The sequence below is a fragment of the Peromyscus leucopus genome, chromosome 6, assembly GCF_004664715.2.
Source record: "Peromyscus leucopus breed LL Stock chromosome 6, UCI_PerLeu_2.1, whole genome shotgun sequence".
NCBI classification, from domain to species: Eukaryota; Metazoa; Chordata; class Mammalia; order Rodentia; family Cricetidae; genus Peromyscus; species Peromyscus leucopus.
The window spans coordinates 34,223,898-34,345,793 of record NC_051068.1 but is presented as its reverse complement, the minus strand read 5'-3'; the positions used below and the strand labels follow the sequence as shown (position 1 = coordinate 34,345,793).

Here is a 121,896-nt window from a genome sequence, read left to right as displayed (position 1 = left end):
GAATCTATTGCTTTAAACTACAGGATGGCTAGGACAAAAATGGCAGCCTTGGCTAATGACTCTGCCCACTTCAGGTTTCCAACATGGTAGAGGTAATTCATTGCCAGCGCTGGAAGCCATGCTCTCTGCTGACTCATGGAGGCAGTGGGTCTATGCCTCTATCAAGGAATGTGTAGCCCAGAAAAAAAATTTTTTTTTTGGTCTGTACTAGCAAAGCTAAATTCACCATGAAGTATGTTGTATGGCTTGGAGACACCTCTGTGTACTGCAGCGGGAATCTGCCATGCTATAGGTCAAGCTCACATGCTGCGAACCCGCCATACCATAGCTTATGGCTTGCCTGAAAGACACAACTAGAAAGCTGCTCTTGACTCCATTTTAGAACCCTTTTTAAATTCTCTCAGGATTTAGGTGGAAACTCTTTGCTTCTCATTGAGCAGCCAAATGTAGACAGAAGGTTTCTCCAGTCCTGCCTGGCCCCCTGTGGTCCAGACAAATCTCTCTCACCTGTGGTCCAGACAAATCTCTCTCACCTGCAGCTGCTTGTACCCAAATAAACACACAGAGGCTTATATTATGTACAAACTGTATGGCCTAAATGCCATATTCTGTAGGTCTTTGAAGTATTTGAAGACCATATATCTAAAATATAAATCTATATGATCCTGAAAGCAAACCTAACATATCTACATATTTGATTGTTAAGGATGACTATTAACCTGTGTTTCTTGATTATCCTAAATAGTTCACAATAATATCTTTCAAAAGTAGAACTTTACCTTATATTTTAAAAGAACTCCATAGGTACAATACCTTAAACAAGAGTAGAAACATATATACAACATGTTGTATGAAAAATAACCTTAAATTTGTATCAATATAAAAAAATCCTTTAAACAAGAGTAGGAACATATAAACCATATAACAAAAAATGGGCTTAAATTTGTATAAATATACAAAAGTTCTTAAATAAGAATAGAAACATATATACAGTGTTTTATAACAAAAATTGCCTTAAATTTGTATCAATGTACAAAAGTCCTTTAAACAAGAATAGAAACATATATACTCTGTGTTGTAACAAAAATTACCTTAAATTTGTATCAATATACAAAAGTCCTTGCCAATACAAAATATTTGAAATTAATAGTTGTTTTTTAGTTTATGGTAGATTCAATAATCTACCTTATTATTTAAATTAGATTCAATAATATATACTTCTATCTTATTCCTTTATCCCCCTAAATGATAGCAAACATCCATAACCCACCAAAAGACCAAAATCCTCCCACAACCCAGCTTTTGGGAATGTGGATGTCGTTTTCTCCAAACTGCTTCCTGCTGTCTGTGGATGAAGACATCCCCAGAGATCCCTGAGAAAACTTTGAGAGAATGACCAAGTCCTGGGAAGACCAGCAGTAACCTTTGCTGATAAATACCACCTGTCAAGGTTCAGGAGGTCTCTCTCTTGAACAAACCTGATCCACATTAGCCTGGGATGAATCCACAGCCTCTCATCTTCTGTGGAAACAAAAGCAAAACTGCTTCTCCAAAGCATAGAAGTAACCATCTTATTTAACAAGAAACACAGAACCAATGCAAAGATGAAAGCCCAAGAGATAAGAGATAAGAGCCTTACCCTTTACTCTGCAGCTATCCTCTTCCGCCCAGAGAGCTACTTCCTGTGTGTTTGTCTTTATAAAGACTTTCTGTTCTGCCTTCTCATTGGTTGTAAACCCAACCACATGACTGCCTCATCACTGCCTATCTGTACAGACCTCCAGGTCTTCTATGGTTGGTATTGAGATTAAAGGTGTGTGTCTCCATGCTGGCTGTATCCTTGAACACACAGAGATCTGCCTAGCTCTGCCTCCCAAGAGCTGGAATTTAAGGCGTGCACCACCACCACCACCACCACCACCCAGCTTCTGCAATGGCTTGCTATTAGCTCTGACCCCCGGGCAACTTTATTTATTAACATACAAATAAAATATCACCATACCAAAGCAATGCATCTTTTAAGTTCCATTATACGCACATGTTTTTTGACTTCTGTTTTACAATTAAGGCTTCTTATAATATCAAGGCTGGTGTGTGCCATCAGTCCCTCTTTCTATCCCATGTCTCTCAGCAGCTGTTGTTGGCTTGTCAACATTCAAAACATTTACAATCAACACAATACTACACAGGGTCCAGACTCCCAGGGTTTTCCCCATCTTACATGGTGGCTTTTTTTTTTTTAGTCTTTAAAGACTTTCTTTTATAAACTATTCATTTTTTCTATGACAATACCCTCTTTCTTTTTTTCTTTCTCTCTCTCTCTCTCTCTCTCTCTCTCTTTCTCTCTCTCTCTTCCTTCCTTTCTTTCTTAAGCCTACAAATATTGTCAAACACACTGGAACCTGTTTAGCGGTTTTTCCATCTGGACCTCTTTTACTGAGTATCTCTCATCTTTTTTGACCTTGTGAGCAAACTTTAGAATTGCTAAGCTGCCCCTGAATCCTCTGCAGGGCTCCTTGGTTGACTCTGCCTGATTCTTGGGTCATGAAAGCCAAGCCTAGAAAGCCAAAGACCTGTTTGGAAGTAGATGACCAAGAACTGCATTCAACCTCCCTGGGTCTCTAGAATGCTGAGATGCTTGCACTGTGGCAGGCATTTTATACTTAGCGTTTTGTTCCTATTTAACATAGTAGCTGCCCAAGGGCTCACCAGCTGGGATAAACTCTTAAAGAAGCTGTATCCTGTTTTGTTTTGTTTTGTTTTTCAATCATTTTCAGGCCCTATGGAAATATCAAGCCTCATACTGGTACGTCAAAATGTTATTTTTTTGTTTTTTTCTCTTTTGGGGATTCTGCCACCCAGCTCCCAAATAAATCATACACGAAGACTTATTCTTAATTATAAATGCCCAGCTAGCTCATTCTGTAGAGCATGACACTGTTAATCTCAGGGTCATGGATTTGAGCCCCACTTTTGTGCACCAAAATGTTGTTGGTTTTGTTCTTTTGAGGGGCCCAGCTCTCAAATCACACACAGAGGCTTATTCTTAATTATAAATGCCCAGCCTTAGCTTGGCTTCTTTCTTGCCAGATTTTCTTATCTTTTTATTATTCTGCCTACCTTTTGCCTCTGGGCTTTTTCCTTTTCTTACTTCTGTATATCTTATTTTCACTCTTACTTTGTAGCTTGTTGTGTAGCTGGGTGACTGGCTCCTGGAGTCTTCCTCCTCCTCTGGCTCCTTGATTCCCCCTTCCCAGATTTCTCCTTCTATTTATTCTCTCTGCCTGATGGCCCCAACTATTTTTTTTCTCCTGCCTTGCCACTGGCAGTTCAGCTCTTTATTAGACCATCAGGTGTTTTAGACAGGCACAGTAACACAGCTACACAAAGTTAAACAAATTCAACATAAACAAAAGTAACACACCTTAATATATTACTCCACAACAATGTTACTACAAGCATTTTTTTTCAGAACATAGAACATGAGAGAAAGTCCAGGCTCACCCAGCCTTTGCTTATGAGCACATGGGTCCATGCAGTTACATCACTTGTTTTAGAGCCATTAGGGTGAGAAGCAAAAAGTCCTTGATCATGAAGAAATTACCATAATGTGTATGTTTGTCATTTGAATGTAAGAGTTGAGATGAGGTATTGATCTCTTAAGTGTGTGCTAGATTGTTCTACCCAAAATCTGCTCTTAGGTTTCTAGTTTTGATGGACAAAATTTAGTGAATCTACATGTAAGACACAGTTCTAATTAGGGGACAGGTTGGGAACTATGAATAAAGTTGGAACTAAACTGAATTTTAGAGTTGGAAGTATTTTTAGCAATTCCTGTAATTATATTTTCTTAAAAAAAAATGATTTCTATGGATGGAAGGAGTTTCTTCAAAATATACCAGGAAGTGTGCTGACGTCTAGACTATATGATGAATGGCTTGGTGTCCTCGACCAAGTGTGTGAAGAGAAGAAAGTAGCTGCAGTGCAGAGGTAATGATTCACTAATTTCTTGAGCAACACAACAAAAAATAGGAATAATGTTTGCTTAGACACATTAGATCATATACCACAGAGTCATTTACTAAACATATTGACTGACAACAAAAGGTTTCAATTGTTCACAAATACAGAAGACATTGTGAAAGGAGAAGTATGACTTGGGGAGTCACAGTGGGCCCACGCTTTTAATCTTAGCATTTATGTAACGTGTGTGTGTGTGTGTGTGTGTGTGTGTGTGTGTGTGTGTGTGTGTATCAATTAAATTTGACCCTTTTTTCTGACTATGGGGAGATATTTCAAGCAATATTTATAGGACACAGTCCTTTCATTTTATTCTTAGGGGACCATGAATAAGATACAATTACTCGGTTCCCTTTCTTCATATTTACAATTTCATGAGTAAAATTTTTGTTTTAAAATAACTTGTCTTTGTATTCAGTCTTTTAGAGCAACTACCCCAACAGAATGTCATTCTTTTGACACTTCTTGGAATATTATACAAAATTGAGAGAAACTTTGAAGTCAACCACATGACATCTAATTTAGCAACTCAAGATTGGCGGATATCACCAAAAAGGTAATGAGGCATATATTTTATGTCTTCACAATGAGACAGGAATACAGGATTATCCTGGAGGGGAAGAATCGTTTGTGGATTTTGAGTTAGTAGAGTTTAAATGGGTATTTGAGCTCAGTGACTCAGTCCTTTGTCGATTGCAATTTAGAATATTGCTAGACTAACCCACAGAGAGCTAGTATTGTGAAATGATAAGAAAACATGGGTGCTGGGTTAGAAAATCAAGATTGAACCCTTGATGTCATCACTGAGGGATGTGTGAATTTCTACTTGTTTTCAAGGTAGTTTCCCAACTAAACAAAGACAATATGGATTGTTTATCAGATATGTTGTTCTGAGGCCTGGTTAGTGTGATTAAACGTATCCTTGGCCTCTTGTTGCTGATTATGGGTAGATTAGAGACACTTTCCTATGGCAGGCACATTTCAAGTACTATAATGAAGCACCAGAATTTATTCAGCATAAAGACCAAATGGTTATTTAGACTCTCAGTATTTGAGTTTCTGATTAACTCTTGATTGAGCAATTGCTCTTGGGCCTGTAAGAAGTACATCACAGGAAGGTCTGACTCAGGACATCTTTTCCTCATATCATGTAGAATCAATGAATGGAAGAGAAAGCTAGGGTTCTAAACAACCTGTCATTGCAGATCCACAATTATCCAGTTCCCTCCAAATAGGCCTCACTTCAAATATCTCCCAATACAATGAACCCGGGGGCCAAGCTGTTAACATGGGGTCTGCACTGAGCAATCAGAGACACATGAATGCTGCTGCTCAGTTGCCTTTGCCCGTCTCTTCATTTTTAGTCACCCAATGGGAACTTTCAATAGGATGGAGCCCATATTCAGGGAAGTCTTCCCTCCTTAACTGTACCTTTCTGTAAGCATCTTTACAAACATGCTCAGCCATGTCTGCCACAAATGGAACAAAAGTTATCCAAGTTAACAGTATATATTAGCCACCCCATGGGGAGCACTAGAAATCATCCTCTTAGGGAGTATTGCACTGTGGCGATCACATTTTATTATCTGATCCCAAAAATCTTTCAAATTTCTAGCAGAAGATTCCCCTATATTTTATAGAAGCTGACTTTTTCTCTGATTTTGAACTACACACTTTTAGCCTCAAGGCTCATATATCATATGTGATTTACAACCATGCAAAATGACAGAGACCTTTTGTGTTTGTTTTATCACAGATTTCTCTTGTCAAATTCCTTATTGAGAACTATACAAAAATATTTGGAGAAGAGTTCATTTATGAGAGCTCATTATATAGCTCATTGCTTTGCTCTGATGGGGAGAAGGCTTACAATTCCCTGAACACTCCAACCGACAGTGTTGAGACAGAGGAAAAGGCACAAGAAGAAGGCCCTGTCCCAGTGGGAGGACATGCCCCACAGGCAATGATGCAGTGCCCAGAAGTCCAACTGCTTCTCTCTCACAGTGAGGGAATTATGGGTAAGTATAGATGCTCTATTAGCTTAACTTACAAGTTACATAGTTCAAGGGGGGAAGCTAAAGGCTGTCAGAGAAATGCATCAGGCAAGATATGTGATGAAGTGCAGATACTGTGGTTAAATTATAGTACCCAATGTACCCGAAAACATCATTTACAACAAACAGCCATTGGGAGTGTACTAAAACCATTTGGAAGTGAAACTTCACCTGAACATGATAGGTGTTTTCCTGTTGTCAGAAACTGCCTGTGCATTGTCATTCCTTCTTCACAGTGGTCCTGAATTTATGTAAGAAGTAAATCCTAGCAGTGCCAAGTATCCAATTCATTGAGAATATGTGGAGAAATGTCACTTACCGCGATATCTTGACTCCTGACTGATTTTTATAATACTCAGAATAGTCACTCAATTTTGCCAGTCAGGGTTTCTCTCTTTAACAGTCCTGACTGTCTTGAAACTAGCTTTGTAGAGCAGGCTGGTCATAAACTCACAGAGATCCTCTTGGCTCTACTTTCTGAGAACTGGGATTAAAGGTGTGCACCACCACGCCTGTCTCTTTTGGAAGTCTTCATATAGCATAATATATCCATAGGGGAGAACTGTGCTGTGATCTCAGATTTGAGCTCATAGTTCAAGGGCGGGGAGAGCTAAAGGCTGTCAGAGAAATTCAGTCAGGCAAGATATGTGATGAAGTGCAGATACTGTGTTTAAATTATAGTGCCCAATGCTGTTCAGTCAAGAATTCACACAGGAAGCCTCAGATTGTATACTACATCACTGCTTGACCTAATACCAATATGCATAGTGTCCAAGACACACATCAGAATTTACTGATTATACCTACAAGTATGGATCATATGCCAATAGATATCATGTCCCTCATAATGCAGACTCATTATTATAAATGCCATAAAATTTGTTATTTTCTGTGTATTATGTTTATTCAGGTGGTGTGTAAGGTGTAAAATGAAGAGGGCATGTGAGGGCTAAGTGAGTTGAATTACAACATACAGTGATCTCCTTTCTTTTTTACATTCTGAGAAACAAATCGAAACATCATTTTAAATCTGATGATTACATGAGGCTCTGATACCAGCCAAGACAACATGTGCTTAACTCCACCAGTGCCAAAGAAAAACAACCCACTGGCAATTTTCACACCCCACCAGCACCAAACAAGGGAAATCTGGTTGGAAACTCTAACACTCTACAAGGACCAAAAGAGGAAAACCTTGTTGGAAATTCTGATACTCCAACAACACCAAAAGAAAACCTGGTGCGAAATTCTGATAGCCCACCAGCACCAAACAAGGAACACCTCGCTGGAAATTCTCACACCCCACCAACACCAAAGAAGGAAATACTGGTTAGAAATTCTGACACCCCACCAGCACAAAACAAGGAACACCACCTTGGAAATTATCACATCCCACCAGCACCAAAGGGGTAACATCTGGCTGGAAATTCTTGTACCCCACCAGCACCAAAAGATGAAAACCTGATGGGAATATCTGATACCCCACCAGCACCAAATGAGGAACATTTGGTTGGAAGTTTTCACACTCTACCAGCACCGATCAAGGAGAATCTGGTGGGATATTATGACACCCCACCAGCACCAAATGAGGAACATCTGGTTGGAAATTCTCACAGCAACTAAAAGAATAAAACCTTGTTGGAAATTCTGAAAACCCACCTGCACCAAACAAGGAACACCTCCTTGGATATTGTGACACCCCACCAGCACCAAAGGAAGAAATACTAGTTGAGAATTCTTACACCCCATCAGCACCAAATAAGGAACACTTTTATGGAAATTATCACACCCCACCAGCAAAAACCGAGGAACATCTGGTTGGAAACTCTGACACCCCACCAATACCAAAGAGGGAAATCTAGTAAGAAATTTTGATACCCCACCAGCACCAAATGAGGAACACCTGGTTGGAAATTCTGACACCACCCCCCCCACCACCACCACCAATCAAGAGACAACTCTTCGGGATCTCTCCTGAGTGTTTGTGAGGATGGCAATCTGTTTACTCCAATACTGATAAGTTTCACTCTGGGTGTCTACAGCTCTCCTTTTCAACATATTATATAAGGAATATTCTACACAGACATAGAAAGAGATGAGGTATAAAGCTCACTCCATCTTTAACTGTCCCAAGACAACTCCAAAGAGAGATATGAATTACTGTGCTTCTGAATATAAAAAGTGCAAGCATTAAAAAATAGACATCTTTTAGGGTTGGATATACAGCCCCTGTAGCATGCCTGCCTAGGATGTTTGAGTGCCTGCATGCATGTTTAGATGCAAATAAGCCCAATATTGGGATTGTTTCTGAGGGAAGGTTGTACTGCAATGTTTTATTTTTGAGTGATTAGTTTATAATTAAAAAATTTTAAGACTGTAACTTTTTATCACTTAACCAATGTGAATTCATTTGAGAAACAAAGTTCTACAGACTATGTTATAAAGACTCCAATGGATCTCTGTACATGAATATATACACACACATACACCTCTTTTTAAAGACATCACAGAAGTGAGCCCGCACACATTCACTGGCACACATTCTATAATATATCACCAGGCAAGAGAGAATTAGGAGGTGTGGGAGGGTACATCAGAGAAATACCAGCTTCCTGGTTTGTCTGCCTCTGGAGGGAGCATGCTGCATGCTGGGCCTGCCTCCCACAGTGCTCCTAGCTCAGGGTCTACAATTGGTGACCTGCTTTAGTTTTAACTGGAGGTGTGACATTGAAAGAGAAGTGTGATACCTGTCTCTTTTCTAGGTAGTTCAGGGCTTCATCCATCATCACAGGCACTAAAGGGAAAAATATTTTAGAGATTGCTTTTGAAAATGAGTTAGCTAGCCCAGCATACTCCATTCACATAGGGAAGGTGTGCCTGTCACCTACCAAGACCCTCTGGGACGTCACTCCGGCCATTCCTCACCCAGAACGTCTCTTGTTCTCATCCTAGGACTTCTCTAGAAAACCTCAATCCTGCCATCTCACTTTCCCTCTTCCCAACCCCAGCTGCCAACCACACACTCCTCTCAGTGAGTGTGAACACTGCATGGTTCTTTTTCTTCCCTAAGGACCCATTAGGAAGCAGAAGTTATACAGTTCAAGTCATGACAGCAGACAGCTGTTTGGTGGGTGAGTCCCAGATGCTGGGTAAAGTTTCCATCTGGCCTTTGGCAATGAGGAAGAATTTCTCTTCTTCATGCTGGTGGCATTTTTGCAGCAGTTATAAATGCAGCGACAGGAACCTAAAGGCAGACGTGGAAAGCAGGTTACATTGACCTCTTTTACTACTTGCTGTACTGATATTATTTAATATTAATATTATTGTGCTGATACCTTAATGTTGGCGGGGCATGGTGGCAGACAGTGCCATGCCTAGCACCACCAGCTGCATCCCGGCGAACCTGAAATCGCCCAGCCCTACACAAGAGGCCTTCTTGGCCCAAGGCCTCCACCCGCAGCGCCACCCCGCGGCCGTGCCCCGCCACGGCAGGTACCCGACGCCACCGCAGCACCTGTGGCTCCACAAAGGATTGGAAGGCAGGTCCCGGAGTGCAAGGCACTGGGCATCTGAGAACTGACAGCGCTCCCAGCCTCACACTCATGCCATCTAACGATGCTGGGAGCCTTGGACTGTTACAGTCTCGCCGTTTATTGCACTCGCGCGCGTGTGTGTGTGCGTGTGTGCACGTGCGCGTGTGTGCACGTGCGCACAGGCCCGTGGGGGTTCTGAGCCGCACCGACCCGGCCGTCCCCAACAGGCCAGGTCCTTATTCAGCTGCTCGTGGGTCTCTCGAGCTCGCCGGAGCTGGAGTTCACGCCCCGTGCCCGGGAACACGGCAGCCTCCACGGAAGGAGGAGCTTCTCTCACCCAGGACTGCTCCAAGTCCCCGGGCTGGAGACACGCCTGCAGAGGGAAGGGCGCAGGCGCGGCGGGCTGCGCAGGCGCGGCGCGGGCGGGAAGATGGCGGCCGGGTTCAAGTGAGTGGCGGCGCGCACGGAGGCGCGGGTGTGGCGCGCGGCGGCGGGCGGGGGACCCCGAGGCCTCGTGGGGCCGCGGGAGGGCTCTGCCCACGGGAGGCGCTGAGGGACAGCGCGGCCAGGGCGGCGCCGATCTCTGAACCGAGCGCCACGCCGGGAAGCAGAGTGCCGCCGTCGGAGGGACCCTGAAACCTTTGGGGGCGCCCTGAGGACGCCCCGGGCTGCCCGCGCGTGTAAACCGCAGACTCGTGTGTCTGCGAGTGCGTGCACCCGTACCTGCTGTGACTTTTGGCCGCGTGTAGTTGATGAGGCCAAAGGCAGCCGTAACTGAGAACACACTGCTCCGTGGTCCTAAGTTCCAGGGCTGCCAGCGCCTCCCACTGCAGGACTTCAGATGCTATGTTCCCTGCTTCAGAACTAGAGTCACGTGACTGACACCCAAGCTCATCCTCTTCTGAGTGTGTCGAGGGCCTTGGACTCCAGTCCTCTTGACTAGGGCGCAGTTAAGGTGCCCGATGAAGACTGGTTGCTGCTGTAAGGCCTTTTTATAAATATGGTTAAAACCTTAGAGTGTGGAGATTGGTGTCTCGGCACCACACTCTTAGCTTCATGCTCTAGGATGCACTGACTTACTTTAACATACTTTTCACATGTTTCAGAACTGTGGAACCACTGGAGTATTACAGGAGATTTCTGGTGAGTAAAGGTGATTTTGTACGTTAGGGCTTTTGATGAAAATGTCATTCATTAAGGCATAGTTATTGAATTCATTTAAATTAATAGAGCTTAATGTGTTTTCCCTTTCATACATGAAATACATGTGTAATCTATTTCCTTATAAACATTTAGAAAGAAAACTGCCGTCCTGATGGAAGAGAACTTGGTGAATTCAGAACCACAACTGTCAACATAGGTGAAGATAACTTTATTTCAGCTGATGGGACAACCTCCCCCCATCCTGTGTGCCACTTTTTGTTATAGCCAGTTCTACTATGCCTAAGGCATTTGATGATGTTAAGGTTTTTATCATTACACCACCTATGTAGTTGATCTAAATATGATTAATCAGCTCAAACTGTGAGACAGAAGAAAAGAAAAATCAAGACATCAGTCATTTAATTTCAAATCACTGACTTGAGCCTGTCAAGTTACAGAGGCAACTTAAAAGTCTAGCCAGATAACCATACAAACTAAAGCATTTATACAATAACTTTGTGGTAATTTATTTTCCTTGCTTTTTTTTAAGGCTTTTGTATAAAATCCGTGTTTCCCTTTCCAGGTTCAATCAGTACGGCGGATGGTTCTGCTCTAGTGAAGCTGGGGAACACCACAGTCATTTGTGGAGTTAAAGCAGTAGGTTCACTGTATGTCTGTTGAATTCCGGCTGAATTCCAAATTAGATTCATGCTTACAAGGTTGTAATTAATTACGGGTCAGGATTTAGAGTTGTAATCCACCCCCCAAAATTTTTTTCAACCCGTGAGTGTAACCCTTTCTAGGGCGAATAACTGAATCTCAGCACTTCATACTTTAATTAAGATGTTGGCAATATCATTTTGGGGATTAAGATTGTTCCTGGGATATCTTTTAGCCATCCATAGTTTTTAATTGTTACTCACAAGGGAACAGTAGCTGTCTGCTGGCCGCCTGCTGTTGGAGCATCTAACTAGGCACTTTCAGAATTACAGTCTCCACCCCTGCTCAGCCCATGAAGCTCAGTAGCTTCCCAGGTGTGTAAGGCTCGTAACAGTCTGATGACAAAGCCTGTGCTCTGTGATGCTACACTGAACGACTTTCCCCTTCAGGTCTATGGGCAAGCTGAAGTGGTAACTATTGGAATGCGGACCCCTTGCCAGGTTTATACTGGAAACTTAATGCCACTGTCTTCTTTGGAACTTGGGAATAGCCCCTAGGAGTAGGCAGGTACTGTTCATCTGTCGCTGTGACAGAGAAACTTATAAGGTCAAATAACTTGCCCCTAGGAATTGTGGGTCTACAGCTGACCTTGGCCTGTTATTGTTAGTTACTATACTTCTGACCAGTACTAGTTACTAAGTCTAGCCATGTTAAGTGTCACGTGATTAAATTCAGATTCAGATTGTTGATGAACGGCAGTCTGATTACAGTGCCCTTGTAAATATCCTGTGAACCACTGGGACGTGCAGTGCCTGTATCCTTGGGACCCTGCCATAACTCCTCAAGCAGCATAGATGCTAAACATGGGATTACTGGCTGAAGTGGTCTTTGGTACTGCCTCTGTAACTAATTGCTAGAATGTCTTCTTAGTTTTTTTGTTTGTTTTTGTTTTTCGAGACAGAGTTTCTCTGTGTAGCTTTGTGCCTTTCCTGGAACTCACTTGGTAGTCCAGGCTGGCCTTGAACACACAGAGATCCGTCTGGCTCTCCCTCCTGAGTGCTGGGATTAAAGGCATGCGCCACCACTGCCCAGCTTTTTGTTTGTTTGTTTGTTTGGTCTTCTAGTTTTTGAGTGGCTTCAGTGGAATACATTTCGTTTGCTTTTGTAGGAATTTGCAGCGCCACCACTAGATGCCCCTGATAAAGGATATATTGGTGAGTTAAATTGTTGTTGGTTGTTTTTCTACTATTTTGGCTTTTTTGAAGGGCCAGTCACCCAGCTCCCAAATAAATCATACAGGGAGGCTTATAGTTAATTGTAAATGCTCGGCCTTAGCTTGTCTTGTTTCTTGCCAGCTTTTCTTAACTTTTAATTATCTCATCTACGTTTTGCCTCTAGGCTTTTCCAGTTCTCTTACTTCTGAAAATCTTACTCTGTGGCTTGCTGTGCAGCTGGGTGCCTGGCCCCTGGAGTCCTCTTCCTCCTCTGGCTGCTGCTTTTGACTCCCAAATTTCTCCTATTTATCCTCCCTGCCTGCCAGCCCTGCTTATCAATCTCTCCTGCCCCACTATTGGCCGTTCAGTTCTTTATTAGACCATCCGGTGTTTTAGACAAACTAACATAGCTTCATAGTTAAACAAATGCAACATAAACAAAAGTAACACACCTTAAAATAACATTCCCCAACATTAAATGCTCTTGTAATTTTAACAAACAAATACTTGAGGAAGTTTAAAGTTAACTGTTGTAGTGAAGTGCTGATAATTGAGGTAGTGATTCCCTATATTCAGAAATAGAACAATGCCCCCTTATCCTGGAACTTTCTGCCTATTAGAAGATAACCAAGACAAGGCACATCCCATGAACTTAACTTTGCCAACCCAATATGGGTAGGTAATCTTTGCTTACACATTCAGTTGTATACATTCCAAGGGTAGTTGTAGGTGAAGGCCATCACTGTAGACTGAAATTGGTCTGCACTCAATTTAGGGTGGGCACTATTTTTGGTCTTGAATTATCTTTTCTTTGAGGTAGGAACCAACATTTAAAACTTCAATAGTTGGGTGTGAGCAAAGGACTGTTCTGCTACAGACAGGTATTTGGGGGGGGGACGACGACGACGACGACAGAAAAACTGTAAAGAACTATGATTGAAATGTAATAAACTTTTTAAGCCAAGTATAAATTTCCCTTTCCCTGAGCCTGACAATCTGAGAAAAATGTAATTCTAGCACTGCCATCTTTCCACCCGAAGCGTCTGTCCCTGGCTAGTCCCTATGCTGTACAGCAGTCCCTGTACTAGTGACCTCAGCTGTCAGGGGTGAAGTTTAGTTCACACCTGCAGTGTTTCTTTCAGTCCCTAACGTGGATCTGCCACCACTGTGTTCATCGAGGTTTCGGACTGGACCTCCTGGAGAAGAGGCCCAAGTGACCAGCCAGTTCATTGCAGATGTCATTGAAAAGTAAGCCTATTATGATAAAAATTTGCCATCATGCATTCTTAAGTGTTTTGCCTTCACATTTATTGTGTTCTTTATCATTAAATCAAGCTCACAGATAATTAAGAAAGAGGACTTATGCATTTCTCCAGGCAAGGTAAGAACAGACTGAGCTTTTATGAACTCTGAAGTGGCTGTGTGGTCTAATGTGGTAGTGGGAATGAATCAACAACCTTAAACCCTGAGATTCTAGAGTTTAGAAGAATTCTGTAAAAGTTCATTTTATTCCGTAAAATTTTCTAAATAAACCATTGCTTCATAAATTCCTTCCATGTGGGTTTTTTATTTTATTTTATTTTTTTTATTTTGATGAGTTAGACTCACATTGTGTACCCAGGCTACTTTTTACCTGCTAGTCCTCCTGCCCAGTCTCTCAAAAGCTGGGATTACAGGCTTGTGCCATTGTGTCCAACTAACAAGTAATCCATTACCTGTCTGGGAGCTAACTTTTACACTAAGGTTACACACACACACACACACACACACACACACACACACACACACACCACCTTTCCTCTTAAAACAAAAACAAAAACCTGATCTTTGATCCCTGAGATCAGGTTTTACTCATGCTGATGTTTAATGGTGAACCCATGTGTATCGTCCTACAGCGGCTTCCTTTGCTAATCATAGCGCTAACTAGCATGTAAAACCTCCATTGCACGTTAGGAGAGCAGAGATTACACCTGGCCTTTCATTTGCCAACCTAGCAGCGAGAATAAAACTGCCTCTTTGCACCTGTAGCTCTCTTTAGGAAAAAGGGCAATTTTTCACTTGTTGGTTTGCTAGTCCAAGCCCAGCTTGTGTAACCTGACCACTCTGACAGTGAAAAAAGTTAGGCCTTCAAGTCTATCTTGTTTGTCTAATCAACGTTCTATAATTCTTAGGCTTAAGGACACAGAAATTCTGTTGTCAGGTCTGATTTCTTTTGTGTGAACTGTTTTAGCTGGCTTGGGTTCTGTACTGTGACCTTATCTGCCTAGACTACGATGGAAATATTTTGGATGCCTGCACATTTGCTTTGTTAGCTGCTTTAAAAAATGGTAAGCAACCTTAATAAAACCATTTTCCTGCTAATATGGTCAGAGTCCAGCTGGTCAAACCTCTTACAGGGTGTTTCTGAGACTGAGTTATCATTTACATGATTTTTGTTTTGTGAGACAAGAGTGTCTTTTAGCCCTGGCTGGCTTTGAACTCCTAATTCTTCTACCTCAGCCTCCCAGATGCTGGCAACATTTTAAGTATGAACTACCTAGCCCAGCTTGTGCTCCTAAGTTAGTTCACTTTACAGGGTTTTGTAAAAATGGACTTCCTAGTTTTTTATTCTGTAGCCTTTAGAATTGTTGTGTCTCCACTTGTAGTCATTAGGGCAGCAGTCCTTCCCAGAATCACAGGATTCTCACTACAGTCCACATGGTTCATGCAGACTGACCATTAAATATCACCTGATAGTGATCTCGATGTCTTTATTTCACTTGTGCATATTCCAGGTCATTCTACATTGCTGAATTGATAATAAAACTAAACCAGGCATGGTTGTCCATGCCTGTGATCTCAGAACACAGTGGGTGAGGATGGCAGTTTGAGGCCAGATCAGACTACAAAACAGGATCCTGTCTATAAAAAACATCCAACTTAGAGTGGAAGATAGTTAATAGTGGTGTTAGTGTAGTCCTAGTTAACCTGCATCCAGCCTGCTTCCTCTGTAATAAAATGGTACTGAAGAGCAGTACTTGCTTCTTTAGGAGGGTAGCTGACCAAATGAGTGTTATAAAATGGCTATTTCTAGTCCAGAGACGCTAGCGACAGTGGCAGAGGCACACGCCTTCAATCTCAGCACTTGAGAGGAAAGGCAGGGGCATTTCTGAGCTTGAGGCCAGCCTGGTCTACAGAGCGAGTCCTAAGACAGACAGGGCTATACAGAGAAACCCTGTCTTGGGGAAAATAAAAAACCAAAACAGCTTGGCTGGAACATAAGATGTTCTGAAAAGCGTTTTCCTCTACCATATTTACCTCAACTGTTATGAGATATTTAAACAAAACTATACTGATACCAGGTGAGTAGCACACAACTCTTAGTCCCAGAGTGAGTTCCAAGCTAGATGGGCTACATAGTGAGATCCTGTCAAATCAGGAACTGTTCTGGATAAGCTAAACAGGGAAAAGTTAAGAAAGCATTGAAACACTCACTTTATATGTTTACTTGCCTTTTTCTAGTACAGTTGCCCGAAGTTACTATAAACGAAGAAACTGCTTTGGCAGAAGTTAATTTAAAGAAGAAAAGTTATTTGAATGTTAGAACAAACCCAGTTGCAACTTCCTTTGCTGTGTTTGATGAGTAAGTTAATGGCTTGTTACTTAGCTGTCTTTATGAATATTGAACATCATTGTTCATCAACATCAATTGACATAAGGAATGTCCTCAGCTGACCACCAGCCCTACTTTGTCATGGACATCTTGGTCCTGCCCTGCATTTCCTTCAGTCAGAGCTGCCATCTGCAGGGCATCCTGATGTACAGGACCAATTCTGTGCTCCCTCACTTGCCCCTGCACTTCTTTACCCTTTTGGTGACAGGGGCTGTATGGGGCCTCTTCACACTAGGCAAGTGCTTCATTGCTGAGCTATGTTCCTAGCTACTCCTCTAGCATCCTCTGAAACTCTTCAGTATTTGCTGCAGAACCTAAAATGTTCCCAAGCTGAAGGGCAAGGAGTTCACAAATACTGGGCTGCAGGGTGCTGCCACTCTGGCTTCCTCCAGTTCTGGATTAGCTCTTCCATAGGCTGAAATCAAAGCAGGTCTTTCAGTACTGTTTGAAATCAGTCTCTTCCTAAAATTGGTACTACCTCCCACAATGCACATTTTTTTTAAACACTTTTTTTTTAATGTAGCACTTTGCTGATAGTTGATCCTACTGGAGAGGAGGAACACCTATCAACAGGAACCTTAACAATAGTAATGGATGAGGAAGGCAAGCTGTGTTGTCTTCACAAGCCAGGTATGTTGTTTCCACAGCAGCTTTAAACACTGTGGTGGGGAGCAGGTGGGGAGTAGTTGGGGTGTCAAGTGGAATGTGGGATGTTTGACTGTTTTGCTAATTTAAGTTTATTGGGCATCTTTGCTGTCTCAGTGTTGTATATCATTCTTAAACTTTGAACATATTTGTCTTGTGGAGTCTTCCTAAACTACCCTGCAATCTTGAGATCATACCACTTGATTTAGATGATGTCTGACTTAAAGGCAAACATTTGACATGATGTTCAATATTCATAAAAGAACAGGAACACTGAAAACTGGCATAATTTTCCAGGTGGGAGTGGACTTACCGGAGCTAAACTTCAGGACTGCATGAGTCGGGCAGTTACGAGACACAAAGAAGTGAACAAGCTACTAGATGAAGTAATTCAGAGTATGAAACACAAATGAACAGCCACCACGATTGCAAACCAGCTGTAAAAACTGTATTTGTTACACTGTGCAGGTTTTTTATACTAAATAAATACCAACTACATTCCTTTGAAAGATATTTCTATAGTTCTTAGGTTATTTCTGTAGATGGTATATACAGGAAAACATTTAACCCATGAAAGAATCACAAGGTTGTGCTTTTGTATAAAGTATGCATATCTATCAATGTAAAATACTGACATCTTAGGGGAAAAAAATGAAGTAGAAATACAATTCTTTTTGTTCAATGGCCTTGTGTTTGTAAAAAAAAAAAAAAAAAGAGAGAAAAGAAGAACTCTTGCTCAGAATTTTGGAGTGGTTGGCATGCCTCTCTTCACTTTACTCTTTGACTGACCACCTGGATGCCGGTGACGATGTAGCTGCGCTGTTTGTGCGGCTGCTGCTGCCATAGCCATCTGATGTTGCAAGAATCGCAACTGCTGCAAAAGGGAGGGAAAAAAAATCACGTTATGCTAAATGCACAAGTGTGCCAAGGTGCTTCCCCAAACAGGACAGTGATGAAAACAAGCCGGAGAGGAGAAAGCATGGGGTAACAAAGGTACTTCCCCAAACAGACAGTGCAGGAGCTTGCTGAGAGCTTTAAATACAATTGTTGAAAGCATCACATCTGTTACTTAGCCCTGGCAGTCATACTGCAGTAATGCAGCAACTTCAGTTACCATTTTGTTGTATAATGATAATTCATAGCAAAATAAACCAACTATCAAGAGTCGATCATATGTTGACACCCTTTCCTAAAATATGTAACAGTTTTCTAAACATGTATGACATTTACTAACAGGAACATCCCCACAGTACAGAATCATAAAGTTAATACTTGGCACTTAAAACTATTTCAAAATACAATGCACATTAACGAGGTGTCGGGGAGTGTATCACCAAGACCTTAAAAAGGATTTAAAACATGCATTTTTTATTTTTTTTGGTTTTTTGAGACAGAGTTTATCTGTGTAGCTTTGCGCCTTTCCTGGAACTCACTCTGTAGCCCAGGCTGGCCTCGAATTCACAGAGATCTTCCTACCTCTGCTTCTGGAGTGCTGGGATTAAAGGCGTGCACCACCGCTCGGCTAAAGCATGCATTGTTATAAAACACACTCAGTGCTCCAAGCTGCCTGGCATGTCAGACTTCTAAATAAACTAAGTTACTGACCAATTGCTTTAGCCTTAACAGACAGGAAAGTACCCCTCCTGCAAGGCAGCGTACAGTACTTTTGGAACTCAGGTCTTAATTAATCAAGTGAAGCTGCTGGATTACTTGAATCTGCTGCTGCTGCTGTTGCTGCTGCTGCTGCTGCTGCTGTTGCTGCTGCTGCAAGGCAGAAGAGAGCTGGAGTCTCTGCTGAGGGAGGCTTTGCTCAGGTCTGTTCTCAGCAGAGCTGAGCTGAGACAACACTACAGGAGAGGGGAAAGCAGGCCAGTCAAAAAGTTTGAAGGCGACCAGGGTTAGAGAATGAGAACCTTAAGTATCAAATCATACATATTTCAGAATAAATGTAGTCTCCTGCTAATTGAGGGTATCACTGATTCCAGAACATTCTGGCCATAGGGAAAGGAGTACACAGACTAAGGTACTGCATTCCCTCCTCCTCCTCTTTCTTTTTTTGAGACAAGAGTCTTATCCCAGACTGGCTTCAGAACTCACTATGTAGACAGAAGAGGTTAACCCGGAACTCCTGATTCTCTTTTCTCCACCTGCAGAACGCTTTGGTTATAGGTTTGTGCCACTGTAACCAGTGTTCTGCAGTTCTACTGAAGCACTCTAGTACCTCAGCTATATCCTGCCTCCATGGCATCCTCTCTGCATCCCCATGGAACTTGATACTGGACCTTGATCTGGAAGCCACCATGATGTGAAATAGTAAGATCTTTTAAAATACAACATCCAGTGAGCACACAGAGGTGAACTAAGATTTGCAGCTGATGGGGCCGTGCCAATCATTCAACATTCTCAAGTATTGGTGAAAAGGCTGATCTGGCCTAAGTGACTGCAGTTTGTTTGAAACTAGACAAATTCTCATGATCTGTCTACAATTCTTTTCACAAATTTACTATGGCTATTTTAGAAAAATTGTAACTTGTGTAGTAAAGGTACATTAGTTACAAATCTGCATTTGGAATTTCACTAATTCTGAATTATAGCTCTATGGAAGAATTATTTTCCTCCTCCTAAGGGACATCTAAATTTGACAACTGGCAGTTACAGAAACCTAAAGGCACAGTCAGTGCACAGGGACAATTGACAGAATCCTCAAATTCCATTGTAATTTTGTTAATTTATTTTTAAGAAAAATCTAGCATGTGGCTTATTCAAATGTGAAGTCATAATTCAACAAATATTACCTTTTGTTTACTATTTCCTACTGAAAGTTGGAGCATTCAAGTTAGTTTCATTTTTATAAACAAGCAGCTCACAGAAGTTTTGCTAATTATGCAGATTTAATTCATACAACTACAAACTGAGACAAATTATACTATCTAGGAAAATGTGGTCCCAGATAATTAAGAAAACATCCACTTGCAGTGCAGACACTGAAAACTGCTTTGGTAGAATGTGTCAAAGTTTGCCAGTTAACCAATATAAAGAGAACACATTATGTGTATGAGTCAAAGCTTTCACAATCAACTGTCAAAGTAATTTTGAAAGGAAAAACTCTTGGCCAGCTGTTTGTTAATCTAATAGTTCACAGATAAAATGCTTCAGATTTTTCTCATTACTGCTTGCAAGGAAGAAAAGGGAAATAATTTACACAGTGAGGTCTCAATAGGAGTCAGGCTAATACCTACCAGCTGCCGGTGATTGTGTAAAGCCGCCTAATCCAGTAAGATTAACAACAGCAGCTTGTTGAGCAGTTAAGGCCTGTTCTTGAGCAGTTAAACTTTGTTCAGAACCCTGAATTTAAAAAAGAAAAAAAAATTAGCAAGTGACTTGTGCAAAAAGAACAAAATAATTTCAGCCAGTGAAAAGACAGCTTTTATTTGATGTCTGAGGAAGAATAAACAGTAGCTTAGGTTTCATATAAATATAAATTATGAACACATATAGAAGTAGCAAGAATGGAACCCAATCTTTGGAATGAACAACAACAACAAAAAAAACACCCTAAAATAAAAACCTCCAGAACAGTGCTATTGTAAAACAAAAGAAAAACTCAACAATGTAAAAAAATCAATTCACTGGATACAATTTGTTTCCTAAAATGACCCACAAAGACTAAATATCACAAATAGAATGAGATATTTACCAACAAGCTAGAATAGTGACTAAAAACCATAAATAAAAAAATAATATCAACTAATAAAGCAGCCAGGAAAAAATGAAATAGGAAAAGGTATACAATCTTAGTAGTAATCAAAGGAAGCAAAAAAAGATATAGAGGGTCATTTACTAATTATAGAGGTCAATTGGATCATAATGATCTTAAGTGTCTCAACCTAAAGATACAACTTCAAACCTAACCTTCAAAGCTGGCTGTGCTGGTCCAATCAGCCAGGCAGACTCTCAACTCATTCTCATTTTGGATAGCTGCTACTCAAAACAAAACTGGCTTAAACAGGAAGTGCAGTGATAGAGTGCATGCCCAGCCTGCAAGAGGCACTGAGTTTGATCCCTACCCCAAGAAATGGGAAAATAAACAGGAAACCCAAGAGTGGAAGTTAACAAGCCATCAGCAAGGATTTGGACAGACTGCCCCTTGTCCACAGTGCTGATCGGAATGTAAAACAATGCAGTACTGCAGTAGAAAACAGTGAGTGGTCTCAGGAAAGTAAGCATTCCTGTAAGACCCAGTAAGTTCTTGACACATCCAAGTGAATGATCTGTCTGATGTGACAGTAAGAGACAAAAAAGGACACATGGACCATGATTCCATCTCCCTGCATGAGGCACTGTGTTTTACCATCAAAAACACAGCACAATGGCAGCTGCCAGTATTTGGACTGAGGAAGTTATCAGCTGTTAATAAAGTTTCAATTTTGCAAGATGAAAAATGCTTTGTGCAATAGTGTGAATGTACTCAGTACTACTAAAATGTACACTTAAATGGCAAACAGCAGGCACAGTCAGTCGTGTCGTCCGTGTCTCCCCCCCCCCCCCCCCCCCCCCCCCCCCCCCCAGTCATCCCAGGGTGCTGGAGCAAAAGGAACGCTGAGTTCCCAAAAAGCTCCAACAGTAAACTTCCGGTGAAGGCACTTTTCCCCAAGGTTGATCACAGAACCCAACAGTGGAAGGACAGAACCTACACCTACTCTACCAGTCCTCTGGCCTCATGTGCACCATCGCCCACGCACAGACATAAGGAAAATAAAATTTGTTTTTAAAAAGTGAAAGAAACAGCCGGGCGGTGGTGGTGGTGGTGGTGGTGGTGGTGGTGGTGGTGGTGGTGGTGGTGGTGGTGCAGGTGGTGCATGCCTTTAATCCCAGCACTCGGGAGGCAGAGCCAGGCGGATCTCTGTGAGTTCGAGGAAGGCACAAAGCTACACAGAGAAACCCTGTCTCGAAAAACCAAAAAAAAAAAAAAAAAAAAAAAAGTGAAAGAAACAAAATACAAAATGAGAAATCTTATCAGTGAAGCAAAACCGTAATGTGCTAATATAGAAAAAGTTTTCAATGTGTCCTCTCTGAGAAACCTACTAGAAGATAAGGTTCATCCACTGAAGGCCTGAAGGAGTGATGTCCAGGAAGGCTGATGGGTAGTTTTAGCATCAGCTGAGACACTCAAAGTGGGAGGCAGGAATAAGTATGCTGAGTTTCCCAAATGATTCTACAGAACAGCCGAAGTCCAGAAACACTTGTCCCTTTCTCTAAGACTTCAGTTTATCTGATTATACCCTGACTGGCAGGGTGTAATATCTGCTTCTGTCTGTGTTCCCACTGCCCAACACTACCAGACAACACAGACAGATCCACTGCAACAGCAATCAGTTTCTACAAACAAGATGACAGGCTGGTCAGAAAAGACATAGTGAGGAGGGGTTACCTGCCACTGCCATTCACTGTCTGGCTATTTGATACTTGGCAAGATGGAGACCTCCATTCAAAGCAGTTATGATTAGAATAACTGGCAGCTACTGGTGTTGATAAAGAGTAACAACATAGGAACTATTTCTTCCAACAAATTAAAAGTGGAAACGTATGATAAACATGTCCTAAGTTCTACAGTGAAAATGCACATACACAAAAAGGCTAAAAATCCAATACCTGCTCCTCTGGCTGTTGGGGACTGGAAGCTGTAGGCTGCTGAGGTTGTACAAACTGAGGGGGCTGTGACTGCTGTTGTTGCTGCTGAGTGTTAAACATGAGTGAATCACCAGGAAGCTATTCAGAATTTAAACAACAATTAGCTACCTTCCCATCGTTTTCATGTGAAATATTTACACTTCCTTACAAATATTCATGGGGAATTAGCTAGGAGTCAAGCACTCTTCTAGGCTCTGAGGAAACAGATGAAGACAGAGCAAGAGAAGGCCTGTAGATGGAACTCAGTGGCTGCTGGGCCAGCTTCTAGCACCTCCACACACAACCACACAGAAGCAAAACAAAACAAGCTGCCTGCCCTTAATCAGGCTATACCCAGAAATTATTTTTAAGTCCTACTGCTTTTTGGTCCCCCCAATATTATTTTCAAATATAAATTTCCCACTTCAAGTTAATAGCTAGCTATCCAAATTTACAGTTTTTAAACATTTGTCATTCTTATGCCATCAGTACAAAAGATCATTACATATGGTAAGAAACTGAGCAAACTAACCGGGCATCATGACACACTGTAGTGCCTATATACCTAACTCGTGGCAGGCAGAGACAAGAGAAGAGAGAGTTCAAAGCCAACCTGAGCTTCACAAGCTGTCCTCTTCAAAAATCAAAAGGGTATGATTCAGAAACGTGTGTAAGACAACCCATCCCCCAAATGTGTTCTAGTCTTTTGGCAATAATCCTAAAAGTTACCACTTTAATATAACAGGATGAGGAATTCTAGGGTTGATAAAGTGCTTTACTGGGAAGACCATAAGTTGGTCTTATTCTGAATCCAAATTAAATTAAAAAGGCAATCCTTTGGTTGAGAAAACTAAACCCACTAAATCTGATATAGTCCAGGCTCAGTATTTCTTCTTCCCTAGTAGACAAGGTGGCTTTGTCCTCATTCCTTTTTATCTGTCCTAAGACTTCTCAAGGCATATGTTAACATGAAGGAAAGTAATTCTAATTAAAGCAGTATGATCTCTAGCTGTGCCCACATTACCAGTGCACAGCTCTGCAACTGGTCTGCATATACTGACAGCATATTTATATCATATACAGAAACAGTTCTAGTTCGATGCAGACTTTAGTTATGACTACATATGAGGTTGGCTGATCTGTCAGGTATTGCTATTTCCCAATAATCCACAGCTCTGCATTATCATCAGATCTTTATCTTCAAGTCTACCTTTAAGTTCTCTGTAGACAACTATTTTCCAAATTACTAGCTTAACATATGACTGTTAAAGGACGCTGGGGAAAAGAGTAGGCCAATTTGAGGGTAATAGCAGAAAAGCACAAAAGAAGTATCAAACATCCAATAGTATATACAGTCTACATTTTAAAGTCCTGCTCCCACTGAAAGTAGAGGGGACACTGTGTGGAGGAAGAAAGGGACCAGTGTGGAAGGAGTAGGGAAGGAAGATGGGTGAATACAAGTAAGGAAAAGGACACGTTAGAATGAAGCCCATTCATTCTTTATGTGCTAACCAAAAGAACTGCACATCAAGAAGGGGGAGTGAAACAATAGGGAAATGGGATAAGTAAGTAGGAGCAGACAGAGGGACCAGGAAGTAAAGGACCTAGCACGGGACCCAGAGTGCTCTAGTTTTTAGTCCTCTTCTCCTCCCTCATGCATTGCTAGTCTTCAACCTAAGGCCTTCCTTGACCATATGAAGCAGGTGTTCTAACACTCAGGCTCCATTTTCTATCTCTTTAGAGTACAGTGACATTATAATGGAAAAAAGGGAAGGCCTCATCATTAGGTATATTTTAGACACACCTAACATTTACAGAATGTCTAGTAGTTATCTACTATTATATTAAGAAAGCATAATCTTCCTTGGGGGAAATAATGCATACCTAAGATCTGAAACCTCCAAGCATAAAAACTCATGGTGAGCTAACAGCACATGTATGTCTACAAGTGTTCCTACTGCCACTATTGCAGGCTGGTGCTTTTCCAGGACCTCCTCATTGGGGCAGCTAGCTCTTGATTAGACAGGGAGTAAAGCCACTGAAAGCTGCATCTATAGAATATTCATTTTTTTTTTTTTTTACACTTAACTACATACAGGTAGCAACACACATACTCTTAGAAGATTCCAGATAGACCTTAAGTTTTCATATGCTGACATGTATAAATATACATTGTTTTTTAAAAAACAAAATACAAAAATTTAAGTAAAAAGTACTGTTTCATGTTTACCTGGAGTAGATTTAAAGGCCTGAGATTTGAAGTATTTTTTAAACCAAATGGGATACCTGTTAAATAAAAGTAATGGTTATAAATGGAACTGAAAGTATTACAAATAAAAATTTATACTTCAACATGTGAAAATACATCATTGTCCTTTCTCCAAATGATTTACACATAATTTGAAAACCTTTTTAACAACAAAAGATCGGTTTCATTATTTACCAATATTGACACCTTATTCAAAGATGTGTAATACTAGATATAAACTATTTTCCACATTTCAAAGACTTCTTCGTTTCTCTTACTGTTGAAGAAAGTCATCTAGAATTACCTATACATCATGAAGGTAACAAAACTACTACCATTGTGCAAGCACATTTTAACTGCCACCTGTTTACATTCCTCAGGTACATATAATAAATACTAAATTTTGCATTCCAAATACCAATCACCAAAATGTTAAATGAACACTGACTTTTGTAAAGATAAAAACCAAAGTTAGGATATAATGGTCTATTAATTTCACATTTAAAGAAAAACAAAACAAAATGAACTACCAGCAAGATGGCTCAGTGGGTAATAACAGTGGCCGTGAAGCCCTGGTGACCTGAGTTCAACCCCAGGATCCACACGGTGAAGACCAGAACACGTGCCTGCAGGTTGTCCTCAGACTCAGAACCTGAGCCACAGTGTGCTCACACATGCAGACAGAAGAAAACACTCTTGGCAGACTGTATAGCTACAGTTTTTTGACCTTGGCCTCAAAGTATGTGCAAATTAGCCAGCATGGTAGTGCACACCTTTCAATTTAGCACTCAGGAGGAAGAGGTAGAGGATCTCTGAGTTCAAAGCTAGCCTGATCTACATAATGAGTTCTAAACAAGCCAGACCTAGTGAGACCCTGTCTCAAAAAACATCCCCCCCCCACAATAAAAGCATGTGCAAATTTTGTTCACATCAATCTGAATATAGATTAAAAATTATTTAGTCTAGGTACAGCGGTTTGCACCTCTAATCCCAACATTTGGGAGGAAGAAGTGGGAAGATCTTAAAAATGTCTACTGAGTGAGTTCCAGGACAGGCTCCAAAGCTACAGAGAAACCCTGTCTCAACACACACACACACACACACACACACCCCAAAAAAATTAACACAAGATATATGTTGTCCTCTATCAGATATTATTTGCAAAAAGAGATGTAGAAAATTGGTATGCGATGTCATTGAAGGCTTGTACAAGAAATTGAGAAAGTCTCAGATGTGTCCCATTCAGGAAATAGTCCCTGAGGAGAAATGGCTTGAACTATCAGTGCCTGGCATCCCACTTAGTGCCTCACTGTGGCAGAGCATACAAAGGAACATAACCCCTGTATGCAGCTCTCCAGCTTATCAAAGGCACTGGTAGACTTCCTCTTTCTCCTAAGTCAAGTCAAGTCAAGTCAGAATGCAGAGGACACTAAGACTGGTGAAAGAATGAAGCAGCTTCTCTCTAAGGACAGCAATGGAGCAATGTAAACCTAGTACCCTAGGAGTTCCATACACATGGTTACTTCTCATCAAAGTAAGCACAACTAGAATTAGAAAACAACAACATATATTCTACTTTCTATGCTTTTTCCATAACTGAGAAATCTTTTGGTCAGTTTATTTTTGAGCTGCTCACCCACTCCCACCACTGGTAAGAAAAGGAATTGGTCCCAGGCATTACAACACAGCCATTAAAGGGCATCACAACCAGCACACTTGTTCCCACTGCTTTGGGCCACATGGTAATACAGCTATCTAAGACCTGCTACTACTACAACAGATAGCAACATGAATATTCCTAATGGCACTGGTACAATGTAAATACTTTTTGACAGGTATTTATTCTCTTATGAGAAAAATTATTATTATTTCTATTACCACTTTATTTCTGGGTAAAAAAAGCAACTTCCAAGATTACACAAATAAGAATCTAGGCTTTCAGCTGTCATGCTAAAAATGGTAGAACACATATTTTTATTGTTTTCTCTGGACCATTACTACTGACAAGAATACGGTTACTAAAACCAATTTCATTATTTATTATGCAAACAGAAAGTATAATATGCACAGACTTATAGATTTAACAGGTTTCTTCCCAGAAGCTGTTTGCTAAGTGGAGATAATTCAGATATCAGAACTAAAAAAGGCTTTTCAACTATCTGAGAAATAAAACTATGAAAAAACAACATTTAATGCTTTTAGTAATATACTTAAAATAACAGTTTTTAAGGCTGGGTATGGGAGCACACACCAGTTATCCTAGCTCTGGGAGGTGGAAGCAGGAAAATCAGTTGAAGGCTACTCTTAGGACATACCAAAGGGGAGGCCAATTTTTTGAGACCTTGTGTTTAAGATGTGTTACATTTGTTTAGTCTGTGAAATATTTGTTTAATAATGCAAAGATGTGTTGCATTCTTTTATGTTGTATTTGTTTAACTCTGTGAAGATGTGCTATGCTACCTATCTAAAACACCTGATTAGTCTAATAAAGAGCTGAACAGCCAATAGCAAGCCAGGTGAAAAAATAGGTGGGGCTGGCAGGCAGAGAGAATAAATAGGAGGAGAAATCTGGGAGGAGGAGATCAGGGGCCAGCCACCCAGTTACACAGCAAACCACAGAGTAAGAAGTAAAGAAAGATACACAGAAATAGAGAAAGATAAAAGATGGGAGGCAAAAGGTAGACAGGATAATTTATGTTAAGAAAAGCTGGCTAGAAACAAGCCAAGCTAAGGCCAGGCATTTGTAAGTAAGAATAAGACTGTGTGTGTTTATTTGGGAGCTGGGTAGTGGGTCCCCCAAAGACCAAAGAGTAAAAAACCAACAAACACCCTGTCTTTAAAAAAAATATTAAAAAAACAAAACACAAAAAAACCCCAAGATAAATGAAAGACTTTCACATGTACTTTATTCTAACCTGACTGAGAAGTTGCCTGCATTACACTGGGCAGTGCATTTGTTAAGAGACTTCCTGATGGAAGAAGGCTGCCACACATGTTTTTTCCTGCAGGAGTTACAGCGTCACAGCTCAGCATGGAGTTTGAGCCACTCTTCAGAGCATGGGCTCCACTGCAGGGTAAGGGACAGAGCATTACACACTATGAAAGCAAAGACGGCATCACAATTCTTTAGATTAAAAACTATAAAATAAGTTCTGTCTTAAAAGCTAATTCCTAGGGCAAGTAAGATGGCTCAGCAGGCACTTGACACTGAGCCTGAAGGTGCAGATGGTGGAAAAACAACCCAAACCTGCAAGTCCTCTTCTGAGCTCTACATAGGCACTGTGTCACCTCCCCCCGCCCCCAAAAAAAAATGTAATACAAATTTTTAATTTTCATTTCTAGGCCCAGTTTCATTTTAGTGCTTAAGTGTGACAAGGCTGGCTTAGGTAATGAGCATATCCTTAGATATTTCAGAGTGAGGAGAAGCAAAGCTCTGCCCAAGTGATTCAAAGACAGCAGCAACAGGAAAGACAAAATCTGGGCAACTGTGAAATACATCTTTGTATAGGTAATAGGTTTGTTACTAAAATGATACCATTCAATTAAGCAGCTCCAAACTATATCAAAATACCATCTTTCAGCGTAATGTGCAACTTGTTCTTAATCTCACAAATAAAAACGTCTTTAACATTGTCAACTTACCCAGCAGAGCTCACTACACCGATGGAGTTAAGCCCAGCAGAGTCTGCCATGACCGGAGAGACCGTGCTTCCTGTTGTTATAGATGTTACCATGGTAGAAAGAGGAATGGTTGTCACAGGCATTGCCTGGCTCAGAGCCCTTTGCTGCTGAGCAAACTGAGTGAACAAAGTGGGCTGAGGGGTGAAGCCTGAATCTTGGGGAGATGGGGTGGCTGAAGGGGTACTAGGAGTTGAGTTCTGAGCATCAGGAGGGTGTGGGGCCGATGAAGGGGTTGGTGTAGGAGTAGATGGCTTAGGAGTTCCAGATCCTGCTCATTGAGAAAAATAAAAATTGCTAGTTTGTTATAAATGGCCGGTCCTTTTAAAATAAGGTTAATGGAATCTTACTTAGCACTGACAAATTTGTTCCAATTTTTTAAAAGCAGTGAACTGCAAGTGTTAACAATCTATAAGATCCACGAGTGTTGCTACACTCAATTACAATTAAGGATGCAGTATATCACCTAAAAACCCCACTCCAGATGCTATCACAGTAACAGTGGAAATACACTTACACGCTACCACAACACCACTGAAAAGTTAGTCTCCTACATGCTGTCTTTTGCCTACAAAGTTGAAACTGAATTTAAGTTAATTTTTGTTATTTATGATTTTAATAATTCAAGACTTCTTTTAAAAATACTGCTTATTTAGTTTAACTGTCTGAGATAAAATGAACATTTTTAGTAAGCTACACAAAGTTATCAATTATATTTAGCACCGAGATATACCTATTTAATTCCCAACATATCAAGTTTACCCTGACAAACAAATTTACAAGGAGTAAAGCAAGTACTTTATAGATAATACTGCATCTTTAACAGTAACTGTGTACTTCTGTTTAAATGTAGAATGTATAGAAAATCTGTTGTGAATGAAGTATGCACAGTTTATCAACTTTAAAAAAATAAAAAAAATGAAACCAAAAAAATAAAGCAAAAGCTCTTGAGGTGTTTCCTTTTTAGCTTTCATGTCCTGCAGAAAGAAAGGAGAGAGATGTGAATGTCCAGAAGCTGTCACTCCACCCTGACTTAACACAACTGTGTGCAGCAGCAGATCACCACAATCCATACCCACAACATGAGAAGTATGAATAAGACTTTCAGAAAATTTATTTATTTTTCTTTGTGCAAAACAAGAAGGCAGAAAAATTACACCTTTTGAGCTATCGGGATGCAGATGTTAATATCTAGGACCATCCTAGCACTGTGCAGTATACTGACAGCACACATTAGCAACCAAGAAAAAAAAAAGCTAAAAAACTGGAATCCCCCAAATTAGTACCTAATATATTCAGATAGTCATTTGAAGAAATTCTCCCCAAATTAAACCTAGCATTCCTATACTGCCTCTACTTGCTGTTAAAAAGAGTATCCCAAAGTGAGAATTCTATTTTCCTTTGTTCAGATGATCACGTTTCAGTGACAGTTTACGGAAGTGTAGAAGTGCATGCTTTCAAATACTACTTTTCACTTACTGCATGTAACCTTGGAACCAGCTGGTGTCTTACACATACAAAGGTAGTACCTCCAATAACTCACTCTCACATTTTCTTTTTAGTACCAGCCACAGTTTATATACTAAGAAAAAAGATCCTATGGTGCACTGAAAATAATACTCTGCAACTTACTGCCAAGTAATTTTTAAAGAAGATGTATAGGCAACAAGTCTAAAAGAAAGGTATACACCCAGTGTATACATAGATACAGAAAGGCAAATACAGTTACATTAAACACGTAATATATACAGCCAACAAGAACTCTACCTGGAGTTTCATGCAACTTATACATTGTGGGTACACAGTACATTCAGATTTCACCATTCACAGGTTGAATAAAAGCTGCCTTCAAGAAACACTAATGTGAAACTTTGTGCAAGAGTTTAATCATGACTCACTCTGTGAAGAGCTGGCAGGTGACAGGGCGGCAGGAGAAAGCATGCTAACTTGACTGAGCTCCACAGATGATTTCCGAGAGAGACTTGGCTTAGATGATGGAGGAGGAGTTGGAGATTTAAGGAAGCTGCTGGCCTGTTGTGCTGTAAAATAGTTACCTGGAAGAACACAAGGTATTTCCTAGGGCTGGAAAGATGGCTCAGAACACTTGCTGAGCAATCATAAAAACCAAAGTTCAGATCTCACCAGCCACCCAAGCCAGCTACCTCCAGGAGCAAAGGTATATACATGGGCACACACTCATATGAGCACACACACACAAATACATTTAAGTGTTATCCTATATTCATAATTCAAAATCCTGTGAATTATCACAGTAAAAATGAGTAACATTTTAAGAAAGAGTCAAGGATAATACCTGAGGCATTATTTCCTGAGCTTGAGGGAAGTTTGATGGGTGGGGGCCGATGTTTTACTCCCTTTCCCAAAACTGAAGACTGAATAGACACAGTCTCAGGCTGCTGAGGACAGACATTAAACACATCTGTTAAGATTAAAATTACTATCATTATAATTCCTACATGCAAACAAGTTATAACTGCAGCGCATTCAATGGGAGAGCTACTACAAAGTTCCACATGACACCCACAGACTATGACATGATGAGGTGATGTGAGACCCAGGGAAGAACAGAAAGTGAAAGAAGACCTGCCACCCTCGTCTACCTACTTTAACAGGAGTACCAGCTTGGACCTATCATTGAATACTTTTGAAACTTTCAAACATAAAGCTGAATAGTACAAAAGTTAAAAGTAAAAGCTAAACTATAACTCCCTTCCCTTCCCATTTCTCAGACTCCTTGAAAACAACAAGGTACAAGGCACCAACAGTGTGAACGTACTTCTGTCTCCTCCCCTGAATTGAGAGTGGCTGAACCACTAGAGCTATGTGACATCTTCACTGGGCATTTGGCTTCATTCTGGACCAACTCCTGGTATTGATTAACTACCCTGAAATATTAGAAAAAAACAGGTAAGGATTAGTCAAATTTGTCTTAAAAAACCAATCATACAGGAAATAAATAAGTAATGCTATTACTGCAAAATAAGTCCACCAGATTGTGGTGGTATTGTGTTCCCCAAAATATTGTGCACCCTAATATATCTGGGGTCAGAGACAGAACAGCCACTAGATACAAAGGCTAGAAAATGGTGGCACTCACACCTTTAATCCTAGCACTCCAGAGGTAGAAATCCCTCTGGATCTCTGTGAGTTCAAGGTCACAATGGAAACTGGCCAGGCATGGTGACACACACCTTTAATCCCAGAAAGCAAGCCTTTAATCCCAGGGAGTGGTGGTAGAAAGCAGAAGAGATATGTAAGGCGTGAGGACCAGAAACTAGAAGCATTTGGCTGGTTAAGCTTTTAGGCTTTCAAGCAGCAGCTTTCAGTCTGAGGAAACAAGACCAACTAAGAAGTTGGCCAGGTGAGGTTAGCTGTGGCTCAGGTTTGTTTTATTAATAAAGACTCTTTAAGATTCCTGCTTCACCAGATTTAATAGAGAAATCAAATTGAGGCACTCCACCACTGTGTTACAAGTGCTAGCTAACTGCCCAATCACAAGTGCGAGATAAAGCTGGGGTCTAGAAGTGAATTCTCATCAGTAAGTACCAGAGATCTACTGTTCCATAGGAGAAAGGCAAAGAGACTAGTCAAGAGTTCAAGGTCAGACTGAGCTATATGAGGAAATCCTGTCCTAAAGAGTGTATTCTGGGCTATGGAGCTGGGTAACGGTGCTTGCCACCAAGCCCGACAACCTGTGTTTCTTCCCCTGAAGCCACACAATGGAAGGAGAACCAACTCCTATACACACACTGCCCAACTTCAGAGTGAGAACACAGGTTCACACACTAAATAACTGTAATAAAGAGAAGTGTACCCTAATCTTTCCAGTGACAAAGGAGTATTTAAATCTTTTCTCCTAATCAGAACAAATGCCTATCAAGGCACATTTTAAGATCTTACTCCAAATATAGAAATTATAGAGGTAATTAGAAGTTTAAAGTCATCCTTGATTACAATATAACTAAACCAATGAACAGACAACAAAACTGTTCATTCCCTTTCCTTAGACTTGGATTATAAACATTCCCCTTAAAATTGTCTTTCTCAGATGGCTACACTTTCTTACCTAAAACAAACTGTACTTTAAACATGGTCTTTATTTTCTTAATTCTATGAAAAACCATCCTGAGTATTAAAATATCAAGAAAATGGACCTCAGAGATTTTAATATTAAGTTATTTAACACAAGATCTACGAGTAAATGATGTAATATTCAGTTAAATGTGTAACAAAATCAACATCTGTGACTCAAATACAGAACACTACTCTACAAAGATGCAGATTCATATCCAATATAACCAAAAATAAAACAGCAAATGCACTTTACCTCTCTGCATCAGTCTTTGACCCAATAATAAACCTAAAAGGTTACCAAGAAAGAGAAGTATTAGGTAAGAGTATCTTAAAACATCTTAGGTTAACCTTTAAAGTCTTTCATATATTAGTCACAGTAATATATATTATAAATTCATTTTAAATCTAGCAATGTATCATTACATTAAAAAATTAATTAAACTTGAGAAATAATGCTCAAGTTTTTACATTCATCATGAAATAATCAATTTGGCTGATTTACCTTAGGAGAAATTTATTTTAATGCTCATTTATTATTATACAATCTGGAATAAATTACCAAGTACCACTATACACGTTGACAAATGTTGTTCCTTTAGTAAAATCATTGAATTATGGAAAGGCCTGTGGCTTCCCATTCATTTAATTTGACTCTGTAAGTCATTCTTACAATTATTTTAGACAAGGATGAGAAAGTTGATTACCAACTTAAAAGTCTTCTTTAAGGTTTTTTTTTTGTTAAGTTTGACATTACAACAACATATTTAAAAAAGTGAGTTATTTTTTAATTACCAATTTGAATGATCCTCTGCAGAGAAGCTGAAATATAAAACATAAAAGAAAAGCACTCAGTTAAGGCAAGCCAAACTTAAGCTTCACAGCTCTTAGGTTCTGAACATGGAAAGATATGGAAGAGCACAGACCCTGCAGAATAATAGCAGAGACAGCAGGTGTCTCCTGGAAGCAGTTCCCATAGCAATGGGAACTGAATTTTCACAAAGGAGTAGCTACTGTGTCCTCACACTATTGAGATGCTGGCACATTTACAATGGTGAATGTGTCTTTGGGGGAAGAATTTCAGAATGAGAATATGCATAATCAAAACAGCTGATAGCTGTTAACTGAGGAATTGCTGCTATTTCTTCTTGATGACTTTTACATAGGTATATGTGAAGTTAAAACTTATTCTTCACAAAGTTCAAATCAATTTTGGTAAAGGTTTTAACAATAATCTGACATACAACTGACCTCGCCTGTTTTTCATTTTCCTGAGATTTCTTCCATCTTTCAAAACAGTATGTGATTTAAAAAACAAAAAAACAACTAACTAATAATAAAAGTAACTATAGAATCAAAATTACCCCAGCACGCAGGAAGCAGAGGCAAAGGCAGGCCGATCTTATTGAGTTTGAGGCCAGCCTAGTCTCCATAGTATGTTCCAGGCCAGCCAGGGATACATAGACCCTGCCCACACTCCCCAACCCCCAAATCAAAACTAAGTATTAACCCTGTACTAATGATATACCATCTAGAAAAATCAACTACATCAATCACCAACATCAAAATCCTAAGAATGTCCTTCAGAGCTACCACAAAAATAATTAGCTACCCTTAAAAAAATGAATATAAATAACATGGCAAGTGCACTTTAACTTTATTCACATCCACTGTCCAAATGTATTGGTATATATTAAATACCAAATCCCTGAAGGCAAACTGTATTTACTAGTTGGCAGCTCCTTGGTAGTTCTAAGTAAGTTCTGGATGTCTCTGTGTATTACATATACTCAACAGAACTCACTGGGATGGAGACATTTGACTGTCATTTTCTTCGTCTGCTTTCCACGGCTGGATTTTACCATAGTAAAGTGGATCACCAAGAGACTGCAGGATGGTCAGCTTTGTTTTCTGATACTGAGTACCACCTTCACATTCAAATACATAATCGTCTTTTACATCCTGAAAAGGACAGAGAATCTCAAACAATATCTTCTCAAGCAGCAAAAATAACAAAAAACAAAAATAAAAAATGACTTATGGTCTGGTATATACATGGCACTAAAGAAATCAAGTTTAGGATAATTATGCATGATATTGAGTCATTCATTAAGAAATAGCTAGCATTTCTCCAAGCATAATGAAAATTATAACCAACATTTACTGGTTATTGCCACAGTACTTAACAATAGTATCTTATCCAACTGTCAAACACAACCAACCCATATTGGTAAAGGAACTGGTCAGGTGTGGTGGCACTTATGGAGGCAGAGGCAGCCTGGTCTCTCTGAGTTCGAAATAAGCCTGTTCTACACCGTGTGTTCCAGGCCAGCTAGGACTATACAGTAAGATGCTGTCTCATAAATAATCAACAAACAATGACTGAATGAAAAGGAATTTCACAGCCCAAACCCTCACAGAGACTACTGCATAGGACCCTTTCTTCACACAGTTCTTTATGCTGTCCCAATGCTGCATATCATCAAGCCTGAGAGACATGCACAGCGCTTCATACACTACACAAACAACTGCAATATTTAACAATCTGAAAATAAGGTTTGAAGGTGGAAATGTTTTTGTCACTGGCTATTCATACAAAACATCCTATGACCATGAAATCTTATTATTTTGCCCCTAGAGTCCATCTAATATATTATTCCAATTTCTCCCTCTAAGAAATTACTAATGAAGCCAGGCAATGGGGGCGCACACCTTTAATCCTAGCACTCAGGGCAGAGGCAGCAGAATGGCAACAAGTGTAGGACCAGTTGGTAAATGCAGCAAAATTCCAGGCAAGCCTGGTCACACAGAGAACCATGCCTCAAACAAAGACATCTTTAAAAGAATATGCTTACCTCAAGACCCAGCCATACCACTCTTGAGCATATGCCAAAGGAATGCTCAATCATACCACAAAGATACATGCTCACCTATGTTCATAGCAGCATTATTCATAATAGCTAGAACCTGGAAACAACCTAGATGCCTGACAACTGAAGAATGGATTAAGAAAATGTGGTACATATACACCACGGAGTACTATTCAGCAGAGAAAAACAATGACATCATGAAATTTGCAGGCAAATGGATAGAACTACAAAGTATCATCCTGAGTGAGGTAACCCAGACTCAGAAGGACAAACATGGTATGTACTCACTCATAAGTGGATACTAGATATAAAGTAAAGGACAATCAGACTGCAACTCACAGATCCAGGGAGGCTACCTAGCAGGGGGGACCACCCTAGGATGACTGTGGCTTATAACAAGTTTTGGTTTTGCCCAATCACTGGGCAAGCTTTAGTGAAACATTTCACTATTAGGATAAGAATTTGTACTGTATCAAGCTGATGAAAGAAAATACTGGCTGTACTTTCAGGAGGGGAGGCTAAAATCTTTTTAGATTATAGATTAGCCTATAGAAAAATGTCTGTCGTAAATCAAATAGTAAAGGGGAAGATGAATAGGAATCTCACTTACACAACTTAAGTAAAACATAGTTCTCTGAACAGATGAAGATAGGGTTTTTCTGTATCCCAGAATCTAATCAATATTTATATGTATAATTCAGCTATTATTTGGCTTAAAAGGGCTTACTGGGAAATCCTATCATTTTTACTATTTTCTACAGAGAAATTATTTTCCAGTTTCAAATAACCCTGAACTCTTGAATTATAACCTGTTTTTATGTTCAAGCTATCTGTGTATTATTTCTCCTGCAGTTGTACATAAAATGTTTTTACATTAAAAAAGGACAAATACTATAGAATTGTATTGTATGAAAAATATAGAATATACAAATTCATAAAGACAGAAAGATTAGACATTATCTCAAGATGGAGAAGAAAGAAATACAGAGCACTGATTTCCTAAGTATAGAATCTCTGTTTTGTGTGATGGAAAAGCCCCACAAATGGACAGAAGTATCAGGATATAATATCATGAATGTAATAAATCAATACAATTAATGTAATTAATGAATATCATAAATATAATTATTGATTGAGTACTGAAAATATAATCAATGAATACCACAAATGTAATTAATATCATGAGTGTAATTAATGAATATCATGTGTAATTAAAAAAAGGGAAAATATCTAATTTGAAACATAAAAGTGAAAACCACTAATATGCAATCAAAACAAAAAAAAATGCAATTTTGCTTTCTCTAAGACAGTCTTTCTTACTATGTAGCCCAGGATGATCTCAGACACGTCCTTTTCCAATAGCAGCTTCTCTAGTTCTCGACTTACAGTTCTGTACCATTAGGCTTGATACTTATTTTGGTTTTTGAGTAGCTCCCTATATAGCCCAGGCTGGCCTCCAACTTGTAAGCTTCCTGCCTCTGCCTCCAAGAGCTGAGAATTTGCTGCCTCCAAGTTGCTACCATGTACCAACATAAAAATGTAGTGTCACATTAAAACTGCTCTGTAAAATGAAAATCACATTTAAAAAAAATATATATTTTTATTGAAGCCCCACAGGAGCTCCAAATACACTTAAAAAAAAAGTTATGAAAGTAATTTTCTGTTTAATAAATTCAGAACCCAGTTTATAAACAATATTGTTCGCCTAATATGGTGGGGACACACCTAACAATTGGGCAGTAAAGATCAGTATGTTTGAGGTCAGCCTTGGCTACATTGCAAATTTGAGGCCAGTCTGTGCTACAAGAGACACTGTCCCAAAACACACAAGCAAACTGCATTATTAATGAAAGAGCCGAGCACTGATTACTTACATGGGCCGGCCAGACTGTTGGTTGAGAGTCATCAGATTTGATGGATTTTTCTACTTTAGCATATTTCTCCACCTAAATGATAATACATGGAATAAAATGCAATCAGTATCAGAACAAAGAGAAGAACCTGCAAAATTCAACAAGAATGGTATGAACATTAGTGTTTTAACTACCAGTATTACCAAGCACTTATAATTAGTAAGTTTAAGACCCTTCTGATGTTTAATTAAAAGTCTAGTATGTGGGGACCGGGTGGTGGTGGTGGTGGCGGCGGCGGAGGCAAATGGATCTCTGCGAGTTCGAGGCCAGCCTGGGCTACAGAGTGAGTTCCAGGAAAGGTGCAAAGCTACATAGAGAAACCCTGTCTCAAAACAAACAAACAAACAAAAAAGTCTAGTATGTGAGCTGCAGATGACTAAGTAGTTAAGAGCAGTAGCTGCCTGAAGGCCACATATTAAACAAGATAATATATAATATGGCTTTCTTTGTTTGTATACATAGTCTATTAATGTCTTTGGTTTTGTGTTTTAATTGTTATAACAATAATACAAAAAGCATTGCTGAAATAATGAAATAATTTTGAAATAAGAATCATAGTAATTGAGTAAGAGCTGGTGAGATGGCTTAGCAGATAAAGGTGCTTGCCACTGAAAATGAAGACCCGAGTTTGATGCTTAGGAGCAATGTGATAGACAAAGAACCAACTGTGATCTTCCACATGTCATGACCTACAAACACACACACACACACACACACACACACAAAGTAAAAGATAACTGAGTAAATAATAAAAATAGACTCTAAAAGACACAGGAAATGAAATATAAAGCTGTCTTTTATTAACATCCCCTATGATCACTTGGAATTTGTGTCTTAGGGATTATTAGTAAAGAATAGTGCTGGGAGTTCCTATTTAGGCCATGGCTCTAATATTACTAATCTTTAAATTTTACCAGTTTGAGTATATAAGCATTATGAATTAATTATGAAGAAACACTAGAGAAAAACACAAGGCCATTTCCACTGCATTATGTAAAATATGCCACACTCTTTCCACATTTTAAAACCTCATCATTACTCCTGCTCCTAACATAGAACTCTATCAAATGTTATGCTCTTATGTAGTAACTGAGGCTGGACTGGTGGCCCCCTCTCAGAATCTCTTGACGGGAAACTGATAGAGAGAGGAGGATACATAGCTTCTTAAAATGAGAACTTAAAAAGTAAGCTTTTTGTTTTTTTCCCCCTTTGTTTTCTCACAGCATTAACTTCCTAAGGATGAACTCTGGCCCTGTGCTAGAGAGCAGCACTTCATGAACTTACATCTATTTCAGAAGGCACAGCCAGGTTACAGGGGCTCCGTTTCCACATGTCCACACACTGCAAAGTTAAAAGCAGTACAGTTACACCAAAACCTTCACACAAAGCCAGACTGTCAGAACAGTGAACTCCTGGAAAACTACTTACATTTCCTGCTTTAGAAATTTTGAGGTCATAGTGCTGACCTGCTTTCCTTTCCTTGCGTTTTTGTAAGAAATCAAGTAATCTCAGCTGAGGGGGAGGAGGACAGTGAGACAGGTCCTGCTGCCGGTTCAGGGAGGACCTGGAGTACCTCTTCAAACACCTGACAGATAGTGGAATACAACAAAGCAACAACTCATGATCTATATGGGAAAGAAGCAGCATGTACTAAATCACAAACACCTAGCCAACACGCAGACCAGTAAGCTTTAGGCACAGGGGAAACGAAAAGAACAAGACAAAATACTCCTGACCATGTAGTCAAGCTGATTCAAATCCTGAAATGAAGAGACAGTCATTATGAATTAATCTCTAAAACTGGGATTGTATTTTCTCAAAACTTGTAAGTTACATACTGTTTCCTTGCTAACTGTTTCCAATTAGTGTGAAGTAATGAAGCCACTATCCTTCTGTTACTATCTGGTCTTTTCTCAGCCTCACAAGCTTTGTGGTGAGCGGACCATAAACTTACAGAAGTCCCTTCTTTAAAAGACTGCAGAGAATACTACTTTACAATAATGCAGGGAATATTGAAAAAAAAAAAAAATCCGACCACACAAAATCACAATACAAGGCCATTAAACATCCCATTTCCAAATTTAAAAATCCAGCCCTGCCATGCTGACTGAGGGAAAGGGCACTGTGGCTAGCAACACTTCAGAGACTGTCACCAAGCGCTGACCATTACCGTTTCATTGGGCGAGTGTTCATCTTCTGCCGGTTATAGAGCAGCCTATTTGCAGTACAAGCTACAGCCACAGACGGGTCAAGACACAGTGGTTCTGCTGTAGCTAGAATCAGTTGGCTCTCAAGCAAAAGTTTGTCTTCCTGAAATGCACAGGAGTATATGTCAGCTTCAGACACATTTTTGAAAATGTAAACATACATCATTTAACCCAGAAATACTCTCGGGAAGTTTGCTAAAGACTAAAGTAACTCTAGTAATTCAAGTTTGAACATTAATGTGTAAACCTGACAAGATAAACTTCTAATGGAAATTCTGTTATTTGTACTATTTTATATATAGTTAAATTCAAAGAGTAAATATTTATTTGGCTACCTAAAATACAGTTTGTTCAGGAGTGATAGAATAATTATACTCTCTCCTTGGTTTACCAGTCCTCAGCTTAAGAAACTGATGCTGTACAGCTCTCCAGCACTGACTGCAATTTTGTCTCTCACATGAAGAACTTTCAACCTTCTTATAGATGGGAAAATAACAGCCCAGACTAAAGCTCATCACTTACTAATTACGTGTTAAACTGAATCTTAGTTCACAAATACATTTCATAGAGGGTTATTTCATTACTAACATTTTCTCTCCACAGTAACAGATAAACAAGAGTCATAACAACTAGAGGATCAATTAACTAGCTGTTGTCATTGCTAAGAAATCCTGTTACACCAGCTGTGGTGATACAGGTCTTTACTTTCAGATTTCAGGAGGATAAGGCCACAGGATCTCCAGTTCCAAGCCAGCCTGGGTTAGAGATCTTACCTCAAAAAGAAAAAGAAAGGAAGAAAGGAAGGGAAGGAAGAGAAAAGATAGGCTTCCTAAAAGATCTTCACCAATCCCACATCTGACAGAGGATTGATCTCCACAGTATATAAAGAACTCTAGAAACTAGACATCAAAATACTGAACAGTCCAATTAAAAAATGGGCTAAAGAGCTAAACAGAGAATTCACAAAACAGGAATCACAAATGCTGAAAGACATTTAAAGAAATGCTCAACATCCTTAATCATCAGAGAAATGCAAATCAAAACGACTCTGAGATACCACCTTACACCTGTCAGAATGGCTACGATCAAAAACACCAATGACAACCAATGTTGGAGAGGATGTGGAGCAAAGGGAACACTCCTCCACTGTTGGTGGAAATGTAAACTTGTACAACCACTGTGGAAATCAGTATGGCGGTTTCTCAGAAAATTAGGAATCGAACTACCTCAAGACCCAGCCATCCCACTCTTGGGCATATACCCAAGGAATGCTGATTCATACCATAAAGATACATGCTCAGCTATGTTCATAGCAGCACTATTTGTAATAGCCAGAACCTGGAAACAACCTAGATGCCCATCAACGGAAGAATGGATGAAAAAAATGTGGTACATATACACAATGGAGTACTACTCAGCAGAGAAAAACATTGAAAGCATGAAATTTGCAGGCAAATGGATGGAACTAGAAAAAAATCATCCTGAGTGAGGTAACCCAAACCCAGAAAGACAGTCATGGTATGTACTCACTCATAAGTGGATTCTAGATATAAAATAAAGAACAATCAGACCACAACCCATAGAACCATGGAGGCTATATATATAGCATGGAGGGCCCTAGGACGACTGTGGCTTATAATAAATTTCGGTTTTACTCAATTATTGAAAAAAATAGCCAAATGAATGGAAACACATGAACTATGAACCAAAGGCTGAGGGGCCCCAGCTGGATCAGGCAGTCTGAATAGGTGAGACAGTTGATTGGCTTGATCTGTTTGGGAGGCATCTAGGCAGTGGGACCAAGTCCTGTGCTCATTGCATGAGTTGGCTGTTTGAAACCTGGAGCTTATGCAGGGACACTTGGCTCAGTCTGGGAGGAGGGACCTGCCTGGACTGAGTCTACCAGGTTGATTGCAGTTCTCGGGGGAGGATTTGTCCTGGAGGAGGTGGGAATGGGGGTGGGCGGGGGTAAGGGGAGGGTGTGCGAGGGGGAGAATAGGGGAACCCATGGCTGATATGTAGAACTGAATGGTATTGTAAAATAAAATAAAATAAATTATATATAAAAAAAAGATAGGCTTCCTATAAAATTTTAGAATCCTAGATGAAAGAAAAATCACAATCTATCTTGTTTGATAGGAAGAGCGGGACGATGGTGGTACACACCTTTAATCCCAGTACTTGAGAGGCAGAGGCAGGAGGAGCTCTGTGAGTTCGAGGCCAGCCTGGACTACAGAGGGAGTTCTAGGACAGCTAGGACTGTTACATAGAGATCCTCAGTCTCAAAAAACAAAACAAGAACAAAAACAAAAAAAAAAAAACCAATTTTCACATTAGGCTTCATAACTTAACTCTAGTTTATCAACAAGGTTGGAAGCAATTTGGGAGTGGATTATAACTAGTTCCTTGAGGGATTTCTAAAGGTAGAGATTTTAAAATCCTAGGGCTCATAAAGGAATCTTGGTTTTGCCCAAATATCCAACCTAACAAACCAATCAAACATGAGTAAAAGGGAGCCTCTTACTGATGCTTCACAATGTGTGTGGCCTACCTGGGATTAGAGAGAAAACTAACCTGGGTCCATTTATGGTTGTCACTTGTTATAGAATGAACATCACAGACTAAAGTCTAGAAGAAAGAAAACAATTTAAAACATGTATGTTCGTACAAATATATGGACATTTAATAAAAATCCAACTAAATCAAAAAACAGTAGTTCCTAACTAAAATTCCATACCTGCATTGTTGGACGTAAGAGAATGTGCCTACTCTGGTAACCAGGAGATTTCATATTACTGGACTGGCGATAGTCACGTATTTCTGCTATCACACATCCACAATGAAAAATATTAACCTGTATTAGGTAAAAAAAATTCAGGTATATGTCATTTTTCAAAAGCCAAAATAAGTAAGCTTAAACTGGATGTTTCAATCTTTAAGCTCTATACTTTCAATAGATATCTTCAGTGGAGACACCACTACATAAACTACTAAAGAGGATTATTTACTGTTATGTTATCATTATAAAAAGCAATTTCAAACTGTTAACAGTAGACTTGACATTGCATCTCCTGGCATCCAGGATGACTTTGGCATTCACATATGAGGGAAGTTACAGCAGTTCCTTGAGACTGAGGTTCTTCTGAGGCTCACTGGTTATTTCACTTTGCTAGCATCATAATCGTTATACAGTTTGTCACTGCAATACACATCAATCAACTATGCCAGAATTTCAGCTTCTAGATATAACTTCCATATTTGCTTTCCTAAGATATCTAGTCGTTTTAGACTGTATTAATGAGAAGGAGCTAACCATGAATTCAATTCACAACTATGTATTGCAAGTTAAGAAACCTTAGCACTCAGTTTGCTACGACTTGCCTATTCCCTCACAGTATGTTCAGGTGCTTTATACCATTACAGTTATTTATGCTCAAATACAAATTGATAAATATAATCACTATATCTATAAACAAAAACCATAGCAGTCTTTATCTTAAGTCAACCAGGCTAATACTAATAGCTGGTCTGGGAATTATGAATTCTACTTAGCTTCCTTCCTTATGTGCATGCTTTTTTTTAAGTTTCAGGATCTATTAATCAGTCTTAACAATAAATATTTTAAGTATTACATTTGGCCAAAGCTGTACTTTTTATCACTTTGTCATTAACAATTGGGAGCTCAGTATACCAATACCTATACCTTCCTATTATACTAACTGCTACCACCCTTATATACATCACACAATTTGCTACCTAAGGACAACAACTAGCTGTTTCTAGTTGGGATTAATGAAAGCAACCCTCATTTAATCAATTCAGTAAAACATCTGGCTATTGGCAGTATCTCCATCCATCCAATAAATATCCCAACAATGAAACCTGTGTAACTGCTCTCTCTCTAATCCTTTCTGGGTTTACTTAGCTATCAAATCAACATGAAGCTGAAGATGGCCTTAAACTGACTCTCTCCAGTGCTGGAATGAAAGGCATGTACCACTATGCCTGGCTACACTGACCTCTTCATAGAATAGTTCAGATTCAGATAGAAAAGTGACGAATAATGCCATGCATGAGATCAGTGACTTGACAAGATCATCTAAGAAATGCCTGTTACAATGCTTGACAGGTGAGTGGAGAAAGAGTGTGATAAAGACGATTATAGACAAGTTTTCGAGTGGTTTTGTAGTGATAAGGAGAACTCGAAATCAACAGCTGAAAAAACAGTGCTGTCAGAAGAGGTTTTCAAGTTGAGAACACAGAATGTTTGTATTCTGCATCTAGTGGGGGCATATGGTTGTAAGCTCCGAGAGGGGCAACATCTAGAAGGGAAATGCGGATCAGGCCTTAGGAATGGGATTCATCCACTTAAAGAGGAAAGCAAAGCAAAGGTGTGGAGAAAGATGCAGGAATGCTGGTCAACTGGTTCAAGCAACACTACTCAAGGAATGGGAGTCAGGGCAAGGCAGTAAGAAGAGCAAGGCAAGGGAGTCACAGGTTACTCATTAAAGTACCTTGTCTCTGATCTGGAAGTAAGCTTAATAAACAGTGAAAATAGATTCTTTCATAATTCCCTAATTTTAACCTTGGGAAATTTCCAGGATAATTTATTACAGTAATTCTAGAAGCACTCAATCAGCACATGGCAGTGTAGCAACCAAGTAAGCCACAATAAACCATTTTTACCCAGCACTGCTGCAATGTCTCACTTTATGCTCTAAACACTCTGCTAACACCCGTTATGTAACAGCAGCTCATGTCTACAACTGTGGCACTCAAGAGCTGAGGCAAGGACAGCACCAGTTCTAACTAAGCCTGCCAGGCTATAAATAAGCTCATATCTCAAAGAAACAAAACAAAACCACAAAGGATATGTACACACTAAAATGTGTAACACACACACACACACACACACACACACACACACACACGACACACAACATGTTTTCTGGGGATTGGGTGTAGTTTAGTTGTAGGCTGGTAGCCTAACATATACGAGCCCTTGAGTTCACTACCAGGCACAAAGAAGCGGGGGGGGGGGGGGGGGGGGGACACGACACACATTTCATTTGTGTGTGTGTACATGTGAAATCACTCACACTCACACACACACACACACACACACACACACACACACACACACACACGTTTTAAAAATAGAGTTTTGCTATGTTCCCAGGCAGGTCTCAAACTTCCTTGAGATGTTTGTGTTTAAGCCTTCTAAGTACCTGGGATGGCACATTATTATATACATGTTATTTTTTTCAAACAGATATTTTGTCTTGTCTCTTTACCTGTGATTTTTCAAGGAGATCAACCAAAATAGGAGGTAATTCTTCTGCATCTAAGTATTCAAGCAATTCCCCTTCTTCATAAGGCAATCGGATGGTCTCAGAATCTTAATTTTAAAACAAAGTTTATGAAAACAGGCTCACAAAAAAAGTTAGGATTGTAATTTAAATGACTTTAAAAATAGAATACATAGGGCTTGAGAGATGGCTCAGTGGTTAAGAGCACTTGCCATTCTTGCAGAGGACTTGGGTTCTGTACCTAGAACCCACATGGCAGCTCACAGCTGACTGGAACTGTCAGCTGTGGGTACCTGCATTCATGTGTACATACCCCACCACATGCATTCATATGTACATACCCCACCACACACATATATACACATACACATAATTAAGAATAATAAAATAAATCTTAAAAATATAGCTCAATGGCTGAGTCTATAAGTCAATTCCACTGTAGCACTGAAACCCTTGTTTACTATATAAGATTTTAAACAAGAACAGGAAAATCCTCCTGCCTCGACATGCTGAGTGCCAAGATTACAGGCTTTTGACATCACATCAATGTGGTGCTATGGACTGAACTCTGAGATCTGTGCATGGCTAGGCAAGTATTCCACCAACTAAACTATATTCTTATCCCATAAATAAAATTCTTCACAAGCTAAGTTCATTGTAGCACTCATATTTTTAAATTCTGAGATGCCTCTTTAAATGAAATCTAAGAATATTTGTTTTAATGCTCTTCACATCCACAGTATTAAAAATCTGTTTAGAAATATTTTCAATGTTTACTCTTTTTTGACATCTCAATAAATTATTCAGAAGGCAATGAATGCTTAATTTTCAAGCTTTTTTTTTTTTTTTTTTTTTTTTTTTTTCCGAGACAGGGTTTCTCTGTGTAGCTTTACGCCTTTCCTGGAACTCACTTGGTAGCCCAGGCTAGCCTCGAACTCACAGGGATCCGCCTGGCTCTGCCTCCCGAGTGCTGGGATTAAAGGTGTGTGCCACCACCGCCCTGCTAATTTTCAAGCTTTTATACTCACTATATAAAATGCAGTCAAAGTTCCTTATGTTATCTTAAAATACAGATAGCAATGAAAAAAAAAAGCAATTGTTAAAAATCACCTGTTCTATTAACTACAAAGAAATAATCAGGCTGGCAAGATAGCTCAGTGGATAAAGGCACTTGGGGCCAAACCTGAAAGCCTGAGTTCTATCCTGAGACACACATGCTAGAAGAAGACAACTGACTTCCTTAAGTTGTCCTGGAACTACAAAAGTGCCATGATCCTCCCTCCATCTCCCCTGCCCCCTAAATAAAATAAAATATAAAAGAAGAGACAGGGACTGGAGAGATGGCTCAGCAGTTAAGAGCTCGGGCTGCTCTATTAGGGGACCTGAGTTCAATTCCTAGCACCCACATGGTGACTCAAAACCATCTTTAACTCATTCATGGGATCCAACCTCTCCTTTTGGCCTCTGAAGGTACCGGGCACACATGTGGTGCAGACATACATAAAAGCAAAACATCCATACACTAAAACAAAAATAAATTAATCTAAAAAATGTAAAGATATAATCAATTATAATACTTTTTAAATCCAAGTTCAGGAAGGCCAATTTACACCCTACAATGTCAACCATTCTAGCAAAAGTCAAAGGAGAAAAAACAGAATAAGAATTTGTCTTTCAATCAGGACAATCTCTGACTAAAAGTTAAACATCTAACTTTAAAAGCAGAGGTATTTTGTGTCAGGCATACTTGAGAAGGTCTTACCTGATCCATTTTTCCCCCTGAGCATCAGAGAATATCCTTCGTTTCCTGGATACAGATTGACCACCAAACATGACAAAGTCTCTTGCATAACAAGCTTCTCTAACAAGTTCACATTTCTTCTTAATTTCTGCTTTAAAAAGAGGCAAACTTTGTGAAAACAGTATACTATAGCCTTGATAAACATTTCACTCACTATTGGTGTTTCTTTCATACAACAATCCCAAATACTTGGGAACTGTCACAATCCACAGGTCAGTAAGGTTAACTAAATTTTTATTCACGAGTATGCTTTATGCAAATTAACTCACAACATAAACTGGCTATGCATGGATGTATACCTGTAATATAAGCATTTAGAAGAGGCCAAGGCAGAAAGATTTGAGTCCCAGGCCAGCCTGAACCATAGTTCATAGCAATACGGTCTTTTAAACTAGTGGTTCTCAACCTGTGAGTCGCAACCCTGGGGGAGAGGGGGTGCAGAGTGACCCTTTCACTGCGGTCACCTAAGAGCATCGGAAAACACGGATATTTACATTTCCTAAGAGTGGCAAAATTACAGTATGAAGTAGCAATGAAAATAATTTTACAGTTGGGGAATCACAACATAAGGGGGTATCAACCATCAAGAAGGTTGAGAAACACTTTTAAACAAACAACAAAATAGGCATGGTAGCTACTGTCTATAAGCCCAGCATGTGGCAAGCTGAGGCAAAAGAATCATCATCACACTTGAAGGCCAGCTGGGGCTACACAGCGACACTCTACTTCAAAGACAGAAACAAATAGAAGAAAGAAAGAAAAAAATAAGAGAAAAAAAATGAAACCTCTATAATAAAAACATTTAATACAGATATGAATGAAGAGTTGGGAACCTCTTTAACTGCACAGTGATAAGGCCAAAATTCTCCAACAACTTATCTACTTAGATGTAAAGAAGTTCAGCAAGTCTAATTAGCTGAACTGTTGAGCCTAAAAGAGAGCAAATGGTGAAAAGAAGTCACTTAGACAGTTTTCTATAAATTCAATGCAACAGTTCCTTAAGAACTATCTGAGTTGTTTTTTTAACATGTATCTGGAAACAAAATCCACAATTTTATAGATGTATGCCTTTACATGAAACCAACTTAAAGATTAAACACATTTCATTCTATCTTAGAAAAGATGAGTTAATATATTTTTTTTCAGTAATTAAAAAAACCAAATGTTTTAAGTACCTTATATTAAATGTCTAGCTTTATAATTACAATTGTGTATAAGGTGGGGCATACACATGTTGCAGGCTTCATGAAGAGGTCAGAGAACAATTTGTGGAAGTCAGTTCTCTCCTTCCACTATATAGATCTTGGGAATCCTCCCTCAGGCTTCATGACAAGTACCTTTACCTGCTGAACTATCTCACTGGCCCCAGAAACCATAAATTTTTGATCTATCATCAACATAGAATGAAAACACTGTGCAATCTGAAAATAAAGGGGGAGGAGGCTAATGTATTTAAAAACAAAACAAAAAACCCAGAAAATAATTAGCAGAAACAAACAAACAAACAAACAAAAAACACTGTCTAGGATTCTTAAATGCACAGATAGCATCTTAGGCTACAGGGCACAGCAACTACTCAGTTCTGCCTCTGTTATATTAAAAACAGGCAGACAATATATACGTCAAGCTGGGCTTGCTGATTCTCATTATTGTCTTTTTATGTGTCTCTCTTATCTTGAGTCTAGCTTTTAAGATGATGGATATAGAAATTATGCAAATTGTTATGAGTTCATAGGTATATACAAATTTTATACTTCATTTCTGGGTAAATTGTGAACTGTTCAATGCTTATTTTTAAATCCACATTAAAATGTTTTTGTAAAGCTGAGTGTGGTAGTACACACATTAATCCCATCACTCTAGAGGAAGGGGGACCTCAGTGAGTTCCATGCCAGCATAGTAAAACCTGTATCTCAAACAAACCACATACAACAAAACTTAAAAAATTCCAACTTTGCTTAAAAAATGTCAACTTCTATTGGTTATAATTATAGACACCTTTATGTTGAATTAAACCAGTCATGGGTTTAATCTTTAACCAAAATCATTTTTTACTAACACACTTGAATCCTTCCCATATGTGCAGTCAAAATCTCAAGAAGTGGGTTATTGAGGTACTAGCTCAAGTCTGCAAACCCAGTTCTCAGAGGAAGATAACAGAAGACACACTGTGGCTTTGTTAATGATGCCCCACTACCCAGACCACCACTAACTCAAGCAGATTAACCAGAGAATGGAATTGGGTCAGCCAAAGAACTGAAAGGAGTCTAGTTGACAAAGATGTTCAACCACGAAGATATAAATCACTAGCTGCTTCAAATATAATGTTCTAAACTTTCCCCTTCTACCACAACTCCAAAGCCCAGTAATATAAAGAATTTATATTTACCTTAACTTCAGGTTCTTTTTCACATTCTTCAACATACAAGTCATAAAGTTTTTGGAATATAGACTTTCTAGGGAAAAAAAATAATAAATATACAAGGTAAATAATCATCATGAAGTATTTTACTTACTTTTCATTAATGTAAATATTTCAGTTCTGTAACAAAACTTTGTAGATAAGACTTTAATTTAGTACATTATCCACCCCCCCATACATGACAAGACATTAATTTCAATGTTTCCACATCAATATGGCTGTTAATTCCTGTACAACACCAATTCAATATGGTAAAGGCATGTATGTTACATTGCTTGGCTCAATTTAAGAATTCTTAATGCAATCTGAGCATCTCAGCACTATCTAAAATGATCGAGATCTGCACTGTTTTGGACTTCTTCAGTTTCTTAAATATGAGGCTATAGTGTAGGCTCATACACATTTATAGAAAGACATGGAAGACAATTTTATATACTACTTTTTACTGTGACAACACACTAACTATAAACTGTCACCTAAGTTAGATGTGAAAACGTCCATTTGTGACATTCCATCATGATTCCTAAGTTCTAGATTTTGGAGTATCTCATTTCCAGGTCAGGGATGCCCAACCTGTCCAAAGAACTGAAAGCACTTGAAATGCCTAGTAAGAACACATAAGTGGTAGTTATCTCATTTCACTGACTCAAAGACGTTATCAATTAAACAGTCATACCTTCCACTAGATAGGTATTTCCTTTTAGGAGGTCTCTGCCGAGCACTTTCAACAATATACTGAAATAGAGAAATCAGTCAAACACTGTGTATTCAGCTTTTATATGAGCAACTATAAGTACTGTACATCTGCAACAGGTTAGGCTGAAAAACCCATTTAGTCTCTTAGGCTCTGTCATGCATGAACTTATACCTTGTATACAGGTCAGAAACAAAATTTAAATCCCAGTAGGACTCAACCTAGTATTTCAGTACAGGAAATTGCAATTCCACAGGATGAATATATTCTAAACGTTTTATAGCTAAATTTATTTTTAAATTGGACATCAGACTGCAATGACCCATATTTTAAGATAGTTTAGAGAAACTTATCAGGATAGAAAAACAACTTTAGAATTCTATGGTCAGTTATAATTAGTCATGTCTCACCTCTGCACGATCCAAAGCTTGTTCTAGAGCTTGCTGCTGTAAAAATCAAATAGTATATTTGGCAATATTAGTTATTTTCAGAAAAAATTAATAAATATTTAACACTCTTCACTAAGTGCTTGTTTCATTTTCTGAAACAAGGACAATGCTTTATTCCTCTTCTTTATTTCTCTCCTCTATCCTCCAATGCATTCCTGTTTTTTTGTTTTGTTTTGTTTTTTATGACTGTTTTGGGCACTTGATCATTAAGTATCTAAAATGCTAAAATGGCATCAGCAGATCCAGGAGCTTGACATGCTTATACCATGCAAATCCTAAGGTATATCATTAATATGTATGAATAACAAGTAAGAATCCCATGTGACAATTTCCACTTTTTTCTAACAGGGTAGATATAAACAGGAAAGCCCTCCAGAGCAGGAAGATGATGCACATCACCATCTTTATTCACTGAGGTGGGTTAGAGATGGGGCTACACCCTTAGCTCACTTTGTAGCCCAGGCTACAGGGATCCTTTGACCCAAGTATCCCAAGTACTGGGATTACAGGCGTGACAAACTAAACCTGCCTACATTTATTCATTTTAAAGCATGCAAGTGAAGGAGTTTGGGAAAATAGTTAAGTGCCTGTCAACACTCATGAAGAACAGAGTTCAATGTCCAGAATCTGCAGAAGCAAGCTAGACTGGCTGGCACCCAGCAGGGATCCCAGTGATGGGAAGTAGACCTCAAGGGCCAGCCTGGCCTACTCAGCCAGTTCTAGACCTAAGGGGCTGTCTGAAAATAAAAGGTGGACAGAGCTTGAGGAGAAACACTGACGTTATTCTCATCTCCTAACCAAACATACATACCCACATGTGCAAAACATGCACACACAAAAAAGATGTAAGAGGAAATATAAAACACAAGAAACCCAACCCTTCCCAAATAATTTGCATTTATATCAACCTCCTTACCAAAGATTCGGAAAAATGGAAAAGCAGAATTAACTTTTAACACGTTAATCTGTGTGATTCAGATGTGATAATCCTACCACTGAATTGACAAGACATCAGCCAGATATTTTATAGAGAAAATTTTAACATGACTGCCAAGTCATTTGAGTGTTTCTATACACTATTATTTTTATGGAGCTAAAGGAAGAGAATACTGTAAAATACAAATTTTAGTATGCTATGTTACAGCTTACCATTGTGTAAGCTGCATAAGATACAGATCCAAAAAGAAGATAAAACTCAGATGTGTTGCAGAAGTGGGGTGGAAATCATGTCTTTCTTACATACTGCAGAAAACAAAAATGTAAGACTGTTAGCATAAAAAGAAAGACTACCATTATCAGGAAAATTACTCAACGTACACACATTTCTAACATGCTTTGAAAACAAACAAGAAAATACCCTAAACCCACCCACACGCTGGTGCAAAGCAGCTCTCACTAAGGAGGGCAAACAGTCTCGAAGTTCAAATCACTAACTCCACCACCCAAATGTAGCACACTGAGAAAACTGTCTCGAAAAGTGTTTTCCAGCATCCCTCCAGCCCTCTTTTCCTGCAGATTCTATGACCTGCCCACTGGCTTTGACTGCTATATAGGTCACTTTACAAATCAGTTTTTAATCACACCTGATGGCAAAACCAAAACCCAAACACCTCTTATTCCCCCAAATGCCCAGGCTGCATTTCCCAGCTGCTCTGACCCTTTTCCTTAAGAAAAGGAGACACACTCCTGAAGAACCTTTCCTCTAGTGCAGGAGTTCTCATCCAGCTTTAAGATGGATGTCCATGCCCCAGTCTCTGGACTCTGGTCAAAGTTTGGAATGGGGTAAGGGCCCAGAAATGAGAAGAAGCCACAGGGGAAGCCTACTACTCTAACTCTGCATACCAGAAGTGATACATTGTGCTCTGAAAATAACAAAGGCTGTTTTACTACTGTTCTTCACCTGTCAGTTTGCACTTGCTGCCACAGATCTACATGACTCTGATAAAGTGCACATTCCAGTGATGAAAAACAAGATTTCCTATGCCAAACTCTTTTTTGGAGAGAAGGACCCCAAAGCTTAAGCTAGTACAGGCTAAAGAAATATTATCTGGCAATATTAATTTTCAAAAGCCTAAATGTACAGATTCCAGGAATAATCTTTTTAAGAATGGCATTAATCCTGTCTTTGAATTGCTAGAGGAAATATAAGCTGAATTTACACGAAATCTTTCTGATCACTAAATCTAAATATTCAGCTATAGTATGTACTTACAAGTACAATTTGGTAACTCTAATTAGTTTCTTTTTTACTAAATTACAAGGGAAGTGTATTTTAAAATTCTTATTGCACTGAAGAACGAACATATACTTCGGGTTATCTGTTACATTCTGCTTGTAAATATAATATACAAGAACCCGTGTGAAAACTATTGTAAACATTATCGATATCTCTATTTTAAAGAGAACTCACTGCAAGCGACTCCCCCAAGTATCACAGACCTAAGAAGAAGACATTCTGTCCCTTCTCAATGTGTAACCTTGGGTTCCACTGCTCCAACCTTCAGGCCACTCTCACCTGCACTCATGGGTTTTTTTTTTTTTTTTTTTTTTCTTTCTTCGAGACAGGGTTTCTCTGTGAAACAGTCCGGGCTAACCTGGAACTCACAGATCTCCGCTTGCTTCTGCCTCCCAAATGCTGGCATTAAGGGCGTGCACCACCACTGCCCAGAGCACCCATGGTTTTTTTATGCAAGGCGTACGAATTGAGTTGATGAGAACACTCAACGTATTTCTTTTCCTAATTTTACGTGAAGTTTATACCAACCACAGTCCCCGGACTCAATCTAACTTAAGTCTGTACTCATCACCGTTATTTTTTTTGCACTTGGCGTCCTCACTAGGGACTCTGATGGCGATAAAAGATGGCTTCCAGGGTAGCCATCAGCTACACTGATTTCCCGGGTGTCAACTTGGGTCTCAACTGCAGATTTTTTTTTTTTGAATCCAGGCTTTGCCCTCAGAACGCCGACTCCACAGAGAAGCCACCGGCCTTCGTTCAATAGCCACCCAGGACCCCGGCCCCCGAAGAAGCGCTCTGCCAACCCCGCAGCAGTCCCCAGAAATACCTGTGGCGGAGCCCAAGGGACCAGCTATTACTAAAGCGCAGGCGGAGCGGGCCGAGAAGTGCCGAGGGGCGTTCACGCAGGACGGCCGCCGCGGTGCCCGCCCAAGCCGGGGACTCTCCGAGTGCAGATCCACCTCCGCTCCGTCACCTCCGATCCCGGCCGCTCCCGGACACCTGACTTACACCCCCAGCCCGGGCGACCCGCCCACCGAAGCCGCCCGCCGCGGCCCCCAGCCTCAGACTCCGCCACAGGCCTGTTGCAACGCCCACCCAAACCTCCAACCGCCACTTCCGGCGGCCGCGCTTCCGATTGGCGAGTTGAGAGTGGAGGGGGCGGGGCTTGAGGCGGGGCAAGGCTCGACACAACACGCACCTGCACCTCCCACAGCGAGTTCCGGCGGCCGCTCTTCTGATTGGCGGACTGAGCGGGGTGGGCGGAGTTGGAGGCGGGGCGGTGGCCGGAAGTTTTGGAAGGGGCTGGGAGCGCCGCGGAGAGCCGCGGGCTTTCACTGACAAGAGCTTCTGGTGTGGGCGGGAACCTGGAGCGAGTTCTCGGGCGTATTTGAGAGGCACGGGAGGGCATGGGTTTACCTTTGGGGGTGCTGGCGAATTCCTTAGTCTTTTTTACACCTATTTGGTGTGTGTGTGTGTGTGTGTGTGTGTGTGTGTGTGTGTGTGTGTGTGTGTGTGTGTGTGTGTGTGTGTGTGTATATGCATGCAGCGCATGTGGAGGTCACCGAACAACTTGGGGAGTGTGTGTGTGTGTGTATGTGTCTGTATCTGTATGCATGCAGCGCATGTGGAGGTCACCGAACAACTTGGGGGAGCCAGTTTTCTCCTTCACTGGTTTACACCTATATGTGTGTGTGTTCGCATGTGTGCGTGTGCATGCAGCTACATGTGGAGGTCACCGAACAACTTGTAGGGGTCGCTTTTCTCCTTCACCACCGGTTGGCGGCAACCGCCTTTATCAGCTAATCATCTCCTAACACCAGTTTTATTTTAACCACCCCAGAACTGAGATCTGAAAATCTAGAAAGGGCACAGTTGGAACACATTGAAATACTCAGTGGTAATTCTACACCTTGAAGCACGTTGGTTCATTGAGGATTCTTTTTTTTTTTTTTTAAACTGAGGTAACATGCCCAGGGCAGTAAATGAATTGTTTTAAGTAAGATGTTCAGTTCACAGGCACTTTAAATATTTCACTATGCCACCACATCTAATTTCAAAACATTTTTGTTGACTTCACCTTCCAGTGTAACAAGGAATTAGAAGTTCTTTGGGGGGACTACCGAGATGGCTCAGTGGGTAATGGTGCTTGCTGTGTGGTTTGGTGATCTGATTTGATCCTGGAATGCATACAATGTTAATAGAGAACCCACCCTCGCAAGTTGTCCTCTGACCTACTCACACACAAACACAAATAAATGTAATTTCGAAAAAAAGCAGAAGCGGTGTTTACTAAAAGCAGTGATAGTGACTTGGACCTGCATATGTTAAGTGGGTCGTGATAAAGTTTGGCAGCTGCCTCAACATTATATTTGTTTGTGGGGATCCCCCTGCCCCCCGCCAGTATTGGGCCTCTGCCCTAAGACTCTACTACCAGTAACATATGCCCATACTTAATTTAGGTTTGTGGCTAAGATTCCATTGTATATACAGATAGCATGATTTTATCCGCTATTGGTGGGCATTTGGGTTGTCTTCTGCCTTCATGCTACTGTGTTAACGCTGCTAGAAACACTTATGTACAAATATTTGAGTCTCTGCACTACTGGAGTCAAACGTTTGGCTCAGCTAGAACTCCGGAGACAGACTTTGTAGAAGAGTTTTATTCAAAGCTAGCCCTTGGCTGGCATGGTGCTCATGCCTGTAACCCCAGCATTCTGGAGGCTGAGGCAAGAGAACAGCTACAAACCTGAGGCCTATGTGTTATGTAATGTCTTGAGGGCTGAATTACAGAGCAAGACACTGTGTCCAAAACAAACCACCAGCAAAAAGCCACACCCGAAGACAGGTATGTGTCTCCAGGGGATTTTGTCCCTGACTCTAGGGGCCTTGTGTCAGAGATCAAACAGCCTAGTTCTGAAGCAGAAGCAGAACAGCAGCCGGGCGGTGGTGGTGCACGCCTTTAGGGAGGTAGAGCCAGGCGGATCTCTGTGAGTTCGAGGACAGCCTGGGCTACCAAGTGAGTTCTAGGAAAGGCACAAAGGTACACAGAGAAACCCTGTCTCAAAAAAAAAAAAAAAAGACCACTACATCACAGACGGAGTAGCTGGAAATGGAGATGTTAGCAGACTATTTTACTGGTAATCACAACAAACATGCCTATTTTATTCTGTGAGTGAGGATTTCAGTCACGCTTTTTCTGGAAAGCGAGGGGACTGACCCTTAGTGTCCTTGTACCGCTTTGCTCACGTTTCAGTGTACCAGTGCTCCACCTGGACTGAGCTAGTGTTGCAGGAGAGATATACCAAGGCTCCAGCATGATCATTACTATTATACATGTAGCTTTGGCTGACCTGGAACTTGCTGTAGAGACCAGACTGGCCTCGAACCCACAGAAATCCATCTGCCTCTGCCTCCTGAGTGCTGGATTAAAGGTGAGGACTACACATTGAGTTTTTAAAGAAGAGCAGTATCTAACGGTATCAGAAAGTAGTTCTAACAGAGACCCACGTCTCTGGCCTGAGGGTGCTTGTGATGGAAGTTTCTCTTCAGAGGCCTTGCTGCCTTGAGTGTCCACATTAGTGGGTTCGTAGTTTTGGAGTTAAAGGCTTGGTTTCCCAGCTCTAGCCTGGGTAAATGCTGCTTTCTTGAGTTTCATTTTCTTCCTTGTTCCTTAAGTCTTATCTCTCTATTGCCCTCATTACTGAGTTCAAGCCATTCTTCTCAGTATACAAGGAGAGGTAGTTACAGTATCACGTTGATGTGTTTGGACCCAGACTGAATTGAAGATTGTCTGGATGCCTCGATGATGGGATGTGGACATTTTGCCCTTCACCTAGCCAGGTCATGCCAGGAAAAGCCTATGCAATGGCACCAGGGCTTGAGGGGCTGTAGTCCAGAAACTGGCACTTGGCACCCCCTCCCCCATATGTATGTGCTCAAATGTTCCAGACACTGAGATGTGAGGTGCTTTGTTTGCTGTCCCAGAACGTACCTTGCCAAGGGAGAACTTGAGATATTCTGAGCGCCCTGCAATTCTACCATCTGACGCTCTTTACTGGTTGATTTTCCGCTTCTCCATTTGAGAGGTGTAAAAAGAGCTGTGCAGTTAATAAACTTGGTGCCCTGGGTCATCACCCCTTGTAGCCCTCCTCACGCCAGCTTTTGATTCTTTCCATTTGTTATCTCTTCATTTCTCTTTCATACTTGATTTTTTCTTGGGACCCTGTCTGGATTCCTGATAAGGCTGGTCCAGGTCATGTGTGACTACCAGGTGGTAACAGAAAGGGTAGAGGGACAAGACCTTCTTTCCCGCCTGTTTCCCCCTTGTGAGATGCCCTCCACACTTCATGGACCTAGATCATCTTGGATCCTCTCGGTTAAGTACTTTTGCTGAGCCCCTGATGTCTGCAAAATAAGCTCTTCATTGTTGATATTGTCGTAGAGTATCCACCAGAGAAAACTTCTCAGACACAGGGTTAAGCTGATAGAAAGCCTTTATTAGCCGGCTAGTGACTACACTGGGTGTTCAGGATCCCAGGGTAACCCCAGCTTTTCTCAAGGTGAACTTTTAAGCCCAGAAACCATATCCTGGCTTGATATACTTCAGTTAACAGGAACAGTTGGCCAGAAGTGAAACCACAGAAGTCAAAAGCAAGGTTAGTACATTGAGAGACTTTCCCAGAGCCATGGACTTTGATGGATTAGGTCTCTGTCCTCGCTTTTGGCAGGCGGTGGTGTCTACATGCTGAGTTTTGTGGCCTGAGGGGTACTTCTACCATTGTGTCAGTTGTGCTAACGTGGTGGGTGCCTGCTGAGGTCTGGGTTCCTGTTGCAGTAGGACGTGGAGGCCCCGTCTACTCTGTTCCACCCGTGGTTCCTGACAGTCTTCCACAGCTGCTTTACCTTGTCAGGAACTTACTTTTCCATTGTGACTTTCTAGACAGGCTCTCCCAGGGTGTCCTCCAACTTGCTGTGTAGCTGAACACGCCCTCGAACTCCCGATCCCCTGCCTCCAGCTCCCAAGTTGCTGTCATTTCAGATATTTGCCATCACCCCTGGCCTCAGAGTTGATATATTTGTTTAAATCAACAAGTTCAAACGGTTTCACGGGTATTTCATAAATAAAACTGAAGTTTACTGATTGCTTTGCATTAGGAAAGTTACAATGTCATTTTCAATGTGGTGGTTTGAAAGAAAATGGCCCCCAAAGAAGGTGGCGCTATTAGGAGGTATGGCCTTGCTGGAGGAAGTGTGTCACTGTGGGGTGGGCTTTGAGGTCTCCTTTGCTCAAGCTATGCTCTCAGTGTGGTAAACAGTTTACTTCCTGTTGCCTGTAGATCAAGAACTCTCAGCTTCTTCTCAGCACTATATCAGCCTGCATGCCCACCACGCTTCTTGCCATGAAAACAATGGACTAAACCTCTGAAACTGTAAGCCAGCTGAATTAAATTTCCTTTATAAGAGTTGCCATGGTCATGGTGTCTCTTCACAGCAACAGAAACGCTAAGACAGTGACATTAAAATTATTTACTAGATTCGGGTATTAATTCTGTTTAGCCACTAGAGGTCAGAACTTCACTTAAAAATAAGTATTACACTAGTTTTCATAACAGATTTAACTTTTGGCTTATGAAGAATTGACACAAAAATTGTTTTTTGATTGTTCCATGTATTTATCAGAGTTCTCTAGAACATAACTTAATGAATCTCTCTCTCTCTCTCATATATATATATATATATCAGGCTGTAGTCCAGCTAATCCAACAATGGCTGCTTATGAATGGAAGGTCTAAGAATCCAGAAGTTGTTTACGAAGCTGTATGTCTCAGTTGGTCTTCAGTATTCGATGGAATCTTGAAGAAGTAGGCTCTAATGCCAGTTAAGGGATGGACTTGCTAGCAAGGCAAGTGCATTCAGGCAAAGCAAACGCCTCCAGCAGGTGTGGCCCAGGTTAGAGGTGGGCTTTCCCAGGTCAAAAGATCCGAATTAAAGGTGTCTTCCTACCTCAAGGATCCAGATTTGAAGTGGATCTTCCCACTTCAGATTAAGCAAAAATCTTTCACAAGCGTGTCCTCCATTTGGGGGTTTTAGTTAATTCCAGATGTTGTTGTGGACTATTAGTTTAAGATATGTTACATTCATTTATGCTTAAGAATATTTGTTTAATGATGCAAAGATGTGTTGCATTCTTTTATGCTGCACTTGTTTAACTCTGTGAAGCTGTGTTACTTTGTCTGCCCAGAACACCTGATTGGTCTCAGTAGTAAAGAGCTGAATGGCCAAAAGCTTGGCAGGAGAGAGAAATAGGTGGGGCTAGCAGGCAGGGGGAATAAATAGGAGAAGTCTAGGGAAGGGGGAGAAGTGAGAAAAGGAGGAGAACACCAGAACACCAGCCACACAGCCACACAGCCAGCCACAGAGTAAGAAGGAAAGATATACAGCATGAAGAAAGGTAAAAAGCCCAGAGGCAAAATATAGTTAGAGAGAAACAGGATAATTTAAGTTAGAAAAGCTGGCTAGAAACAAGCCAAACCAAGGCTGGGCATTCATAAGTAAGAATAAGTCTCTGTGTATTTATTTGGGAGTTGGGTGGCAGGCCCCCAAAGAGTAAAAAAATAAAATCCAACTACAGGATGTAGCTCAGTTGACAATCAAAAATAGATATTGTATTCTGAGGATTTTGAGACCTCACACATGCTGGGCAAGTGCCCTGCCATGAATTGTTTGCCCAGCCCTGTTTTAGATTGTTTTGAGGTGGGGTCTTGCCCAGTTAACCAGGATGACCCTGAACTTACTTTGTAATGCAGGCAATGCTTCAGCCTCCCAATGACTATGACTGCAGGTCTGTACCACACTGGCCTTGAACTTCTGGTTATGCTTCCTCAACCTCCAGAATATTTGGTGTAACACGAACTGCTAAATGGTCTTTTTATAAAAAACCCAGAACCTGATATTGGGGTGAATGCTGAAAGACCAGAGAGGCAAAGGAACAAGCCACCTCTTACCTCTAGGACTCCTTAGCCTGAGAAGCTCTCCTCAGCTGAAAGACTTCTAGCCGAATAAGCTTCCTCAGGTGAAAAGGCTTTAGTTCCTGTCTCCTCATACCTTATATACTGTTCTCTGCCCACCATATCACTTCCTTCTTAGTGCTGGGATTAAAGGCGTGTAACTTCCCAAGCAAAGGCATGAGATCTCAAGTGCTGGGATTAAAGATGTGTGCCACCACTGCCTGGCTCTGTTTTTTTCTCCTAGACTGAGTCAATCTCATGTAGTCCAGGGTGGCTTTGAACTCACAGAGATTCAGATGGATCTCTGCTTCCGAGTGCTAGGATTAAAGGTGTGTGCCACCACTGTCTGGCCTTTATGCCAGTGGCTTGTTCTGTTCTCTGATCTTCAGGTAAATGTTATTAGGGTACACACAATCTATCACCACATTTGGGGCTGCCAATGTGTGTGCCTGGCCCCAGGGACACTCTTATAGATTATCAGTTTTGGCCAGGGTATAGTGGCACACACTTTTAAACCCCAGCACTTCAGAGTTGAAGTTAGGAGGGTCAGGAGTTCAATGGAGTCTTGGCTATACAGCAAGTTCCAGGCTAGCCTGCACAGCACAAGAGATCCTCCCCAACTAAAAAAAAAACAAAACAAACAAACAAACAAAAAAACCTTATATCACATATTTTTTCTAGTATTGGAGATTGAACCTAAGGTCTACTATCTATAAGTAGATCTACCACTGAGCTATATTCATAGTCTTTTTTTAAGTAATTAATTTTTGTGACAGAATCTCTGTAGTCAGGCTAACCCAGAATTCATAAGCCTGCAGTCCTAGCCTCCTAAGTGCTAGAATTAGACATGCATGCCCACTTATCTACCTCCTTTGGTATATTTGATTATTGACAAATGATCCAACATCACAATTTGTTAAGCAAATCATTTTGTTTAAACATAAAAATAGCTACCGGAATAGTTAGTTGAATTAGCAAATATTTCCTCCCTCTTTTGCTAGGTTCTCTTGTCTTCCAAAATAAAAATCAATATTTTCTATTTTGATCACCTTTCAGAAAAAGCTCAAAATTCTACAATGAGGTGTTATATATACATATGAAATTTACAGAACATTAGGAGTTTTGTTTATTTTGCCTTTTGAGGCAGCCTTACTATGTATTCTAGGATGGTCTCAGACTCAGGATCTTCTCTCCTCAGTCTCTTAGAGCTGCTGTTACAAGCACACAGCACTACACTCGGTGCTTACACTGTGTGAAGCACTCTGACAGGAATCTATTAATTTTGCTTCTATAATTTATTCAGTAAGCATCCACATAGCACTGGAAATTGTCTTGCAGAGCTGAGGATGAAAGGCAGGTTTCACCACTCAGGAGGCAGAGGCAGCGAGATCTCTGTGAGTTTGAGGACAGTCTGGTCTGCATAGTGAATTCCAGACCAGTCAGGTCTACATGGTAAGACTCTGTCTCAAAATAAAAATAAAAATTAAAAAGAAAGAAGGAGATCAAGGGGGTTTATATTTTGCCAGCGGTAAGGGAATACCCAAAAGGAAATCTTTGCTCTCGTTTAGTAGGGTATTAGAGGGCGACTGCTAAGAGTAAACTACAGTGGGGAACAAAATAGCCTGTCAGGAGCACTTGGAGTGATGGATGAATAAACACTTTGGCATGTTTGTCTTTGGGCTGGGGAATATTTTAAGCACCTGGACTTTAGTTAATCCTGTTTCCCAAAGCAGTAATGTTCTCCACATTAGCATAGCTACCCAAGGAAGCCAAACAGAGATGGGCTGCCAATGATCGAGGCTGAGTCAGATGTTTTCTGTGTCAGAGCTTCAGATTAAACAACTGTGTTGGGATTTAAACAGCATATATTTCCTCTTTAAATTTCCCCGCACAGAAAGAATTAATATGAACATGGGAAATGGACTGAAAGTTACAAAATCTACCTTGGTGAGCTCTGTAAGAAAAAGGATCTTTATGAGGTGAATAAGGTCATATTGAATGCTAAAATTGGCTCTCAAAAGGCTCTTGTAAAACTTTGAAACTTGTAATACAGGCCTGTTTAAGATAGCCTCTGGATTTCTTTAAAAGTGGACGATCAGTATCAGATCAACCTTATGGCTCTTCAGTTCTAGTTAAATTGTTCCCTATATCATGCTAGGAAATTGCTATTAACATTCCCTTGTCTTGGGTTCACACATTCCTCTTAGGTTGGAAGTCACTCTCCTGTTCTCTGTATAACGTCACCATGGTTACAGGTCCAGTTTTCCTTCACAGAGTGCCCAAGTAGATTAAAGACTTGTGGGCCACTCTTTTCCTTGAACATATATTTACCGAGTTTGGGTACATTTTAAAAGCATGATTCTTCATGTGTACTGGACTAGTTGGTAAACATCTAAAGGTAGAGCCCAAGCCTGACCTTCCTTCTCTGCCTGTTTTACAGACATCTGAAACTCTGACACAGGAGTATCCTTCATCTAGAGTTCTTGGGGCTAGATAGAGACAGGCTCTCCCTGTGCAGCCCTGGCTAGCCTAGAACTCACTGTGTAGGCCAGGCTGGCCTCAACCTCACAGAGATCTGCTTGTCTTTGCTTCCAAAGTGCTAAGGTTAAAAGGCACTCACCACCATACTTGGCCCTCAGATAAGTTTGACTCACTTCTTAGTTACCATGATACCTAGGGTTAGCATTTTAATTTATTTATTATTTATTCATGGTTTTTCGAGACAGGGTTTCTCTGTGTAGCTTTGCGCCTTTCCTAGAACTTGCTTTGGAGACCAGGCTGGCCTCGAACTCACAGAGATCTGCCTGTCTCTACCTCCCGAGTGCTGGGATTAAAGGTGCCACCACCGCCTGGACTAGGGTTAGCATTTTATGCTATTATTACATAGCCACATAAAGACAAGAATTACTAAATGATTGGTGATGACTTATAAATTGCCATCAAAATTTCACCTTCTCCATAGTTCAGTTAGTTTTCATAGAGAGATGCTGTGTTGATAGAATTATCACAAGAAGACAGAATCCTAGTTCTTAGCATGTGGCTGAATCAAACATAGTAGGATGCATATTTTCAGGGATATTTTGAGCAAGAATCTGGAAAATGTTTTCTAGGTTCCCTGTCCAACATAAATCACCTATTCAGTGAACTTGAAGGATGCTGCACTTGCAATTGTAGAATGGATCTTTCAGTTGATCAGCTCATCACTTACTGCTGCTTTTCTGTTTTTTAAGTCTTTAAAGGGGATTTATAAATCCACTGCATTCTATCTGACCTTTCTGTTGGTGGCTTCTACTCTCCTTCCTACACTTCAATTACTTTTTTATCCAACGGTCACAGATTCAGCTGAGTAATCTCTCTTGGCATGTGTTTAAGTCACTTTATTTGTTCGCAGAAATGAAGTCACTGTCAGATGGAAGCATTTAGTGTATTAACTAATAAATTGGAACAATGAATCCTAGAAAGCATTTTTATAAAAAAATTATCGAGTCACATAGCTTTCTCTTCTCCTTTATCATAAAAATCTCTCACAGGAATTACACTCTAACGATGTGGTTTCTTCATTTAATTCATTTATTTGTGAGGCCTGGTCTCACTATGGCAGCCAAGCTGCTCTGGAACTCCAGATCCTCCTGAGAGCTGGGTTTACAGGAAAGGCACTACCATAACAGCTAAGTCTTGCTTCTTACTAGTGCCAAATTGAGGGCTAGGCTGAGGAGACTAATCAGGGCTCACCAACAGTCAGATGATAGCATGCGGTGAGCAAGTAGACAGTCCCAGATAGAGGACCGAGGACATTGGAGTCCAGCACATTTTAGCATGTTATGAGGAAGCACACAGTGAAGAGCAGCTGAGCACACGGTGTGACTCTGTGAACGGACCCAAATGGTGAAGAAAGAAGTAGCAAGACACATGACAAACACACCTGGCAGAGGACAAAAACCAGCCTTGCTGGAAATGGCAAAACGCAGATGGGATAAATTATAGGTGGCAATAGGTGGTATGTTACCATCCTGTAAGTTCAGGCCATTGACTACAATACACTTTCACAAAAGAACAAGAAGAATGATGCCAACTCGCTGCTGGTGCACACCTGTAATCACAAAAGTAAAAGCAGAGGAAGGTCAGGAGTTCATTGTCGTCATACTTAGCCACCAAGTAATTCAAGGCCAACCCTTGCAATAAAGACTTTATTTCAAGTAAACCATCAGGCAAAAACCAAGCAAACTGATGAGTGATGCACAAAGACACATGGTGGCCTTGGCTCTCTACCGGAGCCAGGCTTTCCATACTATATGGCCATACCTCTCCATTTAGTTGAAGACCCAGGGCACACATAGTTCTAATCCACCTTCCCCCAGAACTGCATGTCTTAACTTGTCAGCTGTAACTGGCACTAACCTTTGGGGAGGTTTGTAGCTTGAGTTTTCCTGCCTTGCCCACAGTCAGGACAAACCTCTGCCACCCGCCAGTCCCACAGCCGCTCAGACCCAACCAAGTAAACACAGACACTTATATTGTTTTCAAACTGTATGGCCGTGGCAGGCTTCTTGCTAACTGTTCCTTTATCTTAAATTAATCCATTTCTACAAATCTATACCTCGCCACATAGCTGGTGGCTTATCGGCGTCTTCACAGGCTGCTGGTCATGGCGGCGGCTGCAGCATCTCTGGTCATTGCGGCGGCTGCAGCAGTCCTTCTGCCTTCCTGTCCCTTTTTATTTCTCCTCTCTGCTAGACCCGCCTATCTTTCCTGCCTAGCCACGGCCGATCAGGTTTTATTTATTAACCAATCAGAACAACTTGACATACAGACCATCCCCCAGCACAGCCAAGTGCAGACCATCTCAAACACCTGCACTCAGGCCCATGGTCCTAATCATCCTCTATACGGACCTGCTGGGTAACGCCACAAAGAACCCAAGAACGGGCTCCCACAGGACATACAGAACATCCCACAGCAGAGGTTGAGTGTATAATTCAGCCTTTGATATTCGATATTCTCTCCCTGTCCCTCTTCTTTCTCCTCTCCTTAACCACTCTCTCTCCTTTCCTTTCTCCCCACTTCCTCCCACCCTCTTCCTGCCTCTTCTGTATTGATTAGCCACCCATTTTGTTTGACTTGAATAATAACTTCAACCTTGTTTAACATTAAATCAATACAAAGTTAGAATAAACATTGACTTTGGCTTTAAGAATTCCAAGTGTTAAGAATGGTATTTACCATCTCATTCCAGATGAGGAAAATTAAAGAAATGTAACTTTATCTATAATCCTCTAGTGTTATAACCTATAGCAAGACTTTGTAACCTCAAGGCTTATTCAAATGTTTGTTGTAAGAAATTGTCTTAGCTCACTAAAGTTATATATTTTATTTGCCATAGGAAATTGGATTTGCTCACCAGCTTTGTGATAATTAACCACTGACCATGTCCTCATTGATTTTTCTCTAAACTCAACCTTATCTACAGTTAAGCTTTGTAAATTCTCTAGATAGGAAATTATCTTGGATTCTTAGTCTAGAGTTTTCTCTTTGTTGGGAGTATAGCAAAGATAGATGGAGACACCATCTTGTGGTGATATTTTATTTGTGCACCCCAATAAAGCTTATCTGAGGATCAGAGGAAAAAGCCAGCCATGATATTAAACATAGAAGTCAGGCAATGGCAGCATATGTCTTTTATCCTAGCATTCGAGAGGCAGAGATTCATTCAGATCTCTGTGAGTTCAAGGCCACAATGGGAGCAGAACCAGGCATGGTGGCACATGCCTTTAATTCCCAGCAGTAGTTAACCATGGAGGTCTGGAGGTCTATACAGACAGACAGGAAGTGATAGAGCTGGGCAGAAAGAGGAAGTGATAATAGAACACGTGTCTCTATGTAATTACTGCAATGTGATTAAAACACGCAAAAAATGGTTCTGCTTTCATTTAGTAGATGATGAGTTCCTTGGTGTAAAAGAAATGGCCTGTGTGCCTCCCTGCATTTCCCCCTCCCTCCCTCTCTCCTTCCTTCCCTCCCTCCCTCCCTCCCTCCTCCTTCCTTCCTCCCTTCCTTTCTTTTGACAGGATTTTGCTAAATTTTCCAGGCGGACCTTGAACGGAGGATCTTCTTACATACTCCTCCTGAAGACCAGGGGTTAACAAATGGGGACTACATTTGGCTTCATTTTCAGTTGTCATTTTAGGGATTGGTATACTCTCAATGAATGTTAACTGAAAAAGTAAAGTGAGTAAGCAGGTAAGAACAGTGCTGAACTCTTACGGCTGTGGACCAGCCCCAATTTTTATCCTGTTTCTCTTCTTGGCTGGCATACATGGGCCTTCCTGCTGTGTTCTCATGTGATGTTTTCTCTGAAGGTGCATATCCCTGGTGCCACTTCTGCTTGCAAGGATCTCAGTGACACTGTGTTAGACCCTCCACCCTTATGACCTCACTTAACCCCATTAACTCCACCAAGTCCTTAAAAGCCCTGGCTCTAGCCAGCTTTATGGTGTCTACCTGCAATCTCAGCTTAGGAAGGACAATGGCAGGAGGATCAGGAGTTGGAGCCCAGGTTTATATAAATACAGAGTTTGAGACCAATTTGGGCTAAAAGTGAGTGAGACCTTGTCTCTAAATAGAAGCCCCACTGGTGTTTAGGGATTCCACATGAATTTAGGGAGGACATTCTTTAGTCCACAACATATCTATATGTAAATACACACTTTAATTTCTATGTCTATATACTTCAACATACACATATAATCATTTGAAAATAATATGATTATTAGCTTTCCATTTTTGGACAGCATAATATAAATGGGTAGTCAGATACATTTTAATCAATCTTTTACTTTCTGATTATTTTTTTAACCTTTGAAAGGACTTTCTTACTCTATAATAAACAAAATTTACTCACTCAAAATAATACCTAGAACTTCTAGACATTGCCTCAAGAGGTTCTTCTGGGGACCATGCTTTAGAGGTCTCCTCAAGCCCCCTTTTCCTATGAGTGAGGTCTCTTTAGAGACGAGAACACTTGGGAGTCACTGGGAGCCTGGGAATGTAGGGCCAAATATCTTTAAGCCTGACTGCAGGGCCTCTTTAGGTCTCCTGTGCATGTCTATTCTCCTCAGTGTCACCCCAGTCATCCAGACCCAAGGGGTACCAGAGAAGAGGACTGACTGTCTCTTAACTACCATGTTGTGACTCAGAACTGGGAGATCCTAGACCTCAATGACAATCTAATGGGCAATATAGAATAGATACAAACAGAACATGCTGTAATGACCCGGTTAATGACTTGGCTCTTTTCCCTTTCGAATATTAAGACTAATGGTGAACATTATCATCTGTACTTTTGCTCCAGGCTCTGCAAACGTTTATGTTCAGCATTTATAATTCACCAGTCAGAATGCCCAATATCTTTGGTCCACACACAGCAGCCCACTGATTGGTCCTATTTCTGCCCAATTTTACAGAATTGGATCATGGACTAAGTCTCTTCTGCTCCACAGAAGCATAGTTGGCCTGGAGTGGAATGGAATTGCGACCACAGATATACTGAGCCCTTAGCCACAACCTCATGCTCCAGGACTACTGAAGCAATAAGTGTGATTCTCACTCATTTGGAAGGGAATAAAGACCTTGATGCATTAACCACAAATGGAGAGGCTATCTAAAGATAACACTCCTCTAGGAATCTACAATAGACGGTTCAGACTCTAAAATTTCCTTTTCTAGACATGAGACTAATTCTAAGACCTGCTTGCACTGTTGTGTAAGCTGCGTCACTCCACAGTGGAAGAACGGGCAGCTCGCTCAGACGGGAGTTCCCGCAGGTAGAGTGACATCAGTGGAGGAAATCTCCCTGCAGCAGACTCCCTTCCTCTGCTTTTCTCATGTGGAGAATGACAGCCATGCCCAGATGGGTTTTGCTTATCAAAACGTGTCTCCATGTCACTATAAGCAGATGAAAACCATCTTGTATGGTTTGCTTAAAAAAAAAAAAAAGGGTGTTGTCTCACTCTTCTCTACTTGTAAGAAGTGTATACTTGCACTCCTGGCACTCAGGAGGCTGAGGCAGAAGGATCGTGAATTTGAGGACAGCCTGGGCTACATAGAGTGAGATTGTCACTTTAAAAAATGCAGTGGAGAGCTCAGGGTGTGTGTGCGCGCGCATGCATGTGTGTGCAGGTGTGCACGCACGCATATAATCCATATATGTGCACATATTGCTGGTACTGCTAGGTTGTGGAAATCGTATGTCTGAATGTCTGTTGTCATCCTGGCTAGGGAAAGCACCAAACTGGCTGCTCCATTCTCCATTACATCCCATTGCCTCTTTTCCCCTTTAGGGTTGAAAGGATACAGATACTATTCTGCAAATTCCTCTTTTTCCTCATTTAATTTCTGTATAGTTGATGACATGCCTGGATTTTTCCATTAATATTTTACATGTTTGGGGACAAGATGTTTTAAGTCCTATGATTCTCTTTGCCTAACAAGTTTCTAAATGATGTCACATGTTGGAAATGAGAGCTGAGATTTAAAACGTGGCAGTTAAAACTTGGATACAGTCTGGGTTTCTACTGTTCCTTGGAATCACTCAGCATGACTTCTTGATGGGTGGAGAACCCTTTCTCTTTTGGGTAGTTCCTAGGGACTTAAAAACTGGAAATCAGAGAAACACAGAAGATGATGTGACACATTTGAAAACTGTATCTTTTTTTGATTTTTATTTCTATATGTCTGCATGTGTGCCATGAGAAGCTGTAGGTATATATTAAGAAGGTTTTTTTTTTCCCACATATATGACATGCGTACTTTAAAAAAACTATTGGCAGCTTCATGGCTATTGTCACCCAAAGGCTTGAATTTGTGGATTTTTTTTGCTTTAGTCTTCCAAGCAGCTGGGACTACAGACTTGTGTTACCACACCCAACTGAGAAGGAGCTAGTTTGATTTCACTGTAGCTACAAAACAACGTAAAGCAATTTGAAGTTAGTATTAGTGGTGGTATTGGTAGTGCTAGAAATTGAACCAAGGGCCAGCCGGCATAGACATGATCTCCTTAGGTAGCTCAGGCTAGCCTTGAACTTGACACAGGCTCCCGAGGGATAGGATTCTAGATATGTATCACCACATCTAATGTGAAATGTTCTATTCAACCTATGTAACAAAAGCACCATGTGCTCAGGCTGGTACCACCTGCCTAGTGTGCCTATCATGATACCACTTGCCCGCATGGTGCCGTATTTAGTACTGAGGCAGGAACGGGTGCCTAAGCACCCAAGCCTCACAGTATCAATACACAATATCAATAACTGTAGGCCAGCCTTAGCTCTGCTTCTTGTGTCCTTTTGGTCCTGCAGTCGAGGCTTACAGAGCAGCCTCCCAAGGGGCATGTTGTCCTCATAACAGGAGAGAGGGTAAACGTCACATTTCAGTTAACAAAACACATCCACAGCAGTCAGGCCCAAAGACTTGGGGGGACAGTTCTTTGCACGGGCAGGTAGCAATGTGGTGTATTATCATGGAGGGTCCTCTCATTTCATAGAAGAGGAAACCAGAGCATGTGGAAGTTAGAGGTGCCACCCAGGTCACGTGACTGGTAAGTGGAGGAGGCCATTTGACCCACAGCAAGAGTGCATTTCCCCATCTGTCTTTGTTGGCATCTGCTTCAGGAACAGTCTTCTCATGACGTGACCATACAACCCTTTCCTTGTGACCCTTCCTTCGGTGGCTTTTGTCATATAGCTTTAACGAGTGGCCTTGAAACTCAAATGACCTTTGTATCAAAGAAGTCGGTATTCAACAAAGTCACAGATCATGTGTCCTCGGGGACAAACTTGAATCAAAAAGTGAATTTACTTCTCAGCTCTGACACCAAAGCTGCTTAGTAGTACTTCATTAAAAGTTTGTGTGGATCCTTGCACTTCTCCATGCCAATTAAAGGCGTTGCCTGCAGAGAGCCAAATGTGATTTATCATGGTGGCCATGCGAATGTTCACTCACAGGGACTTCTGTGAGCGTCTCCAGATCCAGATGGGGATCAGTGAGCAATGTGCTGACAGGAGCCTGATCTGCTTCCAGTTAGCCTTCCAGTGAGCTCTCTGTGCCACAAGTCAGGGCTACCAACTCTCCCAGGACAATAGCTCCTCACTTTGTCACTACTGGATCTGTCCCATGCTCCATGTTCTAACCCCAGGAACGCACTAGGGTTCTGTCATCAAGCATGTTCTGTTTCAGAGGGCACTTTTCCTAATCTCATCAATCAAACACCAACTGTTGGTTTAAACTCAAGAACAGCGTTCCCTCAAACCAGCACCCTCCGAACCTTTTGGCCTAATACCTTTCCTCTAGCAGATAGGCAGCCAGCGTTGTTTTTAATTGAAATCAATGAAACTATTATATTCATTAAAGTTTTCAAGACAGTGTTTGCACTCATTCATTCATTCATTCATTCATTCATTCAACAAGTAGTCATTGAACATTTCCTGATTGCAAGGCACAGTTGACGTGAAGAGATGTCATCAGGGTAGAGCAATGAATTCAGAATTAACACTTGCAGGAAGGCTGATTCCCCTCCTAAATCCCCGTTAAGTCTCATGAAGAAGAGGCTCTGAACTTTGGGTGGCTCCATTGTTGGACCTATACTGGTTCTCGTGTTCTTAAATGTTGCATGTGGGCTAAGGATGTAGTGCAGTGACAGTGCTTACTCAGCAGGTTGATCTACACACACACACACACACACACACACACACACACACACACACACACACACTTCATCAAATAGTTTACTAATACCTCCTTAAGCCTTGTTTGTTTGAGGCAGTATCTCTTCTGAATCCTAGACTGGTGGATAGGATTCACTATGAAGTCCAGACCGGCCTCAAACTCATGACAATCCTGTTTCCATCTCCCAGATGCTGGGATGCTGGCATGAGGCGTCAGGCCCACTTCCCACTCGGTCTTGGTTTCTTCCTTTCCAATTTCTCTCTCTTTTCAACCTGCAGGATCTAACTGAGGTTGGCAGGCTTGTTAGCAAACAGGCTGGATGATCTCACCAGTCACCATCTTTATTTCTAAATTGCCATCATAGGGTTTTATTTCCTCTTAGCACAAGATGACCCCAGTAAAAGTAAAATAGGATTTTCTGACTAAGTCTGTGACGGTACATGGGAAGGATGCAGATTTTGTGAATCCTGAGCTTATAAAAATTTTTTTTGTGGTCCCTTTCAAGAAAAATAACATTAACAGAAAAATGTGAAAAACCAAGCATCCTGTGTTTAATGTGGGGAAAGAAATGAAATGAGTTGCTTGAGAACTGAAGTCTGATTTCTTCCCCTAAGTTCTCTGGAGGCAACGAGTCAAAAATGCTTGCACAGAAATACTTTTTCTCTCCACCCTGACCACTCCAGCACTTGTGGGGAACCCTGAAAATTGTGCTTTGTTCTCTTCTGGTAAGCCTGCTTCTGCTCCTGGGACTTTAAAAACAATGGCTAACTGACATCGACTTCAGTGTTGTGAATTTTTAGTTAACTTTTTGGATGTCTTGGTACCTTATGATTTGGGGGATGCTTTGTGTTAGGAATGGTTTTTAAAGTGTAAGACTTTCCTTCAAAGTGAAAAGAGTTTGGCCATAGTTGGGTTGACTGTCGTCATTGGAGAAACCATTTGGCATGACTGTAATCTTCTTTTGGAAATATTTTTAAACAGTATTTCGTATAAATAGTGAAAATCTGACCTTAAATAAATAATGTTGTCACTAAGGGATTTACTGAAGTTTACGTGGCTCAAACACTGTGTTTAGAATAATATTACCCAGAATCTATCAGTTCACTGCTAAAACGTTTTAGAAATGATTAAACAGTATAGAATGATTTAAGTCATTTCTCCAACTCCAAACTTTGCTGAAAATTAGCCTTGCAACCCCATGGGGATTCTACTTGATGCATTACCCAAAAGGTGACAGCAGAGGGCATCCTTGTAATGCTGTAGATTTTTTTATTCCTTGGGAAAGGATGCTTTCTCTCCATTGCCTGGCATCTGTTCACCCATTCTGAGATTTGCATATGTTTGTTCGAAAAAAGAAAACATTTTTAGACACCAGTTTTACTATATTGAGAATGTACGGTATAATTGCAGCCTTAAAATGTTTTTTTTCTCAGTTTAAGTGAAAGAATTGAAATTTTAACAGTTTCTTCTACTTCCTTTCACAGCAGAAAGGAACTGTATGTCCTGTTCTGCTTTTCCTGGCAGACTGTCATGTTTCTCATTGAGACCATGCAATTATCTAGCAGATCATTACAGTACATTCCTGTCAGTCACGTTATTTTATTCAGAGATCAGAATGATTACACAGAGGTAGTTGGAAACACAAATATCACACCTACTTCCTCCTGCAGTTATTCTTCAGGCAACTGTGTCTACAGTATAAAGTAGTGATCTACTATACACAAAGAAAAAGCTTCAGGGTCCGTATCTCAAGACTGAATGGGTTAGAGTATAGCTGATTGGCTAATTGAAGCTGCCCTAATTATTCTATGGACCCATCTTGTGAAATTTAAGAAAAGCCACACCTCCAAGAAGGCTCTCAAGTGGCTAACGGGGCCTAAATTCGAAGTGTGGCCAGTTTTGACTGGGTAATCCACATGTCACTTTAGTTTCTTGAGGAACCACAAACGTAACTATGCCAGGCTTCAAGCCAGGCATGGCAAAGAGCCCCTGGGAATTCCTATTTTGTCTTCTCATTCGGACCAATGAACCCATAATCAGCCATTCAAAAAAGAGGGTACCTACTTGGTAGCACCTCATTTACATATCAGAACCTGGTGGGAGCCTTGCTGGGAATCCTCTCCCTATAAGGCCTTTGCTTGTTCTTAGAGCACATCTGTTCCATAGGAAACTATCTGCTGAATCTGCAAACAGTTTGTGTTCCTTGGAAATGGAGACAGGATCTCACTCTGTAACCCAGGCTAGCCTGGAATTCACCATGTAACCCAGGTATGTGGACTTGAACATGCGGCAATCTCCTTTCTTCAGGCTCTTCAGCTCTGGGATTCCAGGTATGAACTATCCCTTACAGACAAACTGTTTTTCTGAAATCAAGTTTCCACTTTGCATCTTAAATCTTCATTGCACTCCATGACAAGTTTGATTGTGATCAGGGCCCACAATGACATAGAAAAGGAAACAATTGCCAGAGCCATAGTTTGTACGTGCACTTGCTCCCCATCTGGTGGCGTGTGTGTGTGTGTGTGTGTGTGTGTGTGTGTGTGTGTGATCCTTTTAATACCGGTCTGAGTGACAGTGTCTTGACAGAACACTGATATTTGGGTTGCTCTGGATCCTGCAGAGTCTTGTGTTTTTGAGTGTCAACCTATTTGCTTTATGCCTATGCTCAAAGGGGCTTCTATATTGCATCCAGCCATTGAACCCAGCCTAACTCTTGAGAGTTGGTACTCACCTGCCACCATGTGGTCCTGGGGGTTAGACTCTGATCCTCAGACTTGGTGCCAGCCACCTTTACCAGCTGGGCCATCTTGCTGGCCCTCCTTAGATTATTTTATCAGGGTTAAAAGATGATACTACAGTTTTGAATTTTCCATGATTTTTGTAAATTCTTCATAAATTATACATTAGTCTTATAGCCACTGCAACAGTATATCTTATAAGAGGAAAGGTTTGGTTTTGTGTCACTGTTTGGGTGAGTTCAGGCCATCACAATGGGGTAGAAAACTTTATACCACGGCAGCGGCAGCGGGAGGGAAAAAGAAGGAGGGGGTAGGAAGGAACCAGGACAGGCCATAGCCCAGTGAGGCATCTCCCAGGACCTCCATCCTTCATCAAGGCTTCAGCTCTTACTCAGCCTCCAGCAAGGCTGTCCTATTATGATTCAATAAGGAATGGATCTGTTCATCAGGTCAGAGCCCTTACCACACAGCTGTCTCTGGAAATGCCCGTATACAAACATGGAGGGCTCTTCACGAGTCCCCTGGTGTTTCTTCATCCAAGTTCACAGTGGATATTAACTACCACAGACGGTTCATATTTAAACACAGTAGGATTGGGAGATGGTTTTGTCTCCACACTGTGACTCTTCAGAAATTTTCCTTGTCTGTAGATTAGACTTCGCTGCTGGTTTTCCTGCCTCTTTAATATTAGAGGAGTAGTGAAGAGCTTTTGGGTTTTTATCAATAGCTAGTATTTATTAAGCATTGATATCGAGCCAAACCCTGAGCTATGATTTTACACATTTCTGTTGTTAAATTCTCATAATGGCCTTTTTTGAGGTATTATTCCCACTTCCTGGTGGAAAGATTAATTTTTAACCAGGATAAAACAAGAACAAAAAAACTTTCACAAAATTAAAACAGCTGAAAACCGATAGAACCAAGCCAAGGCAACAGGAACTCTGCACTCATGTTCTTAAGTACTATCCTAAGTTTGTAGGTTTGGGCCACGGTGGTGGTTTGAGTGAGAACGGCCCCCATAGGCTCATAGATTTGAACGCTTGGTCACCAGGGAGTGGCACTCTTTGAAAGGGTTTGGGAGATGCCAACTTATTGGAGTAGGTTTGCCCTTGTTGGAGGAAGTTTGTCACTGGGGGTAGCTTTTGAGGTTTAAAAAGCCCATCCCAGGCCTAGGCTATATCCTAGTCTACCGATCAGGATGTAGCTCTCAGCTACTGCTCCAGAACCATGTCAGCCTGCCTGCCGCCATGCTCCCCGCCATGACGATAATGGACTGACCTCTGAAACTGTAAGCAAGCTCCCAATTACATGCTCTCTTTCATAAGAGTTGCCTTGGTCATGGTGTCTCTTCATAGCAATAGGGCAGTGATTAAGGCAGAATACAGACTATTTTTCTGACACACACACACACACACACACACACACACACACACACACACACGGCCTTCCATGTGTCTGGCAGATCCAGCAACAGCACAGCAAACTCCTTAAGTGACCTAGCAGATGCTGTTTACATTGCAGGAGTCATTGAGTCATGCCCAACTGTTGATACTGCAACAAACTTGTTCTTTGCAGACTTCACACTTGAGAACCATGTAATCAAGTTACAAAAGAAAAAAAAAAAACATAGTAAATAATCACCCCACCCCGCAAAAGAACCCTCAAAAACCCAAGGCTCATAATGCATTAAATAAGTTTATGGTTTGGGGTTGGGCCACCTTCATAGCTATCCCGGGGTGCACATGGCTTGCCACCCTTAGGGTAGACACACCTCAAAGTATTCAGGAGGATTTGTTCATGTCAGCCTGCCTGCTGCCATGCTCCCTGCCATGATGGTAATGGACTGACCTCTGAAACTGTAAGCAAGCCCCCAATTAAATGCTCTCTTTCATAAGAGTTGCCTTCATAGCAATTATAAGTATTATGGCAGTTTGTACACAGGACTTGAATATTCTAGGATTTGGATATACACAAGCAGGTATCTTGCAAGTGCCTGTGGGTGTCAAAGATCCATTCACTTTTTAGTTGAGACTTTTAAAAACCCTTATCAAGGAGGACTTCAAACAGATACAAAGGTGATAATAATAAAAGTCATTCACGTGTCTATCACACAGTTTTGAACTTCTGTCAAACAGCTTTGAACTTTGTCTGCAAGGGCCAAAAATAATGCCTGTTATGCTAATTATTAAAAGGGGAATAGTTATTAACTAATTTTTATAAAGTGCAAATAGCTATTAACTTTGTAATTTAAAAAAATTGAGTCTAGGTCTTCAGGGTCTTGCTATGTGGCTCAAACTGGGTCTAAATTCCTGTCTCAGCCTCTTGAGTGTTAGGATTACAGATGTGTACAGCTTAAGAACACATTAAATAATTAATGTGCCAATTCTACCTTGTAAATATTTCTCTAAAGACGTCAGCCGGGCCGGGCGGTGGTGGCGCACGCCTTTAATCCCAGCACTCGGGAGGCAGAGCCAGGTGGATCTCTGTGAGTTCGAGGCCAGCCTGGGCTACCAAGTGAGTCCCAGGAAAGGCGCAAAGCTACACAGAGAAACTCTGTCTCAAAAAACCAAAAAAAAAAAAAAAAAAAAAAAAAAAAAAAAGACGTCAGCCGGCCGGTGGTGGACCACACCTTTAATGATAGCTCTGGGGAGGCAGAGTCCGGCAGACTCAGAGTTGGAGGCCAGCCAAGTCTGCAGAGCAAGCTCCAGGACACCCAAGGCTACACAGAGAAACTCTGTCTTGAAAAACAAAACAAAAAAAGATATAAGCATTGTGTGTTTCTTAAAACAGAAAACTCAGTGCAAGTATCCAAGAGCCATGGATTTGAATACTTGTGGCCAGCAGGGCACCTGGGGAGCACGTGGCAGAGAGAGCTGTCGGGGGTGGCTTTTCTGTCTTTTAAGGTGCTATCTCAGGACCTCTAGATCAGTCAGCCTGGATCCAGTGATTCATGAGTTAGTCCTTCTCTTTAAAAAACACTTTATTTTTTAAGAAAAGGATTCAGTCCATATCAATATTGAGCAGAAAACAGAGTTCCCATATACTTTCCTCACCCCACCCCCACCCCAATTCTGAAATATATACAGCCTCCCCAGCTAGCAACATCCCTGGCCAAAGTGGTACTTTTGCTACAGTTGATGAGTTCATATAGACACATTGTTATCACTCAATGTGCTTGCGCACATTAGGGCCTGGGCTCGTGTTTTGTTTTGTTTTGTTTTGTTTTGTTTTGTTTTCAGAAGTGCTAGGTACCAAATCAAAAGCCAACTCGGACTGTGCTATTCTTGGGGTTTGGGAAATATTGTTCCATGCAAGCAGTCTTACTGCCCTAATCATCTGGGATTGTCTTCTATTTGCAGTTAGTCTCTGGTATAAGTGTCCATGTTTTCTTGCCTGTTTTTCTAACCACCAGGAGACTCATCAGGGTAACTGAGAGCCCTCGCTTTGAACCTTGTCAGCAATGACTGTACTTGTCAGAGAGGGCACCACAGATGTGCAGTGGCTTGTGAAATTGTCATATGATCCTTTTTGTCCTTTAGGGTCACCCACAGAAGCAGTCTGCACCACATAGTGCTTTTAACATCTTTATTTTGCATAGGTGCCTCAACAAGGATATGATGATTTCGCCACGTTTCTGTAATAGCCCTTACACTCTTTATGTTGACTATCCTTACAATGCTGCTGGCACCTGCAGAGCCATTCGGTCTTTATGCCTGCCCCATTCTTCTGTTCTGTGTTTCAGCCTTGAGTGTCACAGGCAAACTTCTGATTCACTTCTGGGAACCTCGTCCTGGCTTTGTCCACTCAGTGTCCTCAGGAGGACGTAAACTGTGCACATCCTGATTATGTTTACTTTGACCAAAAAATTGCTTGCATTAAGTTAATTTAGGATGTTCAGGTGGCTAATGGCTGACTGGCTTCTCTTCTATGCATCTGGAGTCTAGTTTGCATAGATCCTAGAAACTACGGCCTGCCTATTCCCATAACTCGTTTTCTAGGTTTTAGTAACTTGGTTTATTAAAATACCCATTCTCTGTTGCTTTTCCAGGAAACTGGAGACCGTATCAGCAAGATCTGACTCAGTGGCTGGTGAAGGCCTGTTCATTTTCTTTTCCTATGCTGCATCCTAGGTCGTCATGTGTGCCCTAGAGACACAGGGCTCCCAAACATTCTGTGCAGCTAGAATTCTTGCTGTCAGACATGATGGTGTTCCTCCATTTTTACACAATCCACATACCTTTGTAACATTTTCTGGAACTTTTAGATGTTTTCGAGTAGAATACTTTTCATTTTGAAGGGTTCGAGAAAGGCGTGTGGGACATCTCTCAAGAGTGCAGACACTTGGCCTAGAAGCTGAAACATACTCCTGTCCCTTAAGCTTAGGAGCCCCAGGAGCAGTTCCATCACTGCCTACAGTCATAAAGGAGGACCTGTGCTTCAAGTGTGTCCTCCACATGTTGTACATCAGAGACATAATTCCTAAGTTTGTGTGCTAATAGTATTTGGAGGTAATGAAGGTGAAGCGAGGTCTCAGGCATTTTAAGAGCAGGGGAAGACTTAGGCCAGGGAAGCAGGAAGTCCAACTTCAGATCTTCACCTCTCCCTCTGCTCCCTGCTCCAAGTCCAATCCCCCAGTCTCACACACAGCTCTACAGCAAACATGCTGTGGCCTCTACTCACTCTCTTCCCCGACTGCCAGGAACCAAGCAGATCCCTGGGGAACACCCTGCTGTCCTTCCTGTGGGGCCCTCATCCCCCAGTCCTAGCCCATCCCCATTTCTAAGTGTCAGCTCCCAATACCTAGGAACAAATTTTGCCTTCTCTTACCTTTTAGCTGAAGCATAAGACAGAGAGCTTAAAACATCCTTCATGAAGACGACAGAGGTCCTGAAAGAGGACATGAATACATCTCTTAAATTTATGAGAACAAAAACAGCAGTGGAAAGAAATGAATAAAACATTTCAAGACCTGAAAGTGGAAATAGAATCAATGAAGAAAACTCAAACTGAGGGAAATCCAGAAATGAAAGATTTAGGAACTCGAATAGGAACCTATGATGCAAGCCTCTCCAGCAGAGATGGAAGAAGAGAATCTCAAGCATTAAAGACACAATATACGAAATGGATTCCTTGGGCAGAGAAAATGGTGACTCTAAAAGAATTCCTGTCACAAAACATCCAGGAGATCTGGAACACCATAAAAAGACCAAATTGAGCCGGGCGGTGGTGGCGCACACCTTTAATCCCAGCACTCAGGAGGCAGAGGCAGGCGGATCTCTGTGAGTTCGAGGGCAGCCTGGGCTACCAAGTGAGTCCCAGGAAAGGCGCAAAGCTACGCAGAGAAACCCTGTCTCGAAAAACCAAAAAAAAAAAAAAAAAAAAAAAAAAAAAAAAAAAAAAAAAAAAAAAAGACCAAATCGATGAATAATAAGAATAGAGGAAGGAGAAGAAACCCAAGCCAAAAGCACAGAAAATATTTTCAATAAAACCATAGAAGAACATGAGTCTAACTTAAAGAAGGAAATGCCTAGTAAGGTATAAGAAGCACACAGAACACTAAGTAGCCTGAACCAAAAAGAAAGTCCTCTCAGCACATAGTAATCAAAACACTACATGTATAGAACAAAGAAAGAATATTAAATACTGCAAGTTTGACAAAGTAACATATAAAGGCAGACATACTAGAATTACACCTGACTTCTCAGTGGAGACTCTAAAAACCAGAAGGGCCTGGATAGATGTGCTGCAGACTCTAAAAGACAACACATGGTAGCCCAGACTATTATACTGAGCAAAGAGATGGAGAAAAAAAAATAAGGCATTCAATGATAAAACCAAATTTAAGTAATATATCTCCAAGTCAGTCCCACAGAATGAACTAGAAGGAAAACTCCAACCTAAAGAGGTTGGCACTGAAGAAAACACACTGGGAATAGATAATCCCAGATGAGCACATCAAAAAAAGGAGAAACACACACACACACACACACAACACACACACAACACCCCAAAAATAGTAGGAATGAACAGAAACTGCATATTGATATCTCTCAACATCAATGGTTTCAATACCACAATAAGAAGACAGACTAACAGAATGGATGCAAAAACAGGCTCCATCCTTCTGTTGCATTCAAGAAACATACTTTAACACCAAAGATAGACATCACCTCAGGATAAAAAGAAAAAAAAATCACATTCCAAGCAAATGGACCTAAGAAGCATCTGGGGTGTAGCCATTTTATTATCTGACAAAATAGACATCAAGCCAAAACTAATTTGAAGAGATATAGGTGAACACTATGTACTTGTCAAAAAAATACCCTTCCAGAGGACATTTCAATTCTTAACATCTTTGCACCAAACACAAAGGCATCCAAGTTCATAAAAGAAACTGTTTGGAAGGAGTCTGGTGGAAGATCCACCTCAACTTCTCTTTCCGCATCTCTTTCCCCAAACCTGCACCTTCAGAGCCTGCCAAACAGCTCCTTCCCCAGAGAGGCTCAAGACCACTCCCACAGGGATGTATAAATGGCATTCTAGAAAACAGACTGGTGGTTCTTCCAGTCTCGAGTCCCTGTCTCCTCTCTGAGGGCCAGGGAATTGCCCAGGAGTGCTTTACCCATTAAACCTGGGCTTTCCAATTTGGTTTGATTCGGTTTGTTGCTACAGTGGAGAGACCTTCAGGAGGCCTAAAACTTATCATCTGAAAGTTCCACCGAGGGGGAGTTGATTTTTCCCCACTGGCCCAGGGCCTCTTGGTGGGAAAACACCCCTCTCCCCAACACCTGCTCTCCACCAAACTGAGATCAACTCCCCGCTGGGTAAGTTTCCTTTTCAAGTCTTTGCCTAGGAGGCTCAGGCCTCTTCGTTTTTTCAGGGTGTCTTGCAGGAGATGCAGCCACGCCAGGCCCTGGACCTGTACTGGTGTGGAGGGCTGCCTCTGCTCCACCCCAACCCATTATGATGCCAAGAACTGCCTTCGTCCTGCCCGAACTGTTCCATTGCAAAGGACTGCCTTTGTTCCATGGGACCTCTTCTCCAGAAGACGTTCTGTCGAAGAGAATTTCCCACACACTCCTGTTCTTTTTTTTTGTTTTGTTTTTTGTTTTTTGTTTTTACCCAAGACTTACCACAGTGGACACATTGTGTTAGGTTTCGCCCCAGCATAGACTTGAGAAATGGCACTTGTCATTCAAAGTCTGATCCCCAAATGCCCTGCGGGGTCTTTTACAAAATATTCAAGTTGGGGCTGCAGAACTGTCCACAGTTTTTGGGTTCTGCATTCCGCCTTCCCTAGAGGGGCCAAGGTCTCACAGCACCAGTCCATTCACTGCTGGAGACACTGACCCCTCCCCCACTTCTCCCAAACTCTACCTATCCCACCCCTCCTCCAGGGCCACGAATCTAAGACCAAATTTCTCCTCCTTATCCTCCTTCCTGTCCTTACCTCCCCCCACTGCTTCACCCTGTCTCCCAATGCCTCAACCTACACGCTGGCCTAACGCCCCAAAATCTTCCCTGGTTTCTTCTCCGGACACTGAATCAGAACAATGATCTCTTCCCGTTCTCAAATTCTGTTGAACTCTTAGTCAGGGGAAGAAGCAATGCCACCAGTGGGGGCTGAGGCCACCCCTCCTGCTCCTTCCCCATCACTAGGCACAGTCTCCACCTTTTCCACATGGGCTAGGTTCCCTGAATCAAAGTGAGAACAGTAATCCCCCACAGCACAGCTCCATGGTGGGGCTGGGAAAGCATCCTCTTGCTCCATGCTGGCCCTCAGGGCTCTCTTCGAGCACGGCTTCTGCTCCCTCTCCCACTAGCGCTAGCGAGGTGGCACTTCGGGCCCTGACACGCCAAGCCCAAGCCTTAGCAGCTGCTCTGAGGCCACCAGCCCCCCCCCCCCCAAAGGGATACAAGCAAAGTTGACCATGAGGCTCCATCCCGCCAGAGCTCAGCCCAAGTCAACTCCTCCAAAACCTTGCTTCAAATGGGGCAAGCAGGGTCACTGGTCATGCTATTGCCCTGACCCCCAGCCGCCCAGGAGGCCATGCCCTGTCTGCTGACAGCCTGGGAACTGGAAATCAGAATACCTCTGTGCAGGCTCATCCTCTATGCGGTACCATGGAGGTTCAGCCTCACCAACTCTGGCAACTGAGAACTCCTAAGCCTGGCGGAGAACTGACATGGCCTAGACCTGCTGACTCCCACTGCTCTCTCCGAGCCTAGGGTGACGCTGCAGGTAACAGGTAAGTCCATTGACTTTCTTTTGGACACAGGAGCTACCTATTCTGTTTTGACATCTCACTCAGGTCCTACAATTCCCTCACCAATTTCTGTCACAGGGGTGGACGGGATCCCTTCCTTCCTACTCAAGATCCTGACACTTCCCTGCATTCCTGCAGGGCGATTCTTCTCACACTCTTTTTCTGGTCAAACCTGCTTGCCCTGCACCTCTGCTTGGTCACAATATTCTCAGCCTTTTTGGGGTCACATTCACCTTGGCCCCCACACTCTCCTGAGTATTTCACAGGGCCTCCAGATTTGTCAGCCTCTGCACCAGCTTCGAGGACACCAACCAGGCAAGGATTATCGGGGGACTTCACTCACATGCCCACACCTAAAAACCTCTGTTACCTCCTAACTATGGTTGACACCTTGATCCTCAAGAGGTTGAGAAGGCCAATGGACTCATTAAACGACAGCTCATCAAGCTCTTCATTGAACTCAGAAACAGATCCCTGAGGTCCCCAGAATGACAATTAACCAGATGCTCCTCAACTCACACCTCCTGCTGAATGTGATCTCATCAATTCCCGACTCCTCTTCCCCACACTGTCCCATGCCCACAAGTAGTCTGACTTGAACTGGTGTCCCTATACCCAAGGAGTCTGGAATGTTTGGGTGAGAGCTCCACCTCAACCCTAGGCACCCTGGCATCCCTCTACCCAAAGAGTCTGGAATGTTTGGAAGGAGTCTGGTGGAAGATCCACCTCAACTCCCCCATCTCTTTCCCTAAACCCACCCCTTCAAAGCCCACCAAACATAGCTCCCCCAGAGAGGCTCAAGACCACCGCACAGGGAATATATAAGCGGCATCTTAGAAAACAGACTGGTGGTTCTTCTGGTCTCACGTCCCTGTCTCCTCTCTGAGGGCCGGGGAATTGCCTGGGAGCACTTTACCCATTAAACCTGGGCTTCCAATTTGGTCTGATTTGGTTTGTTGCAACTGCGGAGAGGCCTTCAGTAGGCCTAAAACTTATCAGAAACACTGCTACAGTTTAAATAACATGCTGACCCTCACACACTGATAGTGGGTGACTTCAGTACCACACTCTTGCCAATAGACAAGTTATCCAGACAATAACTAAACAAAGAAATGCCAGAGATAACATATTATAAAACAAATGGACCTAACAGATATTTACAAAACATTTCACCCAAACACAAAAGAATATACCTTCTATAAAACACAACCTGGAACTTTCTCCAAAACTGACCACATACTTGAACACAAAGCAAGTCTTAACAAATCTACAAGAAAATGGAAATAATACCTTGTATCCATCTGGTCACCATGGATTGAAGCTGGATATCAATAACAACAGAAATAGTGGGAAGCTTATAAACTCAGGGAAACTGAACAACTGAATGAAAAATGGGTCAAGACAGAAATAAAGAAAGAAATGGAAGACTTTCCAGAATTGAATGAAAATGAATACGCAACATGTCCAGACTTATAGGGCACAGTGAAAGTAGTTTTCTGCTGCCTGGGGGACCAACCTTCAGCAGCACAGGGCTAGAAGAAAATTCAGAGTCGGCATACTGTGACTTTTTTTTTATCTGAGTGGGTAAAGGGAAAAGACACTCACACTCTCTCGATGGCTTCCTTCTTTGTTATCTCTTTTCTCCAGAAATATCCCTTCTCTCTTGATGTTTTCCTCTTAATTCCCTCATTTGTGATTTTTTTCTTCTCACTCCCTTAATGTTTTCTTCCAATTCTCTCATTCTTTTTTTTCTATTTTATTCTCAATGTTTTTTTAATTCTATCTTTATTCTTCCTTATTCTCTCATTCTTGATGTTTTCCTTCTTAAAGCTAATATACCCCAGCAAAATCTTACAGGTAGTATAAAAATTACAATGTGGCTACATTCTATTTTTCACGTGAGTGATTACAATGAATATAAGTAAGAAACAACATGTTCTCCATATCCCTTACATAATTAAACATTTTAGGTATTACAGGTGAAAAACAAATTATTACCAAGAATCCACATACATTCATGCCCAAGCAACTTGTTATAGATTAACAGAGTATAAGGAAGCAAGATGTTCTTTTATTGGTAGGCTGCATTTTGTGGTTATAAAGAAAGGATCAATTACTTTATTGTGTATCTAGAAAGGTAATCTTATAAGGAATCTTAAAGAAATCACAGACCTAAACTTTTATACAAGAAAAACAATCAGTCAGCTCTACTTTAAAACTTTAGGGTACATACCCACTCATCAATAGTTTTTATGTCAGGAGATTGAGGGCAGAAAAAAAAGGGTATAAGGAGTTAATCATCAACTGTGGTCACCAACCAATCCTAGCAAGAAAGGAGGTGTGTCAGCTAATGATAATTGGGCTGCTTTGTTCTTGTTCCCTGATCTTAAAGAGTTTCTCACTTAGCTATGTGCCTTTCTAAATCTTTAGATTGTCTTCTTGTTTTTTTCACCTAAAAGCTATTTAACAAAAACATCTTAGCCTAACTTTAAGTTATTTTCAAAGTATTGTTTCAGCTATGATGCACTCCCAAACCTGTGAACACACCTCCCAACACTAAGGTCAAAAGAATTTAAGCTAGCTTGGCTACTGCAACTCAACTGTTTTTCTTAATCATTATCCTAAGCCATAGTCCACATGGCTCCTCAAAAGAAACTCATGTGTTCTGGTTTTGTGACACTTTCTTATTTTATTATTATTAATTTTTTTATCCTCTGCAGCCTTTGCTTTATCAGAGGCAGGGGCAACATTTTATCCTATCTTTACCTTTGTTAATTTTTCCACTAAACTAACCTCCATCATAATCCCTTACTATATTTATTAAAGACCCTCAATCATCAAAATCCTATTTCAAACAACACTATTATTATATAAAAAATCATTGTTTCAGTTAAACAGTACAGCTTAGGAGGAAATAACCTTCATAATAATCCACAGGTAAAAATGCCCAGTAGGACGGGATGTTTCCATGAGATAAACACACTTCATTACAGCCAGTGGGGATCTCCCTACACCCATTCATACCATGCAAGCTACTAGAGAAAGAAGGCACAGCAGAAGCAAAAGACACTCTGAGGTCTGTGGTCTTGGGGCCTTGCCTATCTAAGATTTACCCATCAAGGTTTTGTTTCCTGGTGGGCCGATCCCCTGAAGTCAATTGCCATCTGCTGCTCCTCTGACATGGCCACCAGAAGTGGTTTTAAGAGGGAAGCTCATAGCATTAAGTGCCTGCATAAAAAAACCTGGAGAGATCTCATACTAGTAACTTAAAAGGACACCCAAAAGCGATAGAACAGAAAGAAGAAATCACATAGAAATAATTAAACTCAGGGTTGAAATAAATAAAATAGAAAGAAACAAAAATTACAAAAAAATCAATGAAACAAGTAGTTCTTTGAGAAAATTAATAATATTGACAAACCCTTCTACAAATTAACTAACATGAGACAATATTGAAATTATCAAAATTAGAAATAAAATGGGGGACATAATAACAGACACCGAGGTAATCCAAAGTATGATAAGGACAGAGTTTAAAAGCCTGTACTCCAGCAAATTGGAAGATCTAAAATAAAAGAATAATTTTCTAGACATATACCACCTTCCAAAGTTAGATCAAGATCAGATAAGCAATAAAAAAACCCTATAATCCCTAGTGAAATAGAAAAACAAAAACAAAAACAAAACCAACCAAACAAAAGCCCAAGGCTAGATGGTTTTAGCACAGAATTCTACCAGACTTTCAAAGAAGAGTTAATGCCAATACTCCTCAAATTATCTGACAAAATAGAAACATAAGGAACATGGCCCAATTTGTTTTATTAGGCTGCAGTTACACCGATACCCAAACCACATACAGACCAAACAAAGAGAATTATAGACCAATTTCCCTTGTGAACAATACAAAATTCTCAATAAATACTTGCAAACTGAGTCCCAGAACACATCAAAAAGATCATCTACCATGATCATGTAGGCTTCATCCCAGAGATTCAGGGATGGTTCAACTTACTTAAATTGATAAGTGTAATCCACCATATAAACAAACTGAAAGACAGAAATCACATGATCATCACATTAGATGCAGAAAAGGCTTTCAACAAAAATTCAACACCCCTTCATGACAAAAGTCCTGGAGAGAGCAGGCATATAAGGGACACACCTCAACATAATAAGGGCAGTTTACAACAAGCCCATAGGCAACATCAACTTAAACATCCACACCTATTCAGTACAGAACTTGGGGTCTCTAGCTAGAGCAATGAGACAACTGAAGAAGATCAAAAGGTACAAATTAGAAAGGAAATTGAAGTATCTTTTTTTAGCTTTCTTTTTATATGTTCTTTGTGTCTTTCACACCATGCATCTTGATCCCATTCATTTCCCTGTCCCCCTTCATATCGGCTCTTTGCCCTTACAATCCCCCCCCCCATCCTACCACCAAAATAAATTTTAAGAGAAAAAAGGAAAAATCTCATGGACACTGTAGTGTGACACATTGAGTCATGCACGCAGTAAACCCTTTGTCCGTGTATCTTTACTTGCAAGTGTTCATTGCTAAGGGTCATTGGTCTGGTTGGAGGCCTCTGGTTTCTACTCCACTATCGGTACTGGGTCCTCATTGGGACTCCTCTTGGATATCCTGTTTTTGCCCTGTGTTGTGGAGATTGTGCAGTTTTGGGTTTGCAGGACCGGCCCTTTCACGTGCTCCTGTAGATCATAGATGGTGTAGATGTTGGAGTGGGCCAACTCATAACCCTGAATCTGGGCCTGGATAGTTGCAGGGTTGGTCAGTCTGACCGCTCTCTCCCATCCTCACCACCAGGGTGAGCTCTCCTGCATTGCCCCCTTCTAGTTCACCCCTTGCAGCGATGAGCAGGGGGCGGGGCCAGTTCTCCTGCTTTCACACCCCCACGGTCAGCTCTCCCACACCTGGACCATCAGGGCCAGCTCTACTGTGTTGCCCAGGTGAGGTGCAGGGGCTACGCTCTTGAGCGCTGCAGCTGGCGAGGGCCAGAAGAACATCTCTCCTGTTCTTGTGACCTCAGGGCCAGCTCTTCCACCTGTCACAGGCAGCGAGGGGTGGTGGGGGGATCTCTCCCCAACCCACACCGCCATATGACAGATGAGGGGCGGGGCCAGATCTCCCATGCTCATGTTCTCCATCCGTACTCATCAACAGGGCCAGCTCTACTGTGCTGCCCAAGTGAGGTGCAGGGCCCACTTTCCTGAGTGCTGCAGCTGGTGAGGGGCAGGGTCAGCTCTCCTGCTCTCATGACCTCAGGGCCAGCTCTCCCACATGCCTCGGGCAGAGAGAGGAGGAAAGGGGAGGGCATCTCTTCCCATCCATGCTGCTATATGGCAGATGAGGGCAGAACCAGATCTTTCATGCTCATGCTTATGCTCTTGGGCTGTCTTTTGTCGCCAAATGAAGTTTCCACTACTTGGATTAATCTACTTAAATTTTTGGCCAAAGGAGTCCCATGGGAACCCCCAACAACCCAGGCTATTGCCAAGACTATATACAGGTTGTTCTTCACAAACTGGCAACCACGTTCCATTGCTGAAGAAAACACCTACACAAATCACTGAACATGGAGAAGTTGAGCTGGTGCCACGGGGGAACCCCGTGGAAGAAACAAAGATTGTAAGAGCAAGAGTGTAACAGGGCCCCAGATCTTGGTAGGCTTTGAGACCTTAACACAAGTGACTTTGTGATGGAAATGCCAAGCTGCGCAACTCAGCAAGTAGACAGTACCACCTGCCAAAACTAAAACAAAGACCTAATCCATCCAAGTCCATCTAGTTCTGGGAAAGTCTCAAAATGTACTAACCTTGCTTTTCAGCTTCTATAGATCTGTTTCTGGCTAACTGAAGTATGTGAACCCAGACAGAACATGGATTTTGTGTTTAAAAGCCCAGCCTGGGAAAGGTGTGGGGCTATACTGGGATCTTGAGCACCCAGTCTAGCTACAGGCTGGCTAAAATAAACTTTCTATTGGCTCAAACCCATGTCCGACAGAAGGGATGGAAGACCCCAAGAAAACAAGGCCCCCTAAATAAACATGATCAAAGCTCCTATGAACTCACAAAGATGGAGGCAGCATGCACAGGGCCTGCAGAGGTCTGCACCAGGTCCTGAGTGTGTATTATAGCTTTCAGTTTAGTATGTGTATGGGATTCCTGAGTGCAAACGAGTGGGTCTCTGACTCCTGTGCCTTCTCTTGAGCTCTTTTCCTTCTCTTTGCTCACTCATCTGGTCCAGTTCCTATGTGATGTAATTTTTTTCTTCTTTTATTTAATTATTTTAAAAAAGAGAGCAGGAGGAAGGCACCAAGCTGGCTGCCTGTTCGGTCTAACTGTGTGACACTTTCCATCAGGTGAGGACCCAGGAGGAAGTGGCAGCTGTTGACTCTGCTCTTGGCCTTTGCAGCTCCAGGCCCTTGAGCCTGATGAGCTTCGATTTTTTTTTTAAGCCCCCGCGTATTTTGTTATGAAATAGGAGACACATTCAGGGAGGAGACAGTAATATCTAACTCACACCGTAGCTAGAATCACATGTTTGTTGGTGGCAGCGGTGGTGTCTTCAAGCTTTCCTCTTTTAAATGTGCATGACTGTTTTTAAATGAAAGTTGTACAGAATACAGCATGGAGTTAAAATAGGGGGAATGCATTTTTACCACCCTCTTAGTCTTGTCCCTTTCCATCCTTCAGAGGTCCCCAAAGAGTTCCACAGACCTCAGTATGAAGCTACCCCTCTAAATTCAGAAATGAGAATTATGTTTTCTTCCTTTCTTCCTCCCTTCGTCCCTCCCTCTCTCCCTCCTTCCCTCCCTCTTCCTCCCTCCTCTCTCTCTTCCTCTCTCTCTTTCTTCTCTCTCTCTCTCTCTCTCTCTCTCTCTCTCTCTCTCTCTCTCTCTCTCTCTCTCTCTGTCTGTCTTCCTTCCTTTCTTTCTGAGACAAGGTCTTTCTATGTATCCCTGGCTGTCCTGGAACTCCCTAGGCAGACCTCAAACCTAGGCTGGCCTCAAACTCACAGAGATCTGCCTGCTCTGCCTCCTGAGTGCTGGGATCAAAGTCGAATGCTACCACACCTAGCTAGGGGTGAGAATTTTTATCTTAAAACAAATCAGACTGTTCGAGGGCTTAGACTTTGCAGATGGGAAGGCTAATATGGCCTGGGTAGATTCCAGGAAAACTTGATTCAATTTAGTTCCCGCACAGTTAATTTGGATTGTATGACTATGTCAAAGGGCACAATGGAGACGGGGGCACATACTTTTGTATGTGTGTGTCTTTCTCAGTCTTCAGGGTAGAGTCTAGCGCCCAGACCTGTCAGAGAACTGAATGTGACACTCATGAGGCACTTAGGTGGCATTCTCAGGTTTTGTCCTTATACAGAGTTTCAGCTTCGGACACCCTAATGGGCTGGTCTTTGTCTGCTAGAATCGAGTCTACCTGATCACTGTTTATTTCAGGAATCTCCGTGAAGCATTTCTCATCTGCTTTTGTCGTGTTCTTGTTACCATGCATTACTTCACTTGGGTCTCTGGCTTTCATCCTAGAAGTCTGGAGGCTATGAGCTGTGTAATGCCAGGTATATATATCATAGGACATTTTTGTACAAATGAACAGAAAGGCAGCCTCTCCAGTAGAATTAAATGAAATACTAAAGGAATCCTGTAAGTCTCAAAGATCCCATCAAAATTCTTGGATGGATTTCCTCAGACTTGGCAAGGAGAAATACAGCTGCGTTCTCACTGATCGAAAAAATATTAAAATATTGGCAGTAGCTAACTCATTTCAAACCTTAATACTATTTTTGCTTATGTAGAATTATTATGGAAACCATAATGGTTTCACATGGTTGATGCATCGAGAGGAAACGCAGTAGTGGGAATGTGAGAAGAAGCCCAAAGTTCATGCAGAAGCAGGAGGCCACAGCCCAAAGGTTCTGAACCTCAGTTTTCCTCCTGTATAATGGGGCTAATAGGAACAGTGGGATGGCTCATTGAATAAGAGACAGCTGCCATCAAGCCCAATGACCTCAGTTGGATCCCTGGGACCCACACAGTGAAGGGAGAGAGACACTCTTTCTCCTAATTCCAATTCAGGTCTTCATGACATCCTCTAATAATTCTTTACCATACTGTATCAATGCTAGCAGTATGATATTACACATGTGTACATATGTAGGTCACACATAAAATGTGTATTTTATTCCTGAACATCACAAATACAATGCTCAGGGTCTGTGTCCACAGCTATGACTGCACACCACAAACACAATGCTCAGGTGCTGTGTCCACAGCTCATAACTGCACACCACAAATACACTGCTCAGGTGCTGTGTCCACAGCTCATAACTGCACATCACAAACACAATGCTCAGGGTCTGTGTCCACAGCCTAGGACTGCACATCACAAACACAATTCTCAGGTGCTGTGTCCACAGCTCATGACTGCACACCACAAACACAATGCTCAGGTGCTGTGTCCACAGCCTGTGACTGCACACCACAAACACAATGCTCAGATGCTGTGTCCACAGCAGCAGGTACTTTCCAAGTCACTGTGACAAAATATCTGAGAAAACCACTGAAAAGAGGGAAGACTTTGTCCCTCCGCAGTTTCAGTCCATTAAGGAGGGATGCTGTGATACAGCAGCCCAGGTCATGGCAGACAGGAAATGAGGTGGCAGAGCCCCTGGAAGGGGCCAGGACTACTAGATGTCGCCTTCTCCCTAGTCCACTTCTTCCACTCATGCCCCAGTTTCCCAGTCTGCTCACATCCCCGGGAGTCTCTGGAAACACCATCAGAGACACCTCAGAGGCATGGTTTAGCAGTCTCCTGGGTATTCTCAGGGCAGTCAAGATTAACCACCACACACAGACACTCAACTGGATTTAATGTGTAGCTTTTAGTAACCACAATGATGCCATTCATTACTGAAAATGAAAGGAGGCTGCTCTTCTGAGAGAACGGGACAAGGAGACTGAATTCTGTTCTAGACCCACTGAGTGTGAAGCTCATTCAAGCCACGGAACTGAAGATGCTGAATATGTGTGTGTGTGTCAACACCTGGAGCGCCACAAAGAACTCTGTATAGAGGTGGACGATCGGAAGCTGGTGTTTAGAGGGTAATTGTGGCAAGGGTGTGATTATGGAAAGAGGACAAATGCTGAGATTCCATTCAGATGTGTGTATTCAAGTAGCTTGGGCCAGAAAATTGGCCATTACACTTACTTAAAAACTGATTTATGCGGGGGGATGTCTTTCTGTACGCTGTAAATATATGTTGCTCCCATTGGTTAATAAATAAGCCGCTTTGGCCTATGGCAAGGCATCTTAGAGGCGGGCAGGAAATCCAAGGAGAGAGACAGGAAAGAGAAAGGCAGAGTGGGAGAGATGCCAGATTGCTATCCTAAGAGCAACATGTAATGGGATGCAGGTAAAGCTACAGATCATGTGGAGATATATAGATTAATAGTTATGGGTTGAGTTAAACTCTAAGAGCTAGTTAGCAAGAGGCCTGCCATTAAACAATATTAAGTCTCTGAGTGATTATTTTATAATTGGCTGAGGACCACGGGGCCGGCCGGGACTGTGGAGCCAGGCAGGACTGGAGAAACCTTCTGGCTAAAGATTTAGTTTCCAGTTTTATAAATCACAAATTCTACATAATCTAGGCCTAAGCCACTCTTAAAGTGTGGCTGGCTAGGTCATAGGCACTATAGGAGAACCTAGTACTACCCTTCTGCTAAATAAAAATAAATTGCCCTCTAAACTCATGAGAGAGAGAAGCTTTTTTTTTTTTTTTTGAGAAAGAATAGAACTCAGACTGGTCTCAAACATTCTAGATAACCCAGGATGACCTTTAGCTTCTGATCCTCCTGCTTCTACCTCCCAAGTGTGGGGACTGCAGGGGTCTGCCATGATGCCTGGGTAACATTAAAAAGAAAGAAAGAAAGAAAGAGGAACTGGAGGGGCAGAGGTCAAACTGAGGGCATCATGCATGCTGGTAAGCATAAATGCACTTTGCAGTCGAGCGATGCCTGCTCATTTTCTTCCCTGTGTCAGACTGAATGCATTGTTTCCTCTTCTGCAAGACTCCGAAGTCGGTTGGATCCCTGGGCCCACACATGCTAAGCAGGTGCTCTGCCATTGAGCGGTACCCCAGGCCCCTTTCCTTCAATTTAAAAAGCATAAAATTGATTCCTTTCCCTTCTGAAAGCAACAGTCCCTCATGCAAAGGTCTTTTACTTTCTCATTTGTGCAAGTTTCTTGCTGTCAATATTCTGGAATTCTTCCATACAAAAATCAGTGTGTGTTGCTTAGAAAGGCCCATCCATGTATTCAGCCACAGAGCAGAATCTCCTTAGGAAGTCTCTTGCCTTTCTCCTTCACATGACCTTTGACCTAGTTTGATTTATCCAAAGAGCACCAGGCTTCCTTTCTTGTGGATTACTGAAAAGGCACCACACCAAACATCAGTTCCCATTCTAACACACACACACACACACACACACACACACACACACACACACACACACACACGCGGGAAGTTACCATACTGACTTCTGGAAGGGTGCTTCTAAAGTCAAATAAGGAAGTTGGAGAGTGGGGTAAGGAAATCGGTAGATATTTCAAGTCAAAGTGCTTCATTCAATGGATGAGCTCTGATCCTTTTCTTTTTAAAATTTTTTTTAAAATTTTATTTATTTTTATTTAATGTGCATTGGTGTTTTGCCATGGGTGTCAGGTCCCCTGAAATGAGTTACAGACAGTTGTGAGCTGCCATCTGGGTGCTGGGAATTGAACACGGGTCCCTTGGAAGAGCAGTCAGTGCTCTTAGCTGCTAAGCCATCTCTCCAGTCCGAGCTCTGGTTATTTTCAAAGGAGCTGACAGTATGTTGGCACAAGACACCCCAAGACCAAGTTCTCAGCACAAAGATTATTTGACCCAGAATGGCAGAGGGCAGGGAATAAGAGACAAAGACAGGAGACAGAGGATAAGGGAGAAGGGGAAGGGAACAGGGAGAGGGGACAGGGGTATTTGTCCCAGAGGGATGAAGGACTGCCTCTGGGTAGAGAGGAGACACGTGGCCTGTAGGTAAATGGCAGTTTATAAAGGGAAAAAAGAGAAAGCCTGTGTTAGGATGAAGGGTTTAATTTTGATTAGGCATTTTAATTGTGGTAACCAAAAGGGGGCTTTTGATAGCTGAACCTTGGTAGTCAGCTCAGCCTCAAGAGGAAGAAGTGACCAAATAAGGGGATGGACCTTGGTGGCTAACTCTAGGAATGTAATCTTGGGTTAGCAAGGCAGACCGGTAAAAGGCAAAACCTGTTGGTGACATGTTGGCCACACTTGGGCCTGTGTTTGCCGTGCTCAGGACTGCTAGGACCTTCAATGGCCTCACTTCTTTCCTTTCCATGAGACAAAGGGCGACTTGTGGAAACACGGGTGGGGGGAATATTTGTGTGTTTCCTCTGTCTCCAGTTGTGTGATTCAGTCTGTTCAGTTGCTAAGGGCCTGAGTAACAACAGTCAAGGGGCTGGGCTCTTGTTTGCCAACAGAGTCCCAGGAGCTCAGTTGGAAACAGAGGCAGCCCAGATGCTCCCAAAAAAATGTAAAAACGGAGATGCTGTGGCTTTTAACAGTGTTAGTTAGCCAAGCATACTTAGAAACTTACGTATTTACTCAAGATGGCAGCTGTAATATAGAACACGTCTATAGTTTTAGGATCCACACCATCTCCAACACCTCAGATTTCTTCTCTCTTTAGCCCTATGTATAAAACCAGTTTCTTTCAGCAATTTGACCACTGTGTCGATTTCCTGCCAGACAGAATAGTTCTCTCGTCTTCTTTAGCGGCGACTTCCTCCTCCTCCCCTTTTCCTCCCTTTCCCTCCTCTTCCCCACTCTTCCCTCCTCCTCCTCCCCTCCTCCCTCTCCCTTCCTTCCTTTCCTGCCCTCCAGGCAGCAGCAGATTACTTTTCCTATAGTTTTAAATGGACTATCACTGAAATAGTGCTTTTAATTTCAATCATTCCATTGCATGCCATCTGTTCTCCATTCCTTCCTTTTGCTCAGTGCATACTGAAGGTCTGTTTGGTGAACACCATGCCAGACACTAGGGATATAACGGGAAATGTAACAACAGGAAGCTACAGTTTGCAAGGGACAAAACACACGTTTTTAATTAGTGACTTATAGCTGTAATGTAATTAAAAGACAAAATTATAACAAATTTAGTTCTCCACATCTTGATCTCCTTTGCCTTTCTGAGGTTCCCAGCTGTGTGTTCCAAATATGGTTCATCGTGTCTCTTCCCAACCATGTAAACAGGTTATTATGATAACCAGAGAAAAAGAAGCAAGTTGCTGGGGCAGTCTGATTGGATGCAGCTCCTGTCTGTCATATTTGAGGAGTAAGTGCTTGTGGTTGGCTGAGACTCAGCTACTTATGATAGTTAGTCCTAGTCAGGTTATAGATCAAGTTAGATAGTAGTTCCCTGTGTATGAAGAAATCTCTAGGTTTAATTTCAAACATGTACAAAGACAACTTTGGGCTAAAGTTAATTCAATTAACAAATGCACTACAAAGGAAAACTATAGGATGGTTATGGTGGGAAGAACTAATTGTGCATGGTAGAGGACATTTAAGGTAGACTCGTGAGTAAGCAGGGATCAGTGGGTCAGGGCAGAGTTCCTGAGCTATTATAAGCAGACATAATGGCTATGAAAGGCCTTAAGACCTAGCAAACTAGGGTTGAGTCAGGGAAGCAAAAAAAGGCTAATCGATGCCTGAACTCAGACTGAGAGTGAGTCTGAACTGTCATCCAGAGGCTGAGTGGACCAGGACCTCATTTTCTGTGTGCCTTTAAGGTTTATCAGATTACAGCAGAGTGAGTTTAGCTATTGTAGGGTGCCTGTGAGATGAACATACACAGCATACACAGAGGTGTATGAGCAATAAACATTTACCCTAATCTTGCTAGCACTTTTGTTCCTAAGATCAAAGAAGCATTTTTTCCCCTTTGTCCTGTGACGGCATTTTCATCTCAATCTGAAGGATAAAAGTTGGAGTCGGCCTTTGAGGGGGAAGTAAGTGTAATGGGAGATAACTTTGGAGAGGGATTGACTCATTCTTCCTCTGGATAGTAACCACAGGCCCTAAAGACTTGAAGATTAGAGGATGAGGACTTGGAACTTGGCAGGAAGAAGTTTATGTTCTTTTGTGGAGTTCAAAATTAATAGGCCATGTCTGAAGAGTATGTTAGCCCACCGAGGCCAGGAACTCGGAAAGAATAAAGGTCCCCTTTCCTTCCTTTTCAGAGATACAGCCAGAGAGTCACTCAGAGTTGGACCAGCAAGAAAACAGTATGTGATGGTGTTTATCTCAACTTGACAAGGCTCCAGTTTGCCTGCTGGGATTACTTAGCCCTTGGGCATGCCCGTGAGGGGTGGTGTTGATTACATTAATTGAGGTTGGAAGACCCATCCTAAAAGTGGTTGCACCTGGGTTTGGATCTGGGCCTATATAACAAAGAAAGTGAGCAGAAGCAAGCTTTTATTGCTGTCTTTCTGACTGGGGGTACAATGTGATCAGGTACCTCAAGTTTCTGAGGCAATAACTTCCAATCCAGGGGACAGCCTATAACTTTGCACAATTAATGGAAATACACTCTCCCTTGAGAGGGCTGCCTTTGTCAGGGTATTTCATCACAGCAACAAGGAAAGAAACCAAGACACGGCTCTGTGTGCACCGAGTATTTGAGGTTTCAGTACAGGTTAGCATCGCTGTTAGGACAGCAGCAGCATAGGTCTGGAGAGCAGCACTGAGGGCCACAACCTGCCACCGAGCTTTAGAGATCCAACTAAAGATCACTTTGATCCTTCTCTCAGCCAGTGTCCAGTAGCATGTTCCTGTCACCAGAAAGCAACAGCCTTTCATTTTCCTTCTAGATCTCACATAGATGCTTTTCACTGACAGACTAGTGGCAACTCAGAAGAAAATGGATTCCAGATCTGTGGCTCAACAAACAAAGAACAACCACCACCACCACAACAAAAAGCCCGTGTAGGTATATGTGTGCTGGCCTTAGTGAGTGCAACGTGACCGAATGGGAAACAACAGAAGCCGAAGAACAAGGCTTGTGTATGAGAGCTGACAATGACTGGTACTTCTGTGGAGGCGCATACACATCGAAACGGTTCTCTCCAAGACCGACACTGAGCACTGAATGGTGATTCAAATCTATAATACACAAGGCGCTAGAGATCTGTATTTTAGAAGGAAAAATTAGGTGAGGTAAATTGGGAGAGGAATAATGGACAGGTAGGGGTAGTAGATCAAGGTTAGGGAAACTCTTTGTTCAAGTGGCAGAAAGCAAGTGTTTAAGGCTCTGTGGACCACAGCATCCATGCTGTGGCTGCTTAACTCTTTGATATCAGCCATAGGAAACATGTCAATGAACAGGCATGGCTGTGTGCCAATAAATTCTGTTTCATAATAGGGGGTAAGGGGTATAGCAATTTAGAGCACCAAAGAACAAGGTCGCTGATTATAACCCGCTGTGGTGGTTTGAATGAGAATGGTCCCCATAGGCTCTTAGGTTTGAATACTTGGTCACCAGGAGGTGCACTGTTTGAAAGGTTTAGCAGGTATGGCCTTGTTGGATTAGGTGTGTTGCTGGGTGTGGGTTTTGAGGTTTCAAAAAGCCCATGCCAAGCCCAGAGTCTCTCTCTTCCTGCTGCCTTTGGATCTGGATGTAGAACTCTCAGCTACTCTGTCTGCCTGATCCCCCAACTCCTTGAGGAAAATGGACTAAACCTCTGAAATTGTAAGCAAGCCCCGATTAAATGCTTTCTTTTTTATGAGTTGCTTTGGTCATGGTGTCTCTTCAAAGCAATAGAACACTGAGTAAGACACACCCCATGCAGAAAGCTCTCTAAACTTGAGTAACAAATGTTCAGACTGTCTGACAGATAAATGCTATTCAAGTTGAAAAGTCAGCTAGGGATAACCAATCTTTCTTTACAAATCTACAAACATCAGAAATGGAACCTTTATATTTTTCCAGGCATCTATTTGTTCAGTAAATCTTCTGTAATTCTGAGATAATATTGTCTCATATATATACACCATATATATATACACCATATATATAACTTTATGCATGTATATTTAAGTGTGTACATATTTAAATGTAAAAGCACAGGTGCTGAACTATGTATGTTTCATGGAAAACACTGTCTTGTGATACTCAACTTAAAGTATTTGGATGTTTCTTGTGATTTCTGGATTCTTTCCTTCATAGCAATTGGCTGACATCACGGTTTCTTGGGTTTGGCCTCACAAATGGAACTCAGATGGCTTCCTCAGATAAGGAATTCCTAGGGAAAATACTCACTGGAAGTAAAACTCTTGCAGAGGTGTGAGAAAGGGCAACTGTTAGTTAGTCTATAATAACAGACATATTTTTTTTCCCTGTGGAAAAACCGTGAGTGTCTTAACACTTTGCTCACCCCAGAGGATATGGATACATTATTCCATAGCAAAACTGAAGAAGTACTTGTCTCTTGGAGGATATATCATCCTGACTTATCAAACTCTGGAATTTCAAAACAATCCATCTTGAGAAAGTGGATGCTGTTGTTTAAAAGTTTTAAAACATTCCATTCTGCAGGAAGTTCCTAGGAAGATAAACTACTCAACTAGCTTCAAGAAGGTCCTGAAACTGACCAGATTCACTAGACCCCTCCTTGTCAGAGTAAGCAATAAGAGCTGAGAGTCCCCCTCAGATGGAAGGAAGCTGAGCTGCAAGGAAGACTCTGATACCAGACCAGCTGCCTGGAAGAAGCCGAAACCATCTGAGCTGCCTGGGAGAGGTTTAGATAACTGAGGTTCAAACTATTGAGCTGCCCGTGGGCTGCCCAGTGTGCTCCAGGTTCCCTGCTTTGTGAGCTGTCATCCATGCTGGGGTGGGCTTTGGTGATGCAGCTGTCCTGAGGATTTCTGCTCCTATAAGTAACCCCTGACCCATATGCCTGTAAGTAACCCCAATAAGATTCATTGGTTCACCAGGGTGGACTTTGGTGGTATCTGAACTTTTAGTCTGTTGTGGGTTCCCTGTCTGGGGTGAGTAGACATGAGCTTTGCATCGTCCCAGGAAAAGTTCTGTCACACAACAGATGCAAATGATGTTCATATACTACTTATATAGGAAATTCTCTCTTTTTTTTTCAAAATTCTTTTTAAATATAATTAAAGGCAAGAAAAAATGTCCTGAGTGAAGAGGGGTTGTTCCAGCAAAACCTTATGAATATTTGTGAATCTTGTGTTCCTTGCAAAGCTATAAGGATTTTCATTCTTGGTTAGGACTTTGGGGTGGAGCACATAATAGTTTTTACAGAATTTTCCTATATATATATATTTTTTTCTGGACCCAGTAACCTAGGAGATAGTGGTGGTGGAGGCGGCGGCAGCTGCGGCGGCGGGGGGGGGGCACGATGACATACAAATTTTCAGTGATCTACTCTTGTCTCCTCACTGTCCCCAAGTGTGGTTTATTTCCCTTAAAATGTCATGGGAGAAGAGTTCTTGGAGAGACGGAACTATCGTTTGATTGTGTACCGGATGGACACTATTCCTAACAGCACAGAGGTCTGTCAGTGGTGTGTCAGAACGCTGATTCAGGGTGAGAGATTGCCCCACTGCTATTAAATGCAGGGTGCCAGCACTGGGGTGCCGCTCGGCGGTAGAGCTCCTGCCTGCATGAGCAAGGGCAGGGTCCTGAATTTGATCCCCCAGCACCCAAACCTAAAACTAAGCCACGCCTTACTGCCTCAGGGACAATACTCGTATCAGACTATTTAAACTTAAAATGTAGTGCATACATTTAAAAAATGTTAGTGAAACTTTTTAATGTATCATTCACAAATCCCTACTTGTTTTTAAACCCTAGGAAGCCTCCTTGTTCAGATTTCTGCAGCCTATTTAGTGCTACTGGTTTTGTCTCCCACTCTGTTGGTTCAGTGAAGGTGAATTCCTTTAGGCCCTGTGACTAACATCTCTAGATTTGAAGATTATCTTATGAGTTCATTAGAAAACTTTGGAACAAAATGAATTCAATACTTACTGAGTATTTAATGCAGTCATACCTCTAGGGAAATACACTGACTCCTGATTTAGTGGTTGGCTGCAAAACATTCTGGCAATGAAAGGAACTGGGATAAGCATTCTTTATTAGGAAAAAAAAAAACCCAAGGGACCCTGAGGCCCCTATAAGACAGAGACAACTTCAGTTTAAAGTTATCTTCCAAAAAACATGACGTCATTTGTCTGTTGGTAGAATTTACCATTTGTATTCATAAGAGTATGATATAAAGCTTAAGACAGACTGCACCTTTGGCCTCTAAAGGTTTTTAGTGGATTCTCTTCAGAAGACAAATTGAAAGAGTAAAAATCTTGGGTGTGTTTGCTCAGGGCACGAGTTGGGAAAACCTATGTAGTCTTGAAGGATTTTCCTGAAGGAAAAGAAAACTCTGTGGATTTGTGGATTTTTAACCGGGATGCATCAGAAGGAAATTTAATCTGTGCTCCAGAAGTCATTCTTGGTAGTCGTCAAGTGTTTTCCCCATTACATATTTTCATATTTGTGCTGAGATAACGTTTTAAACATTTTGAAAGCACAGAGAAATGCTCTGGAAAAAGGGGACCTTGTCCTTGTTCTGTTTCCAAATCCCAAGTAATCATAACTCATGGTTTTGGCCAGAATGTTGTTTTCCTAAGACTGCTGTCCGCACACATATTGATAAATTGATGTAAGAGTTCTTGGCCACATTCCTATCAGTGTTCTGTGGTGTGTGTATGTGTGTGTATGTGTGTGGTGTGTGTGTGTGGGGTGGTGGTGGTGTGTGTGTGCAGTGTGTGTATATATGTGTGTTGTATATGTCAGTGGTGTGTGTGCATATATGTGTGTTGTATATGTCAGTGGTGTGTATGTCTGTGGTGTGTGTATACGCGTGCTGTGTGTGTGTGTGTGTGTGTCTATCCAACACTTGCTCCTTTGAAATCTTGCCTCTGGCTGGAGACAGCATGTTGAGTCGCACAGAAGGCTGTCCTGAAGCATCTGTGTTTGGAGCAGAAGAGTGATTTCTGAACCATCTCCTAACTTCCTGTACTTCTCTGTCATCTAGAAACCATCCTTGCTGGGACACTCCTCCATTGCTGGTGGGAGTGCAAATTTGTACAGCTACTTTGGAAGTCAGTGTGGGAGTTTTTCAGAAAACTGGGAATCCATCTTCCTCAAGACCCAGCTATACTATTCTTGGGCATATTCCCAAAGGATGAATCGTACCACAAGGACACTTGCTCAGCTATGTTCATAGCAGCATTATTCGTAATAGCCAGAACCTGAAAACAACCTAGATGTCCCTCAACCAAAGAGTGAATAAAGAAAATGTAGCACATTTACACAATGGAGTATTACTCAGCTGTTAAAAACAAGGATACCAGGAAATTTTAAGGCAAATGGATAGAACTAGAAAAAGTCATCCTGAGTGAGGTAACTGAGACCCAGAAAGGCAAACATGGTATGTACCCACTTATAAGTGGATATTAGCTGTAAAATAAAGAATAACTATGCTACAGTTCATAGACCCAGAGAGACTAGGTTACAAGGAGGGTTCATGGGGGGGGGGGCAACTCCTGGATATCCCTGGAAAGGAGAAATAGAGAAGATTTTGTGAATGGACTGCAGGTGGGTGGGGATGGGAACATGAACAATCAGATTAGGGGGGGGCGGGAGGAGGGAGAGTACTGAAAGAGATGACTGGAAAGGGGGTGCATTTCAAAGTCAGGTAAAAACCTGGTGCAAGGAAATCTCCCAGGAATCTACAAGGATGCCCCAGCTAAGACTCGGCAATAGTGGATATGTAGCCTGAACTGGCCATCTCCTGTGACCAGATTGGTGCCTAGCCCAATTGTCATCAGAGAGGCTTCATCCAGCAACTGACGGAAACAGATGTGGAGACCCACAGCCGAACATTAGGCCAAGCTTGGGGAATCCTGCAGAAGAGGGGGGAGAAAGGGTTGTAGGAGCCAGAGGGGTCAAGGACACCACAAGAAAACTCACAGAATCAACTAACCTGGTCTCATAGGGGCTCACAGAGACTGAACTGACAACCAGAGAGCCTCCATGGGACTGACCTAAGCCCTCTACATATATGTGACAGTTGTGTAGCTTGGTCTACTTGTGGGACTCCTAACAATGGGGGCAGGAGCTGTCCCTAATGCTTTGGCTGGCTCTTGGGAACCTACCCCTCATACTGGGTTGTCTTGCCCAGCCTTAATACATGGGGAGGTGCTTAGTCTTACTGCAACTTGATATGCCATGCTTTGTTGATACTCGTGAGAGACCTGGATTGGGGAGTGGGGACAGAGGGGGTTTCGGGGAGAGGAACTTAGAGTAGAGGAGGGAGGGGAAACTGCGGCCAGGATGTAAAATAAATAAACAAATAAAATTATTTTTTTAAGACAAGAAACCATCCTTGCTTTCTCTCTCTCTCTCTCTCTCTCTCTCTCTCTCTCTCTCTCTCTCTCTCTCTCTCTCTCAGGGAGGAGCCTTTTCCAGCCCTGCGATGTTCCTCCTTTTCATCGTCTTTTCAGTCTGATGACAAGACGGTAGGTTTCCAGGTGACTTTTTCATAACCCCTTCATTTTGGTAATCCTCCTGCTCCCCTTTCTCCCCTGTCCCCTCACCTCCCTCCTTGAACATTTCCATCCCTGATACCCTCCCCCGCTCTTTTCAGGTCACCTAAGATCTACTATGATGCCCAGCCCTTAAAGCCTCCTGCTGCCCACGGGCTCTTCTGAGCTGGCACCTAGAGAAACTCTTATGTCGAACACACAAAACGAAGAGACTCAAGGCAGGCTTCACATGTGAGGAGAACACTGGCGCCTCGGTTCCTGACCTCCCCCCCAGTATAATTTTTTCATTTTGTCTATTTACCGCCTGGTTTTATTTTCTCTGCAGCTTGATACAACTCCATTGTGTGGCTATATTATCTATTTACCATTTGGTGGACATCTAGGCCAATTTTATTTCCTGGCTATTATAAGTAGGATGACAACAAGCATGGATGAGCCACCAAACCTGGTTATTGTTTAAAAGTACAATTTGAGAGTTTAAGAGTTTTAATTCTACCAAGCTTCTGTTCAGTTGCAACAATTGCTTGATTATCAAAACTAAAAGATGTATTTCTGAATCAATAAGAAAGAATTATTAACTAGCAAGAAAAATTATTTAATCAGTATTATCTGAGTCTTCATGATAAATATTTGGATTTAATTCCAATTAAACTCATAGAACAAAATAAATGTATTAATATGGTTTAAATTTACCCTACATATTTATAAAACATAACCTTTATTTGCAATTCTACAAAGTTACCACTTGAGCCATTATATCAATTCACTTAACTAATAGCAATGAATTACATAACACAGAAAATCAAAATGGCTGCTGATGTGTCTGTGGTCTCAGCGCCTTTGATAGGCTTTTAGGAGATTGGAACTATACTGAAGGGCTCACTTATGCCTTCATGTTGTGTGACAGAAGACATCAGCCAGTGCTGGGCAAACCAACCTGCCGCCAACGGAGGTTGTGCCGGGGTATGTAAGAATTCAGGGCAGAGCCATATTAGATTTTTTGGTGACAGAGAAGGGACAGGAAGTTCTTTTCTTAGTAAGCTGACCTGGGAATCTTATACAGCATCTGAGAGGACTAGGGTCTGACTCAACTGTGTCTGGTTCTGTGGGGAGTTACCAACTGTTAGATCCTTTTCCATGGATTCCGTTTCTGAAGAAGGGCAGCCTTCATCTTCTTCCAAGAAGACACAGTGTAATGCACAGTGTAATAATACAGAGTGCTGTTCATGCTAAGTTCTGGCCGTACCCGGAGCCCAGGGACAGGTTCTGCTTGGAGGAATGGCTGGACAATGATAGAGTTGGCCTGATCAGGACTTTCCAAGGTCCTGCTCCAGCGAGAGTGGTGTCTCAGGACAATGGCCTTCATAGTTATATTAATTTCATATCATATCAAAGTTCCACAGACTAAGTAATTTGGACAGTACCAATTTACTCCCCCATATTCTTGAAGTCAGAATTCCAAGATCTGCATGCTGGGAATTTTCACTGAATTCTCTGCCATTTGCAATCAACATCAACTACGACACATACACACCTTAACCAATTTTGTTTCCTCATCTCATTAAAAAAAAAAAAAAAGATTTACTTTAAAATGTTTATTATGTGTGTTGGCAGGGGTTGAGGTTGTGGGGGAGAGTGCACCCGAGTGTGGTACCCGAAGAGGGCAGAATATATTATCAGACTCTTCTCTGAGCTTCAGTTACAGACAGTTGTGGGCAGCTTGTGTGGGTAGTGGGAATTGGACCTAAGACCCCTAGAAGGGCAGCAAGTGTTCTTAATGTATTCACTGCTGAGCCATCTCTCCAGCCCACTCTTAAGCTATTCCTTCCTCTGTCATTATTTTCTCCTTCTTTCAGTATTCCGCCGGTGAGATTTCTGGTCCTGTTCAATCCTCACCAAGATGAACACTGAGGCACTTTTGTCTCTAAACTTCCTGCAGAAAACATGACATCAAAATTGATCCTTTTGCCAGGCGGTGGTGACATATACCTTTAATCCCAGCACTTGGGAGGTAGATGCAGGCAGATCTCTGTGAGTTTGAGCTCAACCTGGTCTACAGAATGAGTTCCAGGACAGGCTTCAAAACTGCACAGAGAAACCTGTCTTGGAAAAAACAAAACAAAACAAGACAAAACAAAAATCAATTCTTCCTTCCATCTTTCCTTCCTTTTAAATTTCTTTCTTTTTTCTTCTTCCATTCTTTATTTTGCTTTTCTTTTTTAGTGGTTGTGGTGGGAATTGGGTGGGCAGAGTCTCACGTAGCCAGGCTAGCCTTGAACTTGCTATGTAGCCAAGGATGACCTTGAATTCCTTGACCTTCCTGACTCTGCCCACCAAAGAACTGGGATTACAGATCACTGTGTGCCTGGCTGGCGTTGGCTTCTCTCACTTGGCTTTAATTCTCGTTCCTGATGTCCCCCAACTAAACACTGTGTTTTGAAGTTCCGTGACTATGTGTTGCTTCCGATTTCTTGTGGCTATCAGTTGTGTGCTGTCATTTATGTACATGGTGGGGAACAGTAACTTTTTCCTGTATTTCAAGTATACATTTTAAATGCACAACAAAAGAAGTAAGAGAAAACAAAAAAAGCAATAAGGCATTACCCCAAAGAGAGACCAGTATATGGTACTCTCTAGAACACTGCCTTTCCTAGCTGCTTTTCTGATAAGCTACCTTGTCGTGGCAATGCATATTATAATATTTAAGGCAAATATACTTTCGTAAAATAATCTGTAATGAACATGCTGTTTTGATATCATGATGGCTTGCACATGTCCATATGTTTCTACTCATTCCCATCTATTAAAAATGCAAAAATAAATGTTACATACTATATATATCTTATATGTAAATTTTAATTGGACAGTTTTTGAAAATAGTTTAATATAATTTGTTAATAATGTTTTCCATCCCTAAAGATTAAACCACACACTCTCTCTAAATATAATTCCCAGGCACTAGAAATAAAAGAGCTGGCTCCTATAATGCTTGGGGAGAATGCTCACTAGAGTGAAAAATAAAGACAAAGATTCCATCTGAGAACTCTCGAGGCTCTCTAGTGGCCAGGTCATCCCTGAGGACCTCAGCTGCCAGGATCCACTCACAGAATACTCTAACGGCTACACCCAGCCCTTCCAGATGCAGGTGGCCACCAAGATCTAAGTAAAAAGCCCAAGCTCAGGACTTGACATCCCACCAGTCCCCACCCTGGAAATCTCCATCCTGCTCCCCCTCAAACCCTATATAAACCCTGCTGCCTTCTGCTCAAGTCTGTGCTGCTTCTTACTCAAGCAGAGGCAGCCACCTGCCTAGGCTTTTCCCCTCCAGTGATTATCTTGCGTGAGGTTTGTTGTGGGGTATGACTTTGTGGTATTCCTTCGCTCTCAACTGGCCAGGATACCTTTCCCTTCAGAGCTGTAACATTTGCATTGGGCCCCACCCCACCCCTCAGAGCAGAGATGTAACACTTGCATTGGGGAACCCTCATGCACAACCCAGAAGAGCTGTAACACTTCATTTGGGGGAAGCCTTTTCCCTCAGAGCTGTAATATTCACACACACACACACACACACACACACACACACACACACACACACACACACCAAACACAGAAGGGGTGCTAAGAGGAGGGTAAAAGTGATGCACATGCAGTGTATCCATGTATGACATTCTCAAAAAGTTAAAGCATTTAAATTAAAAGCAAAAAAAAAAAACCCAGTCTCTGGCTAATGCATAATGCAGTATAAATATTCCATATTATATTTACGTATACAAAGAATTCCAAACAACAATCAATTCCCGCTGGCACAGCCTGGAAGTCAGACAAGTTTAAAGCTCTAACTAACTGAAAATGTCTGGAATCAATTCCAAGAGATTCCCATGATGAGTGGAGCTTTATTAACATAAAATGACCCCCACTCACAAAAGTCCACAGTTTTAAACGATTTCGATAAAAAAAGGCTTTGGCATTCCTCCTTGAATCTGAGGCTGTCATTTTCTCCCAAACCAATAAATCAAAGAAAAGCCAGAGGCATAGAAATATCAGCCTCATTTTCACACGAGTTGTAGAAATTACGCAGTTAACGGGAGAGGTTTCTATTCTTTGTGGCTCTGTGTTGCTCCATCCTCTTCCCATGTAGAGTATGTATAGAATGTGGAACCGTATTTACCAACCTTTTAACCCACCATGTTATCAGACTTAGTGTTTCCCCTCTCCCACATTGTCCTATATACTACCCCTTCCCTGACAAAAGCATGATGAGAAAGAAACCTTTCCCAAATTAACGTAGCACTAGTATTTTAGGATTCCCAGGTAACCTTTGCCTTTAGTAGTTACATAGAAGGATTTTAGCTCCATTCCACATATTTCTGACTATATTGGTTGCTTCTCTTGTTGCTGTGAGAAACGCAGCTTAAGAAGGGTTTGTGTGGGGGCCAGGATTTGAAAGTACAGCTCAGCACGGCAGCAGAGCCATGACACAAGAGCTCAAGGCACTGCTCACATTGCATTCAGAAATGTGAGATGCAGAGAGAGGGGTGGTGCCCCTCAGCTTACGTTCCCCTTGGTATTTCATCTGGGCCCCTGGCCCGTAGAATATAGCTTCTCCCGCCTCATGTAACCTAGTCCATGTAATTCCTCATAGGCACATCCACAGATTTATTCCCGTTTCGATTCCAAATCACCAAAGTTTTATACAAGATGCTGTTATTTCTGTCTACTGGTCCTCTCTTCTGGCTACGTAGGCTGATCACACAAAAATTAAAAATGGGAGACTGGAGATGGGGCTCAGTTGGGAGAGTGATTCTAACTTCAGTTAAGTAGATGGTCACCACAGTCTCTTTGACAACTGGTGTTGAGAAAATTATAAATCCATACACACAAAAATAATAAATCAATAAAAGTAGGAAAAAACCCTCAATTTCTAAAAAATGTGCTGCTCTTGAGAACCAATGTTTTCAGGTTCTGATATGTGATTTGAATACCTTAAGCTATTTTCAAAAATTAACTTTACAATGTTAGAATTGCTTGTAATCTCAGCAATTGGAGGTGGGGACAGGTAAATCAGTTCAAGGCCATTCTTGGTTATATGGTGAGTTTGAGGCCAACTTGAACTATATCAGACCACTGCAAGAGAAAAAAAATCAAGGCCAGCCTGGCAACTTGTTTAGATACTGTCTCAAGTAGAAAAGTGAGGGTTGTTATTATTGTTTAGTGGTAGAGTACTTGCCTAACACGAAAAATGTCCTAGGTTCAATTCTAATATAGAAAAAAAAAAAAAACAGCAAAAAAAAATTTACCTTTTTTAGGTCACTATTTAATTATGCTATAAAATTAGATTCATTAATGAAAGGGATGAATGGTTAATTTTCTATGTCCAAAATTAAACCAAGAGGAAGTCAACAACACCAATACACCCATAACAAATGAGGAGACTGAAAGAGTAATAAAAAGCCAGCTTGAAAAATATCCGGGGCTAGATGGCTTCAGGGAAGAACCTGCCCGGCCTCCAAAGAAGGATCTACAGCCAGTCCTTCTTAAACTATTAAAAACAAAGCAAAATGGAAACGGGTATTACCACACTCTTTCTAGGAAGCCAGTATCGCTCTAATACCAAACCCAGGTAAAGCCACAGGACTTTACAACAACAAAAAGAAAACTACAGGCCAATAGTCCTGATGAATGAACACGGACTCAAAGTGCACAATAAAATGTGTGCAAACAGAACACAAACATACATCAAAAGGATTCCCCACCATGAGCAAGTTAGCTTGATCTCTGAAATGCAGGAATGGTTCACCATGTGCAAATCAAATCAATAAATGTAAATCACATAAGTAGACTGACAGGGACAAAAATCGCATGATCATTCCTATAGGTGCAGAAAAAGCCTTTGGCAAAATCCAACATGCATTCGTAATAAAAATCCTAGAGAATGCAGGGCTAGAGGGAACATACCGCCATACAATAAAAGCTATATCTGAGAAACCCACAGCCAGCATCCTCCTAAATGTAGGAAAGCTTGAAGCAATCCCACTGAAATTAGGAAAGAACTTGGTGATTTCCTCTTACCCCAGAAGAATGGAGAAGATTAACAAAACAGCTAACAAATGCTGGAGGGGATGGAACAGGCCCCCAGACCTTAGCACAACTGATGTCCAGCAGGAGGCACTGTTCTGACCTAAGAATCCAGCAAGGAGGCCCCAACACAACACACACACACAGTAATATTATACAGACCACGCAGGTTGTATTTTGGAATATATATGCATACACATATATTCCTGTAACAAAAATTAATAACAAAAGATACCTGAATTTGGAAGAGAGTAGGAGAGGCACATGACGGGGCTTGGGGGAGGAAAGGGAAGCAGAAAATGGTGTAGTTATATTACAATTTCAAAAATAAATAAAAAAAAAAGTCACCATGACCAAGGCACTTTATAAAAGGAAACATGTGATCTGGGTTTATGGGTCTAGAAGGTTAGATTCCATGACAGAGTGAGGCGTGAGGCAGGGATGGCTCAGAGCTCACGGCTCAAGCTGCAAGCAGGAGGCAGAGAAAGCTGACCTGAAATGGTGGCCAAGTCTTTGGAAACCTCAAAGTCTCCCTCATGACACTGTCTTCGTTACTTTACCTGTTGCTGTGGTAAAATAACTTTACAACTGGGCACATCAGTCATACTCCAGGGCAGGACCCATGCCAAGGAGTAGTTGGTGGTCCAAACAAACCAGACTAAAAGATTTTTTTGCTTGTTTGTTTGGGTGGAATTTTTTTTTTGTTTCATTTGGGTATTTTTTTTTTATTGATTTTCAATTTTTTTTTTAATTTTTGGAGAGAGAAAGAACATGAAGTTTGGTTATTAATAAGGTGGAGAGGATCTGGGAGGTTGGGGGAGGGAAAAAAACATGACCAAAATGCATTGTATGAAAAAACTTAATTAAAATATCCTGGCAAAAGCAATTTCAGGGGGAAAGTGTTTCTTCTAGCTCACAGTGCAAGGGTGTATTCCAGCTTGGTGAGAAGATCAGAGTCAAGGGTTTGAAGCGGAGGATCCAGTGAGAGCTGGGTGAGTGCCAGTGTGCCAGTGTTCAGCTTGATTCCTCCATTTTAAGTCATCCAAGTCCCAGGCCTAGGGAATGCTGCTGTTGTTGCAGGGTTTCCCACGTTAGGTAATTATATAATCCCTAATCTTATCACTTACAAATGCACTTTGCCTTCTAGGATTACAGAACCTGTCGCAGTGTGTTTAACCTATGGTATGCATCCCGTAAGTTATTTGCTAAATAAAATCCATCCTTTCAAAAATCCACACCCACACAGCAGCATTTATATGCACAAAGACTCAATCTAGACGTTTGAGACCAAGTTCAAGTGTTTCCTGAGTGAACTGCCACTGTTAGGTTCTAATTGATTTGTTATTTTGACATTAATGAAAATGAAATTTACATATTTCTCATTTGAGGCAAAGTCTTAAGGTTTAAGAATAATTTTAATTGCCAGGCAGTGGCAGCACAGACCTTTAATCCCAGTATTTGGGAGGCAGAAGCAGGAAGATCTCAGAGTTCAAAAGCCAGCCTGGTTTACACAGCCAAGGCTACACTGAGAAACCCTGCCTTGGGAAAACAAAACCAGTTTAATATCTATGCTGTTTTACTTCTCATTTATTACTCGGTAATTGTGCAAGTACTGTTGCTAGCCCCAGTGACAAAAGTCCCAAAAGTAGGTCAGATTACCAGGCAAGGATGCTGTAGGATCCTGTGTGAACTGCGTGAAGCTTCCCAACCTTGGTTCTTTCTGTGTGGTTCCCAAGATGATAGTGGTCATGCCCGGCTGCGGTGGTGCAAGTCTTTAATCCCAGCACTTGGGAGGCAGATCTCTGTGAGTTTGAGCCCAGCCTGGTCTGCAGAGAGAGTTCTAGGACGGCCGGGCCTACACAGAGAAACCCTGTCTGGAAAAACCAAACCAAACCAAAAAAACAAAAAAACAAACAAACAAACAAAAACCCAAGCCAAAATAAACAGACAAACTCCACCCAAACCACCAAGGCTGTGGAATCGCTCAGGACCAAGAGCCTGGTTTCAAAGTCAAAGCCTGGAATTTCAAAACCAATTGCTCAAGGTAGAAGATGCCTTTATCTCAGCAGTCAGGAAACTGAGGCTCGAACTCATAAATTCAAGGCAGGCGTTATTAAGACTCTCTCAGAAATGGAAGAGATACAGGGAGGGAGGGTGGAGAGGAGAGAGGGGTAGGGGGTAGGGTAGAAGCGGAGGAGGGAGGAGAGAAACATAAAAATACCCCACCCACTCAAAATAGAATCATAACTCCAGGAGATGGCCCCACACTCGAGTATATGGGTTGCAAGAAATTGGTCTCCATGGGTTTAAAACAAAATGAGGAAACAAAGTGCGATGGGTATGTAATGGGGTGGTTCTGGATGGAATTGAGGTGGTGGCGATTGGGATCAAAACGCAATGTATAAAGTTCTCAAGAGAAATTACGAAGATATATGGTAAGATAAAAGTCACATAAACAGGACAGAGTGGAACCAGGAATTCCCATTGATCCAGTAGCTCCACCCTTCCTGGTAGGAGGAGCCCAATATTCCGGAAGCTGTCTAGAGGATAGTAGATCAAATGTGATTGGATGCGTCCGGTAAGACTAGACAGGGATTTCCGCCCACCGCCTTGTCTGTAAGGACTCCAGTGAAGCCTGCCCCTTCACGCCCGCTCAGGCAGGCGAGGCGATTCCTCCGGAACTGCGGAACTCCTTCTCAAGAGAAGCATGAGCCGGAAAGCTACAGCACGCAGCTGCTTTGCACCCGTGCACCCCGAAGCCAGGATAGTGGTGGTCCTTCCAGTTGGGGACCTCCTGCTGTCTTGCTACCAGTGCCCCAGAAAGTGCTTCGAGCACCCCCATTTCGTTGTGGTCCTGGAGCCTTCACCGAGGCCTGGCCCTGGGGTGCACCCCTGCTGGCCTTTGGCTCCTTGGGCGTTTCTGCAGTGGCGACCCCAGCAGGATAGGAGGAAGCTGCTGTGCCCTCAGACGTCGCCGTCGACGTCGTCACGGTCTTCCTCAGCGTCAGCGAGAGGGAAGAGGAGACTTACCCACATGGCCAACAGCACCACAGCCGCCAAGAGGACTTTCAGCAACAACAGAGCGGCAGCCCAGCCGATGTACTTCACCTACGTCGTCACCCCGCAGCAAGCCGCCTACAGCTATTCCTTGTTTGGGGTGAAGAAGCTCACCCTCACCAAGGAGCGGAAGGACAGGATCCCGGCTGCCATGCGTCAGCACTACTTGGGCCTGTTCACCGAAGAGTGCCTCAAGTTCTCCTCCTCGCACCTGGAGGCCATCGAGAAGGCGCAGTCAGAGGAGAAGGTGGTCTACGACCGAAGTCCCGGCAAGGACAAGTACCTGAATGTCGCCCTGCACACCCTGAAAAAACTCAGGGGCCTGGTTCCCAGTGCCGTGCCGGGTCTCAGCAAGGCCACGCTGTACAGCCGCCTGAGGAGCTATATGCTCTCGGAGGAGGACCTCAAGAAGCACGGCTTCCCGTTCGCACACCCAGAGAAGCCCGGCTCAGCCATGCTCTTCAAGCAAGAGCAGCGTCGGAGTCCGACACACACGACCTGCTGCCGCTGCAGCACCGAGTATCGCGTGTCGTCCTCGGGCCGCTGCCTCAGTTCGGAACCCTGCGTGTTCCACTGGGGGCGCAGAGCCTTCGTCCGGGTGCTCGGGGGCTTCGAGTCGCGGTACTCGTGCTGCCAGGCGTCCCTGGGAGCCACAGGCTGCACGGTGGCCAAGCAGCACGTGCAGGACGGCAGGAAGAACAACTTGCATGGCTTTGCCAAGACCTTCCCGAAGAAGGACTGGGAGGCGCACGCGGGGATCTACGCCCTGGACTGTGAGATGTGCTACACCACGCATGGCCTGGAGCTCGCCCGCGTCACAGTGGTGGACACGGACTTGCGAGTGATTTACGACACCTTCGTCAAGCCCGACAATGAGATTGTGGATTACAACACCATATATTCTGGAGTGACCGAGGCCGACCTGGCAAACACCAACGTTAGGCTGCGGGATGTCCAGGCCATGCTCCTGAGCCTGTTCAGCACTGAAACCATCCTCATCGGACACAGCCTGGAGAGTGACCTGCTGGCTTTGAAATTGATCCATGGCACGGTGGTGGACACATCCGTGCTCTTTCCTCACTACCGGGGTCTTCCCTTCAAGCGCGCCTTGCGAAGCATCGCCTACCAGTACCTTAACCTGACAATCCAGAACCACAGCAGTGGACATTGCTCTATCGAGGATGCCAGCGCCTGCATGCAGCTGGTGACCTGGAAGATGAAGGAAGACGCCAAGTTCTTCTGCCCTCCTCAGCAACAGGCCGCTTGCCCGAAGTGTGCGCTGCAGCAGAAACTGGTTTGCATCAGCCGACACACTCAGACGCCAGAGGTGCCCGAGACGCTAGACAAGCTGCACCCAGAGGAACGAGGCACAGACCTACCTCACACTCCCCAGCTAGAGACTTGAGGACTTCTTGTGAACTGATTATGGGTTGTAGGGAGGTGAGGAATGACCTCCATAGAGTTGTTAAACTTTTAGTCCAAGCCTGATGCATTGCAGAGTTATCTGCTTGCTACCTTGTGGGGCAAGGCTGGGTACTGCTTGCCCTGTTGTGGACGCAAGAAGAGGATGAGTTCGTTCAGTTTAAGTCATGTCACACCCAGCTAAAGGGATGAGGAGGAAATACCACTGCCGGTTCCAGAACTTTCTCACAGAGCTGACCAAGGAAAACAGCCTGCCTGACTCAGAGGTGAGACCATTTTGCTTCGACAAGGAGCGACAGAGCTGTTAACTGTGACTTTAAGATTAACTTTGCCTAGTAAAAGCAGCCCCTCCTAGTCTGTCAGGTCCTCAGTGCTTTGAGAAAGTCGATGAAATTTGTTGGAAATAACTAGTTCCAAGCAACACTGATAACCTCTTAATTTTCAGGAGGTTGTGGTTTTTTGTTGTTGTTGCTCTTGAAGTTGAAATAGTTAGATTTCTTGGGGGGAGTAACTTTTTTTTCTACATAACAATTATAAAATGCAAGTGGTTTTTGAATGATTTTAAAAACTTGGTTGAAAATTGATTGAATTATTTCCACTAGAAGATAGCATGGGCCAAAACACCTTTTATTTCTGCTTATGATATTTTTTAAGGAAATCAAATGCATTTTTGTCCTTACTATAAAGAAAGCCACCCTAGACCTGTGTGTTAAAGGACATTCTCTGTTACGGTGTGCAAGCTTGTGTGTTTTAAAATATTCAAGGAGAGAAAATAACTTTTTATCATCCACCTTTTAGATGATATAGTTTAAGTTTAGTAAGGAATGTTAATGTTTGTAAAAGCCAATAAAACTTTATAAGTTCTTTATATCTAAGTCAGGAATCAGAGCTAATTAGCATTAAGAACTTTGCATTTAGGATCTGTGTTAAAACGTTCAACTATTTTTTCCCTGCCTCACCTGTGGCTTACTGTGTGGCCCAGAGCTGGCTTTGAAGTTCTTTCTGCTACCTTTAGAGTGTGATTACGTTTGTAATTACCGTGCCTGGCTAATGTTCCTCAACTGCTTTTTCAAAACTAAATCCTAAATTACCAGAGCAAAACTAAAGCAAAAGCTCTATTCTTTGGACTAATAACTGTTGGCTGCCTATGTGATTTCTGGTTTGTAATCTTATGTCTGACTCTCAAATAAAGTTCTTTTCTTTTTTAAATAGAAATCTGTGCCCATGTGTTTGTTTAAATTTTATTATGATGGGATGAGGGTTTGAGTCAGGTTCAGGCTAGGGGGCACTAGATGGTCAGGACAGGAGTTTGGGGCCTAGAATCGGGATTCCCGGACTTTAGAGGGGTCAGGCTTGAGTGTTCTGGCTTTCAGAATTTGCTTTCCCAATCCCACTTGGACCCCTGTGACTTGAGAGAGCAAAGGGACCCCCTTATCAAGCCCCAGAGCCTTCTCTCTGCCCCACTAGTCAGCTCCCAAATCACAACACAGAGACTTATTAATTATGAAAGCTTGGCCGATAGCTTAGGTTTGTTTCTAACTAACTCTTATAACTTAAATTAACCAGTATCTTTTAGCCTACTTTCTGATGGCTTTAATGCCCATCCTTCTTGTTCTGCATCCCCGTGTATCCAATCTTCTTCCCAGAGTCCTCTCTGTCTCCAGAAGTTTGGCCTATACCTCCTGCCTAGCTATTGATCATTCAGATCTTTACTACACCAATCAAAGCAACGCATCTTCACACAGTGTACAAATCTTCTGCAACATTCACGTCTGGGTACTTGTTGTCACCTGATGGACATAGTCTGGGTGGGCTGTCTAGGCTGCCTTGCTTCATGTTCTATCCTTTAGAAGGCAGAGACAGAAAGTCTGTTTTTGAGACAGTCTGCTTTGAACTATGCTGAAGTTCTTATGTAGCTGAGAATGTCCTTGAACCGATTTGCTCCATCTCCCAATTGCTAGAGGGACCACTGTGTGTCACTACCACTGGTTAACATGGTGCTGCACCCTCAGCCCCTGTTTTTATAATTTTTATGTTTTGGTTCTTTGAGACCGGGTCTTACATAGTCAGGTTGGCTACCAACTCTGTGTGTAGCCAAGGAAGACTTCGAACTGGGATTACAAACTCAAGCCATCCACCCAGCTAGAGTTTATGTGCAAAAAAAAAAAAAAAAATGTTTGATCAAGATAAAACCCCAACTCAAATTGAGAATAGGATTGTAGCAAAAGAGGAGAATAGGATTGTAGGTATTGTAACCATATTGGCAATATTCTGTTTTCAATATTTCACCACTTAAACTGCAAGTTGGGGCTAGAGGTGTGGAAGGGACACCTGTGAAGCATTGCAAACAACAACAATAATTTCCGATGGAGTCTGTGAAGATAGTGCTTAATGAGTATTTAAAGCTGTAGGGATGCCGAGCGTGTCTGAGTAAGCAGAGAGGCCTGCTTTCACAACAGGGCAGCAATGTAAGGAGAGCAAATTAACAGGAAGGAAAACTGTCCTGCTCTCTCTTATTTAAGGGAACTTGAGTAGACATTCACCAAGCACCTCTGGCTGTTAGCAATTTACCAGAAAAATCTTTACCATCCTGTAACCAATACATTGAATTTTGGGTCTTGAATTAAAATGATCATTCTTAATGTTTGTAAAAGAACAGATTTATTTTTGTTTTTAGAGCCTGGGTCTCTCTGAGTGGCCTTGGCTCTTCTGGAACTCACTCTGTAGATCAGGTTGGCCTCAAACTCACAGAAATTCACCTACTTCTGTCTCCCAAGTGCTGGGATCAAAGGCATGGGCCACCACCACCCGGGCCGGCAAGAGTACAGATTTTATACAGTAACAATCATATCCTTAACCCATTTTTAGAAAGCATTTATTGCATCTGAGCTGTGTGCAGATGAAAATGTTGTTCAATAACCCAAAATGGGAGAAACTGATAATGCAGATGCTCACTGAATAAGAACCTTCCTTTCAACTACTTTATTAAATATAGTCTTAAACACATTGTGATGTTCTGGGGCAGGGGGTGACAGATTGAAGATTTAATGACAGCCCCATAAGATTGCCATAGAAGTCAGGTGTGGGAAGACTCAGTGACAGTCCCATAAGATTACCATGGAAGTCAGGTGTGGTGGCTCATGCCTGTAATCTGTCACACTAATGAGGTGAGGAGGCGTTCTACTGTAAATTCAAAGTCAGACTAGTGTACAGTGAGACTCTGTCCACAGTGGGTGAAAAATTACAACACATTTAAAAAATTCCTGTTGCCTTGTGGCTTTATAGTAAGGTCATAACACAGTGAATTAGTCACATGTTTTAGAGCTGGTATAAAACTGCACTGTAAACTGTAAGCAATGCAATTACATGCTGAAAAAATATTTTGTTTTTCTTTTGTTGTTTGTTTGTTTTGGTTTTTCAAGACAGGGTTTCTCTGTGTAGTCCTGGCTGTCCTGGACCAGGTTGGGCTCAAACTCACAGAGATCCATCTGCCTCTGCCTCCTGAATGCTGGGATTAAAGGCATGTTCCACCACACCCAGTTTCAGAATGATAATGATTAATGACTATGTTACTATTTATACTATATTTTAAAAATATTTATTTTTATTATTTTAATTATGTGTATGTGTGCAGTATACATTCATGGGTACCAGCAAGGCCGAAAGAGGGAGTTGGTTCCCCTGGAGCCATTAGTGAAGGGTGGTTGTGAGTGCCCACTATGGCTACTGGGATTGGATCTCTAGTCTTCAAGAGCAACAGTAAGTGTGATATGCTTTAAGATTACTTATTTAAGACTGTACCCTTGCATACAGAAAAGTTTACTGTGGAATAGTATCCCGTGTGACATCAGCAGTAGCTTCAGATAACCTGTGTTCACTTTGAGTCAAGATCGCATGAAGATACCAAGTCACGTGATCGACTTGGTTTCTGTAAGTTCACAGTATGATATTTGCACAGGACTGACTAATTGGGCTGGTGATGTATTTCAATCGGTAGAGTGCTTGCTTAGCGTGCACAATCCTGGGATTGTATCCCCCACACCACATAAAACCACATGTGGTGAGTAGTACATCTGTGATCTCAGCTCCTGAGAGGTGGAGGCAGGAGGATTAGGATTTCAAAGTCATTCTTGGCTACATTGGAGCCTTGAACCCAGTTGGGCCAAAACAAACAAATAAATAATAATAATAAATAATTTTTTTAAAGCTAGGCTATTAGGTTCATCACAACGTATCTGTATCGTTAAACCATATTATTACCATGTTTGTTCTTACCAAAGAGGGCATAATTTATGTTAATAGATTGTGAAAGTAGAAGCCACCTACCACATGAGTTTAAATAAAACAAACAGATCATGGAGCATTTATGTCAAGACAAATTACTTGTGGCATCATTCGCCTTTTTTTGTTTAATAATGCACTGTTCTTAAATATCTGGACTTCCTGTCTGTTTAATCACAACAAATGAGAAAAGCAGCAGCTTCACAAGACCTGGACTTAAGAGTCAGAACAGCCGGGTGGTGGTGGTGGTGGTGGTGCACACTTTTAATCTCAGCACTCGGGAGGGAGAGGCAGGTGGATCTCTGTGAGTTCCAGGCCAGCCTGGTCTATAGAGCGAGTTCCAGGCCAGCCAGAGCTACACAGAGAAGCCCTGTCTCAAAACAAACAAACAAATAGGAGTCAGAACTGAGTCTGGACAGGTGCTCTGCGGTTAACAGCCTGGCCGCCCTTGTTCAGGCCCCAGGTCCAGTTCCCAGCACCCACATGGAAGCTTACAACTCTAGATCCAAGGGAGTTAATGCCCTCTCCTGGCTCTTTTGGGCACCACGAAATAAATGGCACACATAATACATACCAACGAATACTCACACACATAAAATTAAAATAAATGTATTCTGATTAGCGGAGGAGATCCAGATAGATGACCGTGAACCCAGGCAGAGTAAAAGTAACTGTAAGCATATGACACAGCAAACCTGAGTGTCTGTAAAACTGTTCTCAGAATCTGCCTCAGGGCATTTCACTCCTGGCAATTATACATTCCATTTTTAGTGAAAAGTACATGTACTCAGTTGAAAATAGTTTTGTCTTTTTTAAATAGGACAAATTAAGCTAAATTGGCACATTTCCCAAGAAACTGAACTCAGTAACACACATTTTCTCTGTCGTACAGTTTGCCGTTGATAGTTTAGTTTCTTAAATGTCCAGATTAGATAGGCTTTAAGGAATTCTATTTTCATTATTTTCAATTATGTGTATATGTGTGGGTCTGGATATATGAATTCCGGTGCCTATAGATGCCAAAGGGGTCAGATCCCCGGAACTAAAGTTCAGGCAGTCATGAGTCACCTGATATGGGTGCTGGGAACTGAACTCGGCCCTCTGCAAGGACAGCCAGGACACATGCTTATCCACCCAGCCATCTCTCCAGCACTGGTCAGATACGTTTGAACTTCAGTTGTGCTGCTAGGGAAGCTGAGGAGACTCCAGGCTGGCTCCTGGTGCCAGGAAACTGGTATGGACTAAGTGATCTTTTGTGTTTGGGGTAGAATGGAATGGCGACCTCCTGACCTGTCCGTGAATATGATTTGGAGGGTGGGGAGTGTCAAAGTGAACTTATAAATCGCCGGTCATTTTCCTCATTGCTTACCAAGTCTTAACTGTGTGTGATAAGCAATGTTGTCCACTTGATGCAGGAATTGAAATTCACCATGGAAACAAACCTCTAGGCATGTCGGTGAGGGAGTTTCTAGATCAGGTTGATTGAGAATAAGACCCACCCTAATTGTGGATGGTTCCTTCCATACACAGTAGAAATCAGAAATCAGTCTGAGCATCAGCTTTCACTCCTCTACTTCCTGACTGCAGGCCACCCCAGCATGCCTCCCTTGCTCTGATGGACCATCTGTAGGCCCAAATAACCCTTTGTTTCCCAGGAATCTTTGTCAGATACTTTGCCACAGCAACTAAAAGAGTAACAAAAAGACCATGCCCAGAGCACACTTCCTAAGTAACTAATACACCATGTCCAGTGCACACTTCCTAAGTAACTAATACACCATGCCCAGAACACACCTTCTGGCTAAGGAACCAATACACCATGTCCAGGACAGACCTCCTGTGTAAGTAACTAATAGACCACATCCAGAACACACCTCCTGTGTAACTAATACACCATGTCCAGAGCACACCTTCTAGCTAATTAACTAATACACCATGCCCAGAACATACCTTCTGGCTAAATAATGCATTATGCCCAGAACATGTCTTCTGGCTAATTAACTAATGCACCCTGCACAGGACACACCTTCTGGCTGAGTAATGAATGCATCATGCCCAGAGTACACTTCCTATCTATTTTGATACCTCCTTCAGTGGGCTATCACCTTTTCTGCAGTAGATCACTGTAACAAATTATTTGTTTCCTTTGGCCACATTTTGCTCATTTCCTAATGGATGTTTTGTTTTTGTGTTTTGAGACAGGGCCTTATTGTATATTCCGGGTTGGACTAGAATTCATGTTCTTTTGTTTATCTCCCGAGTGCTGGAATTATAACCACATGCCACTGTGTCTGATTTTACAGTCTGTCTTATGTATTAAATGTTTATATGCCATTTTGATTACTTTGTTTTAAAATTAATCAGTTAAAGGTAGGTATGGTAGTACATGCCTGTAATTCTAGCACTTGGGAGTCTGAGACAGGAGGATCCCGATTTGGAGGCCAGACTGGGCTAGACAGGAAGACTCTGGGGTTTTTGTTTGTTTGTTCTTTAAGAAAGAGAAGAACCAAATACTAATTTTCAGGCTCAAGAGAAGGCTCAGTGGTTAAGAGTGCTTGCTGCTCTTACAGGGGACCTGAGTTTGGTTCCTAGCTCACAACTGCCTATAATTCCAGTTTCAGGGGATCTGAGACCCTCAGCTTCAGGGGACCTGAGACCCTTAGCTTCAGGGGATCTGAGACCCTCTTCCAATCTCTGAAAACCATCACACATAACTTACACATGGAGATACACGTATACATAAGTAAAAATAAATCTTTAAAATTAATTTTCTAAGTTGACAAGCAAAGTTGTATGTATTTACAACATACAGCATGCTGTTTTGAAATATGCATACATTATGGGACAGTCATCTAAACTAACATCTGCATTGATTCATATGCATATTTTTGTGTGCGATGAGAACATAGTCTACCTTCTTAGGAATCTCAAGCATCTTGTGCTTTCTCTTTTTCTGTCATCTATCTTATCTATCTATCTATCTATCTATCTATCTATCTATCTATCTATCTATCTATCTAGTTTTTGAACTTAGGTGTTGGAGATTGAACCTAGGGCCTCTTTCTTGCTGGGCGAGTGCTTTATGTTGCATTGTCTCCCCAGCCCACAGCAGGTCCTTAGCAGCTCGGGTCCATACACCCACAGCAAGGGCCCCAGCATCCTTCCGCTGCCCTGTCACTCTGCAACAGCCAGCTGTGGTGTGAGTGCAAATGTCCTCCATGGACTCCCATTGTTTGAATACTTGGTCCCTAGTTGGTGACTCAATTAGGGCAGGTTTAGGAGGCAAGGCCTTCCTAGAGGAAGTAGGGCATTTGCTCCAAGCTTTCAGAGCTAAAATTCTCCCTACATTTAGTTTCTCTCTTTGCTTTGAGCTTGCATTTAAAGACAGAGTGTTCAGCTTCCTGGTCCTGCACCATGGCTACTTGCCATGATGAACTCTAACCCTTTGAAACCATAAGCCCAAACAATCTCTTTCTTCTAGGGGTCACCTCATTACTCAGCACTCACACAGACCCTGAAATTAAAGTCAATTAGCCCTTTCATGCATTCACTGGACCTGTTTCAGAAGACTTGGGATCTGGTGTAGCTTCACTGTGTGTGAGGCTCCCAGCAGCGCATTCGCCATCTGAACACTTGGAATCATAGTTTTGTCTTCAGAAAATAAGAGGGACATAGTGTTGTGAGGGTCTGTTTTTACGAGGCATTAATCAGAGATTTATTGACTTTCAAATACTGTTTATTAACACCATTAAGACAACTTTGTCTCCCCCGGGGTAGACTTGTCCCTCTGTGGGACAGTCCCTTCCCTCAGCACATTATGCCCAGTAGAGGCACAGTAGATATGGGGTCTGCAAACTTTATTGATATGACAGCTAGTCATTTGGACTCCATGAATCATACAATCCCTGTTACAACTAACTACCCCTGTAATGCCTGTGTAGTGTAAAAGCAGCCACACAAAATACCTGATTGTAGAGAATAGATGCGTTTCCCTGAAGTTCCTGGAAAGCTGCAACTGCATGAATTGTTCATACTCTTTCTTTGATTTTTTTCTCCTAACATTTTAAGATGCAAAAATTGTCCTTCTCATTCTTTTATTATTTCTTTTTGGTAGCCCAGGCTAGCCTGGAACCCATTGTGTAGCCCAGGCTGGCCTGGAACTTGTAGCAGTCTTCTCAAATTATCCTCTCAAGTGTATGAGCCACCACACCCAGCTCAGGATATGGAAACTGTTGTTCTTATCTCACAGGATTTCCAGAAACAGACGAGGCATTTATATTTAACTTGGCGTGGATATCAATTAAATTAAGTAATTGGGAGGGATTTTAAAATTTATTATGATAATTGTGTAAGCATATTTTCAAGTAATATTGCTTGAGCAGACAATATTTATTTGATAAATTACTGGTATATGACACAAAGGTAAAATATATTGGGTTTTTATCAAACATTGTGGATACTTAATTCATTTCTGGATGCATTTAAAAGCGGACTGGAAAAATTGAAGAAGAATGTATGTATCAAGGGAAAATTGATGAGGTGATCAGATAATGAAGCCTGCTTGGTGTCACGGAAATTCAGGAGACCGCAGACTCGGTCCACTGCAAATTTATATTATCTCATGTTGTTTGGGCTCCCAATGCTGCCTGTCAGTCCTTTATTTATCCATTGTTTGTTAAATTCTTTTCCAATTCCTCAGAGCAGCTGTTGTAGATTTTCCTTGCTTGCCCCTTCCAACCTTATCATGTCTCCACCCTGAGCAGAAGAGTCAGTTCTTCTGTCCGGTCTGCAAGCTCCTGGGAGCTCCTCCAGGGTTTTCCCTTTGTCCTTGGGTGTCTGCTGCCCCTCCTGCTTCATCCCTCACCTTAGTTTATTTCACTCCCATCACAGGGAAAAGGGACATCTTGATTTCTATGACTGAATCATCTGTGTTCTCACAACCACTATTTTTTTTTTTAACACTTTCCATAACTATTCAATTGAGGATCTCCCTCATCTCTCTATACTCATGGTCTTCCCCTTCTTTTATTTTTTTAAAAAAAATTTACTTTTATGTATATGTGTGCTGCTTGCACTGACGTCTGTGTATCATGTGTGTGCCTGATGCCTACAGAGACAAGAAAAAGCTGTAGGATCCCCTGGAACTGGAGTTACAGACCATTGTAAGCAACCATGTGGGTGCTGAGAACTGAACCTACATCCTCTGGAAGAGAGCAAATACTCTTAAGCCCCATGCCATCTCTTCAAGCCCATCAGTCTCTTTTTGAGACAGTCTCATGTAGCCCAGGATGGTTTCAAACTCACTATGTACCTGAGGATGACCAAATTCCTGATCTCCTTGCTTCCTCGTTGTTGGGTTCACAGGTCAAGTCTTCCATGTCGAGCTTCTTTCTCTTCTTGTTGACTTGCTCATGTCTTCTAGTCCTTGGAATCGGACCTTGCCCAGTCTTTCAGCACTAATGCCTCATGCCAGTGAGCATCTGCTTTATTGACTGAGCTTTTGGTAGGTACTTCACCCCTTCACTTATACCTCAAAGCAATCAGAATCTACAGCCAGTTGAACACATTTCTAGGCCTCCTTATTTAATGGACCAGTCAAAGGCACAGAAAACATTTTTAACAAAATCATAGAAGAAACCCCCTCACCCCAACCTAAAGCAGGAGAAGCCTACCAAGGTACAAGAAGCATTCCAAATACTGTAGATGTAAGGGTCTTATTAAATAAGAAACACAGAGCCAAATGCAGAGTTAAAAGCCTAAGAGGTCAGAGCAGTAGCTAAGAGCTAAGACTAAAAACCCTTTCTTACCTTCTTTCACTGCCGCTGCCGTCCTTCTCCTCAGAAAGAGACCTACTTCCTGTGTATCTGTCTTTTTATTGACTTTCTGTTCTGCCTTCTCATTGGTTGTAAACCCAACCACATGACCTCCTCGTCACTGCCTGTCTATATAGACCTCCAGGTCTTCTATGGTTGGTATTGAGATTAAAGGCATGTGTCTCCAAGCTGGTGGTGTCCTTGAACACACAGAGATCTGTCTGTCATGTGATTGGGATTAAGGGTGTGTGCTATCACTGCCAGACATCTGCTGTGGCTTGCTA

The 121,896-nt window shown here is 41.9% G+C and overlaps 4 protein-coding genes across 22 annotated transcripts; 3 read left to right on the top strand and 1 right to left on the bottom strand.

Moving 5' to 3' along the window:
• The first annotated feature begins 9,984 nt into the window (after positions 1 to 9,984).
• Positions 9,985 to 17,603, top strand: Exosc8 (exosome component 8). Its single transcript, XM_028873367.2, has 11 exons — positions 9,985 to 10,054; positions 10,714 to 10,750; positions 10,904 to 10,967; positions 11,334 to 11,407; positions 12,579 to 12,624; positions 13,767 to 13,872; positions 13,960 to 14,005; positions 14,855 to 14,951; positions 16,126 to 16,246; positions 16,800 to 16,906; positions 17,219 to 17,603. The coding sequence occupies exons 1-11, from the start codon at positions 10,038 to 10,040 to the stop codon at positions 17,332 to 17,334; spliced, it is 831 nt and encodes a 276-aa protein (XP_028729200.1). The 5' UTR covers positions 9,985 to 10,037; the 3' UTR covers positions 17,335 to 17,603.
• On the bottom strand, positions 17,348 to 51,516 carry Supt20h (SPT20 homolog, SAGA complex component). 19 transcript variants are annotated; one of them, XR_003734928.2, is made up of 25 exons: positions 51,424 to 51,516; positions 50,236 to 50,271; positions 49,808 to 49,866; positions 49,099 to 49,165; positions 46,671 to 46,800; positions 44,894 to 44,997; positions 42,337 to 42,453; positions 42,174 to 42,227; positions 39,563 to 39,702; positions 38,821 to 38,977; positions 38,677 to 38,733; positions 37,354 to 37,425; positions 34,414 to 34,571; positions 33,405 to 33,431; positions 32,866 to 32,898; positions 31,315 to 31,423; positions 30,832 to 30,934; positions 30,416 to 30,571; positions 28,482 to 29,494; positions 27,755 to 27,906; positions 24,822 to 24,877; positions 22,574 to 22,690; positions 20,161 to 20,266; positions 18,632 to 18,768; positions 17,348 to 17,795 (listed from the first exon to the last, which is right to left on the bottom strand). XR_003734928.2 is itself a non-coding variant. In XM_028873365.2 (25 exons), exons 1-25 carry the CDS (start codon positions 51,424 to 51,426, stop codon positions 17,658 to 17,660), a joined length of 2,595 nt encoding a protein of 864 aa, XP_028729198.1. In that variant the 5' UTR covers positions 51,427 to 51,516; the 3' UTR covers positions 17,348 to 17,657. The 19 variants fall into 19 exon arrangements, 17 of the variants coding, with proteins under 17 accessions (XP_028729198.1, XP_037062479.1, XP_037062482.1 ...); XR_003734929.2 differs by having other exon boundaries at positions 22,574 to 22,654; XM_028873365.2 differs by having other exon boundaries at positions 28,482 to 28,788.
• On the top strand, positions 50,242 to 53,851 carry LOC119088252 (translation initiation factor IF-2-like). Its single transcript, XM_037207290.1, has 3 exons — positions 50,242 to 50,271; positions 51,424 to 51,516; positions 53,340 to 53,851. Exons 2-3 carry the CDS (start codon positions 51,474 to 51,476, stop codon positions 53,849 to 53,851), a joined length of 555 nt encoding a protein of 184 aa, XP_037063185.1. The 5' UTR covers positions 50,242 to 50,271; positions 51,424 to 51,473.
• Positions 53,852 to 109,746: 55,895 nt separating this feature from the next.
• Positions 109,747 to 112,659, top strand: LOC114695890 (RNA exonuclease 1 homolog). Its single transcript, XM_037207289.1, has one exon. The coding sequence runs from the start codon at positions 109,747 to 109,749 to the stop codon at positions 111,499 to 111,501; it is 1,755 nt and encodes a 584-aa protein (XP_037063184.1). The 3' UTR covers positions 111,502 to 112,659.
• The last annotated feature ends 9,237 nt before the right edge of the window (positions 112,660 to 121,896 follow it).

Bases quoted from the DNA above. Each gene is read 5' to 3' on its own strand.
- Exosc8 (XM_028873367.2), top strand. The intron at 12,625-13,766 runs GTGAGTTAAATT...TGTTTCTTTCAG, and splicing joins CCCTGATAAAGGATATATTG to TCCCTAACGTGGATCTGCCA. The intron at 14,006-14,854 runs GTAAGAACAGAC...GAACTGTTTTAG, and splicing joins TATGCATTTCTCCAGGCAAG to CTGGCTTGGGTTCTGTACTG.
- Supt20h (XM_028873365.2), bottom strand. The intron at 33,432-34,413 runs GTGAGTTCTGTT...TTTATATTTCAG, and splicing joins AGTCAAATGTCTCCATCCCA to CTTCTCTGCAGAGGATCATT. The intron at 30,935-31,314 runs GTACGTTCACAC...GTCTGTCCTCAG, and splicing joins ATTCAGGGGAGGAGACAGAA to CAGCCTGAGACTGTGTCTAT.
- LOC119088252 (XM_037207290.1), top strand. From the start codon at position 51,474: ATGTGTTGCAGAAGTGGGGTGGAAATCATGTCTTTCTTACATA. The intron at 51,517-53,339 runs CTGCAGAAAACA...CCCCAGAAATAC, and splicing joins AATCATGTCTTTCTTACATA to CTGTGGCGGAGCCCAAGGGA.
- LOC114695890 (XM_037207289.1), top strand. From the start codon at position 109,747: ATGAGCCGGAAAGCTACAGCACGCAGCTGCTTTGCACCCGTGCACCCC.